Source organism: Leucoraja erinacea, chromosome 7, assembly GCF_028641065.1.
Source record: "Leucoraja erinacea ecotype New England chromosome 7, Leri_hhj_1, whole genome shotgun sequence".
Taxonomy (NCBI): domain Eukaryota; kingdom Metazoa; phylum Chordata; class Chondrichthyes; order Rajiformes; family Rajidae; genus Leucoraja; species Leucoraja erinaceus.
In genome coordinates this window covers 30,784,258-30,928,436 of record NC_073383.1, presented here as the reverse complement: position 1 = coordinate 30,928,436, position 144,179 = coordinate 30,784,258, and the positions used below count along the sequence as shown (strand labels likewise).

Here is a 144,179-nt window from a genome sequence, read left to right as displayed (position 1 = left end):
TATCAATTACATCAATACATTATAGACAGTTGGTAGGCAAAAGTGCTGGAGAAACTCAGCGGGTGCAGCAGCATCTATGGAGCGAAGGAAATAGGCAATGTTTTGGGCCGAAACGTTGCCTATTTCCTTCGCTCCATAGGTGCTGCTGCACCCGCTGAGTTTCTCCAGCACTATTGTCTACCTTCGATTTTCCAGCATCTGCAGTTCCTTCTTAAACACATTATTGACAGTTCCCCAACCGAATAACAGTGAGTCTTAAACAATGTTTCTTACAGAAGCTTCTGGAAGGAAGTCAGGTTAACTGAATAATGCAACATTTACACTGGAACACAAAACTGCCAGGGCTTAACACTCTGGCCAATCAATAAACAGCAGGGTAACTATCTTGCAACATTATTTACAACTCCTTTGCAGCAATCCAATCATAGTAATGCATTTAAGTTTATTTGCAGAGATTTAATACATATTATCAATTAGGAAGAAATGAGGAAAACACCTGGATCTTTCACCATCCTGCATATCAATCTGAGGCTCAGACTGGCCGGCGCCATCCGCAACCTGTAATTTTCCACTGACAAAGGTTAAGCAATTCTGACAAATGCAGGGATTCTCCATTTTATTGTGTCTTTAATTTGGTCAATATTAACAGGCTCTCATCTTCCTTAGCAGTCTCCCATGGTCAAAGGTTCAATGTTCAAAGGGTATTTTATTGTCGCGTGTACCAATTAAGGTACAGTGAAACGTGATTTACCACACAGTCATATTATAAAAATCAACAAGACACACAACTAAATAAAAGTTAACATAAACATCCACCACAGCGGATTCCCCACATTCCTCACAGTGATGGAAGGCAATAAAGTCTAATCTTTATGCTCTTTATTCTCCCACGGCCGGGGCAGTCGAACCATCCGCAGTCGGGAAATCGAAGTTCCTGCAACCGGCGATCGAAACCCCCGCGTCGGGGCGATCAAAGCTCCCCCGATTGGGGCGGTCGGAGCTCCTGTGGCTTGGAGCTTCTGAAGTCGGTCCCTAACCAGGGAATGTGAGCTCCACGATGTTAAGTCTGCAGGCTCCCATGGTTGGAGCTCCAAATGTCGATCCCCAGCAAGAGCCCGCCAGCTCCTCAATGTTAGATACGATACAGAAAAAAAATGCATCTCCGTCCAGGTAAGAGATTTTAAAAAGTTACCCCCAACACTACTCCCCCCCCCCCCCCCCCCCCCCCCCCCCCCCCCCCCCCCCCCCCCCCCCCCCCCCCCCCCTCACATAAAACAAAGTTAAAGTACACTAAAACATACATTTAACACATACTAAAAAACAACAAAGAAGAAAAGGACGAGACAGATTGTTGGCGAGGTAGCCACTGCGGCACCATCCGGTAGTTAATACCACGGCAACTTATCAAAGGCTTTCTGAACATGTAGGTAAACAACATCTACTGAATCTCTTTCATCTGTCCTGCTATTTACTTCTTCAAAGACTTCCAGCAACTTTGTCAGGCAAGACGTCCCCTTCACAAAGCCATGCTGACCGGATTATTTTATCGTGAATTTTAAATACTCTGTGACGTCATGCTTAATAATGGACTTTAAAATCTTACCAACCACTGAATTCAGACTAGCCGACCTATAGTTCCACTATTCTGCCTTGCTCCCTTCATGTGCAGCGGGGTAATATTGGCAATTGTCCAATCATCTGGAACCACTCCTGACTCTAGTGATTCTTGAAATACTGTAACACTATCAATGCCTCCACAATCTCTAATGCCACCTCTTTCACAACCCTAGAATGCAGTCCATCAGGTCCAGGTGACTTATCCACCTTCAGCCCTTTCAGCTTCCCAAGCACCTTCTCCCTGGTAATAGCCACTCCACTAACTTCACCCCCTGACTCTCTTAAATTTCAGGCACGTTGCTGGTGTCTTCCACTGTGAAAACTGATGCAAAAAGTTATTCAACTCCTCTGCCATTTCTTTATTCCCCATTAACACATCTCCTGCATTATTTTCCAGCATTCCAATGTCCACTCTTGCCTCTTTCTTACTCTTTATATAACTGAAGAAACTCCTGCTATCCTTTTTAATATTATTAGCTAGCTTACCTTTGTATTTCATCTTTTCTATCCGTATTCCCTTTTTAGTTACTTTCTGTTGTTCTTTAAAAACTTCCCAATCCTTTGGCTTCCCACTAATCTTCGCAATTTTATATTACTTCTCTCTTAGTTTTAAAGTCCTTGACTTTTCTTGTCAGCCACAGTCGCCTCCTTCTCCCCCTAGAATTTTTCTTCCTCTTTGGAATGAAAAGTTCCTGCCTCTTCCGAATTAATCCCAGAAATTCCTGCTATTGCTGTTCCACCATCATCCCTGCTAGGATCGCCTTTCAGTCAATATTGGCCAGCTCCTCCCTCTTGACTCTATATTCCCCTACAGTTTCCTTCCACATCCCAAAGATGTGCGGATTTGTCGGTTATTTGGCACTCTGTGCGTTTCCCCCAATGTATAGGGAGTGGATGTGAAAGTGAGATAACGTAGAACTAATATGAATGGGCGATCAATGGTCAACATAGACTCTGTGTAAAACCCTTGCCTCATACATCTCCTTTAAACTTTTCCCCCCTCACCTTAAAGTCATGCCATGAGGTTCCTATTTAAAATAAATGAACAATCGGGTACTATTACACCGTTTAAGAAACATTTAGACAGGTACATGAATAGGATAGGTTTAGAGGGATATGGGCCAAACATAGGCAGGTAGGGCTAGTGTAGATGGGGCACATTGGTGGGCATGGGCAAGTTGGGCCAAAGGGCCTGTATCCTTACTGTATGACTCCATGACTCTATCTGCTTTCAGCCATGGAGTCAGTCAGAGTGCAAGACTGCTCTCTACTGTTTTAGATGAAAATTGCAAGCAACGTGTTTCCAGAATCAAACATCTTCCTGTGGTAGATAGGTGATTAAACAAGCAGTAAAACTACAGACTCAGACAAAGGCATTCATTAATTTGTAATATTTTTAAACATTGCATTGTTTATAATATTCTTACAGTGGATAGGTACATGGATAGGATAGGTTTAAAGGGATATGGGCCAAACGCAGGCAAGCGGGACTAGTGTAGATGGTACATGTTGGTCGTTGTGGGCATGTTGGGCCAAAGGCCCTTTTTTTCATGTTCTATGACTTTATGACTCTATGAGAACCACTGATGTACCGAGATTCTTTTAAAGTTTAGTTTAGTTTATTATTATTATTGTCCCGTGTACCGAGGCACAGTGAAAAGCTTTTTTGTTTGGTGCTATCCAGTCAGCGAAAAGACTATACACAGTTATAATCAAGCCATCCACAGTCTACAGATACAGGATAATGGGTATAATGTTTAGTGCAAGATGAAGTCCAATGAAAAATGTTGGTCTGAGCATCTCCAATGAGGTTGATGGGAGGTCAGGACTACTCTCTAATTGTTGATAGAATGGTTCAATTGCCTGATAGCATTTGGGGAGAAACTGTCCCTGAATCTGTAAGTGTGCATTTCACTCTTCTGTACCACTTACCTGATGGGAGAGAGGAGAAGAGGGAGTGACTGGGGTGAGACTGGACCTGGATTATGTTGGTGGCAGCCAGCGTGAAGTGTAGATGGAGTCAATGGAAAGGTGGCTGGTTTGTGTGATGGTCTGGGCTTATATTTGAAATGAAGCATCTATGTAATAGTTCTCCAGGCTGGAGTGAGGATGGTTAAATATTATTCCTGGCATATGGTACGCCACATTAAATCTGTGATGGGGTGCAGAAAGGATTTACAAAGATGTTGTCAGAACTCAAGGGCCTGAGTTACAGCTAGAGGTTGAGCAGGCTAGGAGATTATTCCTTGGAGGGCAGGAGGATGAGGGGTGATCTTATAGAGGTGTATAAGATCATGAGAGGAATAGATAGGGTAAATGCACAGAGTCTTTTACCCAGAGTAGGGGAATTGAGAACCAGAGGACAAAGGTTTAAGGTGAGGGAGGAAAGATTTAATAGGAACCCGAGGGGTAACAAAGGGTGGTGGGTGTATAGAACGAGCTGCCAGAGGTGGTGGCTGAGGCAGGTACTATCACAATGTTTAAAAGATATTGTGACTGGTACATGGATAGGATAGGTTTAGAGGGATATGGGCCAAACGCAGGCAGGTAGGACTAGTATAGATGGGGCATGTTGGTCGGCCTGGGCAAGTTGGGGCGTAGGGGCCTTTTTCCACGCGGCATGACTATGACAATTAATTTCTTGAAATACACTTCAGATGCCAAAAATGACTGGATTATAAGCAAGTTCGGTCAATCACGGTGTCAAATATACATCAGAAAATCACAGGCTATAATGTCCTTAATATAAAATGATGAGGCACAGTTTTGGGAGATAATAAACGAGGTGATCCTTTTCGATATATAATGGTGTTAAGCATCTGCTATTGTGTGCTGAGGTGTAATTTACAGTTGAAATTATGAAGATCACAAGATGTCACCACAGGTGCTGATATCTTGTGATCTCCACCATTTCAATCGCATCCCAAATCAAAGAAGCCTTTATCTTAACACGTGACCCACCAATCTCTCAGACAGATTCCATCTGGTCTTCCATTTTAAACTTGAGACAAGAACAGCATCTACTTCAATCTGGGTCACCATGTCTAGCTGCAACACTGAAACACGCAGAATTAATCAATTGCCTTCACATCAGTGAGGACATTTATAAATCTATGAGAGAATTTCCAAGAGATTTGAATAAAATTGCCTGAGTTAATTTAAGCTATCCGGCCATCTAGCAAATTGAGTTGTTTTAATTAATGCTGCCTTGAAGCATTACAGTGAACAGAAGGTAAGGCAGAAGTGAAACAAAAATAGTTACAGCTAAAAAAAAGTACATAGAAACATAGAAAATAAGTGCAGGAGTAGGCCATTTGGCCCTTCAAGCCTGCACCGCCATTCAATATGATCATGGCTGATCATCCAACTCAGAATCCTGTACCTTTAGCCACAAGGGCCACATCTAACTCCCTCTTAAATATAGCCAATGAACTGGCCTCAACTACCTTCTGTGGCAGAGAGTTCCAGAGATCCACCACGCTCTGTGTGAATTTTTTTCTCTCATCTCGGTCCTAAAGGATTTCCCCTTTATCCTTAAACTGTGACCCCTTGTTCTGGACTTCCCCAACATCGGGAACAATCTTCCTGCATCTAGCCCGTCCAACCCCTTAAGAATTTTGTAAGTTTCTATAAGATCCCCCCGCAATCTTCTAAATTCTAGCGTGTACAAGCCGAGTCTATCCAGTCTTTCTTCATATGAAAGTCCTGACATCCCAGGAATCAGTCTGGTGAACCTTCTCTGTACTCCCTCTATGGCAAGAATGTCTTTCCTCAGATTTGGAGACCAAAACTGAACACAATACTCCAGGTGTGGTCTCACCAAGGCCCTGTACAACTGCAGTAGAACCTCCCTGCTCCTATACTCAAATCCTTTTGCTATGAATGCTAACATACCATTCGCTTTCTTCACTGCCTGTTGTACCTGCATGCCTACATTCAAAGACTGGTGAACCATGACACCCAGGTCTGGTTGCATCTCCCCTTTTCCTAATCAGGCAACCATTTAGATAATAGTCTACTTTCCTGTTTTTGCCACCAAAGTGGATAACCTCACATATATCCACATTATACTGCATCTGCCATGCATTTGCCCACTCACCCAGCCTATCCGTCACCTTGCAGTCTCCTAGCATCCCCCTCACAGCTAACATTGCCCCCCATCCGCAAACTTGGAGATGTTGCATTCAATTCCCTCGTCCAAATCATTACAGAACTTAATTTTGGAAACTTTACATAAAGTTTACCTGATTGAATGCCCTGGTCCTTGATCAGGAAGAGCAGTTTAGGTTTAGGTGGTGCAGTGGTAGTGCTGCTGCCTTACAGCGCCAGAGACCTGGGTTCGATCCTGACTACGTGTGCTGTCTGTATGGAGTTTGCACGTTCTCACCGTGACCGCTTAGTTTTTCCCCGGGGTGCTCTGGTTTTCTCCCACACTCCAAAGGTGTACAGGTTTGTAGGATAATTGGCTTCGATAAAGATTATGAAGGACCTCTCCCACTTGGCAATTTTTTCGGCGACTGCCGGCATCATTGACTGACGTTTCAGGTCACCGAAAAATTGACGGCGTGATGCAGCATGACGCGGCGTGACGTGGCATGACCAGGCGGTGATGCGACCTATTGACACGTGGTGTTTTTTCAAGTGTCGCAACATTTTTGTGTCGCCGCTGGATTTTGAAATGTTCAAAATCTTCTGGCGAAACTGATATGACGCTGGCAGTCGCCGAAAGAAATCGCCAAGTGGGACAGGCCCTTAAATTGTCTCTATTGTGTTGAATGGTGTTAGTGTGCGGAGATCACCAGTCGGCATGGATTCTGTGGGCCGAAGGGCCTGTTTCCGCATTGTATCTCTGAAACTAAAACAAAAAGGTTTAGGTTTATTATTGTCACATGAAAAGCTTTATTTTATTGTGTGTATAGAACAGGGAGTCTTTACTCCATCCAAGACTGCAAGAAATTGCAGAGAATTGTGGACTCAGCCCAGACCATCACACAAACCAACCTCCCTTCCTCTGAAGAAGGGTTTCGGCCCGAAACGTTGCCTTTTTCCTTCGCTTCATAGATGCTGTTGCACCCGCTGAGTTTCTCCAGCTTTTTTGTGTACCTTCCCTTCCATTGACCCCATCTACACTTCATGTTGCCTCGGCAAGGCCGCCAGCGTAATCAAGGACCAGTCTCAACCCAGTCACTCCCATTTCCCATCAGGCAAGAGGTATAGAAGTGTGAAAACGCACACCTCCAGATTCAGGGACAGTTTCTTCCCAGCTCTTATCAGGCAACTGGACTGTCCTCTCACCAAACTAGAGAGCGGTACTTAGCTACCATTTACTTCATTGGAGATCCTATGGAGATATGTTTAATTGCACTTTACTGGACTAAACATTATTCCCTTCATCCTGTATCTTATACTGTGGACAGTTCAATTATACACATGTTTAGTCTTTCCATTGAATGGATAGCACACTACAAAAAGCATTTCACTGTACCTGACAAAACATGGCAATAAACTAAACCAAGCGTGGGTTTTTCACCTAGTTTTTCTAGTCCTCACATAACTTAGTTTAGTTTGGAGATACTGCATGGAAATAGCCCCCTCAGCCCCTGAGTCCGCACTGACCATCGATCACCTATTCGCACTAGTTCTATGTTATCCCACTTGCTCATCCACTTTCTACACACTAGAGCCAATTTCCATAGGGCCAAATAAAATTTAGTGCAAGATAAAGTCAAGAAAGGTCCGATTAGAGATAGTCCGAGGTTGTCCTATGAGGAGGTCAGGACCGCTCTCTAGATGGTGAGAGGGCAGTTCAGTTGCCTGCTAACAGCTGTGAAGAAACTTGGAGTCAATGGAAGGGAGGTTGGTTTGTGTAATGGATTGTTTGATGCTGTCTGTAAGGCTAAAGGGAGGAAATCAGCTGGAGGGAAGGGGAAGGGTCAGGGAAGATCTCTGGAGAACATGGATAGGTGGCGTTTCTGTCCCAGATCCTTCTTCAGAATTAAATAGAACACGTTGCATGAAGAAGGGTCTCGACCCAAAACGTCATCCATTCCTTCTCTCCAGAGATGCTGCCTGACTCGCTGTGTTACTCCTGCCTTTTTTGTGTCTATCTTCAGTGTAAACCAGCAACTGCAGATTCTTCCTTCATGCTTCATGACTTGAGATATTGATAAGCCCTTTGTAACAATACTTGTTTGGAAGTGTAGGCCTTGCTGTAAATGTATTAAACAGGCCAGCTTATTTTCACACTGCAAATGCAAACTATGATGCAATAATGACCCAGACATATGGCTTGTACAATACTTGAGCAGTGGGATAAATCGCCTCTTCATTACCAGAACAATGATATGAGATATGGACCTGACATACCAGACAGAACATCTAGAATCAAGAGTGTTTTATCAACATATGTCCCAAACAGAACAATGGAGCCTGAAGACTGCAACAACCAGGTTCAGGAATAGCTACTTCCCCAAAGCTATCAGGCTATTAAACCTGGCTCGGACAAAACTATGATTATTAATAACCCATTTTCTGTTATTTGCACTTGATCAGTTTATTTATTCATGTGTGTATATATTTATATTATGGTATATGGACACACTTATCTGTTTTGTAGTAAATGCCTATTATGTTCTGTGTGCTGAAGCAAAGCAAGAATTTCATTGTCCTATACAGGGACACATGACAATAAACTCACTTGAACTTGAAATTCTTACTTGCAGCAGCACAACATATGTGTAAACATAGTGCTCTGTAAACTGTATAATGTGTCTCCCGGCAGAGTGAGATGTCCATTGGGGAATGTTGCTGACAGGCCCGCTCCAGACTGCATGAGTACGTGCTGAGGGATGCACTGAGGCTCGGTGCAGCCAATGCCAAGGCACAGTGGGGGAGGACCACAGTCTTTGACACCCTTCAAACAATGGAAGGGATATCACCTTGGGCGGCCACGTGAGTGGCAAGGGGCTGCTGTTTAAGGATGGGTGCGGTGTGTGGGGGGGGGACAGTGGAGGTCACCAAGAAAATAAAGATGGACCATTGGGACACCAATGAATAGGAATACCTTATTGGCACACAGTGAGATTCTTTGCTTGCACAGGCAATGTATACAAATATCAACCACCTACGATGCTGACAGTTACAAAGCATGCCGGCTCCCCCTTTCCCCCCCCTCCCCCTCCCCCCCCCCCCCCACAACAGTTAGAAACATAGAAACATAGAAATTAGGTACAGGAGTAGGCCATTCGGCCCTTCGAGCCTGCACCGCCATGCAATATGATCATGGCTGATCATCCAACTCAGTATCCCGTACCTGCCTTCTCTCCATACCCCCTGATCCCCTTAGCCACAAGGGCCACATCTAACTCCCTCTTAAATATAGCCAATGAACTGGCCTCAACTACCCTCTGCAGCAGAGTTCCCCCACACCGGGTCCCCATTGTCCATTGTTCCCCCCCTATTGCCCATTGTTCTTCCCCTCTCCCCTCACGGCGGTCCCCCACACCGGGTGGGGAGAGGGGAACAACAATGGACAATGGGGGGGGGGGAAGAGTAAAACATTGGTACTTTGTCGACGCCCTATATGTGGCAACCGTTTGCATACGTTTGTGTATGGAATGCAAAACAAAGAATTTCACTGTGTCATTTCACATGTGATAATAAAGTATCATTCATTATAGTGTAAAAGTATCCTTAATATTTTTCAAACTCACAGCAGATGAATCTTGCTTCAACCAAACTATGGTGCTTTGCCCATTTATTTTTTTAGGATAACTATTTAAATTCTATCCTCTGAAATCCTGGAGTGAACATTGGTGATATAACTAGGTCATTGAGTTCCTGTTTTGCTGTGCTGTGCTGTACTACAAGATATTTGACTGTATAAATAACTAGGAAAGGAGGTATTTATTTATAAACGTCACCATACTGCACTTGATGCCTGAGTAACTGGAACATGATGAGATTGCTTTACTAAATTAGTTTGTCTTTGAAACAGAGCAAAAACAATTAGCGACTGTCACATCAGATGGCTGATCACAGCTACTGTTTCAACTTTGTAAATTCACAGCTGTAAATTCATTAAAGGATGTTCTTGAGACACCTCATGTCGACATGTGAGATTCAGCACTTCCGATACAGCAGATAATCCACTCAAACGAAAGAACCAGGATGTCAAAGATGTGGTTAAGAGATGTGAACTTTGCTACTTTGGACAGTAGAAATCTTAGCCTGGATTACTGATGCCAAATCCCGTTCATAGATATCAGAGGAATCATCCCAGCCATTCAGGTTTCAGGCCTGACGCGTTGAGTTACTCCAACACTTTGTGTCTATTGAAAAGGAGGAGGAGCCATCTTGGGGAACGGCTACTAACCAGCAGCCGTCCGTTTAATTCTTTTTTTTTTCAGTTTTTAGTTAGTTTTGTTCGTCGTTTTTTCGGAGAAATGGACTTCTTATTGTGGGGGGAAGGAGGTAACCTTACTTCTAGGTCCCTACCTGGTCGGTGAGACAGTTTTTTCTCTGGGCTGCCCGTCGGCCCGTCCTCATGGCCTACCAGTGGGCTTGGAGCGCTGTTTTCTGGTGGGGACCGCCCAGCACCTCGGCTTCGGTGGCGGCACAGCGCTGGAGCGCCATCGCGGAGCGGAGCGGGCGATGCCTTGCCTGGGTCGCCGCGCTGGATCAACGCGCTGGAGCTCCGGTGAGCAGGACCGCCAAGAGCAACACCTCCGGGCTGCGGGTCTGCGGAGCGGAGCAGGCGGCGCTGACATTAACATGGGGAGCCTGGGAGCTCCAACTCGGTGCGTCCTTGTCGGCTTCGACAATCCCCTGCTAGGAAGCGGCCGTTCCAGGTGGCCCAGCCGCTATGAGGACTCTCCCAACGCCGGGGCAAGACCACCCGGCTAGAAACATCGGGCCTCCATTGAGGCAACAGCGGTGGCCTTAATAGGCCTGACTTTTGGGAGAACTGGGGTTGGGGACTGGATGATTTTTCTGTGTGTAAGGTACTTTGTTAGTCTGTGTCCAAGATGGCTGTCAGAAGAGAGAGTGGACGCTGGCGCGCTTTAGCTGCCGCGGCTCTCTCTTCACATTGTGTTTTTTTTGATTTTTTGATTTTGGGTCTTTGGAGCGATTTCTATCTTTAATTTGTGTATTGATGATGTCCTTATTATTTATTTTTCTCCGACTATATGGTTTTTTTTCTCTTCTGTTTAATCTTTGTAAGGTGTCCTTGAGATTTGAAAGGCGCCCGAAAATAAAATTTTATTATTATTATTATTATTATTATTATTATTATTTATTATTATTATTATTATTATTATTATTATAGAGTCATACAGTGTGGAAACAGGCCCTTCGGTCCAATTTACCCACGCCAACCAACATGTCCCATTTATATGAGTCCCAACTGCCTGTGTTTGGCCCATATCCCTCCTAACCTGTCCTATCCATGTACCTGTCTAATTGCTTCTTAAACATTGCGATAGTCCCTGCCTCAATTACCTCTTCCGGCAGCTTGTTTCATACATCCTTTGCGTGAAAACGTTACCCCTCAGATTCCTATAAAATCTTTCCCCCTTCTCGAATTTGCTACTCTGGGCAAGTACATCTACCCGATCTAATCCTCTCATGTTTTTTATACACCTCTATAAGATCACCCCTCATCTCCTGTGCACCAGGGAATAGTGTCACAGCCTGTTCTTCCCCTTCCTGTAGCCTAGCTTATTCAAAGATGGCGGCGCCTCACGGCAGCGGCCTCTGCAGTCCGTCTGTCTTTTTTTTAATTTTTGTCCTGTTGACTGTATAGTTTGGTTGTAGTTTATATATTGTTTTTGGCTGTATATCTGTGGGGGGCGGGGAAACTTTTAAATCTCTTCCCTGCACGGGGACCCGACCTTTTCCCTGTCGGGTCTCCGTTGTCATTGGGGCCTAGCACCGTGGCGGCCTCCAACCTGAACGACCTGGGGCTCCCGTCGCAGAGCCTGCGGACTCACTATCGTGGAGCTGGCCGACTTCGGAGCGTGGAGAGCTATTGTGGCGCGCTGCTGCGACCCAGCTTTGGAGGTTCCAGCCACAGGCCCGGTGGACGATGACATCGGTAGCTCGCGGGTCCCTGGTGGGAGACCGCTTTTCGGAGCTCCCGCAACGACAACTTCTCCCGCCCGAATTGCGAGGTTGAAAACGATCCGGAGCGGGGCCTTACATCGCCCGGCGCGGCTTTAACGGCCACGGGACTTGTCATCGCCCGAAGGGGGCTTTAATATCGGGAGAAGAATGGAAAACAGGGGAGAGACAATGACTTTGCCTTCCATCACAGTGATGAGGAGATTCACTGTGATGCATGTTTGTGTAAATTGTGTTAATTGTCTGTCTTGGGTTTTTTTTTCTTGTTGTATGACTGCAGAAACCAAATTTCGTTTGAACTTCATTTGAGGTTCAAATGACAATAAACGGTATTGTATTGTATTGTATTGTATTGTATTGTATGGACCCTCGAGTCCTGGCAACATTCTCGTAAAACCAGCATCTGCAGTTCCTTCCTATACATTCATGCTTCAGGTTTAGGTTTAGGTTTACTATTGTCACGTGCAGGTACAGCGAAATGCCTTTTGAACGATGATGGAGCATCTTATTAAGTATATATTAAAGACTAAATTCTAAAATGCTCATTACCAGAAGCACAAGGGGGTATTCAAGAGTCAAGAATCAAGAATGTTTAATTGTCATGTGTACTGAAATGGAAGAATAAATTTGTACTTACTGCAACATAACAGGTCTGTAAATACTGTATTCAATAGAGAGTACCCTCCCTCCCTCCTGCCATAACTCCTCTCCCCCCCTACACCCTCCTATCCTTCTATCCCCCACCTCCCCCACTCAACTCAACTCCCACTATCCCTCCTCACCTCCCCCACTGTCCTCCTCTCTTCTATTCCCCACTCCCTACCTCCCCCACTCCCCCACTCCTCTCCCTCAATTCCCCCACTCTCCCTCCTCACCTCCCCAGGATCTTGAGGGGCCACTCCTTTCCCTTCTTGCACGCCTGGAGCAGCAACGCCACCACACTCAGAGCCAGGCTTAGGGCCCAGGCTTCAGATCAGCGCAGCTTCTCCCTTCACCTGGAGCCCGCTGTGCTGGCCCGGAGCAGCAGCAGCAGCCGGTGGCCTCAGAGCCAGCCTCAGCGCCCAGGCCCCAGATCGTCGGCACGGCCTCACCCCACCCCCGGAGCCGGCTGCCGCCGCCCGCACACGCAACCCCAGTCTCGACACCAAGGTGGCGGATCCCCACAGGCCAGGGATGGCAGAAATAAAAATGGAAGTAATCTTACCCATGTCACCGTTGTGAAAAAAAGATGGCGATCTGAATTCTGGAAAGGCCCCAACTGCGCAGGCGCGGCTGAGGACCCATTGGGTGCCCTTTGCGACGCCAGTTAAGACGAGCATGAGAACACTCCCCCAACTGCGCATGCGCAGGTGGAGGCACTGTTTGAAGTTAGGTTTTTTTAAACGTTTATAACTTTTAAAATATACTATCAATCTGAACAAAAGTTGTTTCATTTACAGCACATGACAATGGCGAGTAATCTGGGCTAAAAATTGTAGCACTATCGTGTACCATTTTGGAGGGGTTTCGGGAACACACGCACATATATACGTAAAAACAAACAAGATGAGAGTTTTAGTAATATATAGATAGATGGATTTAAAAACAGAATGCAATAACACAACACAACCCATTACCCCAACGCAATATTAGACCACTCACCCATAGCCCCCATGGGAGGCCTGGTCCCCCAACATAACCCATTCCCCAATGTAAGATTCCACCACTCACCCGTTCCCCCAAAGTAACCCACTCCCCCTATGCAATATTCCACCGCTCACCCATAGCCCCTCACCCTCCCTCTTTTTAAACTTAAATAAAAATGCAAGCACTTGCTGCCAGGAATTAAAAAAATAATCCAATTCCATTTCCCCTGCCTTCCCCAGCACTCCCTCTCCCTCCCGTTTAGCCTCACCTGCCCCATCCCCCTCCTTTTCAGCCTCACTCTGCCAGGACTAAGTGTTCTCTGATTACAACATTGTTGCAAATGATATCCCATTGTGACCACCCCCCCCACAATGAAAACTGGAGACAGGCACGCCCCGGAGCCAATCATCCCCATCACCCCCCCACAAGGAAAATTCTGGTCAGGTGGAGGACTGTGAGATCCCATTGTGACGGCATAGCTGCAACTGCCAGCAGGTCGGCTTGCAGACTGTTAATGGGCAGGTCCCATTGTGAAGACATATCCCTAACTGCCACACTGCTGAATCTTTCACAAACTGGATTCCCATCCTACCCCCCCCCCCCCCCCCCCAAGAAAAGTTCTAGAAATGAAACCTCTGCCCTATTCTACCCCCCCCCCCCCCCCCCCCCACACACACACACTAACCTCCTTCCCCCCCCCGCACACGCACACTACACACCCCCCACCCCACACTAACCCCCACCACACAAACACACACACACACATATACAAATACACACACACATATACATACACACACACACATACACATACACACACACACACACCAATACATACACACAAACACACACAACAAAACATACACAATCACACACACACACACACACCATGGGACACACACAAGGTGGTGCACACACACGCTACACACACACAATTTCTTGAGCACACTCACACACACACACACACAGACACAAACAAGAACCCCTTTATGGATAACTGCCAGAAATAGACTCTCACAGCACAGATCAGGAGTAGATTCCTCTATGAGCCAGTGGGCTTTTTTTAAACGTTTAAATGTCAATAATGTAAAATATAACATCAATCTGAAGTAAACTTTACACAAATTACCATGGGACAAAGGAGAGTAAGGTGGTGCAAAAATCTTTGCGCTATTGTGTACCACTTTGGCGTAATTTCGAGGTAGCAATTCCTGTAGATCCCTTCGATGGTGGGGAGGTCAGTACATATGATGGGCCAGGCAGTGTCTACATGCATTCTTGTGTACTCTACATTGTCAGCCTATCAGTTATTATAATGATAGTCTGTTTTGCCTAAATAATTTACTAAACCAGGATACATTTCCAATTTTTTCCCCGTTCATGTTCTTCAAAAAACTATAATAAGACACAAAATACTGGAGCAATTCCGTGGATCAAGGACATGTCTGGAGAACATGGATAGGAGACATTTCGGGTTGGGACCCTTCTTCAGACAGATTGTGGTGCGGTCGGGGAGGGGAAGAAAGCTGGAAGAGGGTTAGTTTAGTTTAGGTGAGGAAGGGGGTGAGAGTAGGTAAGTTCCCTAAAATTGAAGTTCAATGTTCATATCTTCGGGTTGTAAGCTACCCAAGTGGTATATGAGTTGCTGTTCCGCCAGTTTGTGTGTGGCCTCACTCTGGCACTGGAGGAGACCCTGGATGGAAAGGTCAGTGTGGGAATGAGAAGGGGAGTTAAAGTGATTTGCAAACGGCCTTGGCAAACAGAGCGCTGGTAAATTGACCGGGAGAGCATTCTCCTGCACTTTGTAGAAGAATGGACCTGAATCCCTATGTGGCATTATAGTGGTTTGGGCAATTAATTTTACTGCCAATGTTCTGCCTATAGAAATCCTAACCTCAAGATAGATCTTTCTACATAGGCAAGAATTGTACCATGCAAGAAAAGTGGAAAAGTATTCTGAAAACTCACTCAATGGTTGACCACTGATGAGAATTTGGCATCTTAGAATGCTTTAGACTGAATTTAAAATGCAATGGAGGAAGAGAACACCAAAGGTATTCTTCAAGGCGGAATGAGAGACGTGGCAACTCTCCTGTACTGCCTAGCTGAGGTCTGCTGTATGATATTAGCGGGTTGTATGCAAATCAAAGCCTTTCACTGTACCTAGGTACATGTGACAATGAAGTATCATTTAATCATTGATTGTGTTGATGAATACTTTTTATGTTTAATTACCACGAGACAGATTTGGCAAGGACGTGAGAGTAGATTACCTACATGACATATTTGTTGGGGGTTGCTGCGTGATGTGGCAATGTAAACGATGGAATCGCAACCAAAAATACGGTCTCTGTTGGATTCAGACCAGCATTCAGATCACGACCCCAATAAACAGCAGTTCAAAACTTGTCAAAAACATACCACTTCCAAGAGTATTCTTAGCACCTTCAGTAGTCTAGAAAAAGATAATTCAAATCTTATACAAGGGACAGCGTATTTAGGAAAAGAAAGCTACAGACGCGTTATGTTAATTATTTTCTTGGAATAAATAGAAATTGCAGTCGATACTACTTCTGTGAGTAGGATTTTTTCTGATGTTTTATTTCTTTCTCTGAAAAGTCAGTTAAAACTAAAAATCAAATCAAGGATTAAGGCAGGATCACAACTCGATGTTTTCTTAAATTCTTGGAAAATCATTGGATTGCAATGAGGTACAATTAGTATTTGGATCCAAAGAGGCGGGTAACGGAGGGAGCAGATGGAGACACGAGGGGAAGGGCCAGCAAGGCCCGTAAGAGGGTGAACCGGGTATTGGCTCCAGCACGAGATGCGTTGGGGCAGAACTAACATAGAAGTCAAGTCAAGAACAAGTCAAGTTTATTTGTCACAGCAGAGATGTGCAGTGAAGAAAGCCCAATGCCCGGACTTTTGTGGACCAATCAAAGGCCCATGTGGAAGGCGGTTCTGTAGAGTTACCGGTGAGAGGGAGCTGCCTGGAGAAACTCCTTCTCAACCTCTCCGTTCACTGCACAACGAGGGGAAGGGCCCGTAAGAGGGTGAACCGGGGTATTGGCTCCAGCACCGAGGTTGGCTGCAGGAAGTGAGCCCGAGGCACAAAGATGACTGGGCGAGGAGAGGGACATCGCCGCTGCGTAGAAGCACTGTAGGATCACTGTAGGATCCTGGAACAGGCTGTTCCAGTCGAAGGCCCTTGCTTACCTGGATCGGGAACCATTCCAGCAGACGGAGCGTGTGTGGGCGGACTGGACATTGGACTTTGGAAAATGATGCCACAACATGGTGACGCCTACATGTGTAATTAATCAAAAATAATTTCACTGTGCACTTACACATGGGACAAATCAAGCACCATTGAATCTTTGATCTTTGAATCATTGAATCATCGAACCATAACATGTAGACTGACCCTGCCCAGATTCAGATTCACATTCACATTTATTGTCACATGCACCAATTAAGTGATATTTGAGTTACCATGCAGCCATACAATTAAAAGAACACAACACAATTAAAAAGAACGATAGACCTTAACATAAACATCCAGCACAGTGATCACCGTGATGGAAGGCCATAAAGTTCAGTCAGTCTTCCTCCTTTTGTTCACCCGTGTTTGGGGCCTTGACCCTCCGCAGTTGCCGCTACGGACCGATGTACAAGCCCTCTCATCGGGATGATCGAACCTCCGACGTCGGGACGGATGAAACGCACTTCGCGGCTTGGAGTGCCCGAATTGGTCACTTTCTTACCGGAGATGGCGACTCCTCGATGTTATAGGCCGCAGGCAGGTCAGCGGTCGGAGCTCTTCTCCGGCGATCCCCAGCAAGGGATCCCTGGCTCGGGAATGGTAAAGTCCGCTCCACGCCTAGAAGCTCCACAGACTGCAGCTTCACGATGTTAAAGTCAGCAGGCTGGCGGTCGGAGTCTTTCTTCTGGCTCCACGATGGAAGTCCGCACCGCGCCAGCAGCTGAAGGTCTGGGCTGGTCTCCGGGAAAGGCCGTTCCAATCCAAGTTGTTAGGCCGCGAGGGAGGGCGGAAATGTGACGAGGAGAAAAGTCACATTCCACCGAGGTAAGTGACTGGAAACGGTTTCCCCTCCCACCCCCCCAACCCCCCCCACATGAAAACATACCGAGACACATTTACACATACATTTAGACATACTAAAAAAAAAGTAGAATAGAACGTATATAGCTCCCAGACCATGTCACATTAGAATGGCCCCTCACTTGCAGGCAAAATAACATTCTGCCAGTGAAGATTCTTCAGCATTCAGATCTGAAATGTGACAAAAGTTTTCTGGGCATAATAGATCCCAATATGCGGCACAGTGGTGCAGCGGGTGGAGCCACTGCCTCACAGTGTCAGAGACCCGGGTTCGATCCTGACCTTGGGTTCTGTCTGTGTGGAGTTTGCACATTCTCCCTCTGACCATGTGGACTTATTCCGGGTGCTCCAGTTTCCTCCAACATCCCAAACACGTGCAGGTTTGCAGGTTGATTGACCCAGTAAATTAGCTCTAGTGTGTAGGGAGTAGATGAGATAGTGGGGTAACATAGAGCCGGTGTGAGCAGGTGATCGATGGTCGGCATAACTCGGCATGCCGAAGGGCCTGTTTTAAAAAAGGTTTAAAAAACATGGTTAATTGCAGCCATTGAAATTATGATTAAAATGGCAATGATAAGAGGCTTTTTTCACTGATGATTAAGACAAGAACAATATAAATAAATGGTGTGATACTCTTTCAGGATATACCGATGATGTTTGAAGCTCAGTTATCCATAATCACAACCTATCCTTGCCCAAAACGCCCTCATTTAATCTATGGTCCCATCCATATTAACGGGACGGAGGTGGAACGTGTTTCCAGCTTCAGGTTCCTGGGAGTCAACATCTCCGATGACCTCTCTTGGACCCACAATACCTCAACTCTGGTCAAGAAGGCTCACCAGCGTCTCTTCTTCCTGAGGAGACTGAAGAAGGTCCATCTGTCTCCTCAGATCCTGGTGAACCTCTACCGCTGCACCATCGAGAGCATCCTTACCAACTGTATCACAGTATGGTATGGCAACTGCTCTGTCTCCGACCGGAAAGCACTGCAGAGGGTGGTGAAAACTGCCCAACGCATCACCGGTTCCTCACTCCCCTCCATTGAGTCTGTCCAAAGCAAGCGATGTCTGCGAAGGGCGCTCAGCATCATCAAGGACTGCTCTCACCCCAACCACAGTCTGTTTACCCTCCTCCCATTCGGGAGGCGCTACAGGTCTCTCCGTTGCCGGACCAGCAGGTCCACGAACAGCTTCTTCCCTGTGGCAGTTACACTACTCAACAATGTACCTCGGTGACTGCCAATCACCCCCTCCCCCCGGACACTCCTTCCCCCAGAAAAATTGCACTACTACTACTACTGTATGTACGTATATATATTTATTGCTCATTATTCTATGTTCGCTCTTCTGGGGAGATGCTAACTGCATTTTGTTGTCTCTGTGCTGTACACTGCACAATGACAATAAAGATTGAATCTGAATCTGGGTGCTGAATCAGGGCTCCGGCTTCCTCCCAAATTGTCCTTAGAATTATCATTACTTTACCAAGCAGGAGAATATTTCTGATGAAGGATCCAACCCAAATACTTACCTATCCGTGTCCTCCAGAGTTGCTGCCTGGCCCGCTGAGATACTCCAGCACTTGTGTCCTTTTGTGTAAACCAGTATCTGCAGTTCCTTGTTCCCACATATAATCGTTCCCTATGCAAGTCTTAAAACACCACTATTAGTGATATCAACAAACAAATGATGAATGCACTTGTAAAATATTCTGTTGTCCAATGTTTTAAAGCAAACATTAACCCATTTCAATTAAATAGATCAACACCTGTGGTAAAATAGCAAAGGAATGTGTTAAGGGATTGTCTGCAAATAACACCAATATAAATTTCTAGGCTAAAGTCTTCACACTTACTGAAAACAAAACTAAATTAATAAACATAATTTTTAAAAAGTTGTGTAGGCAGGAACTGCACATGCTAGTTTGACACAAAATGCTGGAATAGCTCAGTGGGTCAGGCAGCATCTCTGGAGAAGAGGAATAGGTAACGTTTCGGGTCGAGACCCTTCTTCAGACTGAGAGTCGTGGGGAGGGAAACTAGTGATATGAAAAGGTTCAGAACAAATCAGAGCCGGCACTGATGACCAAGGACAAGTGGGGCTCACCATGGTCCATTGTTGGCTGTGGAAGTGGTGATAACAAAGGAATATGAACAATGACACTAGTGGTACGACTAGGATGGGGGAGGGACGGAGAGAGGTGGAATGCAGGGGTTACTTGAAATGAGAGAAATCACCATTCATACCACTGGGTTGTAAGTTGCCCCAGAGAAATATGAAGTGCTGTTCCTCCAATTTGCACATGGCCTCACTCGGGTAATGCAGGAGGTCCAGGGCAAAAAGGTCAATATGGGAATGGGAAGGGGAGTTAAAATGTTCAATAACTAGAAAATTGTGAAAGCCAATATATTCAATATCCTTCCTACTCACTTAAGTCTAGGACATCATTACAATTGCCATTGTAAACACTGATCGCAAGAAAAAAAGGTCATCTCCCAGTTGTTCTGTATCTTGTAGTTTAGTTTAGAGATACAGCATGGAAACAGGCCGTTTGGCCCACCGGGTCCGTACCGACTAGAGACCCCCTCACATTAACATTATCCTACACACACTAGGGACAATTCACAAATTTACCAAGCCGAATAACCCACCAACCTGAACGTCTTTGGATTATGGAAGGAAACCATAGTACCCAGAGAAAACCCACGCAGGTCACAGAAAGAACGTACAAACTCCATACAGACAGCACCTGTAGTCAGGATTGAACCTGGGTCTCTGGCGCTGTAAGGCAGCAACTCTACCGCTGCGCCACTGTTGCCGCCCACTAGTTTCCCTCCCCCTGACTCAGTCTGAAGGGTCTCGACCCGAAATGTCACCCATTCTTTTTCTCCAGAGATGCTGCCTGACCTGCTGAGTTACTCCAGCATTGTGTGTCTATCTAGACTTAAGTGATATGTGTTCATGCAGCCAAGTTTACAAAGCAATAAATACTGTAGCTCCTGTGCACTGAATAAACAATGAGACCATATGCCAAGTCATTTGTTAGTGTGTGGGAGCCACTTTTGCAAAGTACACTCAGCAGGTCTGTCAGTCTATGATTGCTATTATACTACTTGAGTTTTATTGTGTGAAATTTCTCTTTTCTCTTTTGGAAGCTGGTACTAATTATCGCACTCGAGCACTGCTGCTGCATGCATGCATAATTTTCCTATTCCTTCTCTTTGGTCTCCCTAAACTGTACCCTGTCGCTGGCTCAGATGAAGGGAAGCAACCAGCTCTGATCTTCCTCCATGTCACTGTGGGGCTGGCCAACAAGTAGAGTCTTTCAGACACTCACGCATCCCCATTCACTTTACTTTCTGTGGAATCGGCGGCCTGAGCTATAGGGAGATATCGACACAAAATGCTGTAATAACTCAGTGGGACAGGCAACATCTCGGAGGTTGGGCAGGCTGGGTCTCTATTCCTTGGAGCGCAGGAGGATGAAGAGTGATCTTATAGAGGTGTATAAATCATGAGAGGAATAGATCAGGTAGGAGCACAGTCTTTTGCCCATAGTAGGGGAATCGAGAACCAGAGGCTGTAGGTTTAAGGCGAGGGGGGGAAAAGATTTAATGGGAACCTGAGATGTGACTTTTTTATACAAAAGGTAGTGGGTGTATGGAACGAGCTACCAGAGGAGGTAGTTGATGCAGGTACTATCATAGCATTTAAGAAACATTTAGACAGGTACATGGATAGGACAAGTTTAGAGGGATATGGACCAAGCATCACAGGTGGGACTAGTGTAGCATGTTGGTCGGTGTAGGCAAGTTGGGCCATAGGGGCTGTTTCCATGCTGTATGACTATGACTTTGGTTAACTCCCACACTTTGAATCTTTGGGCAGATACATTTTTTAAGCATCTGGAGATTTCAGACTTTAGACTTTAGAGATACAGCAAGGAAACAGGTCCATCGCCCATCGAGTCCACACCGACCAGCGATCTCCCCGTACACTAACACATTCTATACACTAGGGCCAATTTCCGATTTTACCACCAAAGCCAACTAACCTACAAACCTGCACGTCTTTGGAATGTGGGAGGAAACCGGAGCTCCCAGAGAAAATCCACACAGGTAAGGGGAAGAACGTATAAACTTTGTACAGACAACGCCCGTAGTCAGGATCGATCCCAGATCTGTAAAGCAGCAACTCTATCACTGTTTTACATTCTCCCTGTGACCACGTGGGTTTTCACCGGGCGCTCCAGTTTCCTCCCACATTCCAAAGACGTACAGGTTGGTCGGTTAAATGTATAGGAAGGAACTGCAGGTGCTGGTTTAAACAGGAGATAGACACAAAAAGCTGGATGAACTCAGCAGGACAGGCAGCATCTCTGGAGAGAAGGAATGTGTGACATTTCGGGTCGAGACCCTTCTTCAGACTGGTCACTTCTCCAGCTTTTTGTGTCTATCTCAGGTTTGTAGGTTAATTGGCTTTGGTAAAATTGTAACTTGTCCCTGTTGTGTAGGATAGTGCTAATGCACTGGGTGAACACTGATCGGCATGGTCTTGGTGGGCCGAAGGGCCTGTTTCCACACTGTATCTCTAAACTAAAGTTTAAAGTCGAAACAACATTTAAAAGATATTTGGACAGGTACATGGACAAGAAATATTCAGAGGAATATGGGACAAATGTGGGCAAATGGGACAAGCATAGATGCCAATAGGCAATAGGTGCAGGAGTAGGCCATTCGGCCCATCGAGCCAGCACCGCCAGTCAATGGGTTCATGGCTGATCATCCACAATCAGTACCCCATTCCTGCCTTCTCCCCATATCCCCTGACTCCGCTATCTTTAAAAGCCCTATCAAGCTCTCTCTTGAAAGTATCCAGATAACCGGCCACCACCACCCTCTGAGGCAGAGAATTCCACAGACTGCCAACTCTCTGTGTGAAAAAGGTTTCCACATCTCCATTCTAAATGGTCTACCCCTTATTCTTAAACTGTTGCGCCTGGTTCTGGACTCCCCCACGAAACATGTTTCCCGCCTCTAGCGTGTCCAAATCCTTAATAATCTTATATGTTTCAATAGGATAACCTCTCATCCTTCTAAATTCCAGAGTGTACAAGCCCAGTCACTCCATCCTGTCAGCATGTGGCAGTCCCGCCATCCCAGGAATTAACCAGGTGAACCTACGCTGCACTCCCTCAATAGCAAGAATGTCCATCCTCAAATTAGGCGACCAAAACTGCACACAATACTCCAGGTGTAGTCTCACTAGGACCCTATGCAACTGCAGAAAGTCCTCTTTGCTCCTATACTCCTCTTGTTATGAAGGCAAAAATGCCATTCGCCTTCTTCACAGCCTGCTGTACCTGCATGCTTACTTTCATTGACTGATGAACAAGGACCACCAGATCCCGTTGTACTTCCCCTTTTCCCAACTTGACACCATTTAGATCATAATCTGCCTTCCTGCTTTTGCTACCAAAGTGGAATCCCTTTGAATCCCTTCATCTAAATCACTGATGTATATTGTAAATAGCAGCGGTCCCAGCACCGAGCCTTGCGGTACCCCACTAGTCACTCACTACCTGCCATTCTGAAAGGGACACGTTAATCCCTACTCTTTGTTTCCTGTCTGCCAACCAATTTTCTATTCATGTCAGCACTCTACCCCCAATACCATGTGCCCTAATTTTGCCCACTAATTAGGGGTATCTTGGATGACAGGGGCAAGCTGTGCTGTATGACTCTTCCAACGAGTCTGTGCTTGAAACCTGCTTGCAAGGTAAAGTAAAGGTAAGAATTTACCCAATTCCAAATCAAGAAATAAATACCAAATAAATATAAATTGCACAAGTGATCATCTTCATGTATTTCCCTTGAAGCAAGACACGACTCACTAAAGTTTGCATTGTTTTCCTGTCTGTACAACAAAAGAAAATGTCTAGCCATCTGCAACTTTCCAATATATACTCCCGCCATTCATTTACCGGTGTCTGACGTATCACAGTTGTGAATGTTGGTCATGTTAACGATAGTTACATGTCAATGAGTAACATGCCTTGTTACCCACATCCATCCGCTGACTTCACTACATAACATACAGCATAGAACAGTACAGCACAGGAACACACCATCCGGCCCACAATATCTGTGCCGAACATGATGCCAAGACCAACTCTTAACTTTACTTCCAGACAGATTGTGGAAACAGGTCCTTCGGCCCTCCGAGTCCACACCAACCAGCAATCACCTCATGCACTACCATTATCCAATAGGCTAGATGGAATTTATTATTTTTACCTAAGCCAAGTGTGGGAGGAAATCGAGCACCTGGTATGAGATCGTGCAAACTCCGTACAGACAGCACACGTAGCCAGAATCAAACCCAGGTCTCTGTGCTGTAAGGCAGCGGGTCTACCGCTGCGCCACTGTTCCACCTGCACATGATCCATATCATTCCATTCCCTGCATATCCATGTACCTTTCCACAAGCCTCTTCAACACCCCTATCGTATCTGCCAACACCACCACCCCTGGCAGCACGTTCCAGGCACCCACCACCCTCTGTAAGAAAATTTGGCCCGCACATCTTATTTCAATTTTGCCTCTCGCACCTTAAAGCTACGTCCCCTAGTATTTGATATTTCAACCCTGCGACTTTATAATTTTATAGACTTCCATCAGGTCTCCCAATCTTGGAGAAAGTTCCTGGTGGTAAGAATCTCTGTAATTGTCTATATTCCCACAACTTCCAGCAGTGGCTTGAAGGGTTTGGAGTCTGAAGAAGGGCCTGTCCCAATCGTCAGCTGTTCATGTCCTCCAAAGATGTTGTCTGACCCATGGAGTTACTCCAGTACTTTGTGGCTTTTATTTGCTTTAAACTGGCATCTGCTGTTCCTTGTAACAGCATGAAGACTTTGTTGCAGATGATCACACATGTTATGGACATTCAGTCACAGTATATGTTGAAAGGAACTGCAGATGCTGGTTTACACCGCACGATAGAAACAAAATACTGGATAATAACTCAGCGGGTCAGGCAGCATCTCTGGAGAAAAGGAAAAGGCGACGTTTTGGGTTAAGACCCTTTTTCAGACCCTTCAGTCTGAAGATGGGTCACGACCTGAAATGTCATCTATTCCTTTTCTCCGGAGAATCTTCCTGACCCGCTGAGTTACTCCAGTATTTTGTGTCTATCTACAATCACATTATCCCTTCCCATCAGGACAATTAAAGGTGGCAGAAGTCGGAGATTGCAATATTGTGTGTTTACCGTCAGTTCAACTTGCCTCTGAGACGCCATAACATTGGACGAACCGAATGCATGGTTGTTGTCTCACTGTTATGCCAAACGGGATGAAGTCCTCACCTCCACCAACAGTGTGAATTACCTGATAAATACATGTTTGGGCGATTTTGCACAGATCCTTCAATCTTCTCAAAAAACAAAACTCGTCATCACTTTCACAGGCTGAGCAGTCCAAGCGGGTGATTTTGGCCGGAGAACTACCTGCATTGCAGACGCTAGTCGCTAGTAGTTGGAAATGCTCTGGGTTAAGGTGTGGGAGTTACCATCTGCTCCAGGGCTTCCACTTCCTTTCCTGCTTCAATGGCATGTCGCCGAATACTCTCTTGAGCTTCTACAGGTGTACGGTAGAGAGCATATTCACTGGTTGCACCACGGCTGGTGTGGGAGATCACAGAGAGTGGTAGACACTGCCCAGTCCATCACGGGTACTGATCTCCCCACCATCGAAGGGATCGACAAGAGTCGCTGCATCAAAAAGGCAGCCAGCATCGTCAGAGTTTGACAACCGGGAGATTGTGTCGGCCAAGGTGGACTGAGCGTAGGTGTTCAGCAAAATGATCACCCAATCTGAGCTTGGTCTCGCCGATATATTCAATATATCCTTCCTATTCACATGTCTAGGGCAGCATTACAATTGCCATTGTAAACACTGATCGCTAATAAAAAAAAGGTAATCTCCCAGTTGCCAAACATTTACCGCTTTACTAATTGTATCCCTCCGTTATCACCTCCTCCACAGCCAACAATTGACCATTGTGGGCTCCTTAGCTATTGGTGCCGGCTCCAATTAGTTCTGTACCCTTTCATACACCTAGTTTCCCTCTGCCCTGACCCTCAGCCTGAAGATAAATGAAGCTATGTCCTCAGGTGATTCCCTAGGGCCTGGTGATCTGCATCCCAAGAAGGAGGTGGACCGAAAAACCATGAATGCATTGGTGATCATTTTCTCATGTTCTATAGACTGGGTCAGTTCATGTGGACTGGAGGGTAGCTGGATTGCTGCCTGACCTGCTGAGTTAGTTACTCCAGTACTTTGTGTCTTTGTAAACAACACAGCACCTGCAGTTCTTTGAATCTCCAAGATTATTTTGTGGATGGGTATGAAAGTGAACACATTCAGATAAAACTCTTTGACACATGGGACCTCACCATTGAAAGAGCGTGTTAAATTATTGCTGCTGCACAAGTGGTGTGATTGGCTCCATGCTGAGTCTAGATGTTAAAGATCAATATCTAGGGCAGCACAGTGGTGCAGCAGTAGATGAAACAATCTTGACGACTTCCTTTTCACTCGACTTTGATCATTATGATATTGTCCCATGTTCCCTAATCATTTTATCTTCATGGTTCATATTGGATGGGACATCATAATGCAGCTGTACAAGTTGTTGGTGAGTCCATACTTGGAGTACTGTGTGCAGTTCTGGTCACCCAGCTACAGGAAGGAAATCCTTGCATTGCAGAGGTTGCAGAAGAGATTCACCATGATGTTACCAGGGATTGCAGGCTTGAGTTATAGGGAGAGGTTGGATTGGCAGGGATTATTTTAGAAATATAGAAACAGAAACATAAAAGCATGGAAAATAGGTGCAGGAGTAGGCCATTTGGCCCTTCGTGCCAGCACCGCCATTCAATATGATTATGGCTGGTCATCCAAAATCAGTACCCCGTTCTGCTTTCTCCCCATACCCCTTGATTCCGTTAGCCCCAAGAGTTATATCTAACTCTCTTTTGAAAACATCCAGTGAATTGGCCTCCACCGCCTTCTGTGGCAGAGAATTCGACAGATTCACAACTTTCTGGGTGAAAAGGTTTTTCCTTATCTCAGTCCAAAATGGCCTACCCCTTATTCTTAAACGGCGACCCCTGGTTCTGGACTCCCCCAACATCGGGAACATTTTTTCCTACATCTAGCATGTCCAATCCCTTAAGAATTGTATATGTTTCTATAAGATCCCATCTTATCCTTCTAAATTCCAGTGAATATAAAGTAGCGTCCCGACCTGAACCGCATCTAACATCCACAAATGCTGCCTGACCCACTGAGTTACTCCAGCAGTTTGTAACTTTTTTCCCCAAACAAATCCTTCCTGTGCCCGGTCTAAGAATGTTCCCATATGTCAGTGGAAGGTATGATATCTGAAATAGTTTTGTAATAAGGTATGAAAAGATTTCTTAAAATGGGCATGTGGATGATTGGAGACACAAGAAACTGCAGATGCTGGAATCTTGAGCATGCTATTGAGTCAGCGGAAAGACTATACCCGATTACAATCGAGCCGTACACAGTGTACAGATACAGGATAATGGGTATATAATGTGAAATCCAATGCTGGAATCCTGGGCAAAACACAAAGTGCTGGAGTAACTCAACGGGTCAGGCAGCATCTGTGGAAGGGAATGTGGACAGACAATGTTTTGGGTCAGAACTAACTCTAAAGAAGGGTCTTGGCTGAAGATGGTGCCTTTCCATTCCTTCCGCAGGTGCTGCCTGACGCGTTGAGTTCCTCCAGCACTTTTAGTTTTATCTCAACTTTGCCTGTGTTACTGCCAGAAGAGAAGGCACCCATTGTCAGCATGCAAATCCCAACAAAGCATAATGATTGCAGATAGTGCAACAATGGAGTGAATCTAATCGCCGTCTCAAAGAGGTACTTGGCATAGACTTGAAGTGAATGATGGTAATAAAGAAAGCGCTTTTAAATGGCATAAATGCTACAGGAAGAATAACAAGCTGTGATATCAGGACAGCAATGATGGTGAAATGAGCAGACAAATGGCTGCAAATTGCTCTCTTCTAGGCAGAGACATACAAAGTCACACAATAGACTGCAGATGTTAGCCAGTTAGTTGGTTTAGTGTTTTCACATGAAAACAGTGAAAAGTGTTTTGTTGAGTTCTATCCAGTCAGCGGAAAGACTATACATGATTACAATCGAGCTATCCACAGTGTACGGATACAGGATAAAGGGGATAACATGAATAATGTCTAGTGCAAGATAAAGTCTAGTAAAGCCCAATGAAAGATATTCCAAAATCTCCAATGAGGTAGATGGTAGCTCAGGACTGCTCTCTAGTTGTTGGCAGGATAGTTCAATTGCTTTTGTTTGGGATGAATACCGGGAATCAGGGATATGGCAATACTCTACTGGACTGATTGTAAGGAAAAATACTTCACTGTGTTAGCACTTCGCACACATGACATTGAAGCATTGAACCAATTTAGTGAACAGAGTTGTTGGATTGAAAGTGTGCAAGAAGACATCATTGCTGAATGTGAGGAAACAAGTGATGCACTGACTGACATTTCAAATGGGATAATCGCTGAAGATCACTGCCTCAAAAAGGCATCCAGCATCATCAGAGACCCACACCATCCTGGCCACACTCTATTTTCATTCCTGCCATTGGGAAGAAGGGACAGAAATCTGAAAGCTGTGACCACCAGGTTCAAGAACAGCTTCTTCCCAACAACCATCAGGCTCTTTGAACACTGCACAGCACTAAGGGCGGGTAGAGCTGCTGCCTCACAGCGCCAGAGACCCGGGTTCGATCCTGACCTCGAGTGCTGTCTGTATGGAGTTTGCACGTTCTCCCTGTGACCGTGCGGGTTTGTAGGTTAATTGGGTTTGTAGGTTAATCTGCAAATTGTGTGGGGAGTGGATGAGAAAGTGAGATAACATAGAATTAGTGTGAACGGGTGATCAATGGTTGGCATGGACTCGGTGGGCTGAAGGGCCTGTTTTCATGCTGTATCTCTGAAGTTTAGTATATCTAACCTTAGTAACTATGATCTTTTATGACTGATTTTGGTTGCACTACAGAATTTGGTTTTACACTATTATGGTTACCCAGTGACACTGTTATTCATTTAATATATTATTGATTTATTATATATTTATTTGCCTGTTATTGCATGTAAAGCTTGTAAAGCTGCAGCAAATAAGAATTTCATTGTTCCATTGCTGGTACATATAACAATTAAACACTTGATTAGTTTAGTTTAGTTTCCTCTGGTTTCCTCCCACACTACAAAGACGTACAGGTTTGTAGGTTAATTGGCTTAGGTAAAATTGTCCGTAGCGAGTAGGATAGCATTAGTGTATGGGTTGATCACTAGTTGATGTGGGCTCAGTGGGCTGAAGACCCTGTTTCCACCCTGTATCTCTAAAGTCTACAATGAAAGTGGCCTCACAGGTAGATAGGGTGGTCAAGAAGGCTTTTGGCACATTGGCCCTCATCAGTCATGGTATTGCCTATAGTGTAGGAAGAAACTGCAGATGCTAGTTTAAACCGAAGATAGACACAAAAAGCTGGAGAAACTCAGCGGGACAGGTAGCATCTCAGGAGAGAAGGAATGGATGACGTTTTGGTTCAAGAGGAAGAGTCTCAACCCAAAACGTCTCCTATTCTTTCTCTCCAGCGATGCTGCCTGTCCCGTTGAAATACTCCAGTTTTTTGTGTCTATCTATGGTAGTGTGTATAGATGTTGGGAGATCATGTTACAGTTATATAAAGCATTGGCGAGGCACCAATTAAGAGTATTGTATTCAGTTTTGGTCTCCATGTTATAGGAAAGATGTTGTCAAGTTGCAAAAGGGTGCAGAGAAGATTTACAAATATGTTACCAGGACTTGAGTGTCTCAGCTATAGGGAGAGATTGAACAGGCTTTGACTTTGTTCCTTGTAGCGCAGCAAGATGAGGGGTGTTCTTATAGAAATGTATATCATGAGAGGAATAGATAGGGTGAATGCACAGAGTATTTTGCTCAAGGCTGGGGAAGTGAGAACCAGAGGACATATGTTTAAGGTGGGGGGAGGAGAGATTTAACAGGAAATTGAGAGGTAACCTTTTTATACAAAGGGTGGTGGGAGAATGGAATGAGCTGCCAGAGGAGGTAGTTGAGACAGGGTCTATCACAACATTTAAGAAATATTTGCACAGGGACATGGATAGGATAGGTTTAGAGGGATATGGGCCAAATGCAGGCAGGTAAGACTGGAGTAGATGGGACATGTTGGTCAGCGTGGGTAAGTTGGACCAAAGGGCCGGTTTCCACGCTGCATGACTCTAACACCACCCCTCCACCACCACCACTCTAACAATATCTAGAATTCAAGTGTATACATACAGGCAGGGATGCAATTGTGTGGCTCTACAATTTGAATGAATGAATAAGTTTATTGGCCAAGTATTCACATACAAGGAATTTGCCTTGGTGCTCCACCTGCAGGTGACAACATGACACAGTGACAGTTAGGAATGACACATAAAACATTCATAATAAAACTTTTTTAATTAAACATGTGAATTAAATAAAATACCAGAGCAAAAGGAGGCTAAAGATTTTCAGTTATTGAGTAGAGATGGGAAAACTTTTGTTGCTGTTCGTGGAAAAAAAACTGTTTTTATGCCTATGCTAAGCCAAGCTGTTTTACGCTATTTGTTGAAGTAGAGTTGGTCTTATGTTCTATATGAAGATCAGATGGGCAGTGATGTCCATTGAGCTATTCCTGAGGATTAGAACTGAGAACAGTACAGTACAGGAGCAGGCCCTTCAGCCCACAATGTTTGTGTCAAACATGACGCGTGTTAAACTAATCACCTCTGCCTGCACGCGAGCCATATTCTTCCATTTCCTACATATCCATGTGCCTATCCAAAAGCCTCTTAAATACCCCGACCCAAAAAATAAATGTAATATTTCCACGAGCAGTACTGGCGTACAAATATAATTTAGATTTGTAAAGATTTTTGGGAAGTGTTGCTACTCTTGGCAGCTCGATTTCTTCATCTGGTGGGGAATAGTCTCAGATGGAGTAAACGGTTTCAGTAAAAATGTTGCAGTTAATGGTCTTTCTATATGCTTTTTTTCCCCAATGGAATACATTCTCTGACGATCTGAAGAAAGGTCCCAACCAAAAAACGTCACCTGTCCATTCCCTTCCTAGATGCCTGACCCGCTGAGTTCCTCCAGCATTTTGTGTTTTCCCTCAAGATTCCAGCATCTGCAATTTCTTGCATCTCCCTTGATGAAATCCCCTGCTTCTGTCGACAAACTCTCAGGATAATCAACAACTTCGTTACCAGCGATCAAGTGCTGGAGTAACTCAGCGGGCCAGGCAGCATCTCTGGAGAACATGCATAGGTGACGTTTTAGGTCGGGACCGATCTCCAGACTCCTAATGAGCCGAGTGTTCCTAATTTAGTGTTGAATTCACCTGCAGTTATTGGGGAATGGGCGAAATCGCTGGTCTTGTTTTGCAGATCTCCCGATTCAAATATGGATACCCGATCCAAGCTCCCTGTTTATATAGCACAACGACAGCACACATATAACAAGCAACTAATATGGATCACATATCAGAGCATTGTATGCATGTGAACTTGTTTTTAGTCCTACAAAGACCTCAAAATCTTTAGCTACGCGTAAAGATCTGTTAAAACTTTAGATAGACATAAAAAGCCGGAGTAACTCAGCGGGTCAGGCAGCATCTCTGGAGAAAAGGAATAGGTAACGTTTCGGATCGAAATCCTTCTTCAGACGACTCGCCCCGAAACGCCACCCTTTCCTTCCCCCCAGAGATGCTTCCTGACCCGCTGTTATTCCAGCACTTTGTGTATATCTTCGGTTTAAACCAGCATCTGTAGTTCATTCCCACACGTAAATTAAAACCATGGTTTGTTGGAACTGTCAGAAATTGGACTAAGCAATCTTTTTGTGAGACATCACATGTCAAACGATTCCTCTTTTACATAATAGATGTCTAGATATAGATATAGATGTTTCAGGTGGGGACCTTCCTTTAGATGAAACAGTTCGAGGAACTCAGAATTTCGGTAATGTGGACTATATAGTATAGTATTTTCATATTACATCCTAAGTATATTTATAGTCTCTATTTTAAATATTATTCGCTTGGTAGTGGGAGCCAAAGGTCACATAGGGTCAGCCATGACGGGATATGTCGAGTTGAATCGGCGATAAGCATTGAGTGGATACAAGGAACTGCAGATGCTGGAATCATGGGGAAAACACAAAGTGCTGGAGGAACTCGACGGGTCAAACAGCATCTGTGGAGGGAATGGACAGGTGTCACTTCGGGTCGGGACCCTTCTTCAGTGTCCTCAGATTTAGTCAAGGGAATGTATTCCATTGGGGAAAAAAAACAATAGCAAGACCAGTAAATCACAACATTTTTACTGAGACCGTTTACTCCATCTGAAACAATTCCCCATCACACCAGCAAGGAGCTGCCAAGAGTAGTAATCATGCCAACGTTTCCCCCAAAACAAAAACGGCACAAAGTGCTGATGTAACTCAGATCTGGCAACATCTCTGGAAAACATGGACAGGTGATGTTTCGGGTCGGAATCTTTTGTTGGAAGATTTGAAAAAAACCCACAAAGTATTTGAACGCTCAGTGAATAATTCCCGTTGACCAGGTTTCATTGCCAGGTTTATAGTAGAAACGTAGAACTGCAGATGCTGGTTACATCTGAAGAAGGGTCCCGACCAGAGACTTCACCTACCATGTTCTCCAGAGATGCTGCCTACCCGCTGAGTTACTTCAGCATTTTGTTCCCCGTCGGCTGTATGGAACGTGTACAGTATTTACACGTTACCATCTGAAGGATTTGGGTTTGGAACTTGACTATTATTCAAAGAATACACCTTCTGCGGATTAGATACAGTGGGCTAAGGAAGCATTTCTCAACATTTAAGCTCATTATTTGTAAACGTGGTGCATCAACATAACACTTATAAGTTCTAAAGGGCTCTTATTAGGTTAAGAGTAAAATACAGCTTCTTCCCAGCTGTCGTCAGGCAACTGAACCATCTTATAAACAAATAGAGAACAGTGCTGACCTGTGATCTGCCCCATTGGAGACCCTCGGACTATATTTAATCGGATTTTACTGGACTATTTCTTGCACTAAACGTTATTCCCTTTATCCAGTATCTGTGGGCGGCTTGATTGTAATCATGTATAGTCTTTCCGCCGACTGGATAGCACACGACATAAACAGTTTTTCAATGTACATTGGAATGCACGACAATAAACTCAACTACGCATGGAGATAACGTAAATAGTTGTCTGATATATCGCAGACACGCTGCATTTGCAGGTGGGGGTGGGGACCTATGAGTATCGGAGGTACAAGAAACTGCAGGTGCGGGTTTACAAAAAAGACACAAAGCGCTGGAGTAACTCAACGGGTCAGGCAGCATCTCTGGTAAACGTGGATGGGCGATAAAGACCTATCCATGTTCTCTAGAGATGCTGCTTAACCCGCTGAGTTGCTCCAGCACTTGAGTCTCTCCGCGAGTATCTGACTCCACTTAAAGTTGTATTAAGGGCTTTAATGAGGTCAGGAAAATGCGATCCGTGTTAAATGAAGATCCGTGCCGGTGTGGCCTTAGTAACGACCTCCAGTTACATGCATGTAGTTTGGGCTTGTGTTGTGAAGACAACGAGGCATCATAGTGGCAGCGCTTCACCAGCAATCAGAAATCCCAAATCACTGCTCCTCAAATCAAAGAAAAATAATTGCAAACAACGAAAGTTACAGGTAGTAACCAGGAACTGCGGGTGTGGGTCTACAAAAAAAAAAACACACAGATTGATGGAGTAACTCTGTCACGATACATTATGCTGTGTCTTTTACGCAGTTTGGATGGTTTTTCATTCAATCGAAGTTTAGGAGGTAAATGGTTCTGAGTGGTTTTGAACTAATATTAACATTTTACCATGAATTCACTTTTTTTTCCGAGTTCTCTTTCCATGGGAAATGAGCAATAGCAGCAATTTATCCCCAAGGAACGTAAACAAAATATCGAGACGCGAAGAACTGCATATGCTAGGTTATAAAATAAATTGCAGTGAATTGTGGAGGCAGCCCAGACCACCACACAAACGAACCGCCCTTCCATTGACTCCATCTACACTTCACGCTGCCTCGGCAAGGCCACCAACATAATCAAGGACCACTCACCCCGTCACTTCCTCGTCTCCTCTCCCATCACTCAAATGGTACAGTAAAATAGACTTTTAACCATATAAACCAATTACAGCACGAAAACAGGCCATCTCGGCCCTACAAGTCCGCGCCGAACAATTAATTTCCCTTAGTCCCCTTTTAGTGATTATAAGTTTGCATATTATGTGCAATCGGTTTTATTTGAGTGTAGAAATATCAAGAAAAAGTTTGGGACCCAACTTTAAATTTTCACAACACATCTTATCTTTCCATTCTCCATTCAATCATACCCAGTTAGTTTTTAAATAGTTATTATATTTTGTTCAATGTCGATACAAGGAACTGCAGATGCTTAGGAAAAAAGTGCAGGAGTAAATCAGCGGGTGAGACAGCATCTCTGACCCGCAGAGTTACTCCAGCACTTTGTTTTTTTTTTAAATTAAATATCAAACGTTGTATAGTTAGTAGTAGACATTTACTATTTTTTGAATATTCAAAAATTTAGAAATGCTACTATAGGGAAATCAGAGTAAGTTTTTTTTTTAAGATTCCTGCTAAAAAAAATCTGAAGGAAGGAATTGGATTATACCGAAGATAGTGGTGTAACTCAGCAGGTCAGGCAGCATCTCTGGCGAAAAGCGATAGGTGGAAGGAACTGCAGATACTGGTTGTACCTGCTAAAAATCTTAGTTAATTTGCACAATTATCGTAGTTAGACACCCAATTTCTCTACTTGCACAATGTTTGCTAACGGGATATTTATTAATTCAACATGCATTATTCGAAAACAAATTAAAGATCATTTGACGTAAACGTGAAATAATTAATTTAAATTACAGTTAAGAACAGAAATCCTTGGTAAAATGCGAAAAAGATTGCTGTAAACTCAATTGGATTTGAACCACGTTGAAAATTGCAAGAAACTAAGTAATAGGAACATAACAAATAACAGATCTCTGACAATTATAGGATTTATTATCGATTTAAATACCGAACGAAAAGATTCAGACAATGTCGAATTAGCTGCCCCAGGGAGAAACATTAAAATAAATGTAAAATAACTCAGAATACAGATTAACATGCTCTCATTCGCTACTAGATGTGGCTATGATAGCCATAGAATACATTGGGTTTAAGACACGTAAAATATTTTTGCAAGTTCAATGCAAGAACATTCCTCACAAAAGGTGAACTCTAGTGCCGCACGCTTAAAATCTTATTATGCAGTAAATGACACGAGCATGCAAATGCTTTACCCCCCCCCACACACACACAAATCACACACAACGGTGAATTAAAGGAATACACTTGCTCCTCAACATACTAAATTACTCTCCTTCCCTACTATATGGAATAAAGCACGCGAGATGTAGAGCTATCCAGCAAATGAATCATTGGATCAAAGGGGTAAAAAAATTGAGGCTCTGTAAATATGGCAGGAAATCAGAAAAGATTCATTGTAATAAATACTACCAAGGCCACCACGGTTTAATTTTCTTTTTATTATTTTACTTTACACATTAACTGGCGAAAGAAAAAAACAGTATATGTGACGTTCACTTCAGAGGGAACGGAAAAGTATACCCATATACAAGCACGATCATATCTTTACAGAATAGACAAAATGTACATGTCAGCCCTCCCTGAAAAAACGTCATGGACCCCAACCCCCTCCCTCCCCCTATTGCAAACAGATCAAGATATATTTCTTGGGGGATCTCCGTCACTTTAGAGTCCAGTTTAACAACGTGGCAATGTCAGGAACTGGACTCTAAAATTCTACGCTGCATTAAAAACTGGTGCATTAAAATCTATTCTAGAGCCCGAGGACATTCAACGCAAAATAATTCCACCGTTCTACCATTTAAAATGATAATATGTACACATAATGTATATAGGACGCCAACGCCAAAACGTTGGCCAAAGGAATTGAAGGGATTTATTTCCTGTACAGACATGATTTACAAAACGAAGCTTCAATTGAAGTATTGGGGAGAGGTCTGTACAGATGAACACACGGATTTTAAAACTTCACTCTTATAGTTATTTAAATCACATTTAGAACACTGATGGGTGTTTGCAAAATTAAAAAAAAAACAACACCGGCCTAGGATTGCCACCGAGAGAAGGCGTCAGCAGCACAAGGGGGAGAAGAGGATACACACGGGACTGGAGCGAGGTGGATAGGTCTTTGTGCTGCGCGCAGGAATCTCTTGTGACCAAAGACTGAAGCCGGCCTCGGATTTGGCACTGTCCCGGGAGAGGGAGATCTGAAGATCCGAGTGGGATCTGGAGGAAGTTTGGACAAGATCCGGTGGATCCCATGAGATCTGGATGGAATCCCTGGGAGGTGGCTGGACGAAATGTGGGTGGGATCTGGAGGAGGTGTGTGTGTGTGTGTGTGTGTGTGTGGGGGGGGGGGGGGGGGGGGGGGGGGGGGGGGTGTCTGGAGATCTGGGTAAGATCCAGGGGGGAATTGGAGATCTGGAATGGCTATGGATCTAGTAATCTCTGGGATCTAAGGGTTGGGGAGGTCTGGAATGATGTAGTGGAGAATTGGTAGAACTTGGAAGGTGGGGAGATCTGGAGAGCATGTGGGTCCTATACGCCAGGCAGGAAAGGGGGTGGGAGGGAGGGGGCTTCAGGCGTGAGAGTAGAAACCGTAGAAAGCCATCTCCTTGGCACAGTTCTTCTCGCAGTCTCGGGGGGGCAGCGCCTCGCTCTTGAGAGGGGACGAGCTCTCGGGGGGAGCGGGGGCGGCCGGCTGGGCGTCAGTCGACATACGCCTCCTCTTCACCTGCTCGTAGATGCCGGCGTCCGCCCCCGAGTCCATTGTCTTGATGGTAGACTGCGTCTCGATCCAAGAGGCGGCGTCGGGCAACTCCTTGCCTTTCGTGTCCTCGGCTCCGGCCGACAGGGTGGAGCGGTCGGTGCCGCCAGCTCCCGGAGCCGGACCCAGGCCCTCGGCTGCAGCCGCCGCCGCCGCTGCAGCCGCCGCCGCCGCCTCCTCCAGATACGAGTTGGTGGAAGCTCCTCGGCCCCAGGGCAAGACGGAGCTGGCTTTACACGAGTATTGCGGGCTGCGCGCCCCCCAGCCCGACGGGTCGGGGTAGTAGCCCAGCGGGCGGTTGCTGGCTTGGAGGGGCAGCGCCTTCACCCCCACCCCGTAAGACAGCAGCGCGTTGCCGGCGAAGTCGGCGTCGTAAGCCGAGAAGTCGAGGCGGTTGTTGGCCGGGGTGACGAACCAGCGCTGGGGCGACGGGGCGGCCGCTTCATCGCTCGCTTGCTGCTGTGGAGACAGCAACCCGTTGGTGTGTGGCACACTGCGCTCTCCTCCCCCCGGACCTGGTCCACCGTGGTGGTGGAAGCGGGCTTTGGCGTAGTTGTTGACGAACTGTTCTTGCAGGAAGGACTGGGTGACCGCATAGCGGGTGCCCGGCACGATCTGCGAGCGGGGAGAGTCGCTGGGAGACGGGGTGAGCCGGTCCATCTCGCAGCCCGTGTAGATCCTGCACAAACAGCGAGAGAAGGAGAGAGGGAAGAGTGGGTTGAGGGGGGAATAAAATAGAGAGGGGAAGAGGAAGAGGGCGAGGAAAGGGGAGCGAGAAGAGAGAAAGAAGAGAAAGAAAAAAAAGGAAGAGAGGATGGGGAGAGGCCTATTAAAATACTATATTCAAAATGAAAGCGTAAACCCGAGCAAAACGAATGCATTCTTAGTGGAGAGCAGCAAGTCTTACTGATGTCAAATCTAAAAACATTACTCAAAATAAAAGTGCAAAAGAACGCGCAACACCAGACTGAGGGACAGATTCTTCCCCGCTTCTGTAAGGTCCTTTCATAAGCTAGGGTACTGTCCGATTCACCTCTGCACCATTGTGTCTCTGGAACTGGTGCGCTACAATGCTGAGAACTACATTCTGCACTCTGTATCTTCCCCTTTTCTCTACCTAGTATACTTTAGTTTGAACTGATTGTCTAATAAACCTAGATCCTTAATATGTGGGAGAGCAGCGAGTATTTATTTCAAATTAAAACATATAAAGTTAAAACGGTGGGGAACAGCGAATCTTACTTATTTCAAAAGTAAACATTTAAAAATAAAGCGTAAAAAGGACAAGTGTAAGTTAGTACTCAGTGTAGTGACGAGCAGTGAGTCTTTTTATATACATTTCAAAATAAACCGCTCTAAATAAAACATATATAATGTTAAAGAGCCGTTCAAAACTGCCAGTCCATTATTGGGGAAGAGCAGCGAACTGTATTTCAAAATAAAGCATATATGTAAAGAACCTTAAAAACCGTTTTTTTATTTTAATTTTAAGAATAAACTTTATTCAAAATAAAGGATGTAAAAATAACCGCGCAGAACTATTTATATTCTTTGTCAAGAGGAGCAAGTCTTTTATTTTTCAAAATAAAAAAACTTTATCCAAAACAACAGTGCAAAACAGTAATACTTAATATATTCTTACTGGAGAGAAGAGATTCGTGTTTAATTTCAGAGACAAACCTTACATTCAATGTCAAAGAAACGTGCAAAATTCTTCAGACTCATTCCTTCCACTAAGAAAACATTTCATTTTCAAAATAAACCTAGTAACATAACCGCGCGTAACTCTTAGTGTATTCTTCATGGTGAGGGGCGAGTCTTCTAATATTTCAAAAATAACCTTTATTTAAAATAACATCAGCAATGCGAAATAAAAACCGTGCAAAGCCAAAAATCACCCCATCAACTAAGACAGTTAAGTTTTGCACGATGTTTACATTGTACATTTGTTTTATTACGAATAAAGTTTACTTTCGAAATAAAGAGACTCTTTATTCGCTGCTCTCCACAAATAATGTATTATCTCAAAAATAAGTTTTAAAATATATACGAAACACTTAGATTCTTAGTGTGTCTCTACATTCAATATTGCCATTGTTATAGCCAGTAGTGTTAGCACCTCGCTTCTCCCTTGCATATCGCACCATTGCCACACATGTGCCCCCCTGGGGTGATATCCCCTCACTTGTTTGAGAGGTGTCCCCACCGGTCTCTGCCCCTCAATGTCCAGCAGTGGAAGGACCGAGTCTCCCTGTTCACTGGCGCTGCCTCCCAAACTAACCTCTCACCATGTGGACTGCTTCTCCACGCGACAACTTGCTGTCCAAATCAACAAGCCCACGTCAACTACCCTGTCTCTGGCCACCTCGAAGGCACCCCATGCACCACGTGAATATTTAGACTCTTAAAACATTCCTCTACTACTGTTAATATATTGACATCCGCAAGGAAACAACAACAAAAATACAATAAATACTTGGGATTTAAACACAAATGTATCCAAAATACCGAGTTTTTAAAAACGCACATCACTAACTAAAAACCCTGTAACTGATCCCAGACCGTGAATCTCCAGAGGAATATAAAGTATACGTTTAAAATGTGATAACAATTCAGCATATGTTTTTTTTAATGAAACTAACAAACTCACGTGTCATAGTTATCTCTGAATCCTTTGGCAAATGGATTGTGGTCTATTTTCAGCTGCGTTATCTGTTTAAAATAAAAAAATATATATATATATTTGCATCAAACCGCTCCAATTTCTCAGGAACCTAACAAGGTGCAGACAACTTAAATGTGTTTCCTGAAAGTTTTTAAAAAAGAGTTGTGGAAAACAGTGCGAAAGTCCGCGTAACAAGATGACGAGAGGGACTTTGTTCCCTGGTGGCGTTTAATTCCACAACTCAAAGGATGCCAGTTTTTGTAAATGATCAGAAACCCGGCAGGTATGACTTCCCGATTTTAACATAACATTCCATGTACCGTCTGACACCAAGTGTAATTCGATGTACACAAGGAACTGCAGATGCTAGTTTACAAAAAACACACACACACTGCTGGAGTAGCTCAGCGGGTCAGGCAGCGTCTCTGGAGAACATGGACAAAGTGACATTCTAACCGAAACGTTGTCTATCCATGTTCACCAGAGATGCTGCCTGACCCGCTGAGTTACTCCAGCACCTCGCGTCTACGTTTAATTCAAAGTTAGGCATTTTAATTATCAAAAGAACTCTAGCTTTTTTAAAGGGTGGGAACAGACCAAGATGCGATCTACAATTCCCATTTTGTTCCTCCCTCCCACCCCACATAAAGACAATTGTTTGGCTTTTACAATTCCATGCTCTGCATTGCCGCCGGGTTGCTTACATCTGTATTCTGATACGCTGTGACTGCGATAAACTGCGTTTCTGGAAAGGTAAAGGTCTGTACTCGGCCCGGCTGGTTAGAATCCTCCGCTCCGTCCTCGTTCACTTCCACTACGTGTAGCCTTGGCTGGTATTTGTGTAAAGACTGCAGAACCACCATCTGGCCGTAAAACAACACGGAAAAAAACATTACTTTAACCAGAGAAACAAACGCGCTTTATTTCCTCACTCTGCATATCCATATCTATATCAGCAGTCATATTCCCGTCAGAATAGCATTCACGTATAGCGAGTGGTTTCCAAAATCATTTATTAAGTGCTGAAATACACTATAAAAGTCTTAAATCTTTGATTTTCTTTTCACATGGAGAACATGGAAATGGCATCAGAATGTATCCATTACCTGGCCGTTGTTGTTTGATGCCCCTTTGTTGTTGGTCAGTTTTAATTTTCCGAATGAAATCTCTTGCCTCATCCAATGAGCGCCGGTGTTTGGCGAATCTGGGTGCATGTAAATCCTATTACCTAAAGAGGAGCAACAGCCCATTTAATGCAATGTCCCTCCATTAGAGGAACTCGGATCGCCAAGCAGAAACATATATACAATCGCACTAATTGGGATTTGAGGAATAGGGAACAACTGTGGGAAGGAGTTGGTGGAATAGTATGATTGTATAAGTTGTTCTAATTGCTGAACCGAGGCTAGAACAGGTCACTGGAAAGAATAACTTGCCTTGTACGTTGGTGTCCGCTTTTCCACAAGGCACCCATTTGCCTCCCTGAAACCGCCAGTGATTTGGATCGGCTAAAATGATGTCAACAAAGATGTTGTAATGTGCCGTCGGGTCTAGGCCAGATATGTTAAAACTCAGAAATGGAAACATCCGCCTGAAATAGAAGGACCGAGATACAAATCAAAAAGGAATAAAAGCCAGAAAGACATTAAAAATTTAAAATATAGATGTGTTCCAGCTTGTTTGTGTCAGAACGTATAGTTATCAACTCACTGCTTTGCCCTGACTTTGAAAATTGCATTGCTTTCATGTGCTTTAAAAAGTGAAAGAGATGACAAAATAAAATCTCTTCATTGGTTAGAAACGCAAGTTTCTTAGTTACAAAAAAAAAACATTGATAAAGGAATAAGTACATAAAGGAACGATAATTAGGTACACGCTAACTACTCTGTAGTGTGAATAGACCCCCTCAATTGCTGGGACTTGAGGGATTCTGCTCAGACTACAGAGCAAATAATGTATACATTAAAATTCCACAATTTCTAGTCCCGTCTAAAATATCTGGTCTTTTGAAACTCCGTTTTTAGTGTCTGCCGCTTCAAAATAAATAAACGTGGTCATGACTCTGCGATGGTAATCTCATTCTCCCAACTGAAATTGGTTAGTGCTCGGTGCGGCGTCAATTTAAAAAGCAAACATTGGTAGTTTTCACAAGAATCAAGAAGGTCTACTCACCTGCCTTGCTTGGTGATGATCATTTCCGTTTGATGCCTGTGGAATTTAAGCCATAACGGCCTGTTACATAAATACACCTGGGCTTTGCCGGGAACTAGCCCTGGCTGACCAGAAGAAAATTGGTAGAAAGGTCCTCCTTGGTAGGTGTGTCCATACTGCTGGGGATAAGGGTAACCAGATCCCGGATAGCCTTGGGGAGAGGAATTGGAGAGAATGCTATTGTAGGCTCCATTTGTGATCACGGGGTGGTGAGCCATGTACCTACTCGGACTGCTGATGGAAAACGCAGGATGTGTGGGTCCATGCTGGCCGGTGTAAGGGAACATAGCACTCGGAGTAGCAGTCGGTTGCTGTGCTTGGCTCGACTGTGACAGGATGTATCTCTCTGCCGCTGATCCATCGAAATTATGACGAATTTCAGAGACTCCGTCCAAAACAGGAGAGAGCTTGCTTCGGTGGACGTCCCCCGACGCGTCCTTGGAGTCGGGAAAATTATCTGCGTCTGATTGATTCGTCATTCCCCTGGTAATTTTTTTCAGAGGTGAACCTCTCTCCAGGCTATCAGTGGCCGAGATGATGGGATCGTGCAGAGTAAGCTCGCTGTTGGGATAAGTGCTGTTCACATTCAAAAATTTCTTCGAGAGCATTATAGATGATGATAAACAATGCTCCAACTGCATAGCTTCACAAACAAGTACTTCGCCCTACAAAAACCCCTCAGCAACAGCGAGGGGAGGAAAAAACCCAACCCGCTTGAAAGCAATTCTTTAAACACTCTCACAAAGGGCTTGTACTCGATTTTTTCTCCCAAAAGCAATTGGCCAATTGACAGTTTGCAGTAGTAACGAAGGACTCGCTTTTGATCTCTCCGGTTGCACAACTAATGAAACGACTCTTGCTATTGGTTAGCAGCTGACAGTAATTTAATTAGACAGACATTAATTAGGATAATCACCTGAGTCCTAATGGCAATGATGGCAAATTGCAAGATGATCTCATTGCACAGTCAGTTTGCGTGTTGCTGTCAAGCATCCATCCATCCATCCATCCATCCACCCCTTCCCCGTTTTTGGACGGAGGATGATGTGGACAGGGGAGAGCAAATTTGCAAAGAATAAGGATCCACTTAACTTGTTTGTGAACTTTGATTTCTTGCCGAAATCATGATCATTAGCAGACAAGAGGAGGAAAAAGTAATTTCACTGTAAATAAGCAATACTCCCACGCCACTTATTTGGTGCGGGTTTTTTTTCCTCGCAATTCAACATTATTCCGTCGTTATTTTGTGATCTGCGAATTATGCTTTTTGTACTGTGAAAATAGTTTTCGGCATGACTTCATTTTTACATGTCGCTTTGGATGAGGGTTAGGACCTGCACGAAGCAATTTAAGTGCAGGCCACTTTTGATGTGTTTTTTTTTATTAAATCTATTTATTTATGAAGTAGGGGGAAAAATCTGTCAGCGCAGCGTCAGCGACTGTGCGGGTTCCTCAGACCTTTTATCGGAAAAAAAGTTAGCAAAGGATACGCAAAAAAAACCCGTAAGATTAATAAAGTGATATAAATAAATAAGTTTACAATACACGAGAGACGTTCATCTTTTAAATACGGAGTGAATGCAAAGCTGCAAGAGAGTACCTATACGTGAAGAATTCTGCAGAAGACCTCACCTTTTCTTCCTTTTCACTCACAGTGGAAGTGCAGGGAATAAAGTTGTACGCTGGCAGTGCTGGTTCAGATTTCGTCTTTAAATGTGTGGACGTGCCATTTGAGGCATGTGGGGAAAGAGCCATTTTCCCCGGCTGTTTACTCAGATTGCAATAATTTCGCTTTAGCGAGAATGTCATCAACAATAGAAAAGCATTGCAGATCAGCGTATTTCCATACCAGCCATTGAAGATACTTCATTGTATGCTCCTTGACACCCCAAACATTGTTATTCACTTCAATTGCGCTTGTTACAAAGAATCATGGACTTTAATTTGCTGTCCCAAATTACTAATTTAACGTATTTTAAATGCATTCTTTGGAGTTATTGTACATATTGTAGGTATGTAATACTCCACATGTCACAATTTCGCTTAAGATGAAGTGAACGCAATAGGCTGAATAACTTTTAGTCTATTTTATTCAATATCATAGTTTCACATTTGCGCGCGTTTCCTATCATTCTGTGAATTGGAAAGCATTATAATCAATGAAAAACGCCTTCAAATGTTCATCTCAACGTACCCAATTCCCCCGTGTTGCCCCGCAACAAAACCGGATAGGTTCCAATGATTCTTCTGTCTGAGAGTGCCCGTGTTCAGGTGCGCATTGGCAGATTTTATCACTAGAAACTTCTGATGTAAAATGGGATTTGAAATTGCACCGCGGCCTGACTGGCGCCAGTATGAATATTATTCTGAACGTGCTGCGGAAAATGTAGTATCTCCAAGTACAGGACAATGCAAATCACAACTTAATGTGATTTTAAAAAGATAGGGGGATAAAGTGACTAAAAGGTCAATATGACATGGAATTATATATGTAGGCACATGGTTCTCTCGTCAAAACACTTGGAGTCCTATGCTTCAAATAAGGAGCGAAATCACAATTCTCTAGGTAATACATTAATATGGGGGTTGAACATAATGTTGCCTTTTGGAATTATTGTTTGGGGAACTTCATCCATTAAAACTAAACAGTGGAGAATAATGTAATCCGGTCACTCGCCGGCACGTCGGATTCATGTAATGAAATCTATTGTCATTTGATTTAATTTGAACCTATTAAAATGATTACACAGTTCACGCACATACGTTGAAACTTACAATACAATCATTTAATCAATCCGGTTTAAATCAGGGTGCAGTAAGGGGACTTTTTGAATTAGTACAAGCAGAATTTGCTGTTATGTATCTACGTGATTCATGTTCATTACATTTTTACCAGCGCACATAATAGTTTCTGATATTAAAGTACTTTAGTCATTGGTATAACTATATATATAGTTATAACTATACAGCTATACCAATGCAATAAACGCGTTTGGTGGGTGTGTGCACCGAGCAAGTGCCTGGTACATTCAGATGTTCCAGATAATGTGTTTATGTGGAAGATTGATTATACAATTCTACCGCATGAATAATCGTACTATCGTCCAACCCATTTCAAGACGGTACTGTTGCCCAGTTCTCTATCAGTATCGGGAAGGGAGTTGGGGGGAAATATCCATCAGTAAGAGAGGTGAAGATAATATTCTGTTTTCTTTGAAAGTCGAGAGGAATCGATCATCTCAAAGTAGCTCGGGATATTTCAAGATCTTTGAAAAAAATGTTTAAACACGAGGGAAAAAAAAAATGTCGAATGACCAGTTTCAAACGATTTGAGGATTTTCAGTGTTGAAAGCGTCGAACACTTTCAAATGTGCACTACATACATAATACGCAAAACTTTATCCTCGCGGTGATTGCAGTTTTACCACGGACGTTAAAACCTTCCATGATCAATGTACTGATATCCAGCGCCCTGCAGTTCATAAATAAGTTTACATCCGATCTATAGTTGCATTTCATGTAGAGACCGCTATGTTTGTTTTTTTTATTTCAAGAAATTTGTATGGTTGATAGGCGAACAATTAAATGTTTTCATCTTGCAAGAATGAAATGCATACCAATTTTGTCAGATCTGCAACTCAATGATACATTCAGATGTGTTTACACTATTTATTCCTGATACTGTAAAACCACCAACCCCTTACAAATAAATGATAGAAACATTTTTTTATAACAATCTGTAATGACTATGGAGTACTGTCGTTTACAACCGCCAGTCATTGCAAGTTATGGCTGGATTGTAGCAAGGTTAATCGTAACATAACATTCTCAAAAAAAAAATCTTGTGCATGTCTTATTCATGAATTAGTGGGTTAATGTACCTAACGTTCCCCGTGCCAAGCAGTTGGTTCAGAAATGTCATTCTTCACAGACTAGACTCTAGTTTGACCTTAGCATCTGCCATATTCACAGCTACGACCCTAGAGGTGTTAGACATGTGCTACCTCTGCAGTGCAGAACAACTCTTAATAAACAAGGATCAGGGAACATCTAACTGCTTTTATCTAGTCAAGATTTCGGCTTTATAAATGCTACCGCATTTCAGGTTGAAGTCTTCAGAAATTGCAAAACCCTTTTTTTAATTTAAGGCAGCACAAATCTGTTTGTATGTGACAGTGGGAAGTCACGTAACAAAGAACAGTTCTAACTTTTATTTTATTGGTAGTTTTGAGATGCAAAAATTTGCACGAGTGCAAATACCAAAAACCAAATTTGGACACTCGTTTTGACTATATTTTTACAAAATGGGAAAAACAGAGCTGAAATCCATTTGTCCTGAAAAATGGTTCAAAAACAAAGGCAGGTACTGCACGATTGTTCTCAGCTTTAGATGTAATGGCTGGGGTTTTAGGTCGTCTTCAGGAGTCTCAATGATAGTGTGAATTGAGTAGAAACCGCCTCATAATAAAACACAACAAAATGCCTCACGTTTATAATATTACAGTTCACTATTTAAATACAACTGTATCCAACATTGCTGCTAAGCACTGTACAATATTTGAAGTCATCACCACATCGACATGCTCCTCCAAATGACGTTTTGGATCCTGAAAGATAAAGATATAATCTATTAACGAATGACATAGTTTTCCAGGCAAGGTAGTAATTTTGTGAGTTTGCCACATTATTCCCGATCATTACAATTGTTAAATACCCAATAATAAGACCCTATATATTTTCCAATACCATATCAGTCCAATTTTATACAATATGAAAGTATCTTGCAGCTTTAAAACAAAGCAATTTAAAAATGATTAAAACTATAGTTCTTGATTATAAAGGAAAATAATTTGTGAACCATATTTAAATCCCGAGTCTCTAAAATACATGTCAGACAATAATTCAGAGGAAGGATGCAGGTGGTAATTCTCAGCTAAAAAAACAGATTAATTACAGTTTAAAATTCATTGAAGGATGCCAACTGATTTTTTTTCCCCACAGACAAAATGAGTGAAAGCACAGAGGAACCATTTTCACTGATTTTTTGATCTCTCAATGATGTTCAAAGTGGATAAAATTGTTACTTCACACAGTTCAAGAATTGTGGTATAATGTACAAAAAATGTGGTTCTAAATGTTTAAAGACATTTCTGAAATTTTGTGTCTTTGTGTAATATTTTTTTAAATTGGAACTTCCGTAAATTATGATTTACTGGGTCCACGTTCAGAGATTTTACTGCAAGTAAACGGGAAAATATTATTTTTCACTTAAATTTATTTCACAGGCATGGCCACCAAATTAAGGCCCAGATCAAATAATCATTTTTAGCATGCACTATTGAGTTCAAACAAATTGCTGTAGATCTGTGGTTATTGGTAGTGATGCCACAAGGACGGCAGATTTCCAGAGTCAAGAGTCTAGATAGAACAATGAAATTCTTACTTGCTGCAGCACAACATAATATGTAAACATGGTACAAATGAGAGAAAAAAAAGCTATGTGTGTATATATACACATGCACACATACTCAAAAAACAAACTTGATGGAGTTCACACTATGTCTGGCTACGCAGTCATGAGTATAGAGTGAGTAGAGCAGGGGGCTGAGCACGCAGCCTTGAGGTGCTCCTGTACAGATTGTCAATGAGGATGAAGTATTTCCTCCAATTCGAACAGACTGTGATCTGTGGACCCAATTGCAAGAGGGATGCACAGACCCAGTTCCGTGAACTTAGTAACCAGCTTTTTTTTTTGTATCAAAAAATTATTTATTTAAATTCCAACACGATACAAAAACCAAAAATCAAAACCGTGGTGACATACCCACCACCATCTTACAAAATCATCAAACAACTATTTTACAAATATTCTTATAACTACTGTACAATCCCGGTAGGCGATCTGTATTGGGTCGAGGTTCTTGTCGAGGCAGGAGTTGATATGCTCCATAACCAATCGCTCAAAGCACTTCATCACCACGGACATTAGTGCCATTGGTCGGTAGTCGTTGAGGCACGTCATCTTACTCTTCTTCGGCACTGGTATTATTGAAGCCCTTTTAAAGCAGGTGGGAACCTTGGACCTCAATAGTGAGAGGTTGAAAATGTCCACAAATACTCCAGCCAGTTGGTCTCCACAGGTTTTGAGAACTCAACCGGGTATACCATCAGGTCCAGGTGCTTTCCGAGGGTTCACCCCCCTGAAGGATATTCTGACGTCAGCCTCTGTGACTATGACTGTAATACCATCAGGGCGCATGGGGGCTCGGGAAGGCACATCAGTGTTCTCCCTATCAACGCGTGCGTAGAACGCATTGAGCTCGTCAGGAAGTGATGCTTCGCTGTCGTTTGAGCTGCCTCCTGATTTTGCCTTTTAAGAGGTGATTTCATTCAAGCCGTGCCACAGTTGCCGAACATCTGCCCCATCCTCCAGCTTAGAGCAGAAGTCCCTTTTGGCCTTTTTGATGGCCTTGTCGAGGTTGTATCTGGACTTCTTATAGACCTCTGCGTCACTAGACCTGAATGCCCGGGATCTGGTCTTCAGAAGAATGCGGATCTTCTGGTTCATCCAAGGCTTCTGGTTAGGAAACACTCAGAAGGTTTTTGTTGGAACAGTCCTCCACACATTTTCTTATGAAGTCTGTAACGACTGTGGCGTATTCATTCAGGTAGGTTGCCGAGTCCTTGAACATTGCCCAGTCTACTGACATCAAGCAGTCCTGGAGTTGTTCCTCTGCCTCCCCAGACCAGCTCTGTGCAGTCCTCACATCTGGGGGTGTGCTCTTCAGTTGCTGCCTGTATGCAGGAAGAAGCAGCACCACTGAATGGTCGGATTTCCCGAAGTGAGTGCGAGGGATAGAGCGGTAGGCATTCTTAATGGTCAAGGGTGTTTAATCCTCTGGTGCTGCAGGAGACCTGTTGGTGGTAGGTTGGGAGTGATTTTTTCAGGTTGGCTTTGTTGAAGTCCTCGGTTATGGTGGTAAACGTTTCGGGAAAAGTTGTCTGGTGCTTGTTGATCATGGCGTGCAGCTCCAATGCCAGACAGACGGACGTCTGCCTGGGGTGGGATGTAGACCGCGGTCAGGATGATGGATGAATTCCCTGGGTAGGTAGAGGGGGCGGCACTTCACCGCCAGGTGCGGAGAGCAGGAATTAGACAGAACTGCCACATCTGTGCACCACGAAGAGTTGACCATGAGGCAGACGCCCCCTCCTCTCCCTTTCCCAGATGCATGCGTACACATGTTATCCCACTTTCTCATCCACTCCATACACACTGGGTGCAATTTTCCAAGGGCCAATTAACCCACAAACTTGCATGCCTTTGGGATGTGGGTAGAAACCCACGAGGTCACAGGGAGAACAAGTAAACTCCACACAGACAGCACCTGTAGTCAGGATGGGATCCAGTTTTTTTGAGTTTTTAAGATGATCCAGCAGTTCAACAGTCACCATAACTGATACCAATTCTGTAATTCCAGTATTTAATTAACATATTTAAGTTCCCCAACTCTCATGGTGGAATTTGATCTTGAAACTCTTGACAACCCCAATTGATTGCAAATTAAAAAATAAAGCAAACAATTGGAAATAAACCAGAAAATGCTGGAATCCTTCAGCAAGTCAGTTAGCTTCGATGGAAAGAGAAACGAGTCATATCAAAGATCCTTCATCAATACCTATACACCTCATGTTTTTATACACCTCTATAACATAAACCCAGATTCCGGTGTGGAAATAAAGTGAGAAACAGAGAGCATTTCAGGTGAAAGGCATGGTCAGAACTGGGAAAGAAAGTAAATGGGTTACTTTGTAGCTGTGGAGAGGGTGGCAAACAAATGGAGGACATCTGTAAAGAAATATACAGGTATATACTGGTGAAAAGTTGTATGGAGTTTGTACGTTCTGCCTGTGACCACATGGGTTTTCTTCGGGTGCTCCGGTTTCCTCCCACACTCCAAAGATGTACACGTTTGCAGGTTAATTGGCTTCGGTAAAGAATTGTAAATTGTAAATTGTCCCTAGTGTGTAGGATAGTGCTAGTGTACGGGGTGATTGCTGGTCGATGCAGACTCGGTGGGCCTAATGGCCTGTTTCTGCGCTGATGAGTACTTTTGTAACTATGCCGGCGCCTTTGTGGCGACTCTTTTGTGTACTTTGTAGGCAAAAACAAAGAATTTAACTGCACCTAGCTAGGTACAAATGACAAAATATCATCATCATCAAGTCTAAAGTCAATAGCAATCTCAGAGTCTCCTCCCCTACAAGCTAAACACAAGAGCTCTTCAAAGTAATCATCCAATTATTTCTCTTATGTAGCGAAGATCAAGTTAGCAATGAATGCAGTATAGTACACTAGTTTAGAGATACAGCATGGAAACAGGCCCTTCAGCCCACTGAGTCCATGCCGACTATCGATCACCCTGTTCACACTGGTTCCATATTGTCCCACTTTCTCACCCACTCCGTACACACTAGGGTCAATTTTAAAGCGGCCAATTAACCAATAGAACTACTCGTCTTTGAAGTCTTTCCTCAAATGTTACTCAGTATTACATTTATCTTGTATGTGGAAATGTATAAAGAGAATCGATTGAAAGAATAAATCAGGTGACAATTGATTAGTTAATTTTATGCCTGCCTTCAGGCAAATAAATAATGTTTAAGAAATTAAATAATACCCAACATATGGAATAAAAACAAAACATGTTGGGAACATTCAGTAAGTCAAGTAGCTTCTGCAATGAAAGAAACAGTTAACGTAAAAGGACACAAAGTGCTGGAGTAACTCAGCGGGTCAGGCAACATTTCTGAAGAACATAGATAGGTGACGTTTCTGGTCAGGACCTTTCCTCAGAGTGTGTTGACGTTTCGGTTCAATCATTTTTCATTGCAATATCGTCAAAAGAATTGATTCCTACAGTAATGGGGATGCAAATTGTTGAAGGATCGTCAAATGAAGCCTCTTTCATAGAACAGGAACAAAAGAGGGGCGATCACTTTGTTGTTGGTACTACTGGCATCCTGACAGTCTGGATAAACTTGAGCAGCAGACATGTAGACATATTAGAGAGACACAAGAGTATTAGTACCAGAGCAGGATGGGATTTTGATTTGCTCAATATTAATGGGCGGCACGATGGTGCAGCGATAGATTCTGGAGTAGTTCCAGAGGATTGGCGGGTAGCAAACGTAACCCCACTTTTTAAGAAGGGAGGGAGAGAGAAAACGGGGAATTACAGACCAGTTAGCCTAACATCGGTAGTGGGGAAACTGCTAGAGTCAGTTATTAAAGATGGGATAGCAGCACATTTGAAAAGTGGTGAAATCATTGGACAAAGTCAGCAGGATTTATGAAAGGTAAATCATGTCTGATGAATCTTATAGAATTTTTCGAGGATGTAACTAGTAGCGTGGATAGGGGAGAACCAGTGGATGTGGTGTATCTGGACTTCCAGAAGGCTTTCGACAAGGTCCCACATAAGAGATTAATTTACAAACTTAAAGCACATGGCATTGGGGGTTCAGTATTGATGTGGATAGAGAACTGGCTGGCAAAAAGGAAGCAAAGAGTAGGAGTAAACGGGTCCTTTTCACAATGGCAGGCAGTGACTAGTGGAGTACCGCAAGGCTCAGTACTGGGACCACAGCTATTTACAATATATATTAATGATCTGGATGAGGGAATTGAAGGCAATATCTCCAAGTTTGCGGATGACACTAAGCTGGGGGGCAGTGTTAGGTGTGAGGAGGATGCTAGGAGACTGCAAGGTGACTTGGATAGGCTGGGTGAGTGGGCAAATGTTTGGCAGATGCAGTTTAATGTGGATAAATGTGAGGTTATCCATTTTGGTGGCAAAAATGGGAAAGCAGATTATTATCTAAATGGTGGCCGATTGGGAAAGGGGGAGATGCAGCGAGACCTGGGTGTCATGGTACACCAGTCATTGAAGGTAGGCATGTAGTTGCAGCAGGCAGTAAAGAAAGCGAATGGCATGTTGGCTTTCATAGCAAGAGGATTTGAGTATAGGAGCAGGGAGGTTCTACTTCAGTTGTATAGGGTCTTGGTGAGGAAGGACATTATTGGTCTCCAAATCTGAGGAAGGACATTATTGCCATAGAGGGAGTGCAGAGAAGGTTCACCAGACTGATTCCTGGGATGTCAGGACTGTCTTATGAAGAAAGACTGGATAGACTTGGTTTATACTCTCTAGAATTTAGGAGATTGAGAGGGGGGATCTTATAGAAACTTACAAAATTCTTAAGGGGTTGGACAGGCTAGATGCAGGAAGATTGTTCCCGATGTTGGGGAAGTCCAGGACAAGGGGTCACAGCTTAAGGATAAGGGGGAAATCCTTTAAAACCGAGATGAGGAGAATTGATTTTTCACACAGAGAGTGGTGAATCTCTGGAAGGATCGTGCAGAGGGTAGTTGAGGCCAGTTCATTGGCTATATTTAAGAGGGAGCGGCGATGTGGCCCTTGTGGCCAAGGGGATCAGAGGGTCCTGGACAGAAGGGAGGTACTTGAGCACTGAGTTGGATGATCAGAGAGACATATTAAATGGCGGTACCAGGCAGGAAGGGATTTTGATTGGCTCAACTCCTGCACCTAATTTCGATGTTTCTATGATAGAGTTGCTGCCTTACAGTGCCAGAGACCCGGGTTTGATTCTGACTACCAGTGTGTATCTCTACGGAGTTTGTACGTTCTCCCTCAATCCTACCTGGGTTTTCTCCCGAATCTCCAGTTTCCCACCACACTCCAAAGACATAAAAGTTTGTAGGCTAATTGGCTTGGTATAATTGTAAATTATCCTTAGTGTGTGTAGGATAGTGTTAATGTGTGAGGATCGCAGGTTGGCAAGGATTCGGTGGGCCAAAGTACCTGTTTCCACACGGTATCTATAAACTAAACTAGGACTGTTTTGAATGTAAAAGGGGGTGGAATTTTTAAGGTGCATCCTGGAGAAAGCTTTGATCAGGTACGTAGATATTCCGACTGGAAAAAAGGGCAGTACTGGACCTAATCTTAAAGATAGTCATAAAATGCTGGAGTAACTCAGCGGGTAAGAAAACGTCTCTGGAGAAAAAGGATGAGTGGCGTTACAGGTCAGAACCCTTCTTCGGACTCTTAGGGAATGTAGCCGGGTCAGAGACTGGAGTGCCAGTGGGAGATAAGAGATCATAACTCCAAGTCTGGAGAAGGGTCTCGGCCCGAAACATCACCCATTCCTTCTCTCCAGAGATGCTGCCTGTCCCGTTGAGTTACTCCAGCATTTTGCATCTATCCAAGTTTCAAGGTAGTCACAGAGAATAAAAATGGTGGACCTTGAAATTCAGGTTCTGAATGTGGCCTGAATTCAATAGCATAAGAGGAAATCTGGCAAAAGGATATTGAGAGCAACTACTTGAAGGTTGGTCTACAGTAAGTGGGAAGCATTTACATGTGAAATTGTAAAAAATCAAAGCCAATATGTTCCCATTAAAAACATGGCAGGAAATAAAAAGAAATATCTGCAAGGCCAGAGAACCTTGGATGTTAAGGAATAAGGAGGGCTGTATAAAAAATAGCAACCATATGACAGAAACAGAAAATCCCTTCAGAAGTGGAGATAGTGTGGGGAGGTTCAAATCTCATTATACTGGACTGCAAGCCAAAAAAGATTTGACACTTATAGTAATATAAGTGATGGTTGGAAGCATTCCTGGCAGAAGGTTCTTAGTTCAAATCCCAACCAAAAGCCTGAGAACAAAAGTCTAGACTAATGCTCAAATGAAAGGGGAGTATTGCACTTGTTAGATTGAGGCCGCTTCCACTTAGATTCATGGTCATACACCATAGAAATAGGCCCTTCACCCAAACGTGCTCATGCCTACAAACATGCCCCATCTACACTTGTCCCACCTGCCTGCGTTTGGTCCTATCCATGTACCTGCCCAAATGTCTTTTAAACATTGTGATAGTATCTGCCTCAACTACCTCCTCCAGCAGCTCGTTCCATACACCCACCACCCTTTGTGTAAAACCGTTGCCCCTCAGGTTCCTATCGTTACCTCCTCACCTCTGGTTGTCTCTGGTTCTTGATTCCTCTACTAGTAAAATACTGTGCATTTACCCTATCTAATCCCCTCATGATCTTATACACCTCTACAAGGTCACTCCTCATCCTCATGCTCTCCAAGGAATAAACTCCTAGCCTTCTCAACCTCCTGGCAACTTCTCTGCATTCTTTCCAACTAAATAACATATTTCTGATAAAAGGTAACCCAAAACTGAACACAATACTCCAAATGTGGCCTCACCAAAGTATGCAAACATAACCTCCCAACTTCTATACTCAATACTCTGACTGATGTGCCAAACGCCTCTTGACCACCCTGTCTACCTGTGATGCCACTTTCAAGGAACAATGTACCTGCACTCCTAGATCCCTGTGCTGTACAACACTCCCCAGAGCCTGCCATTCACTGTGAAATATGATCACATGACAATATTTCAAAGAGTAGGGGAGTAATCCCCAGAGTCCTGGACAACACTTATCTATGAATCAACATTCCTAAAACAGATTATCTAGTCATTATCACATTGCTCCTTTTGGGAGTTGTGTGTACGATGTACTTAAAATATTTCATTCACTGAAAAGTGCTTTATGATGTTCTGTAAAGGCAGTGGCATACGGCAAGGAAATAGGCCCTTTGGCCCAACCCGTCCATGCCGACCAAGATGCCCCATCTAAGCTAGTCTCATTTGCTCAGGTTTGGTCCATATCCCTCTGAGGCGCTCCTATCCATGTACCTGTTCAAGTATCTTATAAATGCAATTATAGGAACTGCCTCAATTATTTCCTCTGGCAGCTCATTTCATATACCCACTACCTTCTGAATTAACAAGTTGCCCCTCAGGTTCATATTATATCTTTTCTCTCTCATGTCCTCCGGTTTTTGATACCCCTACCCTGGGTAAAAGACTCCATGCATTCATCCTATCATCCCCTCATGGTTTTATACACCTGTATATAAATGCACATTTTCCTTTCTTTTGCAGGAAGACATATAATTATCTCCAATATTAAAAAAAAGTCAGGGCTGTACCTAGATGCAATTCATCCCAATCATTAATTTGGTTATTGTTAAACCGATAATGGAGGAAAGTAAGTTTCAGATTCAGGGTGGCACAGAGGCGCAGCGGCAGAGCTTCTGCCTCAAGCTCCAGAGACCCGGGTTCAATCCCGACCTCAGATTCTGTCTGTGTGGAGTTTGCATGTTCTCCCTATTAATGACTGTGTGGGTTTCCTCTGGATGCTCCAGTTACCTCCCACATCCCAAAGACATGAGGGTTCGTAGGTTAATTGGCCTCTGTAAATTGCCCCTAGTGTGTAGTGGGATAACTAATGCTAATGGGTGATCAATGGTTGGAGTGGACTCAGTGGGCCAAAGGGCCTGATTCCATGCAGTATTTGAACTAAACAAAATTAGTCAGACAGTCCATACTTACTTGTTTTCCAACATTTTTAATTGCCAGTTGTTCAGGAGTCATTTTATCCTCTTCCTCAACAGCCTATTAAATAAATAAATAATCAAGCATATATAATTTATAATCCCAAAAAAAAGAATTTAATGTAATTAACAGTAGTTTAAAAATAGGAATGAAATAAGAGATTAGTGCAGTTTTTTTTTACCTTATTGTAGTTCTTGGCCAATTCTAGCATTTCTTTCACAACAGTTTCATTAAGTTTACAATGCTCACTGTAGTCGTGAAGTGTCAGCCCTTCCATCCAACTTTTCTTATGCAAGTTCAACAACATCTGTAGTGACAAATTCAGGTGATCTATTTATTGAGTAGCAGGAAGCAGAGTTTCAGCATTCATGTGCTGGCCGCTCATATTACATAATTCAAAAATTGTGAATTCCAAAGTACCAATTGCACACGCATGCTTACACACACACACACACACACATGTATGCTTGCACACACATGTGCGCTTGCACACACACACACACATGTATTCTTGCACACACACATACGCTTACACACACACACACACACACATGTACTCTTGCACACACACATGTACGCTTGCACACACACACGTGTGCTTGCACACACGTGTATGCTCGCACACGCACGTGTACTCTTGCACACACACGTATGTTTGCACATACACATGTACACTTGCACACACATGTACGCTTGCACAGACACATGTACACTTGCACACACATACACACATGTACTCTTGCACACACACACATGTACGCTTGCACACATGTAAACACACACACATCCATCTCCTCCCCCCCCCCCCCCCCCCCCCCCCCCCCCCCCCCCCCCCCCCCCCCCCCCCCCACCCCTTTGGCGGACCTCAACAAGTCAGGCAGCATCTGTGAAGGAAACAGAGACATTTCCAATCAGGAAGGGTCCCAACCTGATATGTCATCTGTCCATTCCCTCTGCAGAAGATGCCTGACCCACTGAGTTCCTCCAGCATTTTGTGTCTTGCTCATGGTTCCAGCATATGCAGGTCTTTGTGTCATCATTTCCATTAACATTTATGCGATGACAGGATGGTCAAGCACCATTTGTTTTTTGTGTGTTAGGCAATCTAATTTCTGTAGAAATAAGGAACTGCAGATGCTGGTTTATGGCCTTGTTCATGACCTTAACGAAACATAAAATGACAAGTTCAAAAGGATGCATTTCAGTCCTGGCACAGTAGGCAGCTGGTAGAGCTGCTGTCTCACAGCGCCAGAGTCCCGGGTTTGATCCTGACCTCGGGTGCTGTATGTGTGGAGTTTGTACGTTCTCTCTGTGACCAAGTGGGTTTACTCCTGGTGTTCTGGTTTCTTCCAGCCTCCCAAAGACGTGCGGGTTTGTAGGTCCATTGGGCCTCTGTAAATTCATCCAGTCCCTACACACTAGGGACAATTTACAGGGGCCAATTAACCTTCAAACCCGGGTTTCTGGTGCTGTGAGGCAGCAGCTCCACCAACACTTAGAGACTTAGACAGCAAACTTAGTTTACAATCATGAGAGGTGTGTGTAGGCGGGAGTCATCCGCTGTTAACCTCTTGACAATCTTAGATACAACATGCTAAATGTGCAAAGATGTAAAGTGGTCAAAGTGCAAATCAAAAAATATTAATGATTCCAATTACCTTTTGTTCAAGTTCATTTTTCCGATAGTTGATGGTGATAGAGTAGTAATGTCTGTTTAATCCATGAATCAAAGCCTAAAAGTACAAAATTCACAGCTTAACAATTGAAAGGGAACAGCTACATGACTAAGCTAACCTGCATATTTTGGTTGTTTCAAATTATCTGCTGAAAAAAATTGACAGAAGGTGAATTTGGCAACAAATTGATGTTCACACACGTTTTAAAAGCATACACAATTTGTATTTCTCACATCAAATTTACAATATCACAGTCAATTATGACCAGATTTGTTAGGTGTAATTCATTCATAAATTCATTTGAAATAAAACTTCAAATTTCTGCTACTCTTTTATGTATTAAAAAAAATAGAATTAGCTTGCACACAAGATGTTGATGAGAACGCACTTGGAGTATTGTGTTCAGTATTGGTTACCATGCTTAAGAAAGACGCCACTAAGCTGGAAAGAGTACAGAGAAGGTTTACAAGGATCTTGCCAAGAATCAAGGGCTGAGAGGTTGGGCAGATGAGGACTTTATTTCTTGGAGCACAGATTGCTGAGGGGTGATCTTATGGTGATGTATAAAATCACGAGGGAAAATCGACAGGGTGAGTCTTTTTTCCAAGATAAGAAATCAAGAACCAGACGACTGGTTTAAGGTGAGAGGGGAGAATTTAACAGAAATCACCACAGTGTGGTGAGTAAATAAAATGAGATGCCAGAGGAAGTAGTTGAATCAGGTACAATAATAACAGTTAATAGACACAAACTGCTGTAGTAACTCAGTATTTTCAGATGCATCTCTGGAGAACATGGATAGGCCACGTTTCGGGTCTCTTCTACTTGTTGTAAACCAGCATCTGAAGCTCCTTGTTTCTAACATTTGGACAGGTATATGGATAGGAAACGTTTAGACGAATACTGGACCAGGAGCGTCCCCCAAAGCAATATTCCACCACTGACCCATAGCCCCCAACTGCGCAGGCGCCGCTGACGGGTTCCCGTTGTGATGCCAGAGATCCCTGTTGTGACGCGAGTCACGGCAACCCTCCCCCAACTGCGCAGGCGCGGCCGGCAAGTGGGAGCGAGACGGCGACACTTTTAATGTTCAAAATGGCAATAACCTGTAAAATATAAGATCAATGTCTCCTTCTTCAGTCCCCTATTCCCCATCTCCATTATCCTCCCTCTCCCCACCCTCCACCAACCCTCCTCTGCTTCCTCCCCTCACCCCCTCCCTCCTCTCCTCCCTCTTCCGTCCTCTCCTCCATTACCTCGCCATCCCTCTTCCTACCCCTATCCTTCTCCATTCCCTCATCCCCAGTACTCCCTCCCCCTCTTCACCCTCCCTTTTCTTTCCCCTCTCCTCCGTCCCTTCCCCACTCCTTCCCTCACCTCTCCCTCTCCTTCCCCCTACCCTCAGTCACTCCCTCCTTCTCTCCATAACCACTCTCCCTACCCCCCTCCTCTTTCTCTTTCCCCCTGCTCCCCCTCACCTCCCCTATCCCACCCCCACTCTCCCTCCTCACCTCCCCCACTGCCCTTCTCTCCCTCTATCCCCCCTCCTCCCCACTCTACCTCCTCACCTCCCACACCTTCCCCTCCCCCTCCTCTCCCTCTGTCCTCATGCTCCCCCACTCCTCACCTCCCCTCTATCCCACGCCCTCACAATGAAAATCGCAATGGGTTTTTTTTAAATGAAATTCTCAATGAAAATCGGGCTTTTTCTTTAAAATAACCTAGACAATGTTAGCCGTTAATGAAAATGGAAAAACTTGATTAAATGGTATTTTTCATTAGAATGAAATCAATGTCAATGAAAATGCTGACTTTGTTTTCAAATGATATTCGGGATCCCACGTTGACGTCATTGTGACGTCGAACGCGGCTGACGAGTAGGGCAAGTGTAAAAATGGTTTTGTAAAGTGGGTTTTGTAAAGTTTAAAATGTCAATGACTTGTAAAATATAACACCAATCTGAACAAAACTTGTTACAGCACATCACAGGACAATGGTGAGTAAGGTGGGCCAAAAATTGTTGCACTATCATGTACCATTTTTCCGGAGTTCCGAGAACACACGTACACGCACGCATTTATACGTAAAAACAAGATGAGAGTAATATACTAGACCAAGTGGGACAAGTTGGGCTCCGTCCCCCAACGCGCGGGGAGGGAGGGAACAGCGTCGGCGATCACCCCGGAGATAGGCGCTCCCTGGAGCCAATCACCCCCATCATCCCCCCAAATGGAAAATTCTGGAATTTACGGAGCCAATCAATCGTCCCCACGCGGTGTTGGGTGGGGGGGAGGGCGCAATCACCTCTCCCCCATCACATCAGGAAAATTCTGGAATTTTTTTTGTAAAGAAACCTCTGCCCTATTACACCCCCCACAACGAAATGTGGAGCTCCCCCCCCCCCATCCCAACCCACCACAAGGAAAATCGCAACCTTTCCCCTATTCACCACCCCACAGTGAAAAAAACCTCCTCCCAAGAAATCTTGTTGTTTTAAATGAGATTAGCAATCCCAGATTTGCTGCTAAATGAGATTCCATTGTGAAGTGCCCATTACCCCAACCTGTTCCCCAACGCAATAATCACCCATAGCCCCCAACTTCGCAGGAGCGGCTCATACACTCCCTCCCCCTCATCTTCACCCTCTTCTCCTCTTCCCCTCCTCCACTCCCTCCCTCACCTCTACCTCCCTCTCCGTTTCCCTACCCTCAGTCACTCCCTCCCTCACCTCTCCCCTTTCGCACTCCCCTACTAAACGCAATGCCAAATCAAACCTTAAAATAACCCAATTACACTGTTAGTCGTCAATGAAAACGTAAGGATTCGAATAAAATCTCTCTCTCTTTTTTTTAAGTTAAAAATGCCAATAATACCGGAGATAGGAGCCCCCCCCCCGGAGCCACAGGGAAAATTCTTGTCGGGTGGAGGACTGTGAGATCCCAATGTGACATCATAGCTTCAATTGCCAGCAACTGCCAGCATGTGGGATGTTCACAGCAGCGTATGTAAATGAGATCCCATTGTGATTGGAGGACTGTGAGATGCCATTGTGACATCATCACTGGAAGCTGCCAAAAACTCACAGCAAAGTCACAATTATTCTTCTGAAACTGGACTTTTTGAAACTTGTAAATATCAATAACTTGTAAATATCAATAACGTGAAATATAACATCAAATTTGAAGGAAAGATGACAGGAATGACCACGGGACAAAAGTGGTGCAAAAATCTTAGCGCTACCGTTTACCATTTTGGCATAGTTCCAGGATCATATGGGACAACAAACACAAACAAACAAATATAGATAGAAACAAGACGAGAGTTTTAGTAACATATAGATACTAGACCAAGTGCAGATCAGTTGGGCCCGCTCCCCCAATGCAATATTCCACCAAACTGCACATGCGCAGCTGCCGCGTTCATAGTTGTGCCGCTGAAAGCTGAAATTTAAGTTAAAGTTAATAAAGTGAATAGAGGACCCCTGGAGGCATTTGTAAAGTATAAGGAAACTTACCCATGAAGCCATTGGGTCCCCGATGTGAGGCCAGGCAGGAATACGCAAAAATAAAAAAATGGCGATAAAAAAAAAAAAAGAAATTTGGGATCCCATTGTGACGTTGAATGTGGCTGACGGGCAGGGCAAGTGGAAAAGTGGTTTGAAAAGTGATTTTTGTAAAGTTTAAAATGTGAATAACTTGTAAAATATTCCATCAATCTGAACAAAACTTGTTTCATTTACTTCACAGGACAATGGTGAGTAAGCTGGGCCAAATATTGTAGCGCTATCGTGTACCATTTTGGCGGGGTTTCGGGAACATACGCACACACGCGCATATATACGGACAAACAAACAAGATGGCAGTTTTAGTAATATATAGATAGATAGATTGGCCAAAAACAAGCAACTGCGACTAGCTTAGATGGGGCATCTTGGCCGACATGGATGAATTGGAATGAGGGGCCTGTTTCTATGCTGTATGACTGTGACCCATGCAAGGACTAACTTCAATGATACTTTGTTGACTTTAAGGTGGATTCTGTCTGACCTCGCCAAACCTTTTCTGAATCAATAGTAGACAAAAAAGCTGGAGAAGCGCAGCGGGTGATGCAGCATCTATGGAGCGAAGGAAATAGGCAACGTTTCGGGCCGGGGGGGGGGAGGGGGGGGGGGGGGGGGGGGGGCAGGTAGAAGAAAAGAAGAGGTGGAGGCACTGTGCTGAGGGAGAGCTGAGAAGGGGAGGAGAAAGTAAGGACTACCTAAAATTAAAGAAGTCAATTTTCATACCGCTGGGGTGCAAACTGCCCAAACGAAATATGAGGTGCTGCTCCTTCAATTTACGGTGGTCCTCACTCAGGCCATGGAGGAGGCCCAGGACAGAAAGGTCAGATTCGAAATGGGAGGGGGATTTGAAGTGCTGAGCCACCGGGAGATCAGGTTGGTTATTGCGAACCGAGCGGAGGTGTTCGGCAAAACGATCGCCAAGCCTACGCTTGGTCTCACCGATGTAGATCAGTTGACATCTAGAGCAGGGGATGCAATAGATGAGGTTGGAGGAGGTGCAGGTGAACCTCAGCCGCACCTGGAAAGACTACTTGGGTACCTGAATGGAGTCAAGGGGGGAGGTAAAGCGACAAGTGTAGTATTCCTTACGGTTGCAAGGGAAAGTGCCCGGAGAGGGGGTGGTTCGGGTGGGAAGGGACGAATTGACCAGGGAGTTACGGAGGGAGCGGTCTCTGCGGAAAGCAGACAGGGGAGGAGATGGGAAGATGTGGCACGTGGTGGATCTTTTCTGAATCAATGTTGGTGTTAATTGAGGAAATGGAGGATGATGATATTCACTCATTTTTCTTTGCCATGGGAAGCTTCTGGCCTTACTGTAATGTTGCCGAGACAAGGTTGTTAACGAATCGCACAGGATCAAATCTTCCAACATCAAGGTTCAGTAAAAGCTGAATAGTGATGCTGCTGGAGTGGTATTTGATGCACTGCCAAGGAAATGTATGTATCTGATGACACAATGAATATTAAGGCATGCACTGATTACATTACCTCTATTTTTTTTAAATAAAGCATATTTTTTAAATTAAAAAAAACATTTCCAGCAGTGCGCCGCAGAGATATTCTCCAATGAACCTGCCACAAAGCTTTTTAACAATAGTTTTACAATGTGGTGACCCAATGAACAAACTGCTGAGAAGGGAAGTGAAGAGTAATTTTCTTGTGCAATTTGTATCTATCGAAATATAATTCATTCAAAAAGTACACTAAATATTATTTTTGCACTGGGATTTATAATTCACATACATGCCTTTTTTTTTTCCAAATAACACAGTACAGCTGTCTGCATCCATCTTACCAACCAAACTGCTTTAAAGAGACCTGGAACTAGGTCAAAATATTGACATTGACAGCAATAGCATGCCATCTGTAAATATTGATGCATAGAGTTCTTTAAAAAGTGCAATAAATAATTTTTAGATGTCCCTGAAAAGTTGTGCTCTGTGGACCGTCAGTGACTTAGTTAATCTACCCAAAAGTAAATCATATTTTCCTTTTATATCTTTTGGGACCGTTTCGGGTGGAGACCCTTTTTCAGACTGGTTAGGGATAAGGGAAACAAGATATGTAGTGATGTGGAGAGATCAAGTTCATGCTGTGGACCAACCAACCTAAGAAAGAATCAGTTGTACACTATAAACAATGACAAATAAATTAATTAAACACTGATCTTGCTACAATAAATGACTTTTTGACTTGTATGATACACAGCTCAATTAATTGGGGAGCTAATTAATATTCATGGAGTATAAAGGCCTTAACTTCATCAAAGATCACATTTATGTATTGAAATATTTCGGAAGAGTTTTTGTTACAGCAATTAGTGAGTAAAACTGATGGAGGCTTTCAACGTTAATTAAACAGGGAAGCTACATGATAAAAAAAAATCTTTGCAAAAATATTCAGATGATTAAATTTTAATTACAATTAAGCCATTGCCTTGCCATTGACCAGCAAGGGTTATGGTTGTTGGAACCACTTGGAGTCTTCAGCACAATTTGCAAATCACCACCATAAAATTAAGTATGTGCATCGTTTAAATATAATTGAAATGAAATGTGATTAATGGTTTTAATCAGTGATTTTTTTGTGACAGAACGTACGATACCTCTAAAATGTTAAAAACTGGATTTTCACCTTTTTATAATTTTTAATATTACAAAACGAATAGCGTAGAAAATAAAATGTATTAATCAAATTAGGTGTTCAGGCCCTTCAACAGCTTAAGCAGCTTATCAGACATCGATCCACCATAGACACCGACAGCAAGGAATGATATGCGTACCGACATCTTTTATTCTACAAAAATATGCACTTGTTTTAATAGAGACACTGGGAACTGCAGACACTGGAATCTTGAGCAATAGAGAAAGTGCTGGAGGAATACAGCGTGTCAGGCAGCATGATGGGATGGGAGATTGCAACCTTCACGTGGTCCACCCTGTTTCAACTAATGCAATCAACCCGACGTGCACAAACAAATAGATGTAGTGTTTTGGTGCCTACAACTTTAGGCTGTGCACGCCATACGCGAGAAGAAGAAGGCAGCATGATACAAGGAGCCAAAGCTGAAGAAGGGTCACAACCCCAAACATTGCCTGTCCATTCCCTCCACAGGTTCAGCCTATCCCGCTGAGTTCCTTCAGCATTTTGTGTTTTACCGATGCAAAGAACTGCAGGTGCTGGTTTACAAACAAAATTTTGGTGGATTATGTGTTGTATGCGACGGCTGATGGGGTGGACGGGAAGGTAAGGACTAGGTGGACTCTGTCTCTGTTGCGACTTAGGGGGAGGGGCAGCAAGGGCGAAACTGCGGGGTACCGAGGAGACACGAGTCAGGGCCTCATCTATGATGGGAGGTGAACCCCTGTTCCGTAAAGATTGAGGACATCTCACCCATTCCTTCTCTCCAGAGGTGCTGCCTGCCCGCTGAGTTACTCCAGCTTTTTGTGGAAATCTCCTGCAGAGATGCCGCATGACCCGCTGAGTTACTCCAGCACTTTTTGTGTTTTTTATGCTTTGTGTTTTGCACTGAATTTTAATAGTAACTAGACCAAGTGCAGACCCATTGGGTCTGTTCCCACAACGCGCGGTTGCGAGGGGAGGGGGCAGCCTGAGGCGTCACACACACACACTAACCACCCTCTCACACACACTAACCACCCCTCACACACACACACTAACCACCCCCATTGATATTATATTAAGAAGGGAGGGAGGAGAGGGGTAGGGCCGCCCAGCAGCCATCGGCCTCAGAGTGAGCCTCAGCTCCATGGCCTCGCATCCTCTGCGCTTCAGACCCCGAGTAAGTGGAGGGGTGCGGGGGAGGGTGGAGTGGGCGGGCGGGCGTGATGCCGAGTGAGCCTGCGGGCCACGCGTACGCCGTCAAGACGCTGCGTACGACGTCAAGACGCTGCGTACGCCCGTCGAGACGCTGCGTAAGCACTCAATGCGCCTGTGGGCCGACAGGCCGTTGACGCGCAGGATTTTCGGACAGTGCAAGCGTGCGGGCCGCTAGCGACGACGGCGAAAAGCAGCGGGGGAAGAGCCGATCTTTGGCTTCCGCCAGCGTGGCAGAGTCGGGCCGGGGGGGGGGGGAAGTGGAGGATATTCCGTTATGGTCGCGCGAGGCACGCGATGAGAAGGTGGGCAGCGTGAGGCGAAAAAATGAGTGAGTGGGTGTGGGAAGGATGTTATGAAAAATGTGTACAGAGAATGTTACGAGGAGTGGATGAGCGCATGTAAACGCTAAATGGGTAGGGAAGTGGTAAACGTCACACACACACACACACACACACACACCCACACACACGCACACACCACGCGCACACCCACAGCGCGCACACACACACACACACACACACCACACACACACACACACACACACACACACACACACACACACACACACACACACACACACACACACACACACACCTTTAAAATATATATCGATGAAATCCCCCCCAAAAAATGTTCCTAAACAAAATCCGGGTGACTTTTGCTCAGCACATTTTTCTATATGGATGCATGACTTGCAACTGAGATTGACATGTTGGGAGGTACTCCTAACATGGTTCAAACATACTTCAACGTATTTCAGCCAAGATATGCTGATGATAAAAGAAACGATTGCTTATCATGATGGAATGAGTGCCAATCCAACCTGAAATAGCTCTCCACAGATGCTGCCTGACCCACTGGGTTACTACAGCAATTTGTGTTTTGCTCAAGATTCCAGCATCTGGAGTTCCTCGTCTCCTGAGTGCTTTATTGCTTTATGCTACTTCTCTTTGAATGTTCCTGTAACTCGCTCATTCAAGTAGAGTGTAATCCAATGATTCAATTATACTTTATTGCCACATGTACCTATGTACAGTGAAATTATTTGTTTTTGCATACAATACATAAAGTACACAAAGAATCTTCATGTATTTGGCGCCGACAAAGGTACAAAAGTCCTCATTAGCGTCCCGATGGTCCCTCGGCGCCCCCCCTCGGTCCCTCTTTGTTCTCAGCCCCCCCCGGTCCTTCCTTGTTCTCGCCCCACTGGGTCTCTCCTTGTTCTCGGCGTCACCCCCTCCCACCTCATTGATAAAGGAGAGTCTTTGGCAAATCAAGTGACTCACTGGTCTCTGAATAACCACCCTCTGGGCTGGGACTGTGACCACAGTACTTCTGTAATCCTTGGAGCTATTTTCAAATATTTTTAACTCTTTTGGAATAGAAGGGGGCATGTACATTATGAAAAGTCACACTTATGTACAGTTGCAGTTATTAATGCAAAGGGCACAACAATACTTCCCTTGCACTAGATTAGCTCCGGCTACAGAAAGCCATTATCCTGTAGTAATGATTTGGAACAATGTCATGAAATTAACAAGAGAGGTCATTACTGCACAGTCATCAAAGGGTCATGGAACTAGTCTCATGGAACATGCATGCATGGGCTTGTCCATGCCCAGTCAAAACCCCTGGCACATTTCTGCTCATTATCTTTTACACTCTCGTAGACTTCAACAAAAGTACAACATAAAACAGTAAGCACAGAACAATACAAATCATCATGCTTAGTATTATAGAATACTTTTCTTCAACACAATAATTGTAGCTTGAAACCCAGATAGTGTTACAAGGTAGGATTGCTTTCATCGGCCAGGGCATTGAACATATTAAGTCATATTGTACCAAATAATATGACTCCATATAAAGTACCATTGATATTGCAACTTCCGTAGGTATTTGGTTAGGCTGTATTTGTAGTATTGCATACAGTTCCGATTGTCCCCATGATAGGAAGGATGTGGAGGCTTTGGAAAGGGTACAGGAGAGACAATGACCGGATTAGAGAGTATTAGCTATAAGGAGTGGTTGGACAGACCACTCCTTATAGCTTTTTTTGCAACGCCAGAAATTGAGGGGAGGGACGATAGAAGTATATAAAATGATGAGAGGCATAGATAGGACAGACAGTCAGAACCTTTCTTTCCCAGGGATGGAAACATCAAAGACTATAAGGTGAGAGGCACAATGTTTAAAAGAGAAGTGAGAGGCAAGTTTTTTTACAGAGAGTGATGGGTACCTGAAACCCACAGCCAGGGGTGGTGTGGAAGCAGATACAATAGAGGCATTCAAGAGGCTTTTAGATAGGCACATGGATATGCCGGAAATAGAGAAATATGGATCATGTGCAGGCAGAGGAGATTAATTTATGTTGGTATCATGTTTGACCAGACACTGTGGGCCGAAGGGCCTGTTCCTATGTTCTATGAGTCAACAAAAGGTGGTTCCAACATGACTAAAATGGTCAAGTGGTACAAACTCTCAAGACTTCAGAGAATAAGAGGCTCCATTTGAGTCAACCTGCACAATATGATGTGCGTATTCACAAATAATTTGAACCATGAATTTACAGCTGGACAAATGTACCTGGATAGATGGCTTGTTGAGATGTCCAAGATTTGAGGTCGTTTGTCTCGGTTCATGTCCCAACACCATCATATTTGCATTGATCAGTCTAAAGGCGTCAATAACAACCTTTTGGAAGGAAAGAAAAATAACATTATTTTGTTTCAGTTCAAGAGAACTTTGGTGTCACATCTGGCTCTGGCTCCCGTCCAGACAAAGACTTAATGAAAAGCCAAGTAGAAGGAATTTCCTGCTGCTTGTGCCACCCGCACACCTCTTTATAACTTGTAATGCGAGGTGACATCAATTAAACACATAATTTGTATGCAACATCAATAGGGGAATATACAGTTATGAAAGTATGTTTGCTCATCTGACAACCTATTTACATAAATTGTTATAACCCATATCTTCCCAAAATATGCAACGTACTTCATTTATGTTATCTTGGTACAATAACTGAATAATTTGTTGTTCTTACATATATTAATCAGCCAGATAGCATCTAATCAACATGAATGACAGCAAGCAAATAATACTGAAAGTGAGCACAGGCTAAGGGATTATATGGAAAGCCCAGACCTGTCACATCAATGAAATGATCACAACACTCGAAATGACAACAAAATTATAGCCAGCAAGGAACTCCCTCTTGCATTCTACTCCAGTCATAAGCCTCTGCTTACCCATTTCAACAAAAGAGTCTGTTGCTTGTCTAATAGATTTAGATGGCCCTCATCAGAGTTACAATCAGTACAAAAACAAAGGATGATAAACTGAAGGCAAGGTCACCATTGATCCACGACAGGTCACTTTCTAGCTAGCTTTGCAGTATCAATAAAATATTAATGTAGGCACATTCATGATATTACACAAACTAAGACTGCCTAATGTTATTCATCCATAATGACAGAAAACATTGTTTGTTTCAGCAAAATGACAGTTTTACCCTCTCTCCGACTACATATCCAAGCCCACAACAAGGCTCGTCTCTGGTGACATTGGATGCAATCTTCTCTCAGCTCAAGAGTTTCCAGTGTCAACACAAATCAGCTTCTGCTTTGGAAGACAATCATTGCCTTAATTAAGCCCTTATTAACTCATTTTACCCAGAGATAACAGCACTCACTGTCCCAGGTGGATTCAGTTCATTTTCCTCCAGAGTTACAGTATCTGCTTTAAATTATATTCATAACTTCTATTTTTATGATAAAGGTATGAAATATTCAGTTTAAGTTCAGTTTGCATATCATGATGGGTGATCACTGTGAATCTGAAACAAATTGCATTGAAGATGGATTTAAGGCAAAACGTGTGTTTAAAAGCAGAATTTGACTGTTTTTTTGATCCTCTGTACTGGTTTATTTAAAGAATATATCAGTGAATAACAGTGAAATTACCATATTTGATTCAATTTGAATTCTCATCTTTAATTCAATTTAAATCAATATAAAACCAATAACCAAATCTACAGTATCTGTAAGCACATTATATACCTGTTAAAATTGATTCTAAATTGGTTGCACACGAATGCCGAGAGCCATCTTGTGATTCATTTTGCAGATTTTTTTTTTGTTTTTTGCTTTGACATATGTTCTGCCATTGAATGTCATCGAAAAATTACAATGCTGTCATTGTGTTGTCTGCAAAATTTGAGATGTTACATTTAATTCCCTCATGCAAATCATTGGTATATATACCGTAAATGGTTGTGGCCCAAGCACAGATCCCTGCAGCAGCCTACACGATTCTGAGAAAAGGGTGTTTTCATCACATTGCAGAAACAAGGTCTTGCAGATGCTGGCTTATATTTTTAAAAAAGACACAAAGTGCTGGAATGACTTGGGTCACATGCAGGTGTGGATTGAGGAATTCACAGAACACAGAGAGGTGATATTTTGGATCGGACTCTTCTTCAGTCTGAAGAAGGGTCCGGACCTGAAACTTCACCTGTCCATGTTCTGCAGAGATGTTGCCTGACCTGCCGAGTTAGTCCAGCATTCTGTGTCTTTCTGTCTTCTTAATCGTCTGTTTCTATCTGTCAATGAATTCCTCAATCCACACCCGCATGTGACCTGCAGTCCAAAGTACTTACCCAACCCCACCACTTGGGGGATCTTATCAAAAGCTTTCTTTAAAATCCAAAAACACTGCTGCCATTCGTCATTGTCATAAAGCATGGAGAGGATCTTCCACACAAATTGTCCATGCCGACCTATCTAAGCTAGTTCCATTTGCCCAACATTTATCCCATAGTCTTCCAATTCTTCCCAAACCATGTACCTGTCCAAATTCTTTGAAATGTTGCTATTGTACCTGCCTGAACTACCTCTTCTGGCAGCTCGTTCCATATATCCACCACCCACTGAGTGAAACGTTGCCCCTCAGGTTCCGATTAAATCTTACGCCTTACTTGTTCTCCCTTTCTTATTCCTCAACCCAGTAATTGCCCTGTCCAGGAAATCCTAGTTACCAGTAAAAGAACATTGTTAAGCATTATTTCCCTAACAAACAAATTGTTTCTAATCCTGTTTATGCTGTCCACAAATTTTTTTAATTATCACCACTCCTCATCTCCCGCGGCCAAACGCAGGACCCGGTCGACCGTGACCTACAGGGGGAATGCCAACGAGCCGGCCCCTGCTTGGTCCTCCGAAGACCAGAGATCAGGAGGATGGAGCCGATGACCATGACAAATACGAAGGACGGAGAGATAATCGGGGTCTGGCCTACTGCGCACTCAGGCGACCTAGGGCACAAAGGTAGACGGGCGAGTACACATATGTCGGCTCGCTGGTCGATCCACTCCTCCAAGGAAGGTGATGCTGGAGATCTGCAGCAGACAGGGGCTTTCCTGGATCAGGCAATGCTCATAACAACTAGAGCATGGACTGGACTTCGAAAATGGCGCTGAAACCTGGCGCCTCTTGCATGCGGGCTCAGTAGACTTTCTGTACATTTTTATGGGGATACTGGACTGGACTGTATGTTAGAAAATAATTTCACTGTGCGTTGACACTAAAAGCACCATTGAACCTTTGTACCCACTGCCTTGGTCCAAAGGCAGACTTGAATTCCTGAGATGAGGTGAGATGATAGGTGATTATTTCTTACATCATAAGTTCATAAGTTATAGGAGCAGAATTAGACTATTTGGCCCATCAAGTCTACTCCACTATTCATTCGTGCCTGATGTATCTTTCCCTCTCATCGAGACAATGTTTGTGAATTAACGGGAATCAAAAAAAACTCGACTGTTGTCATTCTTAGTATAATGAAAAATCGAATAGGTTGAATTTGTTGACAGTTGCGGCATTAGAGTTGAAAATCCAGCGACGACCAGAAAGACGCTGCGACTCTTTGGGTGACTGAGGAGACGACTCGCAACCATACGGGCGACACCCCGGCAACATATCGCGGGATGAAGCCTGGATGGCCGTGAGTTGTTGCCCAAAGAGTCGTACCATGTTCTGGTCGCCGCTGGATTTTCAACATGTTGAAAATTTTCAGCGACCTGCAACGACCTATGGCGGGTGCCTGCAGTCGCCGAAAATGTTCCGTAAGTGGGACAGGCCCATCAGGTTGACCAGTGTGTCATGGAGGGGGTGAGCAGTTTGTCCAATGCTATAATACAAAGCTGTATTAACTGAAGAAAGGTCCCAAACCAATGCTGATGTTTCAGGTAAGAAAAAAAACATTTAAGCTACTTGTTCAAAAAAAGGCAGTATTGCAACTGCTAATTTTGTTGGAAAAATGATTCTGTTCTTTCCCCAAGCAGTCAGAATCCCTAATTCCGGCACATTACTATAACAGACTCATTAATGGCCAGCACTTTGATGAACACAAGGTAAGCAAGGTGTTAATTACACCAGAGTGCTTCAGAAAGGGCCCAATGGAACTCCTTATAGTCACTGATAAACAATTTATTTCAGGTTTTATTGGGGAATTATGGCGTAAATAAAAAACATTGGAAAAATATTTTGAATGTGCGTTCCGTGAAATTTATATTTAAAGATATGTGATATAAATTACTGTGCTTTATTATTTTAAGTTTAAAAAGCAACAATAACTATTTATCAATATCAAGTTGATTTAACAGGTTTGCACTTAGAATGGTGGTTGTGAGAATTAATATGTGGACTGCTAAACTCTGCTCTCAAATTAAAGTTAATTACCCGAAATATTCAACCTACTGCGGAGAAGAGACCAAAAAAAATAGTTTTAGTAAAATCTGTTACTTTTGTGGGCAAGTGGTTCCGAGGGGCATGTTTCCACTGTGGCTCTGTGACTCTACGTTACAGAGTGCTGTAGGAACTCAATGGATCAGACCACTAGTGAGATGTCTCCCTGAACCCTTGTAGTCTTTACTGGCACTGGTACTGTCATAGTGCAGTTATAGAGTCTTAATGTGGAAACAGGCCCTTTGGCCCAACTTATCCACACTGGCTAATAGGTCCCATCTACATTAGTCCCACCAGCCTGCATTTGGCCCATAGCCTTCCAAACCTGTCCTATCTATGTACCTGTCTAATGATTCTCAAACATTGCCATAGTCCTTGTCTCAACTACCTCTTCCGGCTGCTCGTTCCATACACCTACCAGCCTTTAAGTGAAAAAATTATCCTCCAGGTTCCTATTAAATCTTTCCTGCCTCACCTTAAACCTATGTCCTCTGGATCTCGATTTGCATTCTCTGGGCAAGGGACTCTGGGCGTCTAATCCTCTCATGATTTTGCACTCCTCTGTAAGATCACCCCTCCTCCTCCGGCACTCTAAGGAATAGAGTCCTAGCCTGCTCAACCTCGCCCTATGGCTCAGGCAACATCCTGGCAACATCCTCGTAAATCCTTTCTACACCTTTTCCAATTTAACAACATCTTTCCTATGATATGGTGTCCGGAACTGAACACAATACTCTCAATGTGGCCTCACCAAGGTCTTACACAACTGTAACATGACCTCCCAACTTCTATACTCAATGGTCTGACTGATGAAGGCCAATGTGTCAGAAGCCTTTTTGACCACCCTATCTACCTGTGATAAAGGGAGGAGGAAAGATCTGCATTTAGTTCCAGATAGGATTAAAAATGGGATTACATTTTCAGATCCAATTGATATGCAACTGTGGAGGGGAACTTCAAGAATGTGTTGTCCCATGCACCTGTTGCCTGACCTTTCTTGCGTTAAGGATTGAGGATTTGCGGGTCACTATTGAATAAGGGGAGTTGCTGCTGTGCATTTTGTAGATTGTAGATTGTAGCCATGGTGTACTGATGGTGCGGGGAGAGAATATTTAAAGCATTTCATGTTAATTATTTGGCTGCAGTCACTTTAGAACATGGTACAGAACAGTGCAACACAGGAACAGGGCCTTCAGTCAACAATGTCTGTGCCGAACATTATGCCCAATTAAACTAATCTCCTCCGTCTGTATGAAATCAATATCCCTCCATTTCTTCCATATCCATGTGCTTATCCAAAATCCTCTCAAATAGCAGTATCATATCGTCCTCTGCCACCACCCCTGGCAGTGTGTTCCAGGCACACATCGCCCTCTGTGTAAAAAAACCTGCCCCACAAATCTTTTTGAACTTTGCGCCTCTCACCTTCAAGCTATGCCCTCTAGTCTTTAACATCCATCCTGGAGAAAAAGGTTCTGACCGTCTACTCTACCTATACATCTCGTAATTTTATATACTTCTGTCAGGTCTCCCCTCCATCCTTCCAGCACTCCAGAGAAAACAATTCAAGTTTGTCCAATCTTTCGTAATAGCTAATACCCTCTAATCCAAGCAGCCTTCTGGTAAATGATGTGTAAGAAGGAACTGCAGATGCTGATTTATACCGAATATAGACACAAAGTCCTGGAGTAACTCTGTGGGTCAGGCAGCATCACTGGAGAAAAAGGATGGGTGGCACTTTGGGTCGGAACCCTTCTTCAGATTCCAGGGACAGAGTCTGAAGAAGGTTTGCAACCGAAACATCACTCATCCTTTTTCTCCAGAGGTGCTGCCTGACCCGCTCAGTTTCTCCAGCACTTTGTGTCAGCCTTCTGGTAAACGTTTTCTGCAATATTGCATTGCCTTTAATGTCTTCATGATTTTTCAAATCAAGACTCTTGAATCAATACATTGTACACTCTATTTTCTTTGATGTCCCCAACATTATGGAGCACCCCAATGTGGACATAACCTGGACCAAACCGTTCCAGAGAAATAAAATGCACAAATGAAGTCAAAGCTGGTCTGATCTTTCATGAACTTCACAAATAAATATAAACTGTGACTGGACACCGTCGTAGAAACACTGAGATATTTTACTATTCAAAATGTTTTCAAACCAAATTTCTATTTTTAATTACCTTTTAAGTTTTCAAAGTTGTAACTACAAAAATCTGCTCTTGACAGACCAATTTGGCAGTTCTGTTCATTCTGGAAGGAACTAATTTTGATTTTTGCTGCTGATTACCACTGCGTGTAGCTGGGCACACCAATAGATTCTTATTTCTCAGGTTTGCTAAATTCATGTTAAAGGTCTATTTTCTTGTTGAATAAATGTGATTCTTAGGCTGCTATCTGTTTCATGGAACTAGACTTTAATGGCACCTTTAGTCTAAGCAGCATCCACAGATCAAAATATAGGACTAAGTGGGGGCTGATGATGCTATTTACATGTGTGATTCCTGCTGTCTTCTTGTTAGTAGCTTTAATATAATGGAAGACCTTGTCTGATTTGTAATTAACACATCTTTATTGGAGAGATGTTCAGAAGTGATTGCTGTGAATTTACTGGTAGCAAGATAAACATTAGCATGCACCATTTTCTGTTCCGGGAGCAATTTTTTTTCAAACAAAGATCAATAAATTCCAGTGTAATAGCCAAACCTGCTGAATCACAATTATGTAATGCTATCTTTTGCATAATATATGCACTCACTACAACCTTGCAAATATAATTAGCTTAAAGCAGTGGGGACTTGGTTAGCTTTCTTTACAAACTGTCATTTCTGGAAGCAGATGTTGTGTGTCAGTCATAAATACATTTATTTTTGTTGTTCTGCACGACCATTGCCAAAAATAGCATCTTTTACAGGAGTAAGCTTCCTAATCTTCAGTATTCAGTGTAATGCGACAAAATGTGAAATACTTTTCCAAAGGATGTAAAGATTTAAAGAGTAAATAAAATATAATAAAACAGAAGAAATCTCTTCCAATTCTACCAAACGTAAACAAATGCATACAAAACCTGAGGAAAAATTAGAGCATAAAAGGCATTTTGTGAATGTGGCAAACTGGGAGAAAGACTAATGTCCCATCTAAATTTCTTTTATCACCCACAACTGACCAGTTATCGACTACTCAGTTCGCAGCAGTTTACTTTAAAAATTAAGTGAAAAGTGTGACCTTGAAAGAGCAGCGAGGTTTTGTGGCCATTTAGATGTTTTTTATACTGGAATGCACTGTCAAGCATCCCAAAGTGAAAAACATCATCATCTGTCCTCAGTAAGCCCACAGCATAAAAAATTCAGATACATTTTACTTTTCAGGCCATTTCTGATGAAAAGCACACAGAAATGAAACTGACTCATGCCAAATGAATATCATTGAAAGACTGTGATTGTGAGCTTAGACTTTGAAACAGTGAAATAATTTATAAAACATCAATTTTAGCCGAGGAAAAGACATTCCTGAGGGTAAGAGTGTGTGCTTTTCTTGTATTTTCCTTGGAGACGTCTTAGCTTTGTGTCCCCATTACTATAAACTTTAAAGGAGCGGACAGCGAGGTGGGAATAATCATCTAAATTTGGCATTGGATCCAAGAGGTTTCACTGGGAATGCTGCAGTAGCCTGCAGTTCACTGCATTAGTTCAAGTGAAAGCACATTATTACTATCATATCTTGTCAACTGAAAGAAGAATAAACATCCCTCGATAAAGGAAATATGGAACATGATTAAAACCTAATAGTTGCAATGCCTTTGTTATTCTTTGATCATTAGGCAACAGATACTCTCAAAATGCTTGCAAAATGCTTCAGTCTGATCAGACCAGACGATTACAGACTGTTATATGAAAGTGACTGCAATTCTACATTACAATTAAAAAACGTAGAATTTAACATGAAAATAATTGGAGAGATTTGCTTTCTTCACAAACGCAACATTTTCAGTGCGTACTGAGTTAACTGTTCCTTACTTGCACGCAGCATAATCCCCCCATGGGATTTGGACAATAGATGTAAGTATCACCAAAATTTGGCTTGGTCAAAGCACAACAGCAGGACAAAGACTACAGAGGTTTGGTAGGGTGGAAGTGGTTGAGGTAGGGTTGTGCAGTGTGGTTCAAGAAGCTGATGGTTGATGGGAAGAACCTGGTCTTCAATTGTTCTTTATTGTCACGTATGCACAGCACATTGGAAATCATTTTGCACAATCCACAAATACACAGTCTCCATATTTTGGCAGCATTTACAAAGAAAATGTCCAAAGTCCTGTCCACATGCCTGAAGTACTGGAGTGCCCCCAATCCAAATACATCCAGGTAAGCGCCAGGTTGCAACAGATGTCCCTCTCCTCACCTGGACACCTCTATGTCCCGGGAGGCGCCTGGTGGTAACGGTTTTCGGGCTCCTGTACCTTTTTCGTGATGATAGCAGTGGGAAGAGAGCGTGGCCATGGTGATGTGGCTCTTTGTTGATATCAGTTGTCTTCTTGAGGCTCTGCTTCTTGTAGATCCCTTCTATGGTAGGGAGGTCAGTACCCGCAATGGATCGGGCATTGTTCACCACGTCCTGCAGCCTCTTTCATTCTTAAGCAGGTTGTGGTGTCAATATGCTCTCCACCATACACATGTAAGGGTTTGATGCAGTATTCATCAATGTGCTAGAGCTCCTCAAACTTTACTTGGCGATTGTATCAGTGAGCTGGGCCCAGGGAAGAATATCGGAGATGTGTATGCCCGGGAACTTGTTGACTCTCTCTTTGCCATCCCGCCAATAAAGACTGCTGCGCGGTCCCTTGCTTCGTGTTCCCGATGTCAACAGGCAGCCACTTGGTCTTGATTGCTATTCTGGCACCACTCAACCAGATCGTTGATCTCCTTCCTGCGCTCTAACCCATTTACCCGTCTTCACACATTATTCGTCCAACGAAGGTGGTAGTCAGCAGATTCACAATTGGAGCCGTGTCTGGCTACACGGTTATTGGAATAGAGAAAGTAGAGCAAGGAACAGAGAATACAACCCAAAGGTGGCTTGTGCTGATAATCTCAGCAAGGAGGAGGTGTTGCCAATCTGTATGAATAAGCAAGTTCGGTATTCCGACTTCGCATGCCCAGGTCAAAGTTCACTATGCATAAACATTGCTGGAAAGCAGTGGAGCTGCATACAAAGCACACGGCACATTTCTTCCTTTTTTTCCAGCTTTGATTCTTCTAGGTAAGAAAATACTGCTTTCAAACTATGAATCAGTTGTATTTATTGTTCCTTTGTTATAAGCTAAGATTATTTTGTCGTTTATATTGCTTTATGCTTTGGTGAGTGAGCGAGAGTGTGCTCGTCCATGGTCGGGGCCGGGTCACCGGCGCTGTTGAGTCGACCCTGTTGGGCCGTCCCCGTCCCCTCCTGGATGTCTCATCCCTGTCCAGGGGTGGCCGGAGGTGTCAGGCTGGGCTTGCAGCCAGCATGGGGACCTGGCGCTGGTTCCTGCTCCTGGAGGGGGGTCAGTTCCCCGGTGGGCCGGGAACCGTCGGCTGAGCCTCTCTCCTTGTCCAGTGGCTGTCGGTTGGCCCCCTCAGTGCCAGCGGGGGCTGAGCGCCGGTCATCGGCAGGAATGCACACGGGGTGCTGCGGTGGCTCGGCGGATCATGCGGAGTTGAGCTGGGATTGGCGTTTCTTCTCCGTGCTGGCTGTGGGCCTGGGGCCACTGGTGTCGTCGGTCCGGGGCTGTCGGTTGGCCCGGCGGGACAGGCGAAGTTGAGCTGGGATTGGCGCTTCTTCTCCACGCTGGCTGTGGGCCTGAGGCCACTGGTGTCGTCGGTCTGGGGTCGCCCCGGATGTCTCCGACCACCCCCTCGGCGGGGATGGGGCACTCAGGAGGCGGTTCAGCAGCGCTTGCAACGCCGGGAACCTGGGTTTAATCTTGGCTGCGGATGAGGCGCAGGGCTGTGTGCACGGTCTCCCTGTCTCCCACTCGCATCTGCCCTCTCTCTCTCGCTGTTGCACCCCGCTCTCTCGCTACCTGTTCCTTTGGGGGGGATTAGGAGTTGACTATTTATGAGTATCTCTGGAATCGATAATTTCATTGCTCATTCGTATTCATAGATGAATTCTGAAGAATTCCATTGCCTTGAAATGAGCAAAATAGTGAAATTCGACTTGAAATTATCATCGTTGTATTGCAGTCTGGAATACATAAATTTTCCTATAATGTGACCACATGGTACCCCCGTTCCTCAGATTAAATATATTTTTACACATAAATTATGAATAAAGACAATAATTTATAAACAGTTTCTTCAACCAGCGCTTTGTTCGCTTTTTCTTTATGGTGAATGACCATAAATCCCATGATTCCTTGCGTTTTACAGAATACCAAACTCGCTTATTGAGGTCTGCTGCCGAGAAAGTCAACGATTAAGTTGCATAGAGAGGAGCACAGCATGTTCCCTGAGGTTGCAATGATTTGGAAGGGATAATGGTGTTGAACGTCGAACTGTACTCAATGAACAGCCTGACGTAGGTGTTCCTGTTGACCAAGTGGTTGAGCGCAGAGTGGTTATCCAGCGAGATCACATCTACTGTCAATCTGCTGGAGTGATTGGCAAATTGAAGCAGGTTCAGGTTATTACTGAGGACGAATTGATTTGCTCATAACCAAACTATCCAAACGCTTCATCATAATGGACACAAATGCCCCTGTTCGGTAATCGTTGAGGAATGTCATCTTGCACTTCATGGGCATCGGTATTATGGATAGACACAAAATGCTGCAGTAACTCAGCAGGTCAGGCAGCATCTCTAGAGAAAGGGAAGAGGTGATGTTTCAGAACAGAACCCTTCTACGCAGCGGCGGTGGAAAGCATCTTGTCCGGGAACATTACCATCTGGTTCGGGAATTGCTCTGCCAAGGACAAGAAGGCTCTGCAGAGAGTAGTGCGTTCGGCCGAACGCACTATGGGAACTTCACTCACCCCCCTGCAGGAACTATACAACAGGAGGCGCAACTCCAGAGCAAACAAAATCATGAGAGACCTCTTCCACCCCTGCAACGGACTGTTCCAGCCGCTACGGTCAGGCAAACGCCTCCGTTGCCATGCAGTGAGAACGGAGAGGTTGAGAAGGAGTTTCTTCCCAGAGGCAATTCGGACTGTAAACGCCTTTCTCACCAGGGACTAACTCTACAGAACGTTTTTCTTTCTATTATTTATTATGTAAAAGAATATGTGTGTTATGATTGTGTTTATAATTTGGTTGTTTTGTTGTTTGTCTTTTGCACAAAAGTCCGCGAGCATTGCCACTTTCATTTCACTGCACATCTCGTATGTGTATGTGACAAATAAACTTGACTTGACTTGACTTGACTTGACTTCTCAGATCCGAAACATCACCCATTCCTTTTATCCAGAGACGCTGCATGATCTGCTGAATTACTCCAGCATTTTGTGTCTATCTTCGGTGTAAACCAGCATCTGCAATTCCTACCTCCATATCGATATTATGGATGATTTTGCAAAATTGGTGGAAACCTCAGATGTGAGAACATGGCCAGGTGCACCATCAGAGCCAGACGCTTTCCATGACTGAACTCTCCAGAAGGATTCCAACAGCTTTGGAGACAGAAGCAAAACTTTGGAGACAATAGCAAAAGGATTTGAGTATAAGAGCAGGGAGGTTCTACTGCAGTTGTACAGGGTCTTGGTGAGACCACACCTGGAGTATTGCGTACACTTTTGGTCTCCTAATCTGAGGAAAGACATTCTTGCTATAGAGGGAGTACAGAGAAGGTTCACCAGACTGATTCCTGGGATGTCAGGACTTTCATATGTGTTGGAAGATTGCAACCTTCACGTGGTCAACCTTCGCCCTGTTTCGACTAATGCAATCAACTCGACGTGCACAAACGGAAGATCAAATAGAACAAGTTGTCCAACAACTTTAGGCTGTGCACGCCACACGAAAGAAGAAGAAGAAGGACTTTCATATGAAGAAAGACTGGATAGACTCGGTTTGTACTCGCTAGAATTTAGAAGATTGAGGGGGGATCTTATAGAAACTTACAAAATTCTTAAGTGGTTGGACAGGCTAGATGCAGGAAGATTGTTTCCGATGTTGGGGAAGTGCAGAACAAGGGGTCACAGTTTAAGGATAAGGGGGAAATCTTTTAGGACCGAGATGAGGAAAACATTTTTCACACAGAGAGTGGTGAATCTCTGGAATTCTCTGCCACAGAAGGTAGCTGAGGCCAGTTCGTTGGCTATATTTAAGAGGGAGTTATATGTGGCCCTTGTGGCTAAAGGGATCAGGGGGTATGGAGAGAAGGCAGGTACAGGATACTGAGTTGGATGATCAGCCATGTTCATATTGAATGGCGGTGCAGGCTCGAAGGGCCGAATGGCCTACTCCTGCACCTATTTTCTATGTTTCTATGAAAGTTGCAATGGCTGATTGTGAGAGGCTGTTTGGAGGTAAAGCGAGGATTGGCTAGTGAGAGGGTTCCTGTTAGAGATGAGAGATACAGCATGGAAACAGGCCCTTTGTCCCACGGAGTCCACACCAACCATCATTCACCCGTTCACACGAGTTCTATTTTATCCAACTTTCTCATCCACTTCCTACACATTAGGGGCAATTTATAGAGACCAATGAACCTACAAGCCCACACATCTTTGGGATGTGGGAGAAAACCGGAGCACCCAGCGGAAACCCACACAGATACAGGGCGAACATGCAAACTCTACATAGACAGCATCCGAGGTCAGGATGGAACCTGGGTCTCTTGCGCTGAGTCACTGTGTCGCTCTGGGATAGGAGAGAAGTGCAAAACTGCCAGGATAAGAGAATACTCATTAACGAGCTATATTGAGGCTCCGACCAGGAAAAAGTAGGCGTATAACAGATAAAGGTAGCTGGGATCAACTCAAACCCTTGAGTATAAGAGATGCGAATGTGCACTTATAAGAAGGCGGTCAAGAAAGCAAAAAAAGGACAGGACGTAGCTAAGGAAAATAAGATAAAGAAGAATCTGTAATGTCTTGGAGCATAAGCGCATCACAAAAGATGAGGTGCAGGTGATCGTAAAGCATATTAAAGTGGATAAATCACTGTTACCTGACCAAGTGTACCTAAGAGCATTATGAAAAGCTAGGGAGTAAAGTGCAGAGACTTTACTTCAATCACATCATCTTTAAGGGCCTGTCCCACTTGCGTGTCCTTGGCACGCAAATTACGCAACCTTGTGGTCGCGTTGAGGAGCAAGGGCATCGTGTGGCCGCACGGGGCCGGTCTCACTGAGAAGCGCAGAGGGGTATGTAGTTGTGCGTGACATCGCGCGGGGCACCGAAATTTTTGTAGCGAACGAAATCTTCGCGCGCCAACGGCCTGTCGCAGAACTGACGGCCAAATTTGGACAGACCCTGGCGCGACGCAACGTCTCACCTTCAACATCAGTAGAAGCAGGCAAACGATCGCCGAGCTCGGCTTGGGACTCACGGCCGTTGCGGTCCGGATTCGCCTCCACTTCTACTCCCAGAGCGGGGCCAAGAAAATTGAAGATAGACACAAAATGCAGGAGTAACTCAGCGGGACCGGCAGCATCTCTGGAGAGAAGCAATGGGTGATGTTTCGGGTCAAGACCCTTCTTTCAGACTGAAGAAGTCTCGACCCGAAACATCATCCATTCCTTCTCTCCAGAGATGTTGCCGGTCCCGCTGAGTTAATCCTGCATTTTGCATCCATCTTCAAATGACGTCACGCACTCCAAACGACTGTGCGATCAAATGAAGTCGCGCGGGACTGTCGCGGCTCAATGTGACCATGAGGTCGCGTAATTAGCATGCCAAGGACACGTAAGTGGGACAGGCCCTTGAGTCACATGTGAGGTACTTTGAGAGTTTAGGGTGGCTAAGGTTGCCTTTGTTTAAAATGAGCTGCAGGGACAAGCTGGGAAACTATAGGCCTGTGACCCTATATTCAGCGGTGGGAGAATTAGTAGAGGGTATTCTGAAAGACAGGATCCACCAGTATTTGAAAAGACATAATCAGCGTGGCTTTGTGCGTGGAAAATTGTATCTCATGAATTTGATTGAGTTTTTTGAAGAGGATTGACAAGGGCAGTGTAGTGGATGTCGTCTACATGAACTGTAGCAAGGCCTTTGACAAGGCCGCACACGATAGGTTTGTCTGAAAGATTAGTTCAGATGGGATCCAGAGTGTACTAATCAATTGGATAAAAAATTAGCATGGTGCAAGGGGTCAGAGGGTGGTCATGAATGGTTGTTTGCCCAGGTTGGAGGCCTGTGACCAGTGGTATGGTACATGGATCGGTGCTGGGTCCACTGTTGTTTGTCATCTATCTATACATAGGGACGCTCTAGATGGCCGGTGAAGGTTTCCATCGCATCTTTACTGGAGCTGAGGGAGGCTCTGGATGGCCGGAGGAGGTCTCCAACCAGACACAGTTTTCGGAGTGACCAGAAGCGGCCCCTCCCAACCCAGCCTGGTGCTGAGATGTCGCCGATGTTGCCAAACGGAAAACGGAGACTCGATTGAAGCTGAGGGAGACTCTGGATGACCTGCTCTCCAACCAGTCACAATTTTCAGAGGAACCGGAAACGGCCTGGCCCAACGCAGCCCGGCGGCGGAAAAGTCGCCAGACAGAAAACGGAGACTCTGATCACAGCGGAGAACGTCCACCGACAAACGCCCGTTGAGTCCTCAGCGCACTGTCAGCTACAGCCGCTTCCCCTCTGGTCCCCCTCGCTGGTTCCTGCTCCCTCCCCCGTGATACCCCACCCCCTGCCCACACATCCATCCCCCCCCCCCACACACACACCACCCCCCCCCCCCCCCGCCTCCCCGGCTCAACATCGCTCGCTGCCCTGCCCTGCCCCCACAACCCACCCACCTCTCCCCCCCTCACCCCCCGCCCCCACACGCCCTCCTCCCAACAAACCCCCCCTTGCCCTCACACCCTCGCCCCCCCTGCCCACACCCTCCCCCCTGCCCCCACACCCCCCCGCCCCCCCCCCTCCTCATATCCCCTCCGCCTCACGCAACCCCCGCCTCACGCACCCCCCGCCTCACCCACCCCCCGCCTCACGCACCCCCCGCCCCACACCACCCCCCCCCCCCCCCCCTCATGGACCCCCCCCCCTCTCTCACCCTCCCCCCCCCCCCCCTCACGCCTCACACACCCCTCACGCCCCCCTCGCCTCACGCACCCCCCCCTGCCCATACACACACCCCCCCCCTTCCCCTCTCCCCCTCCTCCACCCCACCTACACACCCCCTTTGCCACAAACCACACCCCTTCCACAAACCATCTTCTCTCCTCTCCCACACATGAAGAGGAGGGGGAGGGAGTGCTGGGGGATATGGGGAAATGAGCCGCACTTGCACAGTTAGGGGCTTCGGGGGAATGGTGGAATATTGTGTTGGGGGAACGGGTGAGTGGTGGAATATTACGTTGGGGAATGGGTTGCGTTGGTGGACCAGGCCTCCCGTGTGAATGGGACCCAACGGGTCCCACTTGGTCTCGTATAAATTATTTGGATGGCCATTTTGATAACATGGTTAGTCATTTTGCAAAAATTGGTGGTATGGTAGACAGTGAAGAGGGTTAACTTAAATTACAATAAGTGGGCCAAAGAATGGCAGATGGAATTTTATTCGGACAATTGTGCGGTGTTGCAATTTGGTAAGTTAAACCAGGACTAGATGCACACAGTAGAGTCATGGAGAGTGTTGGAGAATAAAGAGATCTAGGGGAAGAGGTACATAGTTCCCTGAAAGTGGGAGATAGGTAAACAGGGTGGTAAAGGTAGTGTTTGACACGTTTGCCTTTACTGGATAGTGCATAGTCAACAGGAGTGGACATCAAGTTACAACTGTACAAGTCGTAGGTGAGACCACATTTGGCGCATTTTGTGCAGTTCTGGAAGCTGGTAAAAACATGAGGGGCAAAGATAAGGCAGATGGTCACAGTTTCTCTACTGGGGTAGAGGACACAAAGACTAGAAGTTGAGGTGAGAACAAGAAGATTTAAAAGCGACCTGAACTTTTTTCACACAGAGAGTAATGGGTATATAGATTGAGCTGCCAGAGGAAGCTATAGAAGTGGGTACAATTGCAATATTTAAAAGGCATTTAGTCAGGTACATGGATAGAGTCGTAAATTCATACAGCACGGAAACAGGCCCTTTGGACCAACTCGGCCATGTCGACCAAGTTCCTGATCTAAGCTAGTCCCATTTGTCAGCATTTGGAAATGAGAGTAGCTCAGGTAGGTACCGTGGTCAGCATGGTCAAGTTGGGCCGAAGGGCCTGCCTCCCTGCTGTATAACCCCATGACTAATTGCCAAAGGATAAGTGTTATGCATGTTTTCTACATTGATATTAATCCGAATTTTATGTTTGCATTCTGAGTTAATCTTGAAAGTTTACTTAAGGGCAATTTGATGAAAAATTGAATAAAAATGCAGGTTCCAAATGAGTGATTCCATTTTATTAAAATTATTTGTATTGGTTATACCATTTTGTATGATTTATGCCAAATCACACAGAAGGAACCTGGTTCACTCCCTGATCTGAACTCGGCAGGGTCTCGACCCAAAACGTCAACCATTCCTTCTCTCCAGAGATGCTGCCTGTCCCACTGTGTTACTCCAGCTTTTTGTGTCTATCTTCAGCAGTACAACACTTGGGATACTGCAGTTGCCAATTGCGCTTCTTAGTTATGGAGGGACTAAAATAAAACATCAATATGGGTTCTGGCTCCCTCTTGCTTACCAGTTGCTTCCTGCTGGATATTATGTCTGGACCATCAAGTGAGAACATGATCAGTAGGTAGCAGATATTTCCTTCATAAAACTGCCTCGCCCGCTGAGTTTCTCCAGCTTTTTGTCTACCTTCGATTTTTCCAGCATCTGCAGTTGTTTTTTAACATTCGCTTGAGTAGTTTACACCCCACCGGCATGAACATTGACCTCCAATTTCAGGTAGTCCTTGCTTTCTCTCTCCTTCCCCTCCCCTTCCCAGCTCTCCCACAGCCTACTGTCTCCGGTTCTTCCTTTCTTCTCCCCCCCCACCCCACATCAGTCTGAAGAAGGGTCTCGATCCGAAACGTCACCCAATCCGCTCCATAGATGCTGCCTCACCCGCTGAGTTCTCCAGCTTTTTGTCTACCTTCGATTTTTCCAACATCTGCAGTTCTTTCTTAAACATGCCCTTCATAAATGAATTCTATGTAAATGTCTCGAACTACACCCATGTAGAATTGTCACTGTTGGAATCAATTAATTATTGAGCATGGAGGTAAGTCCTTCGGCCCAACTCGACCATGCTGACTACCTGAGCTACTCGCATTTTCCCTGTGTTTGGGCCTCTAAACCTATGTCCAACCTCAAGAATTAGAGTTCGTCTAATGGCGCAGCAGAAGTTACTGCCAGGGATCCAGGTTCGATCGTGACTACGGGTGTTCTCTGTGCAGAGTTTGTATGTTCTCCCTATGACCGCGTGGGCTTTCCCCGCGTGCTCTGGTTTCATCCTACATTCCAAAGACGTGCAGGTTTGTAGGTTAATTGGCCCTCAGTAAATTGCCCCCAGTATGTGGGATGCGAAACTTGGATAACATAGAACTAGTGCATGGGTAATTGTTGGTTAGCACAGACTCAGTGGGCCGAGGGTCTGTCTCCATGCTGTATATCTAAACAAAACTAAACTTCCTCAATGTTTTTTTTATTATTCTCAGCTGGTAATTGTGACCATTTTGTTCTGTTCAAGTGGGACTTATTTGTTACCCATGGCAGGAATTTGAAGCAACGGTAAAACTGGTTATAAACCTGACTTTGCTAATCAAACCGAGTTTTAAAAAATTATTATGATCATGTCAATACAGACATGAAGACAAATTTTATAAAACAAGGCAATGTGAAAATTGGAAGAAATTCAAATCTATTTTTGTAAGGGCTACATGCATTGTGTGAAGGCTACATCCACTGGGTATATTGTGCATAAATTACAATAAGGCTGATTTGTTGATAAGAAGCACTATGAATCTGTTTGCATATCAAATTTGGAAATGTTATGCAAATGCTAGGTATCCCATGAATTCCTCAGCAGTATATCATGGTCAAAGTCATATCGAGATAATCAATTTGACTAGCAATTCCTCCTTGGTGTTATAGGCTGAGCTCTTGGCTTCCCTTCCCCTCTTTGCTATTCCATGAATGGAAAGAAAGGTTTATTATTTTTAAGCAGACCATATACTTCACCTCAACAAGCAAACATCCAATCCAAATTTTTTTTTAAATTAACACTGGCCTAAAAGAACTGAATGGAATATTTAAACGGAAACAAAAAAACACTGGAAAACCACAAGCACACGTGCACAACATCCAATGAATCAATCTGCAAGATAATTACAATCTGTGCAATTGACAAAGTTTTACATCATGTCAGCGTCTTATAAATCAGATTCAGAATATACATAGCCAAATGTTAGAAGTATATAACCTATTTCGATATTTCTGTGACGGGGACAATGCATGGCGTGTACAAGTCTTGTAATTAACAATCAAATGAAACCAATTTGTAAAGGAGAAAAAATGGCTCCCCGTAATGGAAAATGTATATTATATTGGTGTTAATAATGATAAATGATGCATTTAACCTAGTGCACAATGCCTCAAAGGTACAAATGCATCTTCTCACAATAGGATATCAAATATTTTTGTTCTGAATAGAAAACTCCACAGCAACTTTTCAAAAGTAAAAGTACATTTTAAACATCGAATGTCTTTTACACATATTGCCTTTCAAAAATTTAGTACTGTATCTTGCAGAAGATTAATGACTATCATGCTATGATAAAATTAGTCATAAAATGTAATAAGTACATTTACCTCCAGTAACTAAAATGACAAATCATTAATAATGACTTCATTAACTTCCACATCAGAATGGCCATACATGCTGCAACAAGACTACTCAGCAGTGGTTTAAGCCAGTAATCCGCATAGTCAATTTCTTTACATTCTGCTCTCTTTATAACATACCCTCCCTGTGGTAGAGCAAAATCGAATTGCCTCTCACATTTGCAGACAGCTCTGAGAAGGTGATAATAGACCTGCTCCCTGCTGTCATGAGACAGGAAATGGGAAAATGGCATATGGGGCCAGAAGAGAATAAAAAAGAAAGGAACAGAACAACAACAGAAAGAACACACTGTAACAAAGGTGAATTGTACCCCAAACTGCGGTTCAATCATCTCCCTGGAAATGTTAAACATTTCCAATTATCTAGCTTGCAGGTACAATAAAGTAGCAGAAATGATTGGAAATGGTCACTTAACATTCAAAATTTACAATTATTTCTGGAAGGCATTATAACCTGGATATTCATTATATACGCAGCAAGTTATTATCATGCTATGTCAGTCTTTATTATTTGCAAGGCACTACATTAGTTTAACAATCAACACACTCGTGTTTTGATGGTATAGGGACTCAAATCTCCATAGTATATTGTCAAAGTTAAAAACTATCTTTACATGTTAGAATGAGTTCAGTAAAATGGGCATAAGAATGTGCAGTCCTTTTTAACGTACAGTCAATTTGAGAAATGTATATATATTTTTTTTTTCGGGCTCCAGAGCCATTCTTTCTGATTGTGGCATATCACTGCAAGTCAACATTGTTTCAAAACAAAAAAGGAAAATTAATACACCCTCATTTAATGGTTCTTCTTTATGGTTAGCTTCATAATTAACACAGGCAACAAATCATTTCATAATTCAATTTTCTTTATAAAGTCTTTAAAAAATAAAGCTAAATTCTTCATTTGTACCCCAAGGAGGTGTATTTATCGAGGGTTCAAAGTTCTCCTTCATGCCTCTAATGATTGGTTTACTCTTTATTTAGTGATGCTCTTTCTAAATCAAACGGTCTAAGGCAGCTTTGGATAGAAATCAAGAAATGTAAGTGCATCTCAATAATTAAGATAAACTTCAAGGAAAATTATCGGTTAATAAGGCTCAGCTCACATTAATCTCTTATACTTAACATTCTTAACAACATAAACGAAGGTTGGGCATTAGAGCATTTTCAGTATTTTAAATAAAATAATATATAGTATGCATAGACTGTCAGATAAACAGCAAATTTGTGAAGAATCTGATCATACCTTCCCCTTTACGCTCTGAATAGGATCCACTACTACGGCAACAGCTCTCTCTGACAGGGCTTCAAAGCTCTGCTGCGTGTTGATGTCAACTCCTGAAAGCCAGCATCCAAAGCCAGGGTGACTATGGTACCAGCCAACAACCATTTCAGGCCTAAAACAGAGCAAATGGTTAAGTGTTTTTATTTAGAAAATAAAAGGCCAAATACTGCTATGAGCAAAGAAGGCAAAAAATAAATTAAGCTCAACAAAAAGGACAACACGCACATGATAACATGATAAAGTATGAAAAATGGGAACTCATTCAACATACATTTATGATGGTGTGGAAGTGAAAAAAGTGTGTCATACAAGCGCTATCATTAAAAAAGATGTGCATTAGCAGTGGTAGATCATGCTTTCAATTTTTCACCCTGTTACCACACCTTCCCCGAGCCAGTTTTTACCCTTTCAGCACTTGAGAGTAAATATCCACCCTTCAAATATCAATTAAAGCAGCAGTGGGACCAGGAACTCAGTCAAGAAGCAATTTACACTATTCTGCAGTGCTGCTGAGCCTTTTGTTAACATTAATTTTTAAGCTTTTTCACAGTGAAGGTATTTGAACAAGCATATGACAACTGTTGATAGGTATAAAATGAAACTACAAAAAGATGCTAAATAAAACATCAACTTTAGAGTTATAAACACAAATATTTATACACTGACTACAAATATATTTAATTCAATTGCACATATGAAAATTTAATTTAAAAAATTATATTTTAAGCACGGATTTCTGGTGATCATATTGATCATCCTACCTGCCTGTCTGCTTTAACATGTCCAGCATTTTGGCTTGAAACACAGGATCAACAGCTTCAACACTAACACCCTAAGTAAAGAAAAATAAAAAGGCAAAGTCTTTACCAGCAGGTAAAATAATATATCTTTCAATTAAACTTGGGACAAAATCATCAACAGATAATTGGTCATTTAATTCAGATAAAGGAGATAAAAGTATTGCTCACCGTGCCTGACTGAGGCATAGCAAAAACATCAATAACACGGACAGTATAGTCATCGACAAATTCACCGAGCATGAGACCCATCACTTCCATTGGAACGCCAGCTCGTCCATGTTTCAACATCTGCACACCCCCAAAAGACATCAAGAATATTACATCTCAGTATTTTCCAACTCGGTAAGATAGCACGATGTTTTAGAAGGTGTTAAACACTACCACATAACACTAAATTGACGACTTAAGTTGTTTCCTCACTACCTTTGCATGTCTCAATTAAGCATAATTTAAGGACACCAGGCACTGTTTCGAATGCAAACAGAAAGCTAAGCAATTGAAATACAAATGAGCTGTAATATTTAATTAAATGACCAAGATAGAGAAATCTTATTACATTTTGAATTGCATTATTAATTGTGATCAAAGAGCCAGCATATTTAAACTTACCTTTAGCAGAGCGAGGGAAGAGATGTAGACTTGTTCTGCTGTGTCCACAGCTGGGGCATCAGTCGGTGGGCCCTAGAAATACAAAAACACACGTTTTTAGCCATCAAATAGTTTTATGAAGACAGACTCGTTGGTTCATTTCTTTATGTGCTTTATATATCACCACAGCTGAAATAATTTGTTTCAAATAAGCAAAGAAAGTGATTTTCAAATGTAAAACCAAATTTGACATTATGTCACATTTTGAACTTAAAATTTATAATTATAATTCAATTAGTAGTCTAAAAATGTACAATATTTAAGAGCCTCACTCAAGCACCAGTTCGTAAAAATCGTATTTTATTGATTGTAAGTTGCTTGATTACATATTAGGAAATTAAACCAAACAAAACACAAAAGCAATCAATAGAAAAAAAGTGATCATTCTCTCAATTGGATGGACAAATAATAGACATAAGTTGTGGTTTTGTACAACAATGAATGGCACGTAAATAAGTTATCAGTAGGTATTTGATTCCCTCAATAACCACCTGGTTGAATGCTCAGAAAGAATGCCACATTAGAAAGATGCCCTGTCACATCTGTCCAAAGTCAGATTTGCCAATACCTGTGGTTAAAACAATGGTGTAAATGATCCCACTGATCTAACATGAATAATCCTTACTGCAGCTAACAACAGTTTCCTTCTTCTGCAGTTACAAACTAAAAGATATCTAAATGAGGGATGTGGGAGCACTTACAAGAACAGCCCGAGCTACAGCTGTGAAAATGCACCAACATCCCTGAGGTGTAACAGCTGTGAACAAAATATACCTCAAGATGTCTTACAGGCCACTTAAACAATAAAGCTCTTCAAATATTTAATGCTCATTTATCACAAATACCAGAGTACAAATTTATGTACTTTCAGTTTTACTTTAAACAAAAGAAACTTCGTTAAATTGTCAGGATGATTTTCATACCGGATCCAGAATTTAATGCAATATGCAGCTATCACTGATTCATACAGGCAGCACTACTCAGCACCTTAATGACACAATTTAATAGTACTCACAAAACCTGAACCTTATCTGATTGAACCTTAAATACCAACTAACTGGCAAGAAAGTTCTCTTTGGCCATCTAGTTTGAAAATGAAGCAAATCAGATCTAAAAATAAACCAAATCAGATCACCATGAAGTAAATATCAAATATCTACCTGTGTAATTCGGTTTAACCATTTAGTGACTCACAAGTGTTAAGAATTGGAAATTGCAATCTTATGTATTACTAGACATATCTGATCTCTCTCTTTGTTAAGCATGCCAACATAATCAAAAATATCATCAGCAAATTAAAGCAAACCATTCAATGTCTACATGTTATCCCCCAGAAGACATCAACGACATCAGCAGCCAAATGGTGTGTACCAAATTCTTATTGTTAGATTTTATATTTTAGAGATACAGCACGGAAACAGGCCCTACGGCCCACCGAGTCCACGTCAACCAGCACGAACAGTACCCTATACATTAGGGACAATTTTATCAAAGACAATTAACCCACAAACCTGCACGTGTTTGGATTGTGGGAGGAAACCAGAGTACCTGGAGAAAACCCTCGGGATCACAGGGAGAACGTACAAACTCCGTAGAGACAGCACCTGGAGTCACGATCGAACCCAGGTCTCTGGCTCTGTAAGGCATCAACTCTACCGCTGTGCCACTGTGTCACCTCATCATATACCTTATTCACGTAATCAAAGTAAGTTTTAATAAAAGGGGAAAATAGTTGGCTCATTATGTTTGTGCCAGCTCTTTTCCTGATCAATCTAAAACCCAGAACATTTGATCCCACTCTCTTCCCATGGCACTGGATCTTCACATTTCAAATCTGCATCCACTTTTCCCTGGAAGCTTCAATCATTTTCTGTAGCATAATATTCCATATTTTTACGAATCCCCTGCTTAAGAAATTTATAAATAAGCTTCTTACTAGTAACAAGTTTGAATTTGATGCCACCTTTGAATCACTGATACTTCAAATAGAGCAAGTGACCTTTTTGATAACTAACATTCTAAAACATTTCAAAAGATTGTGAAAATATCCATTACAACTCCTGGCTTTTTCTTGTCCACACATCTTTCATCCAACTATAATGTCTGGGAAGCATGGTAGCGTAGCAGTAGAACTATTGCCTTACAGCACCAGAGCCCTGGGTTTAATCCCGACTACGGGTGCTGTCTGTGCGGAGTTTGTATGTTCTCCCCGTGACCGCGTGAGTTTTCTCTGAGATCTTCGGTTTCCTCCTACACTCCAAAGATTTGTAGGTTAATTGGCTTGGTATAAAAATGTAAAATTGTCCCTAGAGTATGTTAATGTGCGAGGATCGCTGGTCAGTGCGGACTCGGTGGGCCGAAGGGCCTCTTTGCGCATAACATCTCTAAATTAAACTAAGCACTTTTCCAAGCAATTCTAGATATTTAGTTCATTGACTGCACAACAGACCACTTCATGCACTTTGAGATATTCTTGCTGTATACCCATAGCACTGCAAAAATGAAAAATAATTCTGGGAAAAAGACCATGTAACATTAGGACTTTATTCCTTGGTGCGCAGGAAGATAGAGGGAATATTTTATAGACAGGTGTACAAGATCATGAGGAGAATATAGGGCAAATGCAGTCTTTTACCCAGAGTAGGGGAATCAAAAAACAGAGGACATAGGTTAAAAGTGGGAGGGGAAAGATTTAATAGGAAGCTGAGGGGCAACTTTTACCACACAGAGTAATGGTGGGTATATGGAACAAGCTGCCAGAGGAGGTAGTTGAGGAAGGTACTATAACAACACTTAAAAGGCATTTGGACTGGTACATGGATTGGAAAGGAGGGATATAGGCCAAACGAGTGCACGAGGGCTAGCGTAGATGGGGCAGTTTGGTGGACATGGGCAAGTTGGGCCGAATGGTCTGATTCTCTGCAGTATGACTCTATAACTTTAATATTAATGTTCCACATCTTCCTTCCTGGCTTCCTTCTATCTGAGGTGACTTCCCAAAATTCCTTAAATGCATCTGAGCCTTCCAGAAGACTAAACCTAACGGAGGACTCCAGTGTGCAATTATGCTGGGTTGTGAGAGGACCCTTTCTCCATAACTAATGCAGTCGGGAAAGGGAACGTTAAACCGTGACACACTTTGCGAATGGCCAATGGTTAAAAATAATTCTGATGATTTGAAAACACCTTCTAATTGGAAATCAGATTCAGTCTCCGAACAGATGCTGTTACTGTTTCCAGCACCTCCTGTTCCACAAAACAGGCAAAACCTATTTTTCTCAAACTACAATAGTTTTAATTTTAGTGTCATGCATCCAGGTTTCTACGATGATCAACTTCACAGTGAATCACGCACCTCAATTCTCACCATGCCTTTAAATGGTTATTATCTTCTTGAACTTACATTTTATTTTTCCTTCATCTGATATACATTTTCTTTCCCACGAATAAATGATAAATATTTTATTTTGTGATGTTTTTTTACTTTTGTGATTGCCATTTTTTTTAACTGGATAAATAGGTAGGGTCTGTGAACTTTAAAGGCAACTTGGAAACTGACGAAATTTCAGCTTTAACTCTCTCATTTGCGTTTCAAACCAGGAACAATTACTTTCACCATCAATTCCTAAACCCCACAGCACTTGAGATTTCATTTTTCTTAAATTTCCTTTCCTGTTTTTCTCATATTTACTGGTTGCATCATGGAGTGGTAGGTAGACAAAAATGCTGGAGAAACTCAGCGGGTGAGGCAGCATCTATGGAGTGAAGGAATAGGTGACGATTCGGGTCGAGACCCTTCTTCAAACTGATGTGGGGGTGGGGGGGCGGGAAGAAGAAAGGAAGAGGCAGAGACAGTGGGCTGTGGGAGAGATGGGAAGCAGAGGGGAAGGTACTATAACAAAGAAAGGACTACCTGAAATTGGAGAAGTCAATGTTCAAACCGCTGGGGTGTAAAGTACCCAAGCAAAATATGAGGTGCTGTTCCTCGAATTTGCGGTGGGACTCACTCTGGCCATGGAGGAGGCCCAGGACAGAAAGGTCGAATACAGAATGGTGCTGAGATCGGTTTCTGTTAATGCGAACTGTGTGGAGGTGTTGGGCGAAACGATCGCCAAGCCTGCGCTTGGTCTCACCGATGTAGAGCAGTTGACACCTAGAGCAGCGGATGCAATAGATGAGGTTGGAGGAGGTGCAGGTGAACCTCTGCCTCACCTGGAAAGACTGCTTGGGTCCTTGGATGGAGTCGAGGGGGGAGGTAAAGCAACAAGTGTAGCATTTCCTGTGGTTGCAAGGGAAAGTACCAGGGGAGGGGTTGGTTTGGGTGGGAAGGGACGAATTGATCAGGGAGTTGTGGATGGAGCGGTCCCTGCAAAAAGCCGAAAAGGGAGAAGATGGGAAGATGTGGCCAGTGGTGGGATCCCGTTGGAGGTGGCGAAAATGTCGGAGGATTATCTGTTGTATATAGCGGCTGGTAGGGTGGAAGGTGAGGGTAAGGGGGACTCTGTCCTTGTTACGAGTGCGGGGATGGGGAGTGAGAGCCGAGCTACGGGATATAGAAGAGACCCTGGTGAGAGCCTCATCTATAGTCGAAGAGGGGAACCCCCGTTCCCTAAAGAATGAGGACATCTCCGATGCCCTGGTTTGGAACACCTCATCTTGAGTGCCGATGCGGCATAGACGGAGGAATTGGGAGTGGGGGGTAGGGTCGCAGGGTGGGAAGAAGTGTAGTCCAGATAGCCATGGGAGTCAGTGGGTTTGTAGTAGATATTGGTCAGTAGTTGATTACCTGCGATGGAGATGGTGAGGTCAAGAAACGGTAGGGAGATATCGGAAATGGTCCAGGTGAATTTGAGTGCCGGATGGAAGTTAGTGGTGAAATGGATGAAGTCAGTGAGTTCTGCATGGGTGCAGGAGGTAGCACCATGCAGTTGTCAATGTTGCAGGAGATAGCACCAATGCAGTCGCCAATGTAGCAGAGAGTGATGGACATTGCCTGGTACATTACAGGTACTGATCCGCTCCCATCATTGAGGGGATCATCCCCCTTCCTATAGTGGGGGATGACAGACAGCCCTGCTTGCCACTGCAGACGTCCAGACCAGACCGTCCCACATAGTAAACAAGCTTTTTATCGGTGGCATCAAAGCCATCCACCCAGCAACTGGTGCTGTCCTGGACTGGATGTGTACCCTTGACCTACAACTTTAGGCTGTGCCCGCCATAAGCAAGAAGAAGAAGAAGCTGCCTCAAATAGGCAGCCAGCATCATCAAAGACCCACACCATCCTAGCCATGTACTCGTCTTACTAAAACCATGTGGAAGAAAATAATGGAGTCTGAAAATGTGCCGACAAGTTCAAGAACAGCTTCTTCCCAGTAATCATCAGGTTCCTGAACACAATAAAACGCTAACTAACCCTGTGTGCCTGGGCCCTGGACTTTCTCACCGCCAGGCCCCAGGTCATCAAGATGGGAGGGAATACATCGAAGTCCCTCACCCTGCGCACAGGATCCCCCCAGCGTTGCGTCCTCAGCCCTTCTGTACTCCCTGTACACACATTACTGTGTGGCTAGGTTCAGCTCCAACTCGATAATCAAGTTTGCTGATGACACTACGGTGGTGGGCCTGATCTCAGACAACGATGAGAAGGCCTACCGGGAGGAGGTGGCTGATCTGGCACTCTGGTGTCAGGACAACAGCCTCCTCATGAACATCAAAAAAACTAAGGAGCTGATCGTGGACTTTAGGAGGGCACATCATCCGAGGACGTACACACCATTGAGGATAAATGGGGATACTGTGGATAGGGTGAGCTGTTTTAAATACCTGGGAGTCCACATCTCTGAGGATATGACATGGACATCACATGCTGCAACACTCGTGAGTAAGGCAAGGCAGCGCCTTTACCACCTCAGGCAATTGAGGAAATTCAGAGTGTCTCCGAGGATCCTCCAGTGCTTCTACTCAGCGGCTGTGGAAAGCATCTTGTCCGGAAATATCACAATCTGGTTTGGGAATTGCTCTGCCCAGGACAAGAAGGCTCTGCAGAGAGTAGTGCGTTCGGCCAAACGCACTATGGGAACTTTACTCGCCCCTCTGCAGGAACTATACATCAGGAGGTGCAACTCCAGAGCCAATAAGATCATGGGAGACCCACCCCTGCAACGGACTGTTCCAGCTGCTACGGTCAGGCAAACGCGTCGGTTGCCATGCTGTGAGAACGGAGAGGTTGAGAAGGAGTTTCTTCCCAGAGGCCATTAGGACTGTAAACTATATCACCAGGGACTAACTTTACTGTACCACTCTACTGTATTTTTTTTTAATTGCTGTTTTTTTTCCTCTTTTTCCTTCCGCCCACAATATTTAATATGTAAAAGAATATGTGATTCTGTTCCATTCTGTTTGCAGTTGTTTGTTTGTTTGTTTGTTTTTTGCACAAAGTCGGCGAGCATTGCCACTTTTCATTTCACTGCACATTTCGTATGTGTATGTGACGAATAAACTTGACTTGACTTGACTTGAATTATGGATTGTATTTAGTTGCACGAGGGACTTTGTTTTTTTTCGCATTAGGGTTATTAATATATTAGATTTTTTTGTTTATTATATGTTATCTATGAGTATTGTGTTTACAGGCAAGACACATTGCTACACCTAAGAATTTCAATGTTCCATCGTTGGTACATCTGACAATTCAATATTCTTGACTCTCATGTTAACTGATATTCTTTGCCTTTCTGACATTGCAAGTAGTCTAGTTCATGCATCATTATTGGATGAAGGAAATGGTACCATAAGAATTCTGCTTTGTCGGCTTCTATCTTTCCTCTGTCATTAAGAAGAAAAAGTCCCAAGAAATCAGCAAGAAGGTAGAGGTCTGAAAACCATGATTACCCGGTTCAGGAATAGATTCTTTCCAACAACTATCAGGCTCTTGAACACTGCACCATGCTAACCTCAACTATGAACCATCTTTGGTTGCACTAATGACTTTAGGGTTCTTTAGTTTTGGACTGGCATTGTGGTTATTAATTTATTAGATTTTAGTTTATTATACATTATCTGTGTGCATCGTGTTTACAGACCTGTTATGTTGCTGCAAGTATATTTTATTATTCCATTTTTGGTACATCTGACTTTTGATATCAATAAAGAGCATCTTTATTAAGGAATACAACAATTCACTATAATTTCATAGCAACAAGGATTGGATAATAAAATGTGTTAACAATTGGCCTTTTCATCTTTGAGATCAAGATTTTCAAACAAGCAGTGGCAGAATAAATTAAATTCTTTGCCAAGTCTAAGAACTACTATTTAATGAATCCGAGCATTTAATCACAAGTTTGTCCAAATATGAACCACCTTGCTTTTAGCAATCACAAACGAAAGGTTACATATAAATAGAAATGATCACCAAATACATTGATAAATGCTCATCTTAAAGGGCCTGTCCCACTGCAGGGAGCTAATTCGTGACTTTAGAAGAGTTTGCCCTCAACTCATACTCGCAGCATGGTCGACACGAGGTCCTAGGAGGTCTTTGAAACTCTCCTTCATGCTCGAGAGTAGTCCCTGCGTACTCGAGGCCTCAGTTAAATATACACAATTCTAGAAGTGCCGGCGCTGCCTGGCAGCTGCGGCTCGCCTGCAGTCCATCTGTTTTTTCTTTTTTTTGTTGTTTTCTTTTGTCTGTTTTAGTTAAAGTTAGTTAAATTTAGTTTATTAGGTTGTGTATGTGTGGGGGGGTGGGAGAAACAGGGTTTTAGTCTCTTCCTTCGGGGGGAGGCGACTTTTTCTTGTCGTGTCCCCCGTCTCCGTCTGCGCTGAGGCCTAATGGCGGAGCTGGCGGCCTCGGGCCCGACTCGGAGCTGTGGCGGCATTCTGACTCGGAGCTGTGGCGGCGTTCCGGCGGCGGCCTGACTCGGAGCTCTGATGGCATTACAGCGGCGGCCCGACTCGGAGCTGTGGCGGCGTTCCGGCGGTGACCCGACTTCGGAGGTTCGGCCGCAGGCCCAGTGGACGATATCGTCAGGAGCTCGCAGGTCACAGGTTGGTGACCTGTTTTTCCGGAGCTCCTGCAACAACAGCTTCGTCCGCTGGACTGGAGGGCAGCAGCTTCGGCAGCTTCGACCACCCCGGGCCGCGGAGTTTGAACCGGCCCGTTCTCGGGGCACGGTTGAGCCGCGGGACTTACTTACCATCACCCGGTGGGGTCACAACATCGGAGGCCTCAGCGCAGAGGGAGAACAAGGAGGGAAGAGACAAAGACTTTAAGACTTTTTGCCTTCCATCACAGTGAGGAGGTGCCTGTTGAAATCACTGTGGTGGATGTTAAATTTGTGTTTATTGTGTGTTTTTGTTATTTTTATTATATGTATGACTGCAAGGCAACAAAATTTCGTTCAGACTGAGAGGTCTGAATGACAATAAAGGATACTTTGATATTTTGATACTTTTGAGTTAGTTCGCGGCGTTTTTGTCAGCAAGTAAAAAAAGGCTGCCGTAGAAAAAAAAGCAATATTTTTTTTACTCGTAGATTTAGTCGAGGTAGGTCGTAGTAGGTCGTAATGCTATCGTAGGTAATTGAAGGCAATTGAAGGTAATGCAAAAGGGAGAATTGATCATGATTTTACTTTACTAGACACCGAGAACAATACAAATTTAAAACAGAATTTGAACAGCAACACCTAATCATCACTTCAGAAATTGATATTACAATAATAATAATGTATGTAAGAAAGGGTGTTCAAAAAAGAAATATTCAAATTTATATTTTGGTTTAAAAAAATGCCAGGTTGTTAAATTTTTAGATGCTCCAAGTTCAACACATTCATCCCAGTTCGACAAAATGCCATTTAAATGATTCAGGCAGAAGGCACAACTACCGTGCCAATTCTAAGAACTGGTATAGGTCACAGAACTGGGCCTTGCAGAATACCAGAAGTGTTCCTTTATGCTCTATTTAAATACAGTTCTTGTTCTTGTTCAATGCATCATCTTGACACATGAAAATTATTTCTAACAGAAACAAAATTGACAGTTTTAAGATTTTTTTTAAACTTGAACGGTTATCGCAATGAATGGCAAGTATGAACTTTCTAGGCAGTGTTCAGCAACAACAGTCTATTAGAAATGACAAAAATTAAGGTAAAGGCAGATGTCAAGTAATTGGAAGAAAGGATGGAGGATAGAAACGGAAATGATTTTCACAAAGAAGACAGAAGTGTGGTGAAATAGTGTGGGTAGAATCCTTTATTAGATTTAAAAGGTACACAGATGCACGTAGCTTTTAAATGTAGTTTGTGATTCTGCCCTGGTGGACGACAGATGGAAGTGGAAGTGGAATTATGCTGGGTCACTTTTGTAACTGTTGCAGACACAAGCACGCCTTAACTGTTACAACAGAGCATGAACAGTTAAAACCTTCATTGAAGTAGAACATAAACTCAAATTGACTTGATTTCCTAAGGAAGAAACATTCTTGATTAAGAAGGACACAAGTGCTGGAGGGTCAGGCAACATCTCTGGAGAATACGGATTGTGATGTTTCGAATCGGGAATCTTGTTCAGATTCACGGGATGGTGGCTTTGCAAGAGGCAGGGTGGGAGGAGGTGTAGTCCAGGAAAGTGTGGGAGTCAAAGGGGAAGTAAACTGCACCTGGACTACACCTCCTCTCACCCTGCCTCTTCCAAAGATCTACTGTACACCCATAGTTATCTGGCCTATACCTCCTCCATCCAACCTCTTGCAAAATCACAATTCACTTTTGTGCCACTTACCCACATGAGGATTGGTGACAAATACATGGGCAAGGGTGAAAGCTGAATCTCTTGTCCCCCTTCAATTAGATGTTGAATTTGGACTATGGACAAACTGTCGACAACACAACCACTGGAAGGTATTACTGAAGCTGAATGGTGAAATAAAGTTGTGGAAGGTTACCGAGACCTTTCAATTATCTGAACAAAGGGGGATGCAGTTGAGAAAGATTACGGTAAAGGACTAATCATGACATCTCCAAAGGTTTGGAAAATAAGCTATTAATGACATTCCCTGGCTATGATTTGATGAACAAAAATGCAACTGAGTTAGAGCTACCTATTGGAAGAGAGATGTTGGATGTGAATGATGTATCACAAACAAGTCACAAGTACTACAGAAGAATCATGCACTTTATGCCTTTTTTGTAAACCAGCATCTGCAGTTACTTGCGTCAACATTTTGGATTTTTGAGATTGCAAATAGGATACTTGTGGACACAGCCCCTAAGAATGTTATTAGCTGAAAGCTGTTATCAATAATCTAATTAAACGGACAGCTAAATCAGCGCACAATTTAATACTGATAATCAGATTCTCCTTTGAAATTATGTCCAGTGTGCATGAAAATGTAAATAAAGTTCAGTGCATTTAGGCAATGGGAATTAGTCTGATCACCTGCAGGCATATACAAGATATTTTGTGTCACAGTTTCATAGATTAAAAACCTGTTTAAATATCCAGTGCTTAGATTTGTTTTAGCAATTCAACATAAAAGAAGTTCAGGCATCTATTTACCCCCTGCCACCTCAGTTTCTCAAAGGAGCACTGCGTTTGTGATTCGTATGGAAATCAATACAATTTATTAGCAAAACACTAAGTACTGGAGGAACTCAGCGAGTCAGGCAGCATCTGTGGAGGGAAATGACTGACAACGGATCAGGTCAGCACCCTTTTTCAGACTGTGCAATTAACATAATTTATTAGTTAGCTACTTCAGCATCTAATTAATAACAATTAGGGCAACATTAGAAACATAATTAAAAGCAGAGGATTGAGATACCACTTCTTATCTACCAGCTGTTTACAGACACCAGCAGTTCAAACTAGAAACAGATGTATCTGTTAATTTAGCATTTGTAATCCAGTGGATTTAAATAAAACTTTGTTGGGCCATCTCTGGCTGAGGGCAAAAATCTCCTAGGGTAGCTGATCTGACTTTAGTTTAGTTTTTGTTTAGAGATATAGCATGGAAACAGGCCCTTCAGCCCTCTGAGTTCACGCTGACCAACGATCACCCTGTACACTTGCACTATCCTACACACTAGGGACAATTTACAGAAGCCAATTAACCTATACATTTGCACGTCTTTGGAGTGTGGGAAGAAACCAGAGCACCCGGAGAAAACACACAGTCACAGGGAGAATGTACAAACCCCGTACAGACAGCACCCATGGTCAGGATTGAAGGTGGGTCTCTGGCGCTGTAAGGCAGCAATTCTACCGCTGTGCCACACTTCCGTACCTGTGCATTGCATAGGTAAGCCAAGAACAGGCTGGATATGAGCTGTTAGAGCACCTGACAACTTGCTGCACTTAAGAACTCACTACCAAGTCTAAAAGTGAAGCTCAAGCAAAGCAGAAAGGATAGATACAACACATCCACCCCCAGGACATTGTGGATCACTTGGATGGCATATAAAGTAGGGCCACATTCCGGTGGAGAAACAAGCAACTGCAGATGCTGGTTTACAAACAAAGACACAAAATGTTAGAATAACTCAGCGGGTCAGGCACCATTTCTGGAGAACACCGATAATAGCAAAAGGATTTGAGTATAGGAGCAGGGAGGTTCTACTGCAGTTGTACAGGGCCTTGGTGAGACCACACCTGGGGTATTGCGTACAGTTTTGGTCTCCTAATCTGAGGAAAGACATTCTTGCCATAGAGGGAGTACAGAGAAGGTTCACCAGACTGATTCCTGGGATGGCAGGACTTTCATATGAAGAATGACTGGATAGGCACGACTTGTACTCGCTGGAATTTAGAAGTTTGAGGGGGGATCTTATAGAAACTTACAAAATTCTTAAGGGGTTGGATTGGCTAGATGCAAGAAGATTGTTCCCGATGTTGTGGAAGTCCAGAACAAGGGGTCACAGTTTAAGGATAAGGGAGAAGTCTTTTAGGACCGAAATGAGAATTTTTTTTTCACACAGAGAGTGGTGAATCTGTGGAATTCTCTGCCACAGAAAGAAGTTGAGGCCAGTTCATTGGCTATATTTTAGAGGGAGTTAGATGCGGCCCTTGCGGCTAAAGAGATCAGGGGGTATGGAGAGAAGGCAGGAACAGGATACTGAGTTGGATGATCAGCCATGATCATATTGAATGGCGGTGCAGGCTCGAAGGGCCGAATGGCCTATTCCTGCACCTATTATCTATGTTTCTATGATAAGTGATGTTTCAGGTTGCAAAGGGCAGAAACATCACCTATCCATGTTCTCCAGAGATATGCCTGACCCACTGAGTTACTCCAACACTTTGTGTCTTTTTTCAACTAGCATCACCAATCATGGTCAAAAAGCTAGACATTAAAGTGTTTTATTATTCTTTATTTTTGTTTTCAACTAATTTTGAATGGTTGATTTTAAAATATATTTATTCTATTTTCTTTTAATTATGAAGGTCTATTTTTGATTTTTGTTTTTATAAATATGTGCTCTATGAGCATTGTGTTTACAGGCCTGTTAAGTCAGAATTTCATTGTTCTGTCAGTACACATGATAATTATATCCATTTGTATCATACAGCATGGAAATAGGCTCTTTGGCCCAACTTGCCCATGATAACCTACTTGCCCCATCCATACCTACCCATGTTTGACCCATAACGTTCTACACCTTTCCTATCCATTTACTGGTCCAAGTGCCTCACCTACTTCATTTATCGGCTCGTTCCATATACCCACCACCCCATGTGCAAAAGCTGCCCCTCAGGTTACTATCAAACCTTTCCCCTCTCACCATAAACCAGTCCTCTGGCTTGATGCCCCTAAATCTAGTTAAAAGACTATGTATTCACCCTAACTATTTCTCATATGATTGTATACACAACTGTAAGAAAATCCCTCATCCTCCTGCCCAACCTCTCTCTATAGTTTGAGCCCTGGAGTGCTGGCAACATCCTTTGTGATTATTTTGTTTATATGTCTGATAATCAAACACATTAAAAATTATAATTTAAACATCTTTAACATCAGTGAGTTGTTAAAGGGCCATTTGGGCACTCCAGAGGCAGGTCTTCAGGATCCATCATCCAAGACCAAGTCACCACTTACAGCCCCGTTCATGGGATAACTAAAGCAGCCGGACCGCAAGCTCAATGAGAACCTGTACAAATGTCAGGTGCAAACGTGGAGGAAAAAAACCGTGGCAGCAGATGGGGAGCACGTTATTTTAGAGCTGAGGTCAAAATTAAACTTTCAAAGAAATACAAATGTTATACATAGAAAACACGTTTCAAAAGAACACCAAATGCCTTCACAGATGAGGATTAAATTCATGATTTAAAATGTAACGTGACATTTAATTCTTCAAGATCAGGCATGGCTGCAAGTCATGAAGAGCCAAGAATTTTAAGAACCATCAAGCTCAAAAGGATTTCTGCTTGAACTGCATGTCATGCACTATATATCACATACAGGAGCTTTTTGAAAACCTCCTGTCTGTTCATATTTCACAGACATCCACATAATGGGACTCATCTGATACAGATATGAGATTAATCAGACAATATGTAGCAAATGCATTTGTATCTAGTTTGGACTTTGTATACAATATTCACTAACCGATCACTATTAGGACAGACCGAACAAGTTTGATTACAGTAGTACAAATTCTTACATTGCAACACAAACTACATTTCAAAAATTACTGTGAGATGTGTTGAGATTCTAAAAGGCAATACAGAAACACAATTATTTCTTTGTTAATAAGAGCAGATAAACTTATTTATTCACACAGTCAGTGAAATCATTAATCAAATTACCAGTTTTAGGGGGGTGTCAACCCAAGGAAAAATTTGTTTTGTTTAACTTAGTTCAAAGATACAGCAATGAAAACAGGCTCTTAGACACTCCATGTACACACCGACCATCGAATACCCATTCACACCAGTTCTGTTATCCCACTTTCAAATCCACTCTCTATACATTTGGGGCAATTTACTGAGGGCCAATTAACCTACAAACCTGCATGTCTGGGAGGTGGGAGGAAGCCCACGCAGTCACAGGGAGAATGTGCAAACTCCACACAGGCAGCACCCGAGGACAGGATCGAACCCGGGTCTCTGGCACTGTGAAGCAGCAGCACTACCCGCTGCTTCACTGTGCCACCCTAAAGAATGATATTTTAGTTTATCTCCAAACAAAAGTAATCAATTTCATTACATGAAACAAAATGCTCACTAAGCAATATTCAGACCCCAAACTCGCTCCCTAGTTATATCTGGATAGATTAGAATGCCGAGATTCACCAACATGTTTATGCAATTTGATTCTGTCACGACACGTAGTTCTGCTGTAATGTGAAAGTTGCATTCCTAAGAAACCTGGCGAAAATCACTTTATAAAAATAATTGTGTCAATGGGGAAAAAGGGGTTAGTGGATGAGAGAGTTTCAGGCTCGCAGTAATAAAGTTATTTTTACGCCAGATTTTCAAAAATAAAGGTCTTTTTTAATAGCGATAAGTTTATATTTGTTACTGCAAACTAAATAAAAATACTAAGGTTGCACCTTACATTGTTCAATAGATGATCAAGTGTCAATGGAAGCAATTGCTTGTCAAAATCAGTGGCTACCCGCAGTGAAACTAGCAGCTGTGTTCTTAAGACACCGGTGTCTATGGAAACAAGTATTTTTTGGCCTCGACTGCTTCTTTTTCCCCCAAGACAACTTTTATTTTTCCTCATTGCCAATTCAGAAATTTACTTTGTAATGCTTCTCCAGATCCCGATCAAAATCGCATTATAACCCACCTAATGCAAATAGTGTTCTGAAGAAGCATCTCTGGAGAGAATGAACGGGTGGCGTTTCGGGTCGAGACGCTTCTTCAGTCTGATGTCAGGGGAGTGGGAGGAACATAGATCAGGAAGTATATAGATATGGATGAGTAATGTGTGAAAACAGGACAAAGGGAATGGAGATCAAGGAAAATGTAGAATAGATCATTGTTTCTGAAGAAGGATCTCGATCCGAAATGTCACCCTTTCCTTCTCTCCAGAGATGCTGCCTGTCCTGCTGAGTTACTCAAGCTTTTTGTGTCTATCTTCGGTTTAAACCAGCATCTGCAGTTCCTTCTTACACATAGATCATTGTCAGTTGAGAGAAGGTAACAACAAAGCAAACAGAGGTGAAATGTAGTTGGAGACAGTAAGACTGGTTGGAGAACTGGGAAGGGGGAGGGAATGGAGAAAGAGGGAAAGCAAGGGTTACTTGAAGTTAGAGAAATCAATGTTCATACCGCTGGGGTGTAAGCTACCTAAGCAAAATGTGAGTTGCTGTTCCTCCAATTTGCAATAGGCCTCACTCTGACAATAGAGGAGACCCAGGATGGAAAGGCCAGTGTGGGAATGGGAGGGGGAGTTAAAGTAACCCAGAGGTATGAATATTGATTTCTCCGATTTCAAGTAACCCTTGCATTCCCACTCTCTCTGCCCCTACACCACCCTAGTGTTTAGGAATTGCTAGTTCCACTGTTTGCATCCAGATATCCCTTCATTATCACTTCTTTCACAGCTAACAATGGACCATTGTGAGCTCCATCTTTCCTTGGTCATCAGTGCCAGCTCTGATTTGTTCTGAACCTTTTTATACCTCTAGTTTCCTTCTCCCATGACTCTCAGTCTCAATAAAGATCTCGAGCTGAAATGTCACCTATTCCTTTTCTCCAGGAATGCTGCTTGACCCGCCGAGTTACTCCACCATTTTGCATCTACCTTCCCTAATTCATCAATCACATTATATCCAATGAGTGCAATGGAAACATGCGTTACAACTGAATTATTTTTCATTTTTTGTTCACTTGTACTAAAGCATGTCCCGCAGAGAATTCCAATACAGGATGCACAATTGCAACCACTTTTCAGAGACATTAAGAATGAAGATGAGGAGGAATTCTGTAGCCAGATAGTGGTGAATCTGTGGAATTCTTTGTCACATACGGCAGTGGAGGCCAAGTCAATGGTATTGTTAAAGCGGGGACTGATCATAATCATAATCATCATAATCATACTTTATTAGCCAACATACTTTATTTTGCAACATATGAGAAATTTCATTTGCCATACAGTCATACCAATAAAAAGCAACAGAACAGACAAAATACATTTTAACATGAACATCCACCAGTGACTCCTCCGCATTCCTCACTGTGATGGAAAGTTCAATCTCTCCCTTCTTTGTCCTCCAGCGGTCGGGGGCCTCTAACCTTCCGTTGATGGGACGATCTTACTCCCGTAGCCGGCGGCGGGGCTCCTCATCGGGGTGATCGAGCTCCTACATCGGGGGGGGAATCTCAGCTCCCCCGCGCCGGGCGATCTATCCCGGGTCGGGGCTAGGCGAATGTCGTGCGGCTTTTGGAGCTTCTCGACGTCGGTCTCAACCCGAGTCCTCGAGCTCCTGGATGTTAAAGTCTGCAGGACGCGGGTTGGAGCGTCAATCCCAGGCAACGAATCGGTTCCGATGGTAAGTCCACGCCCCGTGGTGAGGCTCAAAGTCAGTCCCGAGCAAGGCCTCCAGTTCCACGATGTTAGGCCGTCGAGCGACCGGAGATGCAATCCGGAAAACAATCACATCTCCGGCAAGGTAAGAGATTGAAAAGTAAGGGTTAGTAAAGGGGTTAAGGTTACGGGGAGAAGGCAGGATTATGGGATTGAGAGGGAAAAATAGATCAGCCATGATCGAATAGCTGAACAGACTCGATGGGCAGGGTGGCCTAATTTTGCTCCAAGGTCTTATATTGATGTGGTGTTTGCTTGGTTGCATTATAAGAGTTAGTTCCTATCCAACATTTCAATATATGTTTTATTTGACCTGATATGTGGTGAAGCAATGTTCAAGAGAACTTGCAATCAAGGCTTCAGTGATGATTTCAGATTCTAATTGTATGATGTTCTCTTGAACCTGAAACGATTGCCTCCTGCCAAAGTATCATGCACCAACCTGGACACACTGCAGCAGAGCCACTGTCGTGCCGCTGCCGATCGGAACACCTGTTGATGTTTAGTAGAGAGTAGAGTGTTTAATTTGTTCATGATATATGTATTTTTATTTCTATTTATTTTTTACTGCACACTGAATGGACACTGGTTGAGCAACTTTTTTTGTTTCCTCTGGGTATGTGAGTACTCAGGAAAATGACAATAAAGATATACTATACTATGATGTCAAATGCCACACAGTCCTCTACTGTGCAGCATTCAAGGGGCAAAATAGGGAGGATGTTATATGGCAATTCAAAAAGTTAAAAAAAGGTTGACTATGTGATGTCTGGTCCCCTGGAAAGAATGAAGAGTTTCCTTCTCATGAACGACCTGGGATTTCCTAAAGTTCTTGTCGCTAGTCGCCAAGTCCAGATGTGTTTTGCTGTCTCAGTGAAGACATTAAGCCATCTGCTCTCATCTGGAGTAATGGCAAACATTACAATTATTCCTACAATTTTACTAAGATGGAAGAGTCATGCCATTATTTCTATTACAATCATTAATTAATCTAAAGTTTACTTGCCGTGGTAAGAGTTAAATTAGACTGAGATTTGATATTTGCATGCTCCTCTTCCTGAGGAGGCAAGTCCATTCAGTAGACGCACATTTAATGATCAACCATGTGAATAAAGCTCAGGAGCCTGAGAAGAAATTAACATACAAACCTGTAGGAATCATAAGATAGGTTGAGAAGGAAAAAGAAAACAAACAAAAAAGGGGAAACCATAATTCAGTTTGCAAAAGATTTGATTTATGTATGTATACTACCATGAGTTTATATAGATGCACAATATAATTAAACTGAATTCAGCATCTTGCCTGATTCTACGAAAGCAAGAATAAAAATGCCGTGGTAAAACAAAACGTTGTAATCTTTTGTTTGGTTCACCCCAATTCATCAACCCACCTGCATGTCGCCTGCAATACACGTGACAATGAAACATTCAAGCTGCTTGGCACATTATTGCGTAAATTACGTTGTTCCAAACAATTAGCCAAGTTGCAATGCAAACGGGTATGACTATATGATTTGCAAGGACGAGGCATTGCTGACTATAGAGACACACACCCACCACTGTTACAAACTGTTACTTAGTGAATCGACCTCCATAGCAGTAATCATAACCTTGTCCATGTCTGGTGATTCAATAACACCCCAGGAAGATCGTTAATTTTAAGCTTACATTCATCATAACGAGAATCTACCTCCTCCCACTTACAGAAGAATGATACGGCAATACGACAATTAAAACTACTCATTTGAAATCTTGCAAACCTTACTGCATTGAGAAACAAAATCTTAGCTGCGATTGATAGATATCCTTCTATTGCAGCATGTATGTGCATCTCAAGAAACAGAAAAGCACAAGTATCAGCTCTTTCAGTTACAGTAATACATGAACCCATAAAAACCTCCAGTTTCGTTCGGGCTGCTCTTGTTGACAAAGTGTTAAAAAAGGCTTTTGCCATTATAACAGCATAAAGCTAACACCTCAAAGTGTTATCTGCTCAGTCCTTTTAGCAAATTTATTAACACTATTAGTTAGATTACTCCACCTTTTCCATGGTGTGAACCGGTATCAATTATTCAGCCAATTCTATTCTATGTTAATAAAATACCTGCTGATTAAACATATACCAAAGTGTCACTTTGTGCTACACAGAACATTGACACTATTTATTTTAGCTTAAATAAATGCTACAGTCAGTAGCTGGTGCAAGATTGTGATGACAGAAGTTGTGAAAAATAAAAAAAATGTACGCACCAAAAGTCCTTTTATTTCAGAATGAATGCGAATACAGGACAATGGAAGTAGAACAGACAATAATACATTCTTACCATTAATTTTTACCATTGTTAAGAAGGTTATTTGCAAAATTTAAACAGTAAACAATATCCAACCTAACATGAAGCAAAAGCTATTCTATATTCTACAGTGATTGCAGCACAAAAGTACTAGTGGTTAAGCATGGAAATGTGCTATATTTTCCTCCTTAGATCACCATTGAAAAAAGGAGCAAGACATAAAACAATTTTACAATTCTTCTAAAAAGAGAAAAGTAATGTCAACTTATATTGTGTCTCTCCAGACTTGGGGCCCCTTCCAAAGCACTGCACAACCAATAAAATACTTTTGAAATGTAAACATCAGTGAAGCAGTAAAGAGTTGACAGTTCAGGTAAAATGACCTTCCTTCAGAAGGACATATAGTTGATGCATACTAGAAAGCGTCAAAACATTTATTTACCATCATTTATGAAATGGCTACAGATTACACCTTTAAACCTGGCATTTTACAATTCTCTAAGTAAAATATTATTATCTATCTTTCATTAAAACGTTCAAGATGCTGAATAACGGCATCATGTTTTGGTACAAACATTGTGGGCCAAAGGGCCCATTCCTGCACTGTACTGTTCCATGTTCTATGTTTATGAGGCATATCAGTGTACATTCAAGGATATTTGGTCCAAAAACAAAAGACTTAGATTAAGTGGTTGGCTGTTCAGAATGGATTAGAAGAAATGTCTTCATCCAGAGAGTTGCAATTCTTTGGAGTTTAAGGAACTGCAATTGCTGGTTTACAAAAAAAAGTGCTGGTGTAGCTCAGTGGAGTTCTTTATCCAAGAAGGCCGGAGGAGGCTCAGTCACTAAGTGCACTTGATGCATTTTTAAATATTGAAGTGAATTAGTGCTGCTTTTCTTTCTTGGATTCTGTTTTAATATTGCAAAGGAACCCGTTAACCACTTTCTTAAACTGCTTAGTTCAACACTGCGATTCAGTCACTTAATTTAACAATAAACCTGAAAGGTACAAGCATTGATGAGTGACTGCTATGCTGATTCTCAGCTTTTACAATATTAAATCAATTTGAAAATTCTGAAGACTAAATACTTTAAAAGCAACATTAAAAAATGGAACTGATAATATTAAAGTGGATCAATAATTCTTGTAGCAATATTAATCTAACATAAAATTATTACACAATACAGTTTGGTTCTTAGTCTGTTGTCTTTGCATTCAGTTTTACATCCACAATGAAAGTACCAATTCACAAATGGTGTGCAAGTTCTATTTTTGATATTTATTTCAAGCTTTCAAACCTGCTGATTATTTTCTGGATAAAACAATAACCCCCCCCCCCACAATGCTACTAAATAATAGATGCTAAGACATCGAAAGAACATAAGCTTTAACAGTATTATGTCAAATCCAATTAATTTGAAAAACTCACAACCAGTTATCGAAAAACAACTTCTTAAAAAATGGGAAAAGTGATATTTAAACACAAAGTTTTAAATGGTACCATTTACAGCTGAGTACAAATCTACATTAAAACCGCTATTTAGTGCAGCAAATCAGAACTGCATAACAGGCTGTCTTAATATCGGCCGAATGTAAACTACTTCTGCTATCCCCAGTTCAACGATGAGTTGAGGCAACCTGTTATAGGAGGTGTTAATTGGCAAATGATGTACAAGTCGGGAGCATGTTCCCTGTCGTCCTGGCCCAGCAAGGCGAGGTCATTAAAGTGGAAATGAATTATTTCAGGCTGCCTTAACCCCTTAAAGGCTCAGTTTGTTTCCACCACCCAGATGAGAAACTAAACATCCTTGATATCACTTGTTCAATGAGGTATGGAAATAAATTAAGTAAAGACCGTGACTCCAAACGGGGACAAACATGTTCTGCGAGCAATTGAGAATATATCTGGGAGTAGGTGAGGGAAAAAAACAAAATCTTAACTCTTTAATTCCATAATTTAAACAATAATTTACGTTACTATTCTTAAGAAAGTCAAAGATTGAGCAAAATGTATGACCCATATGTAATTTTATTAACTCAACTAATCTGCAATATTTCACAATACATTTTTGATACTATTTATTTCCATTTACACTTTAAACTGGTTAATCAGGAATCCTAACTCAATTAATTGCCTCAAACATCTCTTCTAAGCGAGCCTTCACTCCCTATGTTGTAGTGCGTTATATCTGGGGAATTTCGAACACGTCCAGGAAATAGATGTTAAAATACCAAATGATTATATATTTGCTTGAAGTTGTTGACTTAAAGCAAAATGAAACCCTAATCAAACTGCAATTTAAACCAGAAACTAATAAACAGATCTGTTAAATAGAAGGAAAAAAAAGGAACTGCAGACACTGGTTTACCAAGGAAAGACAAAATACGGGAGTAACTCAGTGGGTTTGTCAGCAACCCTGGGGAACATGGATAGGTGAAGTTTTGGGTCGGGATCCTTCTTCAGACTCATTGCAAGGGTGGAGCGAAAGCTCTTCTATCTTCCTTTCCCCCCACTCCTGCGATCAATCTGGAGGGCCCATCCCAAAACATCACCTATCCATGTTCTCTAGGTATGCATCCAGACCCACTGAGTTACTCCGACAATATATGTCTTTCCTCCGTTAAATAGTAAATGGATATGTGCAAAGAATTAATAACACACAAATGATAGCAAAATAATTATAAACTTCAACGCAAATACAAAATATTTTGGATTAAATCTCAGCATTGGATTGTTGCTTAATATCTGAAAAGTCTTCCCTTAGTCTACTTTTCCTCTCTCAGATGATTTAAGAAACTGACTCTGAAAGCACCCAACAAAGAGCTTTTCTAAATCTGGTCAGGCATACAAAATGTAAGATTCATTTGGTTATTTATATTCCAATTGTATATGAAACAAATACCCTAAAGCATTACAAACAAAGCTATTAAAATAAATCTTCGGATGAGCATCAGTGTCAATGAGCACATATAGCACAACATTTGTATGAAAGTTAAAAAATCTGTAAATGAATAGTTACAATAAGCTTACACGGACTTTCATCCAAAAATAAAAAATAACATTATAAATCACGTAATATTCTATTTATTCACGATCAATTCAGCTGTAGATCTTCAATATATTCTTGTTTTGGCATTTACTAATTATTCAATACAATATATTCTGTGTATCTTTATGCAGTATCTTTAAATGTATTCTAGAGCTAAAAATAAGTAGCTGGAAATGTTATAGGATGGTGTTTAATTCAAAAATACTTTCAAAATGTATGCAAATTTGGGATACCATTTTGTAAACGTTCAATTCTTAGAAAGATAGGAACAAAATAGGTTCATTTTTGTACGCATTACATCATTTTATACATGTACTCAAGCCTTTCAACAAAATTTCAGCCAGTGAAATACAAACAGAAATAGAGCAGAAACTATTTTTGTCCAAAATGTTAATTTAACATTTCAATGTTAATTTAACAGAAAAAATAGGAGGTATTTGAGCCACACACGGGCAGGTGGGAATAGTATAGATGGGACATCTTGGTTGGTATGGGCAAGTTGGGCTGAAGGGTCTGTCTCCGTGCTCAATGATTCTGTGACTGTAAATAGGGACACTAACCTGTCCAAGTCCAGGCATACCACCTCCTAGTCGTAAAAGTCTGTCCATTTTTCTGCAAACAAAAACACACAAAAGTAATTAACCATGAAACTTTTAAACTCAATTATCATCTATATAATTCACCTTCAATCTTTCCTTATGTCAAAAATATTGGTGGTAATTACAACACAACATCAGATTTCCTGTTAATTATCACCACATACTAATTCAAGAACCTGTCATCCTTGCTAATTAACGGACCCAATTTCATCGCTTTTGTTTTTTGTTGGGTTATCCCCAATTTCATAACAGTATTTCACAAGTGAAAACCACCTCAAAGTTCTTACACAAGATCACAATGTTTATACTTGCCACTGCAAATATTGGATGTGGATTTTTGATTATATAGTTCAATCATTTTAAAAAGATTGCGTTTTTACTAATTGACGCGTTTGTTTCAAGCACTAGATATATTACGACAACTCGTACAGTCTGCACAAATAGGAATCGTCACTTTCAAATTAAAAATTGTACATCTAATTAGTAAGTTCTATGTTAATTAACTTGCAGCTTGTCAGTTATCATCAATATTGCGTGCAAGTGATGGTGTGATCAGATAGAATTCTCAAGATACACAGTCCTAAAGCTTTAAAATTGGCATTAGAGGATTCTGCCGTGCACAAACAGACTTTTCTCAATCTTTCTTTAGGATGAGAACATTACGAAAGGAAATGCGTAGTGTGGAACTGCAGAAGGTGCTTTAAACCAAAGGCAGACACAAAAGGCTGGAGTAACTCAGCGGGTCAGGCAGCATCTCTGAAGAAAAGGATTAGGTGACGTTTCAGTTTGAGACCCTTCTTCAGACCCGAAGCAACACCTATTCCTTTTATCCAGATATGCCTGACCCGCTAAGTTACTCCAGCATTTTGTGTCCATCATTGGTATAAACCAGCATCAGCAGCTCCTTCCTATACAGCATATCATTGAGGTTCTGCCCATACCCCAACAGACCCTGATAACTTTTCCCACATTTACAGAGTTTTTAAATATCTGAGTTATTTAAAATCCACACACAGGAATTTAAATAATTTAATAAAAATTAAAGAAGCACAAGCTCGTAATTTTTTCCATTGGATTGGCAACCCCGTTAAATTGTGTTTTACTCAATTTTATTTATTTTTGCTGGTTCAATAAATCGAAAGCTGCACTGGATTCACAAACATGGCTCCAGAAATTAGGTGAATTATCCAAAGCTCATAGGCGTTTTGAAGAATAAAAAGTGGTTTTGTTAATATTTCCAGAAAAAGTGAGCCAGATCAACAGGATACATACTGAGAGGCTGTTCCCTATGTTGGAAACATTTATTTATTCCTAAAGACTGTGCATTTATAAATCAGTTCATCATGGATGCTCAGTCATTGAATATATTTCAGACAAAGGGTGAACATTTTGGACACAAAAGCGATCAGGATAATGGGGGTGAACAGGAAAGTAGATTTCAGCAACACAATCAGCAATAGTATCAATGAAAGGACAAAAGCTTGCAGCTAAATTTATTACTCCTGCATTTTAAAGTTTTTTTTTAAATAAACAATTAACAGAGGGAATATATTAACAATCATTTACTCTAAATATTCCATCAAATAACAGCTGTTATATTACAATTGAGCAACAATATTCATTTTTCATTCACTTTGTACAAACTGATCAAAATAGCCACTTTGAAATAGCTAAACAAAAATACCAAGGGGGAATTATCTCAAATTACATTTACAACTTTGGGTACATTCATCCACTTATTTAATTTTTTTGTAGAATTAAAATAACTTCAAAAAACCTTTTTAAGTTGTCACTTTTTACTCCTGTGGTACAATTGCAATCATTTAAAGCAATTTATACTTGCAGGCCTAATTTAGCACTGACAATAAATGCTAAGTGGCTCGGCATTATTTGAGCGACTCTATCCCAGATGTACACTAGCATCTCCGTTCTCCCAATCTTGCATGGTAATACACACTTATTTCCCTTTAAAATTTTAATGCATGGAATTTATTTGATAAACCTACACATCTTTTATAGACCTGCTCAAATATAATTATATTTATTTATAACAATAAGCAGAAGTTATACCCTATTTATAGGGTTTGAAGTTTGCTTTTAATCCTTTTGGTAAAGTTTTGTTGGGTTTTTTTTTTTAATCAACATTTCGCAAAAATCAGTTAATTTTGTTCAAGAAACACAACTTTCTATCTCTAGGAACACAATTGTTGAATACTTGGGAAACTCTGCCAATCAATGGTTGTGGAGAGGGAATTGAAATCTTTCTATGTTAGCCTTCCATTTTCACTCCCACCATTAAAAGTCAAGTCAAGTCGGTATCATATATACCAAGAGCAAAATCAACTATGTTCTTTATGGTGTTGAGCTTCCTAACTGCTGTTGAAACTGCACACATCCAGCAAGTGGAGATTATTCCATCTAACTGCTGACTTGGACATTATAGATGATGGACAGGTTTTGGAAAGTAAGGAGACGAGCCCCCCACCCCAGGATTCCTTGCTTTTGTGGCAACTCCACTTCAGTTAGAAGACAATGGAAACCTCCAGGATATTGATAACGGGGCTGTCTCTGATGGCAATTCCGCTGAATGCTAGGACGTGATATTTTCATAATCTAATGCATATTTTTGACTTCCAGATTGGATTGTACACAAACAACTCAGTGAGGATTCTATCTGATCAGATGACGAGTGCTGCTGTTACTGTTGTGCTTACAGACACCAGAGATTCCCTGTATGGGTCCTAATGCTGTAAAAATACACAAGATTAACGTCCATTTCCAAAAATTAGCCACAAAATGTTTGTGGCCAGATGTCAGCCAGAAAAATGGCAAGAGTCATTGGTCTGCCACATGATAAACCCTATTTTATTACATATCAATAATAAGTGTAATCATAAATCTAAATGCACTCTAACATGCCAAATGGAAACAGTGGGGATGGTCAAATTTTACTCTATTTCATGAGAATCATAAACATTTAAAACAGTTCCAGAAGGAATCACAAACCTTTAAAATATATATATATATATAAAGAACTGTTAAATACAACAAAGATTTACAAACTCAGGACATACTGCAAAATCAGTTGATTTAAAGAAAATCCCAAAAGCAAGTGCTATTATTAAAGGCAAAAACACCAGAAAACTCATTCTGTTCAACTCTAAATTAGAAAAAAGGTTCTGTAGAAATTAATGGTAGTTATGGCCTGGAGAGTCACTTAATTCTTTCATTCGTACATTCACAACCATGGTAGACACAAATGCAATTCAATAGGCAAATCAAGTCTGCTGCCTCTTTTTTGTCATTTCCTCGGGATCAAGGAAGACATGTTTATGTCTGGTTTGCGGATTCTGAGCTAGTTTATGAAGCCTGTGTGGGAACCGTACATTATCCCACTAATGAGACTGATGGGGCAGTTTAAATGCATGTACATTGGGTGTAATTAATGAAAACAAGTCAGCCAAGCTTGGAGCTCCTGTATACAGCACTTCAATGATGACTTTAAAACAGCTAAACCTCCTATAAAACTGCACACACCGAAGTCAAGACTAAGTGCCTACTTCAGCTAATCAGTTAGATGGTCAGGATTAAGCAGAGCAAGGTGTGCAGATTTACACTCTTACATCGTTCACATAGCAGCAGTTAAACAACAGAATGGAAACTGGACAATCCTGTACAAACATCTGTAATGTGACTATTTGTTAATTTCATAACTCTCCTCCAATGTTGGACACTCCTGGAGCCCAGGGGCCGAGAGCCATTGTAAGTAGATTGTCCAACACTTATGCCAAGAATTTTGGTCTTTGTTCTGCATTAGCTTCATTTATGGCCCAGAAACAGTGAGTGCTTTCATTTGAATGGAGAACAAGTGGAAGGAAGAAACACACTACAATTAACTTGTTTGTGATTTAATCGGTTTAGCATAAATGTATTCAGTTAAATGTTTTCTACTGAAGTATTCAAATCCATAATTTTTATAATCAATTAGCATTTTAATTTTATTAGCTTGTATGCTATTAAATATCTACGGCATTCACAAATATTCAATGATTTTTTTCAGCCTGCAAGCTTTGGAGCTAGAATTTATTGGCTGTCAAAGCAAGCTTGCAAGCTGTGCTCACTGCTTCCAATTAGAAAGACCTTGCCCTGAACCTCACCAATCGGCATGAAACCAGCTCACCTGAGGAAGTTTGTGCCAAGGAATTATTTTGAAAACGTAAGGCTTATTGAACAGACTACTGTGAATGCAGGAGGCAGGTTTATCCATTCACGACTCAGGCAAAAGGACCAGCATTTATTTGAAAGTTGATTCATACGGAATGAAAATTGGCCCTTTGATCCATCGAGTCCACACCGACCAGTGATCACCCGTTCACACCAGTGCGTTATCCCATTTTCCCCGTCCACTCCCTACACACACACACGGGGGGGGGGGGGGGGGGGCAATTTACTGAGGCCAATTAACCAACAAACCTGCATGTCTTTGGGACATGGAGGGAAACCAGAGCACCCGAAGGAAACCCAGAGAAAATAGACTGCACCTGAGGTCAGGATAAAAACCCGGTCTCTGCCGCTGTGAGGCAGCAGCTCTATCAGCTGCTGCCTGTGCCGCACTTAGTGCCACCGTGCCGCCCTTGACATTATAAAATAAAAGTTTTGCAGTACATAAATTAATATGATTTAATAAATTACAAAAGTTACAACAATTTGGAAGCAATGTTGATCGGGACAAAGAAATTTCTCAGCAATCAGAGTGAGGAGTTACAAGTTCATTGGCAGTGGAAGGTGTAAACACAGCATGGCAAGCTTCCATTGTTAAATGTAGAAATATAAATTTTAAATGCTAAAACCTAACAGCACAGTGTAAGAAAAAACAGGATTGAGGAAGGAAACACATACACATGAACACACATTTAATTTAAATATATGTTTTTGGTACACATGAAGTTATATTTTACTGCACTGGATATGGTCTACTGCTGACGAAGATAGGGGCACCATCGCAGATTCGAACGGGTCTGGGAAGAACTTTATAAGAGGGAACTCCTCAATCTGTGAGCGCTGAAGTACAAAGACAACACAGTGGTGCAGCTGGTGGAGCTGCTGACTCACTGCAGCCAGAGACCTGATTTTGATCTTGACTTTGATGCTGTCTGTGTGGAGCTTGTTTGCATGTGCTCCAGTTTCCTCCCACATTCCAAAAATGTGTGGGTTTGTAGGTTAACTGGCCTCTGTATATTGCCCTCAGTGTGAAGGGAGTTATCATCCACACCCTTAAGTGGAATAACAGAGAATTAACGTGAACAGGTGATGAATGCTCGGCATGGACTCGGTGGGCCAGAGAGTGCGTTCCAAGCTATATCTCTAAACTAAACTAAACACAAATGGGAAATCTGTAATTTGATGGATGAAAATAATTATACATGGGTTTGGTTCCTGGACAGATTCCTGGTGCTCAGGAGAAAATCAACAGGAATCCAACTGGACAGGGGAATTTGGAAATCCCGGGTGTGCCAGTGCTAATGTTTAGATATCAACTAACTATAAACTTTGCATTATGAAATTGTCCCCTACAGTATCCCATGCTCACATCAATAATTAGGAAGTCTTCTTTTCCGTAACTATCTGCAAAACATAGTAACTAAAGACTGATGGCATTCAAATTCAACACACTTTAACTCATTACTAGATGCTTAAAAGTGTGCCACTCTTATAATAAGTATATTTTGTTCATATAATATTTGAAAGTTAAGCATTAATAAAACAAATGCATCTAACCAGTAATTTTCCATTATTATCTCCATCCACATTATAGTACTTCGCATTTCATGTTCTATTCCCCCCATAAAAAATACCATGATAATGTTCTGCATTCGCTTCATAGGACCAGAAGTTTAAGTCAACCAGTTACATAAATATTGCCAATGACAAATATCATTCAGAGATTGGTCATCCTCTGATATGTTACTCCTCTCCCGACTTCCTATCATTATACATTTACAAACAACATCAGATGTATGATGGAATTGTCTTAATTTCCTTGGATGAGCCTCACTCCACCAACATTCAAGCGGTTTCATGTATCCAAGACATTCGCAAGTGCCGCACAGAGCATCCACAGAATGTGTTGCTTTTACGTTGCATTAAGGTTGCTTCATTAGCACTTCAAAAATCGGTGATCTCTACCACCAAGAAGAAAGGCAATTGACAAATTTAAAAAAAAACACCAACATTTCCCTTTGTCACACAATATTCTGAATTGAAAACATTGAGAGGTCTAAACTGGTTAACTGCTAAGAGTGCATGCAGCATAAAGACTGCTGCAGTTTATGGTGGAAACTAACCGCCCATCATACCAAAAGTAATTAGGGATTCACAATTACTAACTTCTACCATAGCAAATCCCATGGTCTTATTTAAAAAGGAATCATACCGTTCTTTAAGAAATGATTTTTAACTGATTAAATTACTATACCTTAACTTCCACTATGAACAAACATTATTTAATCTGTAAAATTATTGAAATATATTTCAGATAGCACTATTTCTGCTGTAAAAAAATCTATCATTATCAATCAACCAATCTATTATGCCATTCTTTGTGAATTAATCAACCATCTGATCTTGGCATCAATGGTTCAAATAAAATTTATTTTGTAAATATCACTGCTGCAACAAAATAAATGCTCCAAATGAAAGTTCTGCACAATTTCAAATGAAATAATTTAGAAATATACAATTGTGCGATAAGTCTCTTTTCTGCTATTTTGCTGACACTATTTATAACCTAAAACAGTTGCTTGCAAATTATTTTGTGGTTGGAATTTCAAAACTGCTGGTTTGTCAAAGCCAGTTCGCACAGTAATCTGGATGTCTGTCACTACGCTGAAGGTGTCATGCTGTATTTAGAATTCAAGACTGCCAGTTTATCAAGGCTAAATCCCATTGTGCAGACTTGTTTATCATAATAGAGTTCTGGAATTCAAAGGCTGGAGGATAAACAAGTTATGTGTACAAGCTAGAACAGGCAAGATCATCAATAAGCAATATTATAACATAATATCTTTACACCAGCGTAAATCTCCTAAAAGGTTCTTTCCTGTACAACCTTCTCTCCTTACTTGCAACAGTTTGGCCAGCTATCTTTGTACCTCTTCATAAAACTAGTTCAACTTGGCAACTCTGCTCAGAGATCACCTGTATTTAAGCTGGCAGCCTTCCTGACCTGTCAGTTTCATACCTTTCTCAGGTATGTGAGAAACGAGTTCAAATATAACTGAAATCAGGATGCAACACTAGGTGGATGAAGGAAACTTGTAGATGGCCAGGTCATGTTAATTTATACCTCTAGCTCTGGTGCAAAAGGTTTGCTCTGTCTATTATCGTGGTACTTTTATGCCTTGAGGTGAAGTCACATTCCCATAATAATGTTGTATAGATGGATTGGAGTCAATTTGTGTATTATGATCATGAACCATGTGCATTTCAACAACATTAAATATAACATAGTTGATTTGAAATATTGAAGCTGTGATAATACTCAGCAACTATTGCAAATTAACTGTTACATTTTCCCTTTTGCTTGTGATGGAAAGAAAACACTTCTAAACTGTGAAGTGTTCTTTGACCAAAACTTGAAAGTTGTAAGACAATATTTTTCAAACATTTCTTTGGAAGACTCCATTTAAAGATTAGAAAAATCTTGCAAACCCCAAGATGATAACACCACATGTGTGAGTATCAGTCAGCAATGGTCCCTGCCCTCCTGCAAGGCTCAGAGACATGGTGGCACACAACTCAAGAGCACTGGAGAGATACCAATTAGTCCCTGCAAAGTCTCCAAATCCACTGACAGGATGAACAAACCAACACCAGTTTTCTCTCCCAGGTCAACAAGGCCCTAATTAAACAAATGTAATACAGACAACCAACATCAAATTCCCAAAACAGCTCCATCATGGCAGGGAATTGCCAGGTGAAGAAAAAATAGTTCAAGGCTGTTCTCAAAGAAGAATATCTTCTTAATATCTCCATCACTGCCAGACTACAAACCCACGCATTCCTGCACGCAACCTCTATCCATTTGCTGTTCCCGCATTGACCTCTTCAGCCACAGACCCACAGAAATAGAACAATTGCAAGTCATCCTTGAAACTGAGGGACTGCAGGAAATGAAAGCAGGACATTTACTTGTTTAGTCTTTTTAAATTCAAAACAATTATTTAACACATCTTTGAAGTAAAATAAATAATACAGAACAGTGTATAAAATCATTCTCAAAATTCTACAAAAATGATTTTATTTGCTGTGGTTTCTTTTACTGCAACGAAATGCCATTTGACCTGATTCTTTTTATGTATAGTATTATCTGACTGGATAGCATGCAAAATAAAGCTTTACATTGTACCTTGATATATGTGTTAATAATAAACCTAACCCCATACCATTAACCTTCAAAGCACTGTCTAATAGATTTTACTTTAGAGATACAGCTTGGAAACAGGCTCTTTTGCCCACTAAATCCGAGCCAACCAACTACCACCCAAACACGTGTTCAGTTACCCCAGTTTCGCACACTAATTTCGCAATTACACTAGGGGCAATTTAAGGCTAATTAACCTACAAACCTGTATGTCTTTGGAATATTTACAGAGAAAGGTTGAACAAGTTCGGGCTTTATTCTTTGGAGCGCAGAAGGTTAAGGGGGGACTTGATAGAGGTCTTTAAAATGATGAGAGGGATAGACAGAGTTGACATGGATAAGCTTTTCCCACTGAGAGTAGGGAAGATTCAAACAAGGGGACATGACTTGAGAATTAAGGAACAGAAGTTTAGGGGTAACATGAGGGGGAACTTCTTTACTCGGAGAGTGGTGGCTGTGTGGAATGAGCTTCCAGTGAAGGTGGTGGAGGCAGGTTCGTTTTTATCATTTAAAAATAAATTGGATAGTTATATGGACGGGAAAGGTATGGAGGGTTATGGTCTGAACGCAGGTGTATGGGACTAGGGGAGAATACGTGTTCAGCACGGACTAGAGGGGTCGAGATGGCCTGTTTCTGTGCTGTAATTGTTATATGGTTATATGGTTAATATGGAAGGAAACCAGAGCACCTGGAGAAAACCCCACGCAGTCACAGAGAGAATATACAAACTCCGTACAGATAACACCCGTAGTCAGGACTGGACCCGGTTCTCTGGCACTGTGAGGCAGCAAATCTAATGCAGCACCAGTATGCTTGCCCAGTGAATTATACATGAAAAGATACATGCCTAAAATTGCACCAGCAATCATCTCTCCATCTCCATTATTTTGTTCATTTCAACAATTGTTCCACAATCACAACTTTGGGAGCCATTGATTTGGGACGAATTAAAACAAGATCATGGTTAGAAAAGCTTACAAAACTAATTCATTTGCAGAAACAAAGAACTGCAGATACATAAAATAACACAAAATGCTGGAGTAACTCCGCGGGTCAGGCAGTATCTCCAGAGAATATGGATAGGTGAGACTGAAGAAGGGTGTTGAACCGAAACGTCACCTATTCACGTTCTCCAGAGCTTCTGCCTGATCCACCGATTTACTCCAGTACTTTATATCCTTTTGTGTAATTCATCTGCAATTTAAATTGTATTTCAGCGGTCATATTGATTTTCATTATTCTATTTTCTAACCAAGAAGATTCTATTGCTTGATAAATTTGAAATATTCGATCATTAAACAGGATTCTATCTAAAATCTGAGATGATGGTTCCAAAATCGCAGCTAGTTGCAGATGTCAGGTAAAATAATGGAAAAATATTTACTTTCTATTAATTGTGTAATCTGCAGAAGGCAGTAAATGTACTTGTTTCTGGGGTTGCAGGGGCAAGGAAACATCTTTTTTTTTAGAAACACTTTCTTCTTCTCATTAAATCACATTAATGAAGTGTTTTACCGTGGTAATTATTGTTTATTTTCATAATGTACATCCTTTGATGCAATGCAATGATTGCTGCAATCCAAGAACATGTTTGGTTTTGTTTAGCTGAAGGAGGAGATAGGTTCAAGCAGAAAGGGTGATCACAAATATCAGCAGCAGCCAAAGTAAAATGCAGAGACCCTGAAAGCAAGCGTAGTTCAGAAGATCCAACATATTGTTATAGAGGCCTAATTTTGTTGAATCTCCAAAACTCCAAAGTGGGTTGAGCCCTCCTCATTACATTCTAACGCCATCAACCTTAGAACAGAACATAGAAATACAGGGAGTAAATAGGAGAGCAGGAACAGGCCCTTTGGCCCACAAGATCTGTGCCGAACATGATGCCAAGATAAACAAATCTCATCTGCCTTCACATGATCCATAACTCTCCATTCCCAGCTCATCCATGTGCCTATCTAAAAGTCTCTTAAATGCCACTATCCTATCTGCCTCCACCATTACCCCTAGCAAGCCCCATAACAGAAGCGTCCACGTCGCGGGCCTGGAAACTGGAAGTATCCTGAGCTAATTCTGCTACCACCATCATCTATTCTATTGCAACAAGTGATGGCTCCCACTGATTGTCGCCGGAAGCTTGCGTCCTGTTCACGACGGACGATTACAGCGATGTCAACATTTGAAACATGGACATGAAATAAGATTACCCCCAGCAGCACATTCGACCCAACGGGTGCCCCTTGGTCTAGTCTCCCTTAAAATTTGACCCTCTCACCTTAAAGCTACGCCCTCTAGTTTTTGACAGTTCCCCGACACTGGGAAAAAGATTCCGATTGTCTACCCTTTCAATGTCTCTCATAATTTTATATACAGGTCCACCACTGATTATCCAGCACCCTGGTTCCAGAGCCTTTCTGGATTATCCATTTTGCCAACCCGCAAAGTTGGCGGCGGAAGTTGGTTATGGGAATGGATCGGCCAGTTCCAGCCTGGCCAAAGTTCCAGAGCCCCAGCTGCAGGCAGAAACATACCATCCGCCGATCGAGTCCTGATGAGGTTGAGATCGATCACCTCACCTGGCCTAAACGCCATATTTTCCGGATGGACTTCTGTGCGCTCTTGTAACCTTCTCTGGAATAAAGGAGATGCTGGACCAATAGTTGCCAGACAATCGGTATTGGACCTGCATTTCTATCAGGATGCCCTTCAAACTCAGACCAAAAGAGAACAGTGAACAAGGTATGCAATGAAAGGTAATTCGCATCATCTAGATTTGGTATTGACAAAGCATGCCTCTCTAGACGCGCCTGCCAGTTGGAAGCTAGGCGTGAGTGGATACGGCGGGGATGGGGTAAAAGGAACAAATGAATATTATTAATATAATATCAAGGGGGTGGTTAGTGTGTGTGTGGGTGTGGAGGGTGGTTAGTGTGTGCGTGACGCCGCAGGCCGTGACCCGTTCCCTCCCCTCCCCCCCCCCGCAACCACGCGTTGAGGAGACGGGACCCACTTGGTCGAGTGTGTGCGCACACTCACTCACACACACACACCCACATCAAGTGGGACCGGTTGGCTCCCGTCTTCTCAAAGCGCGATCCTCCTCCCACACACACACTAACCACCCCCCTTGATATTATATTAATATTATTAATTTGCTCCTTTAACCCCCATCCCTGCCCTATCCACTCGTGCATAGCCCCCAACTCCCAGGCAAGTCCACAAAGGGAGAGGGAGGGGGTAGAGGGAGGTAGAGAGAGCGGGCAGACAGAGAGAGAGGGGGTAGAGACAGAGAGAGCGGGGGGAGGAGGAGAGGGGGGGGGGAGGAGAGGGGGGGGAGGAGAGGGGGGGGGAGGAGAAGAGGGGGGGGAGGAGGAGGGGGGGGAGGAGGAGAGGGGGGGGGGAGAAGAGGGGGGGGGAGGAGAAGAGGGGGGGGGAGGAGAAGAGGGGGGGGGGAGGAGAAAGAGGGGGGGGAGGAGAAGAGGGGGGGGAGGAGAAGAGGGGGGGGGAGGAGAAGAGAAGAAGAGGGGGGGGGAGGAGAAGAGGGGGGGGAGGAGAAGAGGGGGGGGAGGGAGAAGAGGGGGGGAGGAGAAGAGGGGGGGAGGAGAAGAGGGGGGGAGGGTGGAGAAGAGGGGGGGAGAAGGAGAAGAGGGGGGGAGGAGAAGAGGGGGGGAGGAGAAGAGGGGGGGGGAGGAGAAGGGGGGGGAGGAGAAGAGGGGGGGGGGAGGAGAAGGGGGGGGGGAGGAGAAGAGGGGGGGAGGGAGAAGAGGGGGGGGAGGAGAAGGGGAGGGGGGGAGAGAAGAGGGGGGGGAGGAGAGAGGGGGGGGAGCAGAGAGGGGGGGGGCAGAGAGGGAGGGGGCAGAGAGGGAGGGGGGAAGAGGGGGGGGGGGGGAGAGAGGCTGGGGAGGAGAGAGGCTGGGAGAGAGGGGGGGGAGGAAGAGGAGATGGGGAGAGAGGAGGAGGAGAGCGGGGCAGGCAGCGAGCAGCCGGGCGATGTCACTCGCAGCACGTGAAACACAGTGCGCAGACCCAACGTGACATCATCATGCAAAGCCAGCTGGTTTGTTTTCAAAGCGATTTTGAACATTTTGATTAATAACTCGAGAAATATTGCATTAATTTTTCAGATAAGACAATTTTGGACTCTACGGGACTATCAGAATATGACATTTTTTTGCAGTAAGAGCGTCGTTTTTTCGAGAAGATTACACACGCGCACACACACACACATACACACACACACATCCACATACAAGATCAGAGTTTTAATAGTTACTAGACCAAGGACACCCCCAACGCTCCCCCAACGTACCCGTCCCCTACCCGTACCCCCCACGGGAGGCATGGGGGGCAGAGAGGGAGTGGGGGCAGAGAGGGAGGGGGTAGAGTTTGGGGGGGGGGGGTGGGGGGGGCATCGTCACAGGGGAGGGCTGGTTCCCGAAACATCGCCCATTTCTTCTCTCCAGAGATGCTGCCTCACACGCTGAGTTACACCAGCATTTTGTGTCTACCTACACATATATAAAAATAAATACACACACTTTATTATATTTATTTCATTTATTATATTGTTTAGAGTACTATGTTTACATATTCTGTTGTGCTACTGCAAGAATGAGTTTCATTGTTCTGTCTGGGAATTATGACAACAAAACCTCTTGCCTCCCTCTGTGAAGAGGATGCTACGAGGATGCAGGGTGGCATGGACAGGTGGGGTGAGTGGGCAGATGCATGGCAGATGCTGTATAATGTAGATAAATGTAAGGTTATTCACTTTGGTGACAAGAACAGGAAGGCAGATTATTATATGAATGGTGTCAGGTTAGGAAAAGGGGAAGTACAACGAGACCTGGGTATCCTAGTACATCAGTCACTGAAAGTAAGCATGCAGGTACAACAGGCAGTGAAGAATGCTAATGGCATGTTGGCCTTCATAACGAGAGCAGTTGAGTATAGGAGCAAAGAGGCCCTTCTGCGGCTGTACAGGGCCCCGGTGAGACCACACCTGATGTATTGTGTGCAGTTATGGTCTCCTAATTTGAGGAAGGATATTCTTGCTATTGAGGGAGTGCAGCGTAGGTTCACAAGGTTAATTCCCGTGATGGCGGGACTGTCATGTGATGAAAGAATGAAGCGACTGGGCTTGTATTCATTGTAATTTACAAGGATGAGAGGGAATTCTTATAGAAACATATAAAATTATTAAGAGATTGGACACGCTAGATGTAGGAAACATGTTCCCGATGTTGGGGGAAGTCCAGAACCAGAGGCCACAGTTTAAGAATAAGGGGTAGGCCATTTAGAACTGAGGATTAAAATAAACCATGGCAAATATTTCTATGCCAATGACATAGCTCTTGTTTCCACAACAATTTCTTGGTTCTCAATATTGACTCCAGACCCCATAAGGTCTCGTAGCATCAGGTCTAACATATCGAAGGAAACCTCCACCTGATTAACATTGGCCATCCAGAATTGCAGATATTGCTTTATATGATGATAAACACAAAATGTTGGAGTAACTCAGTGGGTCAAGCAGCATCTCTGGAGAGAAGGAATAGGTGACATTTCAGGTGAGAACCCTTCTTCAGATCAGTCTGAAGGGTTCCGACTCGAACGGTCACCTTTTCTTTTTCTCCAGAGATGCGGCCTGATCCGCTGAGTTACTCCAGCATTTTATGTCTATCTTTAACATTGCCCATCATTCGTCAGATTATGAACCAGTGTCCCTCCAGTTTGAACCAGTGTCCCACATGTTGACCAACATATGGAATTAGTATTGATTGAATCAAGGGCTCAGAATGTACTCTGGGAGGCAAATTCACTCTGCTTAGGGGCACCACCATTGACTGAGCTGGCCAAACACTGAAGGACATCTTCCAGATTGGATCTGCAGCAGGTAAAGAGCAAGCTAACACAAACAATTTGAACACATCTTCATTAAAGCAGTGAACATGCCCAATGCTTGTAGAGATAATTTCTCGACTTCTCATTGAGAAGACTCTCCATCATGTTGTATTGCACCAACAGTCTAAATGGCACATATTCAAAGCAGATCAAAACTGCACAAAAGGGACATAAACGGAAACAGAAATATAAACCACCACAAACCATTGACCATTGAAGTCTGAAGAAGGGTTTCGGCCCAAAACGTCGCCTATTTTCTTCGCTCCATAGATGCTGCTTCACCCGCTGAGTTTCTCCAGCAATTTTGTGTACCTACAAACCATTGACTCTTGCCCCAGTGTCTTCATCAGTCTACCATTACCATCAAACCAATGTAATAAAGACAGCCAACAGCATGCCAGGAGTAGCAGCAGGGTTGCCTAAGCAGAACCAAACTAGTGACTACAACACAGAACTACATGTGCCCTAGACAGCAACAGGCAGAACAAAGCAAACTTGCAAACAAAAGATCAGTTCGAGCCCTAAGCCCTTTTACCACATCTGGTCATGAATGAGGGTTGATAATTAAAAAGTTAATGAAAGATTTCAAATACATTCTATTCTATGCAATGACAGCACAGGGCACACTAGGATTAGGGAGGTCAGAAGCATTTACAACCATGTACACCCAGAAATGCCAAAGGAATGATTCAGCCTGACTCCCCCCCCCTCACCACAGATGCCAGTCTTGAGGCAATTTCAACATCTCTTCACATCCACTGTACTATTCTAACCTATTTCCTTCAATTCACCCTGTCATCATCAACCCTGGCTTCTGTTGAGAGGAGACATCTGCGACCCCACTCCCAGTCATTCGTTATCTCCAGATTGCAGGGGCTCATTCAGTTTCAATTCCTCCACGGTCATCTCAGTGCTATTACTTTCAAACCCACCCTTTATCAAACAAAGCGCTGGAGGAAGGAAGCAGGTCAGGCTGCAGCTGTGGTGGGAAATGGACAGACAACACTGAATCTGAAGAAGGCTTTAAACCCTAAACATTATCTGTCCATTTCCCTCCAGAGTTCCTCCAGCACTTTGTGTTTTGCTCAAAATTCCAATATCTGCTGTCTCATGTCTTCCCATCTCAACTTTCCCCCTGCACCATCTCTCCCCACGCCTTTAAGTCCACGATAGTGATGGTATTATGGAGCTAAGGGACTACAAATGTTGGAATCTTGTGGAAAACACAAAGTGCTGGACTAAATTTGATCAGTAAGGGTGTCATGGGGTTATGGAGAAAAGGCAGGAGAATGGGGTTGAGAAGGAAAGATGATTGAATGATGGAGTTGACTCAATGGGCCGAATGGCCTAACTCTGCTCCTGTAACTTATGAACTAAATCAGCAGGTCATGCAGCATTGGGAGAGATAGGGGAAGAGACAGGACGGTGAAAGAGGGAGCGAAAGGAGGGTTAGGAGGGAGATAGATCAGCCATGATTGAACGGCGGAGTAGATTTGATGGGCCGAATGGCCTAATTCTGTTCCCATCTCTTACGATCTTATGCCACTTTGATCAGCCATAATTGAACGGTGGAGTAGACTATGATGCAGCTTTATGAGACTGGTTAGGCCACATTTGAAGGATTGTGTGTCGCCCTCGTTACGGGAAGAAGGGTTCGGAAGAGGTTTACCAGAAAGCCGCCTGGATTCGCAGATTTCAACTGCAAGGAGAGGTTGGATAGACTGGGATTATTTTCTCTGGATTGCCGGAGGCAGAGGGAAAACCTGATAGGAGTATATAAAATTATGAGAGGCATAGATAGGTGAAACAATCAGAACCTTTTCCCCAGAGTAGAAATGTCAAAAATTAGAGGGCATAGGTTTGTGAGGACCAAAGTTTGAAGGAGATGTACAGGACAGTTTTTTTTGTACACAGCGGGTGGTGGGTGCCTGGAACGTGTTGCTAGGGGTGGTGGTGGAGGCAGATATGATGATGGTCAAGAGATAGGCACATGGATATGATGGGAATGGAGGGATATGGACTATGTGCAGGCGGGTAAGAGTTGGGCTTGACAGCATGTTCGGCTCAGACTGTGCTCCATGTTGTAATATGGAGAGGGGCAAGGAAGGATGGCGAAAAGGGGGGGGGTGAGAAAATGGGGGGCAAGAAGGGGTGGGAGAGAGGGCGGCTCGGACATCCTCGTCGAGAGGAGAGATCTCCTCAGCCCGGGCAGCGCAGTCACCGCATAAACTCTGCCGCCAACTGCCAGCCCCTCCGACCAACCGCTCCCGGCAACAGGCCCCAGACTTAGACTCAGATACTCGTGCTTATTCTTACTCCATATTTCTTATTTCTTATAGATTCACTCACTTCACTCACCGACGATGACTCGGGCCGTTTCCCGCTGTCTTCCACTTCCGGGCCAAGGGAGCACTTCCGCTTCCCACCACGCGCGGCCGCAGCCGTTGGAGGCAGAGGTGAGCGCGCGGGGCGTTGCAGGACAGGGCAGATGTGTGGGTTGTGTTACAGGACAGAACAGATGTGCGGGGTTGTGTTACAGGGCAGATGTGCGGGGTTGTGTTACAGGGCAGATGTGTGGGGTTGTGTTACAGGGCAGATGTAACAGATTGTGTGGGGGGCTGTGTTACAGGACAGAACAGATGTGCGGGGTTGTGTTACAGGGCAGATGTGTGGGGTTGTGTTACAGGGCAGATGTGCGGGGTTGTTACAGGGCAGATGTGCGGGGCGTTGCAGGGCAGATGTGCGTGGCGTTGCAGGACAGATGTGCGGGGCGTTGCAGGACAGGGCAGATGTGCAAGCTGTGTTACAGGGCAGATGTGCGGGGTTGTGTTACAGGGCAGATGTGGGGGTGTTGCAGGGCAGATGTGCAGGTTGTGTTACAGGACAGGACAGATGTACGGGGTTGTGTTACAGGGCAGTTGTGCGGGGCATTACAGGATAGATGTGAGGACGGTCACATCCGCCAGAGGTGAATACAGATATGTGTGAGGACATTCACATCCGCCAGAGGTGAATACAGATGTGTGTGTGTATGTGGAGGGGATCCACTGCAGCCAGATGTAAGTGCAGATGTGTGGGAGTCACAAAAAGCAGAGGCGAGTGCAGATGCAGGGGCAAAGCAGCAAGTGCTAGAGCACACTTCTGCACAGGTAACATCTGCACAGGTGTCCTCTTCAACCAGCAGACGGTAGAGTTAAGTGTGAGGTGAACATTCTGTGGCTATGGTAAATAAATTGTCTTGACCGGAGTCTGCTGTGACTTCACCCATCTGACCATTATCTCACCTTGGTAGAATAGTATATTGCAAATAGTGTTATGGCGGGTGAATAAGCAAGCCAGGCGTGGTGAATCCAAGAGATCTTTATTGTTAAAGTAAAGAGAACAACACACGCGAATGGGGGAAGGTTGAACCGGGACTCAATACTTATACTAGAGCATACCCCTAAACCTCGTGACAACTCCTTGCTGCCATTACGCAGTCTACAGGTGCACAGTAGAGAGCATGCTGACTGGTTGCATCGTGGCTTGGTTCAGCAACTTGAGCGTCCAGGAGCGGAAAAGAATGCAGAAAGTTGTGACCACTGCCCAGTCCATCATCGGCTCTGACCTCCCCACCATCGAAGGGATCTATCGCACTCGCTGCCTCAAAAAGGCTGCCAATATCATCAAAGACCCACACCATCCTAGCCACACACTCATCTCTCCGCTGCCATCAGGTAGAAGGTACAGGAGCCTGAAATCTGGTACATCCAGGTTCAGGTACAGCTTCTTCCCCACAGCCATCAGTAAACACAACTTCAAACAAACTCTGAACTATAACAGCCTACTGCACTTTATCTGTTTATTATGTGTGTGTGTATATATATATATATATATATATATATATATATATATGGTCTATGCTGCTATATAGACACACTGAACTGTTCTGTATTTATGCTTACAATACTCTGTTGTGCTGCAGCAAGCAAGAATTTCATTGTCCTATCTGGGACACGTGTCAATAAACTCTCTTGACTTGACCATACACTGCCGAGGGTTCGCATAGTATGTGGCCTAACCCCCGGGTGGTGCCACAGGATCGTTCCCCGCCCCCCCCAGAACCGGAGGCACGAAATCGAAAGAGTAGACGAACGATGCGGCCGACCTCCTCTTGCACACAGCCCCCCCCCCCCCCCCCCCCCCCCCAGGGGACACCCCTGAGGAATGCGAAGGCGGGAGCGGGCAGGACCGCGGACGCCTCCAACGACGAGGCTGGGCCACCAACACACGTTGATTCAGGTCGACATGGGCAGGCTTCAACCGAGCCACCGACACAGTCTTACGCTGACCCCCCCCCCCCACCATGTCCAAAACAAAAGTTGCAAGTCCCCGCTGCAGCACCCAGAAGGGACCCTCATACAGCCGCTGCAACGGCATGCGGTGTGCGTCACGGCGCAGGAACACAAAAGAACAGTACTGGAGAGCAGCTGGAACTTGGCAAGGCACCACACCGTGGCGAGACGTCGGACCACGAGCAAGCATGCCCAACTTCTCCCGCAAACGAACTAACATTGAAGAAGGCGGCTCCTGCGACCCATGTGCCAACGGAACAAAATCCCCCGGAACAATAAGTGGAGTGCCACGGTGTGTGCAGTGGCGGTGGGTGTATGTCAAGAGTGTTTATTTGGCACATGTATCAACTCGGCCTAAAGAAGGGTCCCGACCCGAAACATCGCCCATCCACGTTCTCCAGAGATGCTGCCTGACCCGCTGAGGTATTCCAGCACTGTATCCTTTTGAGCATTAACAAGAATGTGCAAGGTTTTTACAATAAATTAATAATCAGTTATACAAGGTAATTTTAACAAAATTCATTGGCAAGTTTCTTTGCTATTACCAAGCCGAATAGTCCCACATGAGTGGGAGCACGTTTCACTATCACAATTTAGAGATACAGCCTGAAAACAGGCCCTTCGGCCCACCGAGTCCACGCCGACCAATGATCACCCTGTATAGTAGCACTATCCTACACACCAGGGACAATTTACAATTTTTACCAAAGCCAATTAACTTAAAACTGCGCGTCTTTGGACTGTGAAAGGAAACCAGATCACCCGGAGAAAATTCACACGGTCACAGAACGTACAAACTCTGTACAGATACAGACCACCAGGGGCGCCGTATGATGGCAGCCTCTGCCCACAGTCTGTTTTTTCCATCTTTTTGTTATTTTTAGTCTGTTTTTAAAAGTATGTTTTGGAGGTTTCTTTTTATGTGAGAGGTGGTGGGGGGGTAAGGGGGAAACCGTTTCTCAGTCACTTCCTGGCGAGGATGCGACTATTCTCCGAGTCGCGTCTTTCCCACCCCCCTCACAGTCTACCATCTGGATTGGCGCGGCCTTTCCTGCCGGAGACCGATCAGAGTTTGTGCGGCGGCGCACCGATTTGCCATTACTTGGAATTGCCATTTGAAGCTCCGGAGTGTTGGGCCTGCTGCTTTGACATTGTGGAGTTGTGGTTTGCTGACTTTAACATCACGGAGTCCTGGTGATCCCTTTGCCGAGAGCCGCCAGTGTTGAATCTCCGCCCAGCTCGGCCTGTGGACTTCGGGAGCCGCGGTCTCCGGTAGGAAGTGGCTGATTCGGAACTCCAAGCCGCTGAGAATGTTCTTCTGTTCCGACGTTGGAGTTCCAATCATGCCAGCGAGAGGGCCTGAACATCGGGCCGCCCGTAGCGGCAACTGCGAAGGGCTCGGGAGGCCCCGACCACGGGTGAACAAAGAGGAAGATGACTGAACTTTGTTGCTTTCCCTCCCAGTAGGAAACGCTGATTCCGCTGTGTATTGTGTTATTTTTTTTATTCATATAGCTATATGGTAACCCAAATTTCACTGTACCAATTGGTGCATGTGGCAATAAATGTAAAATTGAACTTGATAGCACCCTTAATCAGGATCGAACCCGGGTCTCTGGCACTGTAAAGGGCCTGTCCCACATGGGCGCCTTTTGCGTGTCACACAGGTGGCGCCAAAGATTTTGTGCATCCCAAAATCACTGCCTACTTCACCACGCATCATGCGCGCGTCGTGACGCATAAATGATGTCGCGCAAATGACGTCCAAGTGGGACAGGCCCTTTAGGCAGCAACTTGTGGTCACGCTGCTATAGGAAGGATGTCATTGAGCTGGAAAGAGTACAGAGAAGGTTTATGAGGATGTTGCCAGGACTTGAGAGCCTGAGCTAAAGGGAGAGGTTGGGTAGGCAAGGACTTTATTCCTTGGAGTGCATCTTATAGAGGTATACAAAATCACAAGAGGATTAGATCGATTAGACAATATTTTACCCAGGATAGGGGAATCAAGAACCAGAGGGCTTCGGTTGTGAGAAAGGATCGAATTAATAGGAAGCAGAGGGGCAACGTTTTCACCAAGAGGGTGGTGGGTATATGGAACAAGCTGCCTGAGAAAAAGTCGAGGGAGGTACTATAACAACATTTAAAAAGCATTTGTTCAGGTACATGAACGGAAAAAGTTCAGAGATATGGGCCAAACGCAGGCAAATGAGGTTAGTTTGGATGCATATTGGTCAACATGGATATGTTGGGCAAAGGGCCTGCTTCTGTGCTGCATGACTTAATGAACACTGCAACAATCCCCCTTCCCTTTCAGCTTTAACAATTTACTCCTGTTGACATCCCCGTGTACAAAATCTGTTTCTCCAATGCAGAATTTAATTAAAACAACTCCAAGGATAATGGAAAGGGATAAAATTGGACTTTTGAGCAAAGCAAAGTAAGTGAAAGACAATTGAATCAAAGTGATCACGGGCAGAGCCCCAGAAAGCCAGCAGCAACAGCTTGATGAGAAGCCGTAATGTGTCAAGATCACCGCACCACGAGAGACAGCAGCACGGGATGAGTGGGAAGATGAAGCAGCAGGGAGGGACAAAAGTAATAAAGTGGTAAAGTACACAGAGAAGAGAGAACCATGTGACAGTATCCCAGAATAAGGCGTAAAGGAGAGTAAAATGAAGAAATAAATGGAGCAGCTCTACAAAAATAAGCAGAGGGGTAAAATCATATTTCTGTGGCACACCGATTGTAGAAATGATCACCTATATAGAAGAAGGAATCAATTATTCAATGTAATTTAATGATCAAAGGATAAATCTCATATCCTCAGACATCCAAAAGCATTGTACAGCTAAATAATTATTTTTACTATTGTCATCTTTGTGCGTTGTGGTAGCCTTTTAATGAACCAGAACACGTGTATCCTAATGCATCTGAAGGGAGTGAAACACTTCATTTACTACTTGCCGATAATCCCTTCCAAATATCCAGGGACCCAAACAGTCGTTTGAGGTGAAGCAACGATTCACTTGTAGTTCTAATCTACTGCCTTGCATTCATAAAAAGATAGAACGGTACAGCACAGGAACACGCTCTTCGACCCACAACGTCTGTGCTAAACATGATGCTGTTAAACTAATCTCTGCCTGCATGTGATCCACATCCCTCCATTTTCTGCATATTCACGTGCCTATCTGAAAGACGGTGCTCATAATATGGTCTCCTCTACATTGGAGAAACCAAGTGGAGATTGCATGCTGGCATTACGGATATGCCTTGTTCATTGTGCAGTTACTTGAGCTCCAGTTGCAGTTACTTGTCCATCACTCTCCAACGCTGACCTATCTGTTTGTGGGCCCTCGCACTATTCCAATGAAACCCAACATAAGCATGATAAACGGCATCTCGTCTTCCATCATGGCACCTTGCAGCTTTCAGGAGTCGATATCTAACTCAACTATCTCAGCTACTATTTCAGTTTGTATCAGAACTGGCCAACCTTGTTGTAAAGTTAAATCAATTTTAGCTCACCTCACATACAGTGGCTTGCAAAAGTATTCATACCCCTTGAACTTTTCCACATTTTGTCATGTTACAACCACAAATGTAAATGTATTTCATTGGGATTTTATGTGATAGACCAACACAAAGTGGCGCATAATTCTGAAGTGGAAGGAAAATGATACATGGTTTTCAAATTTTTTTACAAATAAAAAACTGAAAAGTGTGGCATGCAAAAGTATTCAGCCCCCTTTACTCTGATACCCCTAAATAAAATCCAGTGCAACCAATTGCCTTCAGAAGTCACCTAATTAGTAAATAAAGTCAACTTGTGTGTAATCTAATCTCAGTATAAATACAGCTGTTCTGTGAAGGCCTCAGAGGTTTGTTAGAGAACATTAGTGAACAAACAGCATCATGAAGCCCAAGGAACACACCAGACAGGCCAGGGATAAAGTTGTGGAGAAGTTTAAAGCAGGGTTAGGTTATAAAAAAATATCTCAAGCTTTGAACACCTCACGGAGCACTGTTCAATCCATCATCCGAAAATGGAAAGAGTATGGCACAACTGCAAACCTACCAAGACATGGCCGTCCACCTAAACTGACAGGCCGGGCAAGGAGAGCATTGATCAGAGAAGCAGCCAAGAGGCCCATGGTAACTCTGGAGGAGCTGCAGAGATCCACAGCTCAGGTGGGAGAATCTGTCCACAGGACAACTATTAGTCGCGCACTCCACAATTCGGGCCTTTATGGAAGAGTGGCAAGAAGAAAGCCATTGTTGAAAAAAAGCTATAAAAAGTCCCGTTTGCAGTTTGCCACAAGCCATGTGGGGGACACAGCAAATATGTGGAGGAAGGTGCTCTGGTCAGTTGAGACCAAAATTGAAGTTTTTGGCCTAAATGCAAAACGCTATGTGTGGCGGAAAACTAACACTGCACATCACCCTGAACACACCATCCCCACTGTGAAACGTGGTGGCAGCATCATGCTGTGGGGATGCTTTTCTTCAGCAGGGACAGGGAAGCTGGTCAGAGTTGATGGGAAGATGGATGGAGCCAAATACAGGGCAATCTTGGAAGAAAACCTGTTAGAGTCTACAAAAGACTTGAGACTGGGGCGGAGGTTCACCTTCCAGCAGGACAACGACCCTAAACATACAGCCAGAGCTACAATGGAATGGTTTAGATCAAAGCATATTCATGTGTTAGAATGGCCCAGTCAAAGTCCAGACCTAAATCCAATTGAGAATCTCTGGCAAGACTTGAAAATTGCTGTTCACAGACGCTCTCCATCCAATCTGACTGAGCTTGAGCTATTTTGCAAAGAAGAATGGGCAAAAATTTCAGTCTCTAGATGTGCAAAGCTGGTAGCTGTAATTGCAGCGAAAGGTGGTTCTACTCAGGGGGGCTGAATACTTTTGCACGCCACACATTTCAGTTTTTTATTTGTAAAAAAATTTGAAAACCATGTATCATTTTCCTTCCACTTCACAATCCTTCCATGCACCCCCCTTTTTTCCCCCTAGAGTAATAAAAAAATCGTGCCGCCACCCCCCACACCGCCGTTCAGCCCCCCCACACCCCCCCCCCCGCTCAGCCCCGCTGTTCAGGACCGCCGCCCCCCCCCCCCCCCCCCCCCCCCCCCCCTCAGGCCCCCCCCCCCCCCCCCCATGCCCCCCCCCCTTTGTACGGGCCTGCAATTTATGCACCACTTTGTGGGTCTATCACATAAAATCCCAATAAAATACATTTACGTTTGTGGTTGTAACGCGACAAAATGTGGAAAAGTTCAAGGGGTATGAAAACTTTTGCAAGCCACTGTAACATGTGATCTTTTGGGCCTCAAACATTCTCTTTTGAAGACACAAGGAACTACAGGTACTGATTTACAAAAAAGGACACAAAGTGTTGCAGGAACTCAATGGGTTAGGCAGCAGCATTTGTGGAGAACATGGATATGTGATGTTTTGGTTTTTGGTTTCAGTTCTCGATAGCAGCTCAAGCCTACATTTCACAACTTTTACAATTGCCTTTTTTTTCTCTTAGTTCAGTTTTAGTTTAGAGATACAGCGTAGAAAGAAGGCCCTTCGGCCCACCGAGTTCATGCCAACCAACGATCACGCATACACTATGTCTATCCTACACACTAGGGACAATTTACAGAAACCAATTAACCTACACACCTTTGGAATGTGGAAGGAAACCAGAGCACCCGGAGAAAACCCACAAGGGCACAGGGAGAGCGGGCAAACTCCACACAGGCAGTACCCGAGGTCAGGATTGATTCTGGGTCTTTGGCAACTCTACAGCTGTGCCACTCATATCTGCCATGGCCGTCCTGCTTGAGTTGCCTTTATCAACCCATTGACCTGGCAGCTTTGAGAAAAAACACATTAACATGGCAGCACAAAAACAAGGAATTGCAGACACTGAAATCTTGAGCAAAAGACAAAGTGCTGACGGAACTGAGTGGACAGGCAACATCTAGTAAGTTTTATTTATATAGGACGTTTTAAATCAACTCGCATTGACACCAAAGTGCTTTACATAAAATAAATAATAAGTTTCCATACAAACCATAGAAAAAGGTTAAAAAAAATGGACACAACACATTATAGAGTTCAACACGAACGTCCCCCCACAGCAGAATCAAAAATTTCCACTGTGGGGAAAGGCACCAGAAAGTTAAGTCCTCTTCCTCTGTGAAACACCCGAGGTCGGGGCCCATTTGTGGCCTTGCAGCCAGTCCGATAATTTTCAGGGCCCTCTTGCCATGAAGATGGAACTCCGGCATCGGGTGAAACATTCCTCTGTGGTGGGAATAGACGTTTTGGGTGGGAACCAAATCTATCAATTGTATTTGAGTTTGGCCTGGCTGTATCTATTATCTGTTTTTTTGCTATTTATGGTTTGCATCTTGTTTCTGCACATTTTTCTTCAGCAGAATGTATGTGTAATTTATGTTTTATGTCTGTGTGTCTGAGTCTATGTGCCTGCTGCAAGCAAGATTTTCATTGTACCTGTACCTCACCGTACTCATGCATATGACAAACAACGCGACTTGATACAGTCCCAGTCTACACAATTTCCCATGCACCTCAAATCTTTGCAGCACTTCCACTGTGACAAGCACATCCAACTTTATTTTAGAAGGCAACCAAGGAATGAGGTGCTATTCAGACCACATTTGGAATATTATGAACCGTTTTGGGCCCTATATGTGAGGAAGGATGTGCTGGCGTTGGGTATTTTTATACCGGAAATTGATAGGTTCTTGATTAGTAAGGGTGTTAAAGGTTACGGGAAGAAGGCAAGAGAATGGGGTTGAAAGAGAAAAATAGATCAGCCATGATCAAATGGCGGGGCGGATCTGACGTGCCAAATGGCCTAATTCTGCTTTGTGCCTTAAGATCTTATGGATCAACATACCAGAACCATAAACATTTAAGGGCGGCACAGTGGCGCAGCTGGTAGCGCTGCTGCCGCACATAGCCAAAGGTCCCGGTTCAATCTTGAACTTGGGTGCTGTCTGTTTGGAGTTTGCACGTTCTCCTTGTGACCACATGGGTTTCCTCTGGGTGCTCCACTTTCTTCCTGCATTCCAAAGATGTGCGAGTTTGTAGGCTAAATGGCTGCTGTAAGTTGCCCCTAGACTAGGGAGTGGATAGAAAGTGAAATAATATACAACAAGATTGAACGGGTGATCGATGGTCAGCGTGGACTTGGTGGGCAGACAACCCTGTTTCTGTGCTCTATCTTTCAATCAGCTACCCCTACAATCAGCCCGATGGAGGGTTTCAACCCGAAATGTCGCCCATCCATTTTCTCCAGAGATGCAGCCTGACCCACTGAGTTACTGCAGCATTTGTTTCTATCCTCAATACTTAGGCACTGGCTCAGAATAAATAGGTTGGTTTCTTACCAGTAAATTCATGCATGTGTGTCCAGCAGAGACTCTGATGAGCACTGTAAGTATTCTGCAAAATACCAACTGAGTCATGATACTCGCTCACCAATTACTTTCAAAATAATTTTCCATAATGTGTGCAAAACCTTCGAACTAATTATCGCAGTATGATTATAACTGCTCTATACTTAAAATACCAAATAGCTTTGAACAAATAAAGTTCAACAATACAATAAGCTGATACAATGCATTTTAATTTTTGACAAAAGTAGCATCTTCATAGATTTTGCACAATAACACTGTATTATGGAGAAAGTGGGACTTTTTTAATGAATTCCTCTGTTCAAATTGAATCATTAACTTTGGGTTTTGAACAATAAACAATTTGACATTTGTGTTGGGCATTATTACATACACTGAACTATTTCCAATTTCCACCTTGTAAACAATTTATGCATTTTATTTTGCAAAAAGATAAATAAATTCCAGTCCAGCGGTCCTGCAATTATTGAAGGAATATTTTTTTTTAAAAGGGAAATAAATGTGACAAATTTATGCTGTAAAATAAAGGACGTTTTCACGAGAATTACTGCACAGCCTGCCTCAGTAATACACACTCATTTTGCTTCACGAACCTTAAAAATCCATCTTCACAATTGTCACTGATGTAAATAAATTGATCCACCCAAATGCTTAAATTCGTGTTGGGGGTGACATATACAGCAGGTAACAATATATAAAATAAATAATATACTTTAAATTCCGTGTACACGATTAAAGATTAGTCTCAGCAATCCTTGTGCAACGTTTCATAACTCCAGCGTTGTGTTTATAAGATTCAAATTATAAAATGGGGATTTTTAAAAGAAAATCAGTTTGGTTGTGTGTTCTCTACTTCAATACTTTACCAGTATTCTAACTGCAATTATTAATTACATCCGTAGAATAAGTTGAAGGCGAGGATATCATGTGTTAAAATAAAACTTTAGTCTGAGATTAAAGTACATTATGATCATCCAGAAATATTCTGGTGCAAAAAATGCACCATGATTCCAAATTTTATTCAGAACTAAAAATGTTTTTTTTCCTGCGACTACGAAATAAATATTTATCATTCATTCGGAACAGAAAGACATTGCGGTTTCCAGCCGAAACAATTGGTGAATTGCAAATAAAATCAACGCCTGTGGATATTCTATCAGATGTATTGATTAGAACGTGTCCTGGGGTCAAAAGCGAAAATATAAGATGCACCGGACGGCCTTCAAACAAAATCTTAACAAGGTTGCAGAGGTAGTTTCTGCCGGAGAATTACCATTTAAAAATATTCTCATCGGTCTGAGAAAACAAATATATTTAACAGCAACATCGCCATCTAAACTATAGCTGCTCGCTAGAATTAGCTAAAAGTGTTTTTTTTTTGGTACATTTATTAATTTATGTTTCAACTTAATCTGTGTAATAGTGCTAATGTATTGTTGCCCGCCAAATTATCGCTGTTCGGCTTTGCAAATAATTATATTGTACAGGAAGGAACTGCAAATGCTGGTTTACACCGAAGACACAGAATGCTGGAGTAACTCAGCAGGTCAGGCAGCATCTTTGGAGAAAAGGAAGAGGTGACGTTTCCGGTCGAGACCCTTCTTCAGACTATATTGCGATTTTGTTTTATCATGTAACACTCACATTTTCCGAAGTATTATTAACAACATTGTTTCATTACAGTAATTTATTAAAACATACAAGTTCCAACAAGAACATTTCTAAAATCGCGAATGTTTACACTTAAGCAAGAATGCAGTTCTAAGTTCCTGATGGAAACTATTTTTGACACCCATGTAGGTATATATATATATTTTTTGCAAACAATGTTCGGTGAACCTATGTGGTTTTCAAAACTCCCCAGAGTATAATTAGTGTTCATCTGTTTAGGCAAGGCACACATTATGTTGGTAAGGTTGCTCGTGGATCTCAGATTTTTTTTTGTTTTTTTTTTTATTTTGGGGAGATGCTAATACATTAATTGGCAATTTACATGGGTTTGCAGATGCTACCTTAGCTCAAACCTGACTCTGGAATGCTTGATGGAGATATCACAGTGCATTTGGCAGTTTTCCCGTTTTAAAGAAAGCTTCAGCAAGTCGTGAACATCTGACAGGCCCGACAGCGTGAATTACAATATACATTACTTTTCACACTAAATGTGGGTGATAGCTACTTGGAAAGAAGTTTTGTCGTTTCGTTCCAAAAAACTGGAAAAAGAATTACATGGTCATGCTGTGCTTTTAAAGGCAGTTTGGCTCACTTAGGTCTATTTAACACCTAATTCAAAATAGTCCATAGGCGTCTGAATATGCTAATGTTATGTAATTAGTTTACTGCAAGCTAGAAAATTTGACAAACGTAAATCAAATTGCATTTAATAACAGGGCGACAACGAAGTGCGATTTTTGTCAGACGATTGAATATCCGTAGGTATTTTAGGTTCTTATATCTGTGTGGATATTTAATGTCACATAGAAGTCTTAAACCGCAAAAAACTTGCCAAACTGTTGGCCATGAACTGTGAACGTGTGTACGATGTGATGACCCACCCAAAATAACATCGACGAAAACAAGTTATACGTTCCACCCACTGGTTTCATTTTTAAAACACCAGTGTATACACCACTCTATCCGTGTAAAGAAGTACCTGTAAAACGAAACAAAATATCAGGCACCTGTCGGCTGATTTCAACACAACGCTTCTCCTTAAAATAAATAAATATTTTAATCCCGATCTGACTAACGATGGGGTTGGTATATAATATGTAATCATATATTGGCGATAGGAAATTGAAGCAATATCACAGAACGAAGGTGTGTCCAATCAACATTATATTTCGTAAATTGGATCTGTAAATGTGATTAATTGATAGGGCGTGTTGACGCTAATCGCAGCGATAAAGGATGGGCAGTTTATCTCAATAAAGTGCAAACATACAAAAAAAAATGCGTGTTTATAGTGACGGTCCAGATATAGAGGGGGAAATCAAAAGATGATAGCGAATCCATGACGCGTTTATCATATTCGCGTTATGTCATTCTTTTGTTAGATTATTTTAAGGTCGAATTATTAATTTTACCTTGAGCGCCTTCATGATTTTGTAATAACGATTAAATTCTTTGCAAGTTGCACCATTTCCTGATGGTGCTATTTTCAGTAAACGGTTGTAAAGGGACAGTGGACACTTTAATGCCGGTTTCACCTCCAACTGGATAGGCATATAATGTAGGTTTCCAGTACCTCATTCTGAACTCGAGATTGACATTAATTCTTACGATCTAAACGTATGTGAAATCAACCTTCACAGGCTTATGAATACATTTCCAGACCATGTTTATGGAAAACGAAACAATAGAAATATATTGTTATACAAGAGTACTGAAGAATGAGAAACATTTTAAACGCCTTTCTCCACCGATGTAGCATTTACGCACGAAAGTGTGTTAACATTCTCATTATTGTAACCATTTTATTATTGTTTGCAACCCGTAATTACCCCGCCTATACCTGATTGTTAACACGAATCAGTTCAGCCTGATAATAGGGTGAAATTGATCCACTGTAAAATATATATAATGAAAGCGGGACGAAAAAAAAATTTGACCTTAAATATGGTATCTTTACGTTGTTATATAACTAAACGCCCTTCCAGCTTAATGGTGGATCGGAAATGTTTTGCTGTATCTCAGGTAGGGAATATTTCATTTTAGGTTCCACTGATTGTGATAAAAGTTCTACTGTAGGATTTGGCGCCCAGCTGATAGAGCGGGAAGCGCCTGTTGGCGCGGCGCCACTCGAGGAACAAGCAATTCTGAAGAGCACAGATCCATGTCTTTCTATCCCTGTGCCTAGGATCCAGGCACACACACACACAGCCCGCGCTGATTAGCATGCCATAATGAAGTCAAGTCGGCCCCATTGTTTTAACACCTCCCGATCCTGCCTCACCAATCTGTCACTATTCCCCAGTTCTGCTGATCAAGTCGATAAATGAGATGTATAATTAGTTGCCCGCACGAATGCCGCAATCTTCTCACCCTGCTTCAGCTCCTGATTGCTATCACCTTCTTGCTCCTGGCAATTTTGACACCTCGTAATCAGCCCTGCTGCTTCGCCCGATTCCATTTTTTTGTCTCTACCTCCAATCTCTTCATTGTACCGCCTCAAAAAAAACATATATAAAAAAAATAAAGCAAACAAGCTTTGCCTCTATGGTTACCACCAGCCGCACCGAGAGGGCGCGGGAAAATGAGACTCCGGAGGACATTACATTCACCGCGAAAGAAGGATTTCCAACTCCATCCCTCCCACCACCAGATTTAAGACAGAGAGAGAGAAAAATAGGCTCAAAATCCACCTCAGTAAATGATAACTGCACGCACTCATTTACAATATTTGGGAATTACATAAATAAATCGGTTCCTTTGAAACGCCCCAAGTGTGGTATTGTATTTAAAGTGGGGACAATAATAACTCAAAATACTTGTTTATAGAACTGTTCCAGACAAGATCATTGTAAGTCAATATCTGATGAATTGGAGTAATCTGCGCCTTCGCTCACCGCGAATATGATTCATATCGCCGTTCATTGATCATTTAAATCCCCACATAAAATATCACCTTCAGCATCAAAGAGTGTTACCCAAGTCTGTGGTTACAAAAGGGTGCACGATGAAGCAAATGTGTTCTTTTTTTCTCGGCATAATGTATTTACAGCTGTTATTTATTTAAAAGGAATCCGTTTTTTGTGTGTAAACACGTTTTTTTGTGTAAATGTGGGAAATCTGAGAACTGAACAACTGGATTATCTCAATTGTAAAACACTTTACTCAATAACTCAAATTATCTCGATGCAATATTTATTTATGTACCTGACATCCACGCGAATATTAAACGACTTCTGTGGCAACGACTGAATTTAGCTGAAGGTTAGAGACATGAAGAGACAAATTTCACTTGAATATATTTTCACCGTGGCTTAAAGAAAAATTATTGCCGACGCAACAAATGTACAGCCGCCCTGGTAACAAATTATAAGCGGGCAATAGAAGTGAACAGATCCATACTATTCGGATCAAAGTTTATGCTCCTGAGATGAAAGTAGAATGAACCCGATCCAATGTCATGTTTTGTTTTCTGCTGCCGCGGCTTTGGTTAGACTGTTCAATGCAAGCAAATTAGCTGGCCGTCGTTAAATTAATATGAATAAAACGCTGCTATATTAAAAAAAACTTTAAATATAATATAATTGCAATCGGTTACTGGAAGTTTAACGCCGGAATATGACCACACATTTCATTCGAATGCCGTGATTTCGAGCACAGCATTTTTTGAAGGATTAACACAATAATGTTTTCAACAAGCTTCAATTCGTTAAAGACAAACGAAAGATTTAAATTTACAAGACCTTACTGTGTGTTTCACACCAGACTAAGCATGAATTCCAAATACGACGATCGGTTTTCGATAAAAATCATTTATTGACACAACTGCAAATGGACAAACGTCATGAAACATGTGAACGGCTTCACTTCAATGAGCACAGACGCGAGGCTCCTTTTAATATAATCTCCAGCGCTGCGCCGAACCGATTCCTTATGATCACTTCATGGTCTTTATGTTAATGCGGTTCGTGCCTCAAACGATTTAAAGACATCTTAAGAATTTAAAGTTCCTTTTAATGAAAAGCCGATCAGAGACTTTTCACGGCTTGTTCAACTAAGTCCACTCATTCGCCGAAATATGCTCCTACTTGTCTCCCTCTCTCTGACATTAATGTTAAGAAATTCCCATTATTGGGGTAATAAATCCTACAATTTCCAAACCTGCAAATTGTGTTACTACGGCGATAGTTCTGCCAACAGTTTGATAAGCCACCAGTTACCGGCACTCGCTCATTTTCCACGTGTTATCTTTCGGGTTGAGTTACACCATCCTATTGTAACGCCATCACACTTTGCGTTAGTACTCCATATATTACTGCTAAATTCACATTACAAACCAACGCACAATTTTAAAGGAAAACGGTTCCTCTTGAAGAGGGACCCCAACTAATAAATAGGCACGTCATCATCGCAAACTCGGGGCAGATTTTCTAAATAATCCATTTAATATCGGAGGAGTGCAGTGACAAGAAGAGGCGATTCTGCCCCTCCAGCGTGTTACTACAATTATTTATTACCAGGACTTAGTTTCCAAATGCGACTATGTAACTCCAGAATTAGCAATCAATCTCCCTCAATGAAAATACATTTCATGACATTCACATCCCCATTTTAGATTAGTTCTCCATTAGAAGTTCACTGTCGCTTCTAAAATGGTGTTCCTTAAATCGCAAAGATGTACCATGCCATATATTTTTCGTATACTTTCGCATTACTTTACTTTGGCATTTAATTAAAACATATTCCAGTTTATAATTCATATGTATATTTAGCTCATGAGTTTAGTTCATTTAAAATCTGCTTTATAATTTACAATTTTGTTCCTGTCATCTACAGTATTTCTTATTTTTAGCATAACATGCAAAGGATTTATTTCACAGCCTGTTATTTTTATACGGTATGGCGAGGATAGGCTGCAGAATGAATCTATTATATAAAATTATATTAAAAATTTTAATCGAATCTCGGTTTGCTGTTTAACTTTCACTTTCTAATCATGATATAATTATAACAGTAGCAGAGATGGAATCTATATCCCACTTCGTCAGCCTTGATGGACCTCTAAATCAAGACACTCGAAGGGGTGATTGTTCTTTTAAGAACCGCATAAATGTATAGGTTAATGCATTTTAATACACAGCGTGTTTCCCCCTCGCACAAAAAGGATATCTGTGTATTTCAGTCCTAACCCTTCGCTTTGATAATGGATTAAAAGTTCAAAATTTTATATTCGTTATTACACCAGTATTTCTGTCAAAACAATGATACGTTTCTGAAATTGTCTTATCGATTTTTCCGGGGGGAGGGGGGCGGGGGTGAAAGGGTAATCTATTTATCTATTTCACAATAATTATTTGACGCGTTCTTGAATGGTTCTGTAAGCAAATGTAGCAACGAGATCAAACAAACAGCAAGA

General features: G+C 43.0%; 2 protein-coding genes across 3 annotated transcripts; both read right to left on the bottom strand.

The window, feature by feature from the left end:
* Positions 1 to 36,219: 36,219 nt before the first annotated feature.
* On the bottom strand, positions 36,220 to 44,993 carry tbr1a (T-box brain transcription factor 1a). Its single transcript, XM_055638138.1, has 6 exons — positions 41,449 to 44,993; positions 40,713 to 40,867; positions 40,383 to 40,504; positions 39,981 to 40,139; positions 39,262 to 39,323; positions 36,220 to 37,290 (listed from the first exon to the last, which is right to left on the bottom strand). Exons 1-6 carry the CDS (start codon positions 42,126 to 42,128, stop codon positions 36,423 to 36,425), a joined length of 2,046 nt encoding a protein of 681 aa, XP_055494113.1. The 5' UTR covers positions 42,129 to 44,993; the 3' UTR covers positions 36,220 to 36,422.
* A 690-nt stretch (positions 44,994 to 45,683) lies between these two features.
* psmd14 (proteasome 26S subunit, non-ATPase 14) lies at positions 45,684 to 127,790 on the bottom strand. 2 transcript variants are annotated; one of them, XM_055638140.1, is made up of 11 exons: positions 127,672 to 127,790; positions 110,951 to 111,002; positions 88,474 to 88,545; positions 88,033 to 88,152; positions 87,826 to 87,896; positions 87,026 to 87,176; positions 66,651 to 66,758; positions 56,645 to 56,719; positions 55,168 to 55,293; positions 54,984 to 55,046; positions 45,684 to 46,094 (listed from the first exon to the last, which is right to left on the bottom strand). In XM_055638140.1, the coding sequence occupies exons 2-11, from the start codon at positions 110,996 to 110,998 to the stop codon at positions 45,996 to 45,998; spliced, it is 933 nt and encodes a 310-aa protein (XP_055494115.1). In that variant the 5' UTR covers positions 110,999 to 111,002; positions 127,672 to 127,790; the 3' UTR covers positions 45,684 to 45,995. The 2 variants fall into 2 exon arrangements, with proteins under 2 accessions (XP_055494115.1, XP_055494114.1); XM_055638139.1 differs by having other exon boundaries at positions 127,663 to 127,758.
* Between the last annotated feature and the right edge of the window lie 16,389 nt (positions 127,791 to 144,179).

Coding starts and splice junctions, on each gene's coding strand:
- tbr1a (XM_055638138.1), bottom strand. CDS start 42,128: ATGCAGTTGGAGCATTGTTTATCATCATCTATAATGCTCTCGAAGAAA. Junction 40,505..40,712: donor AGCGGACACCAACGTACAAG/GCAAGTTATTCT, acceptor GCTCCTCTTTAG/GTAATAGGATTTACATGCAC. Junction 39,324..39,980: donor CAGCGTATCAGAATACAGAT/GTAAGCAACCCG, acceptor TATTTTAAACAG/ATAACGCAGCTGAAAATAGA.
- psmd14 (XM_055638140.1), bottom strand. CDS start 110,998: ATGGACAGACTTTTACGACTAGGAGGTGGTATGCCTGGACTTGGACAG. Junction 88,546..110,950: donor GTATGCCTGGACTTGGACAG/GTTAGTGTCCCT, acceptor TTGTATTTCTAG/GGCCCACCGACTGATGCCCC. Junction 87,897..88,032: donor CTATGCCTCAGTCAGGCACG/GTGAGCAATACT, acceptor TTCTTTACTTAG/GGTGTTAGTGTTGAAGCTGT.